At 39.1% G+C, this 144179-nt stretch overlaps 1 protein-coding gene and 1 long non-coding RNA gene across 4 annotated transcripts; one reads left to right on the forward strand and one right to left on the reverse strand.

The window, feature by feature from the left end:
- The first annotated feature begins 2069 nt into the window (after positions 1–2069).
- On the forward strand, positions 2070–65931 carry TINAG (tubulointerstitial nephritis antigen). Of its 3 annotated transcripts, XM_045509337.2 has the most exons (12): positions 2070–2544; positions 9442–9505; positions 10153–10242; positions 15472–15586; positions 27299–27422; positions 31761–31911; positions 33005–33185; positions 34693–34738; positions 38086–38209; positions 52010–52118; positions 59978–60023; positions 64781–65931. In XM_045509337.2, the coding sequence occupies exons 1-12, from the start codon at positions 2100–2102 to the stop codon at positions 64849–64851; spliced, it is 1566 nt and encodes a 521-aa protein (XP_045365293.1). In that variant the 5' UTR covers positions 2070–2099; the 3' UTR covers positions 64852–65931. The 3 variants fall into 3 exon arrangements, with proteins under 3 accessions (XP_045365293.1, XP_045365294.1, XP_010972212.1); XM_045509338.2 differs by lacking the exons at positions 52010–52118; positions 64781–65931 and adding an exon at positions 54144–54209 and having other exon boundaries at positions 59978–60015; XM_010973910.3 differs by lacking the exon at positions 52010–52118 and having other exon boundaries at positions 2072–2544.
- A 34254-nt stretch (positions 65932–100185) lies between these two features.
- On the reverse strand, positions 100186–120702 carry LOC105083880 (uncharacterized). Its single transcript, XR_836647.3, has 4 exons — positions 120567–120702; positions 114130–114239; positions 102653–102762; positions 100186–101551 (listed from the first exon to the last, which is right to left on the reverse strand). It is a non-coding gene; the product is annotated as an uncharacterized LOC105083880 (long non-coding RNA).
- Positions 120703–144179: the final 23477 nt, after the last annotated feature.

The following is a 144179-nucleotide window of genomic DNA, read 5'->3' on the forward strand; positions in this document are numbered from 1 at the left end:
GAGAGGGTTGGCCTTATCCCCACATTTTCATGTACATGAAAGAGACATGTTTTGGAAGAAGATCTCTAACTGAGTACATATCAGCACAGAGGGTAAGTTTAGGTTGATTCGATGCTGGGAGTTTTGAAGGGAGATGGTACGTGAGAACCAGGGTGGAGGGAAAAAAAAAAAAAAAGAACCAGGGTGGGGAAAGGATTGAGAATGTTGGTGAAACCATGTTTTAAGGGACCATAGGGAAAGGAGCCTAAGAGTAAGCAGATATATTGAGACCCTTATGAAAAACGGGACAAGAAGCAGGAGAGAATGAATGAAAGCATAGAATTTACAGGAGGAAAGAGTTTTTAGGTAGAAAACTTTGTAATGGTAAATAACATTTATTTAACATGTGTGATGTGCTAAGTACTTTATGGATGATCTCATTTAAATTTCCCACCCACCCAATATGGTAATAAATATTGTTGTCTACATTTTGCAGATGAAGAAATTCAAGCATAGAGAAACCAAGCCACTTGCCCTAAGACCTGCCGCTAGGCAGTGGGGAAACTAGGATTTGAATTCCATTGGTCTAACTCCTTGACCAGTTTGGTCTACAGGGCTAAATGCTGCAGGAGATTCAGGTATAATAGAGATGGACATAGGTTAGTGGGAAATGATGTCAGGACGCCACTGGCGATCACTGGCAGAAATGGAAACGGCACTTTGCAGGAGTTTAGCGACTCGGTGGATGGCAAGGAAGTGAAGGCAGCCGTTTTGGGATTAGAGAGACAAGGGGACTCTGGCGAGTGATACCAAGATGATGTACAATGAAAACAACAAAGGATAAAGAGACTTGCCCTGGATGACAGCCTGAGAGGAAGGTGAAACAATGAGGATACAATTGTGAGTCCAATAATTTATGGAGCAAAGTCAGGGAGCAAGTTGGATGGGTTGGAATTATGGATTAACCTTGGAGAGGAAGACCCTCCTTTTATAGGAAAGTAATGGAGGACCAGAGAAGCAAATTGCCAGCCCGAGATCATAAAGCCAGTTAGACAGGAGCTCAGGGACCAGAGTCCAGGTTTTCTGATTCTCTGGGCAAGTCCTTTCTAGTAGGCAACCCAACCACTCTCGCTGAATCATCGTCTGCTGGTTACTTAGCCCCCATCCAAAGGGAGTTATTATAGTTAATGAATAAATACAATCTAGCAAAACCCACTGTAAATGCGCAGCTCTACAGACACATTAAATACATTCTGACCTTTGAATTTCCTTCTCGACTCCCTCCCCTCTGCAGCTGTTCAGCACAGAGCGCTGACTTTTCTTGACTCTACACTGCCTTCTGGATACTGCAGGTTCCTGCTTTGATGTCAGGCAGAGATTCAGGTGGAGAAAACTTACGTCACTGTCAGGGAATTTCTAGCTGAATTAGGCGCCACTAGGCCTTGAAATAAAAATGTTTCTGGTAGGTAGAAGGGGTACAGATGGGAAGTCAAGCCCACGTGTGACTCAGCATGATTTAGAGCAACTTGTTATTGACATGACAGCTCCTAGCAGGCAACCTCACAAAAGCCCGGATTTTAGTGGCAGTGCAAGTCGGTGAAATGAATAATTGTGTTTTTGACTTTTGAATTTCCTACCTCTTGCCAGGAGTTATTGCAGCCATCATTTGGCGCCATGTGTATTCCAAAAAGGTTTGTGATTTAAGAATCTAGATTATTTTGGACGCAGGCAATATTCAGTGTATCACTTACCCATAAGACTTTACGTACTTATTTGTATGGAGATGGACATTTTTTTTCCATGATGTGAAATATCATGAATTTTTCAGGGCTTTTTCTAGGGGGGAGGTAATTAGGTTTTTTGATTGATTGATTGATTTTAATGGAGGTCCTAGGGATTGAGCCCAGGACCTGGTGCGTGCCAAGTTAAGCATGCACTTTACCACTGAGCTATACCCTTCCCCTGTATAAACTTTTAACTTCAGAGGAGTGGCAATCATCTATTTCTAACACTTACATTATCTTGGGCAAACATTGAAATTCTCGATTAATGTTTAACTGCAAGAAGTACACTTGGTTCAAGTAAAGGATCCGTTTCAAGATTCAGGCTGAGTTGTCTTGATGATTAGAATTCAGGCTCCGAGGAGAAGCTCTGAGGCCAAGGTTATCGAGTACAACGGAAAATTTGGAGCCACATCTGACCTCTGGAGAATGTGGACCAGATATATGATCTTAATCCTCTCTTATCTTATCACAGAAATTTGGATGGAGAGACAGCATTTATCTCAAAGAGACGTGGACCCAGGAGCTGGTCTCACTAGGAATCACACCCTCCTGGAAGGCACTCGATTCAAAAGAGTTGTTTTTGAAGGGCAGTACTGTAGAAACTTTGGTTGTTGTGAAGCCAGGGATGATGACTGTGTCACTCAGTTCTACGAGGCGAAGGCGCTGTGTTACTGTGACACATTCTGTGAAAGGGAAAATTCTGATTGCTGTCCTGATTACAAGTCATTTTGCCGTGAAGAAAAAGAATGGCCTCTTCACATAAAGCCTTGGTATCCAGAAGGTAAGTTTTGGGGATGTGTTCAAGCGTTATCTTAGTTTATAATGAGATCTGTCAACATTTCTCTATTTCTCTTTCCTCCTTGCCTCCCTCCCTCCCTCCCTTCCTTCCTTCCTTCTCCTTCCTTTCCTTCCCTCCCTTCCTTCCTGTCTTAAGGTGGCTTTCGATCACCAGGACAAATTTATTCAGATTGTTGACATGCTTTGGTTTAGATGCATGGTACCAGCATCGCACTGGCTAGCCCGTTCAGAAAAGTTCTGGTGTGACAGCCATGAAGGCTGGTCTAGATTCTGTTTTGAATACTCACTCCGCTTCTACAAAATTTACTGAAAATTCTTCCTTTGTAAGATGGATTGACAAAAGGACTCTCTCGCTTTTTTTTTGAGTAGAATCTCTTAGAGAATTTCATTAAAGTCCCAGGCCCGATCATCTGCAGATTTATGTAACATTTTGCTTATTATTTCCTGGGCCTGAAGGACTTCGTAGCATTAGAACCTGTAAACTAGCAATGCCAGGAAAATGGTACGAAAGCAAAATAAAGTCGGTTCCCCTCCCTGCCTGAGTAATACCAAACAGTTTCTTCATATGTGTTTCTGTTTGGATTCATTTACCCAATCTGGGGTTTTCAACTATTAAAAACAAAAAGGGTGCTCCATATAGGGTAGTTTTAAAAGTCTAAGACTGAGTGAATAAATATAAGTAATTCATAAGGAGAATGGTGGCATTTACTGCACTGGTCTAATTATAGTAGAATGGCTGTAGATTCTGAGCAAGCAGCATTTCCAAAATTTGCAAAAAACACAAGACAAAACTCTATGCTCCACGTATATGAGGCAGAAATGCAGATTTAGTGAGAACACTGTCACACTGCTGTCAATGGGTGTTGTAGGCTGGAAACCACAGTTAAAGGACAATTTAGGATAAGCTGGGATTTCGCATCCTTATTTCAAAATCCAGATGCTGACTGTGACCTTCATTCTCAATAATGTTATCTTTTTTGTACAACTGAGGAAATGCTCCTTCAAACACACATGCATTATGTTTAAACGTCCACATTAGTGTCATTCATGCGAGGCCTTTGATTTACCAATAAACAGCTCAGCCAACATTTATTTCACCCTAAAAATGGAAAGATAGCCTATTAGAAATGGGAGATGTGGTCATTCATCAAAAAATATTCATTGACTATCTCCACTGTGCCAGGCATCATGCTTTGGCGGGGCAACAATGGGGAAGAAAAGACAAGATCTTATTGTGATTGAAGAGATGGTCAAGTTTGTGTGTGTGTGTGTGTGTGTGTGTGTGTTGGGGTGTGTGTGTGTATAAGATATTTAAGAAACTCACTGTACAATTGCAAATTATGTTAAATTCTCTGAAAGGAACATTTAGGGTGCTGTGAGGAAGTATGTCAGAATATAATGTTAAGGTGTAAAGAGATACATAACGTTAGCCTGGGTGGGGGAGGTCAGAGAGGGAAGATGTTTAAGCTGAGACTTGAGGAGGGAGGGGAACTAAGGGACAGCTGATGGAAAGGCCTTTGAGATCTAAGAGCCAGGCCTGGCGAGGTCCAGGAACTGGATGGAAGCCACCATTTCTAGAAAGTAATTGTTAGCGGAGGGGCATATGAGGTGATATGAGAGGTGAGTGAATAGATAGGTCAGATTTTGTCAGGATTTACAGGTCATATTAAGGATTTAAGATTTTACCCTATTATGAGAACTCATTGAAAGATGTCAAGTAAGCATAGGATCCGCTGCTTGGGTGCTGAGTAGAAATATTCTGTATAAGCTGTGGTGTTTTTGATGGGCTAAAGCATATTTGAACTGATCTTATCTGAATCGTATGACCCATTTAAGAAGGAAGTGGCTACTTCTGCAATGTCCGGTTTTGCTTGAAAGCAAGGATTTTGCTGAGACTTTAATTCAGGGTCATGTTTGAGGTAGAACTTATTTCAAGGTACAGTTTTTATTCCTACAGTTTTTATTCCATATTCTTTCATTATGGAGGGACGCAATTAATCATTTTATTTCGTAGCAAAAAATTCACATTAGACTGTAATTGCTCTCATAAAGATAATTTTTTTCTTTTGTTTTGTCTTCCTTATGAAAGTAGCTGGTTGAAAGGAAATAGCACAATATTGAAAAATTATACAAAATCAGCTAAAATAAATAGACGATGCTATATTATTTGTATTAATTTTTTGCGTGTATAAAGTGACCTCCCTCTGAGATGTTAAGTTGTTGATTCACTGATTTATTAAATGTTTTTCACTTACCTAGTTACATGGTGTTATCTAGTTTCTTATACTGCAACTCTTTTGAAGCCTAGGACTTGAAACTATATACATTATTTTAAGGTTTAAAAAAATAAATATATTCGTTTTGTATGGACTGGATCTAGGACATATCAGGAAGTATGTTTCTTCTGGGTTTTTTTTCCCCATCTCTGCTGGTTATCTCCCCAAAATTGGAGGATTTCAAATATCAGATACAGAAAACAAATGATCAAGTTTGAAACAGATCCAGAGCGGATTTTCCAGACGGAATCTCTGGTGTAGCAGAGCTTAAGGAAAGAGCCTAAGGAACCATCTGCTGTGAACAGACCTAAGCTAATTTGCTGATGCACAATTCTTATGTCCAAAATGGGTTAAAAAAATGTATGGAAACCACCCACCCATTTGAATCAAATGAATGTTACTTACTCCTTCACAACCTCCTTGACCACATTACCATGAAGACAAATCACAGTCCAAGCTCTCCCATACATACTGATGGTTACAAAAAATATTTATGTATATCGGTAAGGAGACAAACCAATTCCTCCAACCTCTGCAAGCTTCAAGAAACCTCAAGTCCCTGCCCTGTTAGACGTCCCCACATCCGCCTTGCTTGAAGACTTTCTTGGAATTTTCCCACGTGAGAATATTACAGAGGGTGTCAGCGAACGATAAACCCTCCTACCCAGTGGCTGGACCTTTTAGAGATCAATTCCAGGGCAGCAGGTCTAAACGTGAAGGCTTTTGACCTTAAAAGATATACAAAAGCGTGAGATCCGCCTTTAACACCTTTCAGTTAATCTACATAAATTGAATGCTGTGAATTTAACCAATAAGAGTTGATTACTTATATCCATTATGCTGATTAACAAGCCACTAATTTTACCAAGGAAAGCCCATTTCTGACACTCATCGTACGGGTATTCTAGTGTCCATTAAAAGGTGGCTAATGGAAGCACTTGTAAGCAGCTGCCCTGGAACCCAGCCTTTCAGGATAAATGCTTCTGACCGCCCCTGCGATGTGCATTCCTGATTAGAGCATCCAGCTGCCTTCCCCAAAGTGAAGTTTGGACCAGCATGGATATTATCACACATCAGGATGCAGTATTTTAAAATCAGTTATTTCATGTTATCATCCTTTCTCACATCAATAGACTGACTTCACTTTCCAAATATCTGATTTGCCTCATTTTGTATTAGTGGCTATTAAATTTGCAAAACTCCTTTGATCTCTACAGCCATTAATGTAAAATTTTTTATGTATGTGTGTATGTATGGACATCAAGGGGGGACCAGTTCGATTAACTCACTCTGAGGTGCTGTATACACTTTTCCCTGAGAAAATAAAGCCACCAGGAATTCTCTCATCTCTCCATGATCATAATTTTCAACCTACCTCCATCTTGGTTACTTTTTACATCAAGTAGATTTCTCTCCTTCTTTTGGGGAGGAAGGAGTGGGTAATAGGCTATTTATTTATTTTTTAAGGGAGGTCCTGGGGATTGAACCCAGGACCTTAAGCATGCTAGGCATGCACTCTACCCTCCCACCATGGGATTCCTCCTCTTGAATTCTGAGTTCCATCCTTTCTTGTCTTTTCAAGATCTTCACCCTTACTGTTGCCCCTGCCTCCTTCTCCCTTCCCTTCTTCTTTCTCCTTTTCTCCCCTCTCCCCTGCTTCTTCCCTCCTGAAGCATCATTTCCCCCTTCGTCCTGAGATCAATCAATTTTACAAAACTATCAATTTACAAAAGTGTTTTTGTAGCTCCCAACTTTGAAAAAGCCCTCCCTTGACTCCATGTCCTTAACCAACTTTTTATTTCCTTCTTTATCTCATTTCCTTCTTTCCGTGAATGGCAAACTGTCTGAAAGGAACCCTTTACTTCCTGCGTCTCAAGTCTCTCACCAGCTCATTCCTGCAAGACCTCGTTCCCTACTGCTTTACCAAACTCTATCTCAGCGGGGCTGTTGAAGACTTCCACATTTCCAGACGCACTATTCACATACCTGTTCTTTTTTTTGACCTCTCAGCAGTACCATACCTAGTGACCACTTCCGCCTGTCCAGAATACTTTCTTCTCTTGCTTTCCAAGACTCCACCCTCTCCTGAATTCCCTACTTCCTCACAGGTCACTCCTCCCCAGTTTCCTGAGTGTCTGTTGGCTACAGTGTTTGAGCTGAGTCCTGGACGGCTTTCTCTTACCTACACATACCCTCTCAAGCACACTCGTATTTAGTCTCAAGGATTTAAAAATACGTGTTGCTGTCTCTCAAAATCATGCTTCGGTCTTGACTTAACTCTGGACATCAGTGACTACCCTACTTGACGTTCTCCATTAGAATGTCCAACCGATTTAGATTTAGAGTTAGTCTAAATCAAACCCAGGCAAAGCAGAAATCGTGATCTCTTGCCTCAAGCCTGTTCCTTATTTCGGTCATAGCTTCACTGCCTCTCTATTGCTCAAGCCAAAATCCTAAAGAGCTATCCTTGATTCCTCTTTTTGCTTGTTCTCCAAAATCAATCCAAGAGCTGGTCCCATTTTCTTGGCCTCCAAATTATGTTCAACTTATTAGTATTGTGCAACTCCTTCATCCCTCTGGGAACCCCACCCCAGCCAGCACAACAGGAGTGATGAGGACAAAGATTACGGAAGGGAAACTTTGGATAAGGTCTTATAGCTCATGGTAAGAAGTTTGGCTTTATTCTAGGATAAAGGCTTATAGGTCATTGTAAGAAGTCTGCATTTGTTCTAAATTTGATGGGGACTACCTTGAGGATTTTAAGCAGGGATGCAACATAGATTTGAAAAGATCTTCCTAAATATCATGCAGGGAATGGGGTGGGGCACACTGGAGCTAGGAAGGAGCGTCTCAAGGGAGTGGACTGTGTTTCTGGGGTGTGTAGAGGCTTACACTCCAGCCTATGAGCACCCTGGCCAGACTCAGGTGAACGGATTATAGTTTTTGTTCAAGATGCCAACTCTCAAGTGCGATTACCGCAACCATTGTTTCTCAGAGTCAATTGTGACTTGATTTTAAGGAAGGAAGATCAAGAAATGGAAGGTTTGCTAACACTAGATGTGGTACTACTGACTTGCGGTAGGCCTGGTGACAGCATTCTCTTGACTTCAAAATTAGGAGCTGGGGTACAGGTCAGAGAAGGGACAGCCTTTTTTCATGAGGACTTTTGTGATTTTTGCTCCCTTTATCTGTACGACTGGTAGGTTGGACAAGCATGATTCGGCCGCCACTCCCCCCCCCCCCAAATTTCTCCCTTTAAAACGAGCCAGGGAAGTACTTCCCTTGACTTTGAATAAAACTTGAATTGTTGCTTGAACTTTCTGTTGCTCCTTTCAGGGTCTTTGTAAGCTATAAACATAGCAATTTATTTACTGAAAGTGTTTGATTCTGGGTAGTAGTGAAAACTCTGACCTGGATTTAAAGTTAAGTCCTCCCCCTCCCCTGAGTTTGCTGCATCAAAGATGCCTGTGGTCCAGGAGAGAGGATGCCTGTGGTCCAGGAGAGAGGTGGTCACCTTCTCTCTTCCCATGACGGCAGAATGTCAAAAATCCACGGAAGAGAGGCAAATAGATGCAAATACATGGAGGTTTTAGATTCATTAAGCAAAATATTGAACTGCGAGAACACAGTGCCTACCAAAGAGGGCAGTTATAAAATGTTCCCTGTGGCACAATTTTTGGAAAAATCAGAGGGTGGCTGGTTTGTAAGTGGCTTTTGTGACATTGTGGCCGGTAGTTAAACCAGGTCCCTTGGAATGCTTTCTAAACTTGTAGATTTCCCCCCAGGATTGCATGAGTAAAAACTTAGAATTCACTTTAATTAGGGGCCACTGATGTGATCTGTCAACTACACGTTTCTGTCAAAAATGTTTTCACACATCAAAGTAGTGAACTTTGCTGCTTTTGTTAATTCAGCATGGACTTTAAATTTGTCTAAATTATATCTTCAAAAGGGATTTAGTTTGTGAAAATAGGGTACTATTTTCACAATATCTTACTGCTTGGTTTCCATATAATGATAACTCACACTTGTTCTCTTTTGAGTAATTTATATAATCTGGTAAAATAGTCAACAATGTGTTTCAGTGGATAGTTGAGAAACATTTGGATCTGGAACACAAAATGGCTACAATCTTATAAATTCTGAAGAGAAAAACAGGGTTGATCTTTTTAAGGTGAATTCCATGAAAAAGGCTTCATACGTTGGTCCAAAACTTTGAGTGCCTCACTCTAATCATATGCAATTAATTGTATTCACGTATGAAACTTGATTCGATTTGTTAAAATGAGAAATGCCATAAATTCCATCACTGTTTTACTGCATACCTATTTAAATACATGAATTATTTTTCAAGTGCATTAGTGATTAACACCTTGGTAGTCTAGTTTTTATGCTTTAGAAATCCTTTTAGTTGGAACATAACACAAGCCCAGAAAAATTCAACGTATAAACCTCGACACAAACCCCACGTGGATTTCCATCAGATTGGCACCAGGTATTTTTTCAGAGTTGAAAAACTAAATGCGATTTTAGATAACTTGTTATGTGAATGCATTTTATCATTTCGTTTAGAATTTTCACTTGTTTCCATGTTACGTTGACAGGTTGCCACAGAGATGGGCAACATTATGAAGAAGGATCAGTAATTAAAGAAAACTGCAATTCCTGGTAATGAACTTAAGTGGCACAGAGCTGAATTCTGCTGTCTGTGTATGTTTTCCTCAAATAAAAGGAATATTTGTGAAACAAAGCATATATTTAAATACAGAGAGAGAGAATCATGTCATATATCACATAACTATAGTTTGTTTTTACAAGCGTGTTTTAATTTTAATGAATGTTTAGAATCTAATCATGAATATTTCCTTTAATGCTTGACTTTGCTGTTTGTGACAGTGGGCCTTGATCATACAGCAGGCCTGCAGTAAACACACCTCTTAAATACGCTACAGGCAAACCGTGTTTCCCTGAACACAGTAACTATACGTAAAATCAGGCTGCCTTAAAAGGATTATCCTGCAGAAAGTTTCCAATTACAAATGCATTGAAACGGCCATCTCCATTGTCTCCTATTTTCAAACTGCAATGAATGCGTGAGCATTTCATTTATTAACTGATTGCATTAGAAAATAGTGGCTGGTAGCTAATGCCTGTATTAGGATTTATTTTTGCTGAGAATTAAATAGTCACATGATGAACATTAATCCAAACTATGTTTTATGCCTTAGCAACATGCAAGTCTGGTTATTACTTTTGTCAACGTACCCCCTAAAGGCCAGGCCACTTTCGTAATTTTTTTTTTTTTATCTTTGCAGCACATGCTCAGGACGGCAGTGGAAGTGTTCCCAGCGTGTATGCCTTGTTCAACCAGGACTAATTGAACATATCAATAAAGGAGACTATGGGTGAGAGAAATCTTGCTTTGCAGGCTTTTTGACACTGCTCGTTACTCCCCAGATTTCAAACAGCATATTTCCTATCTTCTAAAATTGGTCATTTGTTTAGCAAAAAAAAAGTGGGAGAGGAGGTAGAAAGGCATGTGAAATGGGAATGCACAGAGGTGAATGTGAAATAGTTAAAAAGCAAAATGCACCAGGAGCACAGTCTTAAATCGTCTAGAAAGGAGCAGTGTCATGGTGTGAGTGAGGTGAGTAAGGGAGCTTTAGTTCAGATAAGGATTCAGGCAAAATCCGAAAACAGACTTGATTTATTCACATTAACCATCTTTCCTTCCGCTGCTGCCCTGAACCAACCAATCACATGCTCAGCTCTTCTGGGTAGAATCGGTCCTTACGGGGGCTATATTTTATCTGGATGGCTCCCCCAGTCGACCAGTCCATCTAGCCAACTTCACCACCATGACTGACATCTAGCCAATTTCACTCACAGTTGAGTCAAAAGACAGGCTGAGCCAATTGATTTTGCTAATAAACTAAAAATAGGGCTGACTGACATGGAAACACATGACATAACTGTTTGATGCTCTCCAACAGATTGATAAACTAGGTGGCTTTCCCACCTCCATGGAGGGAATCGGGTTGGAGGTGCTAACCTGGGCTTTCTTTACTGAACTGAGAGGAAGAGGGGTTGGCTGGCTGGTTTCTGCCTCAGGATTTCTCCACCGCCATGGATCAAATCTCCATCCACCCTCTGTAACATTTTCCACATTCTGGAAAAGGTTTTGCATGAGAAGATCAGTTGTGAAGCAGCTCTAATAGTGAAGTCATACTGAAATGCATTTTTTAAAAAGTAGAAATAGTATTTCTTTCCACACCTAAGATGTATGTTTTCCAGCACAATGGGGACACTGACTTTCAATGAAATATAGAAATCCCCTTGGTTGACATTAATATTCTCAGGCTGTTCTTGATTCCTGTGTGTGTGTGTGTGTGTGTGTCTGTGCGTGTGCACCCGGGTGTTTCCCCAATATTTTAGGTGATAACATAATGACATTTTAAAGTATTCCTAGGGAAAGCCAATTATATTTTTCTATGACTAAGCGATATTTAAATCATTAAAAGAACCCAAGAGTGTGTGTCAGAGGGAGAGATGATCTGAATTAGGTTCCTAAAAGGATTCAGATGCTTGACTTAACAAGCACACACTTCTAAGAAGCCAAGAGAAGCAGTCAACCCTTCCATTGTCCCAGAACCCAGGAGAAATCACAGTTTACAGTGATGTAGGAAAAAAGTGCACATAAGAATCTGGGAGCTGTTGAGAATGTTGCCTTCCTTGGAAGGAAGAATTTTCATTTCATCGTTTGTTTATTGTAAGAGTACACGAGGGCTGTTTAAGAGGCATGAGCTTGCCTTTCAGTCACAAACATGGAAGACTTAAAAAAAAAAAAAGTAAAGTATAATTGCAGCAAAAGGAAATATCCACAGATCAAAGGTAAAAGAGTTCAGTAAAAGAGAAACTGTGGGGAAAAATAGAGTAAAACTAAAATTATTTACCAAGGATAAAAAGGAAGGGGGTGTAGAAAGTCCTTGAACTTAAAAGAACGTTCTAATTCTCAATTTACTGTTTCTGATGCTCAAAATGTTTTTATGTGTGAGAACAGAGTCGCATTTTATCATTCCATATCTGTTGTAGGTGTTTTTTAAGAATAGCCAACATGCAGATATATACAATCTTTGCTTTAAAACATTTATTTCTGGCATCTTGGTAATGTTTTAGATCCAAGTCTTTATTCCTTGTATGTCACCCACTTCAATGCTTATTTATTCCCTGTATTATGTTATGACACAATCCATTCATATTTTTTCAATCAATTAATATTAAGGAAACATGTGTTTCCCTTGTGGCATGGCTGAGGATATGAATAAAATATTTCTGTCTTAAAGAAATTTACAATCTAGCTGTAGAGTCCACAGGTCAGAACTTTGTAAAAGGATTTCTAGTGACAGAGTAGTCGTAAGTGCCAACTCAGTAGCACAGGTCGTCACCAGCAAGTTAGTAGGCCCAAGGGAGAGAGTTACCTGATTCAGTCACCTGTCGCTGCGCAACGAACCACGTCGGAATTTAGCAGCTTGAAACCTCAGGCTTTTTATTTGTTCACATCAGCAATTAGCGATGGGCTTAGTGAAGGCTCTTTTCCTGGTCTCTCCTGGGGTTACTTAGGTGTCGCCAGACATCTGGAGACTCAGCTGGGGCTGGATGGCCTCACTCCCATGCCTGGTGGTTGGTGCGGTAGTTGCGGGGGTGGGGCCCACGTGTCTCCAACAGGCCAGTCTTGGCTTCTTCACACAATGACAGCATTTGAACCTGAGGTGAGTGGAGGCTGCCCGGGGCCTCGCCCGGAGTCCTGAGCTTGAAATTCACATGGCCTCAATTTGATTGCTCTCTGTTGGGCCAAGCAAGCCACCAGGCCAGCTCACATTCAACAGGTGGGGAAACGAATGTTAGCTACTCTATATAAAAATAGATTAAAAAAACCAATCTCTTCTGTATAGCATGGGGAACTATATTCAATATCTTGTAATAACCTTTAATGAAAAAGAACATGAAAACGAATATATGTATGTCTATGCATGACTGGGACACTGTGCCGTACACCAGAAATTGACACATTGTAACTGACTGTACTTCAAAAAAAAAAAACCAAAAAACAGTTGGGGAAATGGACGCCATCTCTTGATGGAAGGAGCCACAGATAACGTGTGCCCATTTTTAACCTGTCATATCTCTAAACTTGATTGTTCTTATGAACTCAAAGTCTAGTCTATTGAATAAAGTGGCCTTGATTTCTTACTGACTTCTCAAAATCAGAATGCTCCAAACCAGAAGGATTAACCTCTTCGACCTGTTCTAGGCTGCTGGCACCCCCTCCACCTTGTCAACACCAAACCAGAGAATCGGAAGTCAGTTCGATACTTCTTTCCTCTTCACCGTCTGTCCCTAGGCTCTTAGAACTCCCACAAAGTTTATTTCGGAAATATATCTCCTATATCCCTCTGCTATGTTCTAGCGCATTTCTCTGTCAAGGCGACTTGGAGATGACCCAAGTTTTCTGTTCTCAGTCTGACCAAACTCTAGCCAATCCTTTATACTTTCATAGTCCTCCATCTAGAACAAAGCTTTGATTCTGCCACTTATGCTCTTAAAAGTCTCCGGTACACTCCACTGCTTATAGGACTACACTTCTCAGCATAAATAACCATCTGGCCCAAACGCTTACTGCCTCATCTTTTACACTCTTCCCAGCCCCTGTCCCCCTGGTCTGTCTCATGGTGGGGTTTAAGCGTTCTCCTCATCTGCTGTTCCCTAAAGGTGCTACCTGATTTCAAACCTGCTTTGCTCCAGGGTCGCCTTGATTTAGAACAAATGCTCCCTTTTCTCACATCTGGCCACGAATCTCATTCTCATCCTTCCAGGCTGAGTGCTGAAGTCGCCTCCATAAAAAAATTTGTTCTAACTCCTTCAGGTAGAGTTATGTTTGACTTCTCTACTCTGACCATAGTGTGACCTACCTCTAATACATAACACATACTGAAGTCATTCTTACCTCTGTAGTCTTTTTATGGTATGAGCTCTCTGAAGGTAGAGAAATTTATTTATTTCTATGTTCCCAGTGTTTAGTGGAGAATGTGTCCAGTAAATGCTCAATTGGGTTAAAAGGAGAGTGATGAGTCTACACCAAAGAGGATGGTGTAAGGTGGTGGTGCTTTTGACACTTTTTTGAGCATAAGTCATAATAAAAATATACACTTAACTTATATGACCTAGTACGTACACACACACACACACACACGTGTGCACCTGTACATATACCTAGATGTACATAAACAGTACTTACCCTAACTATGTGTAACAAACGCAAATATTTCCTATTGTTTCTCCTATATTTTATTTTATCTTTTAAAATACTGATCTCTGTTCACTAAATTGAGTGGTTAATTAAATGACCCACAGATGTCTCTGAATGTTTGAAAACTACTAACGTAAGGTTCCAAAAACATACCTTACTGATGTCACGATTTTGCCTACGGCTGGTCCTGTTAGCCTCTTAACTGATGCTGCCATTTCTAATATGTTCCGAAGTTTCCTTATTGAAATTCCCTGGATGATGGAGACTGCATTTTAAAATTGTGGCTCAAAGTTACTTAAGGTTTCGTAAACTAACAGGTCTTATAAAAGAAGAGCATTAACTTGCCAGATATGTTTTTGAAAATTGAGCTGTATCTTTGATCATTCACAGGAGCCTATCTCATTATAAACAATTTAGGTGATAAACACAACAAGATGAAGTTTAGATTGGACTAAGTTACTGAAAATATATTGCCCTCAAGCTGTCGGTAATTCAAACAAGCTACGATTAAATTACTTTCATCTTTCTCATTTTTCATCTCTTATTATCTCTTAAGGAATCTTTGTTGTTTTCAAATTTCAATGTTAGATTTTGAAAACAAAGCTTCCTTTTCTATGTAAGGGGCATAAAATATGTCTCTAGAAAACTGGGCACTATTTTTATTGTGGTCTAATTTCACATCAGTTGCATTTATTTATATTATTAATAATGGCTAAGATTACTGGGCTTAACACAAATTAGCTCATTTAATATGTAATAGAATATTTCAATATTCAAATAAAATATTTCAATAAAATTTTAGTAAAATGAATTAGCATTGATGTGACCTTTTTAAGTATAACTCTTTTATCCTCAAGTTTTCATGGATAATTCTTTTTTTTTTTTTTTTTTAACATGGTCAACTTCCTTTTAAATAAAGCAGATTACCCTGTTTAACCTGTAAGGACACTTCTGCACATTCAAACTTCTTTCTGAAGTGCACTTCGTGGCATTTAAAAGAAGCTACATATATTGGCCTTCTTATCACTAAATTCCCCTGACAGTATGTGTAGATTCCATATTCTTAACCTTAGCCTAAATTGATATGGCCTTGGATTCCTCAGGGTCGTTAAAATAATTGACATAGACCTGATGTGGGCAGAGGGACATGCTTCCTTACTCGAGTAATCAAAAGTGCATCATTAATAGAAAGACTGTCTTGCTGGCAGGAGCAGTTCTAATTGTGTGAAATTTGCTTCTGCATAATTTCAGAACTGTAAAGCAACCTGCATCGATACAGTGGTCCTCTATAACGTGTATGTACTTCTGTTTTTCGTTTGTAAGGCAGATGGACAGCCCAGAACTACAGCCAGTTCTGGGGAATGACCTTAGAAGAGGGTTTCAGACACCGCCTTGGCACTCTGCCTCCGAGCCCCGTGCTTCTGAGTATGCACGAAGTGACAGTAAGTATTCTCTCCGTCCGACTCACGTACCTGTGTGTTTGTCTAAGTGTGTCCATGTGCGCATTTAAGGGCATTTCAGATCACTGAAATAGTGAGTTTTGAGCTTTTGGAGTTATAACTTTAGCATACAAATAATAATAATAATAAAACCACTTCCCAAAATGATTGTCACATCCCTCAAAAGCTTCATGTGAACTTTGAAAGTTAGCTGTAGTCTCCAATCTTTAAGATCAATTGTGTGTTCATTTATACTGCTAATAATTTCATAGAAATTCATGTTCCTGATTGTCGGCTACTTGGTGACCCAATGCTTAAGGAAGTCATTAGTTGTCTTTTTTTTTTTTTTTAAGTAAACTTAGTTATTTTGTGAATTCATCAAAACAGAGTTGATGGCTCTTGGGCTAGCCATTCTGAAATGAAGGTAAAATAAATGCCAGTGACTGCAGATATGTACGCTATGATGACTAGTAAAAGTTTAATCCTCAAAAATCCTCAGATTTTCCATTTAAAGAATGCCTTTGAATTTTGCCTGATGACCTGACAAATTCCTGTGTGAAACTGCCACGTTTCCTAACACTCACGTGCTTTCTATTCTTGTGTTGCTTTTCCCTTTCATTTCAAGGTGTTATCATCTGAGACTAGGTATCTCGCATCAAGAGGCTTCTATCTCTCCAGCTATCACAGACTTTTAACTTAGAGCTACCACTCCACGTGTGGTGTCTCTCCGTTGAGATGCTGATTGTATTTAAGAGCTGTTCAAATTGCCCAGAGCAGAGCAGGGCTTCCCAGGCTGCTGGAGAGCTGCCTCTTCCCTCTGCAGGTGTCTCGTCCTGCTGCCCCAGAAGCACTCAGCATCCCAGAGGAAGCAGGACCACTGTTTGCTGTTGGATGAGTGGTAAATCCCCAGGCTTCTTATGAAATGTTTAGTGTGCTTTACGTTAGAGAGATGTCATCCCCTGAGTTATCACTCCAATTATATAACTTGTTACAACAAGTATCAGGGAAGTTAACAATAGTTGCCGTTTCTTGATCAGTTGTGTGCTAAGCATTTTAGTACAACATCTCACCTAATTCCCACGGCAGTTTGACGTAGTAGTGTGGATTCTGTCCAGCAGAAGTCCCACCACGATGGAATGAATTACTCGAGACTCTGGAAAGTCAAGAGAGCAAGAAGGAGTCGGAGACCAACTCCCCAAGCCTCTCAAACACTCCCATATTTACTGTGCACAATCAAAGAAAAGATCACAAACAATTGTGTCATGGAATGCAGGAGCTTAAGGAATAGGTAGAGACCGTAAATTCCACAATGGGTACAAAGGCTTAATTTATCCTCAGGGCAGTCCTGGAGGAGGGGAACAATGTACATTCTTCAGACAGAAGAAGCTGATTACAAAACAGACCACCGGACCACCAGTTTCTTGTCTTGGGGGTTAAAGACTATCTAAACAGCAGAAAGCATGCCCAGTGTATGGGTCGTCGCTTTGCAACGAGCAGAGTAAACCCTGAACTGTGGAACTATGCTTATGATAAACGAGCTGTGTCCTGCGTTTATAGCAAGGGACACACAGTGGCTTTACCACTGCGGAAGCAGCCCTAAGCTAAAACCTTAAGTATGCAAGCAAGGCGTTGTCTCTGCTTTTTAGGGCAAGGAGACAGGAGTGCAGATGCATAGGCACCTGCTAGGAAAGTGGCTAGGAAACTTACTAACTAAGCGCATTTGTTCTTCTTAAAGGTCATAGAGTCTGTTACAATTTATTAACCCAATCTTGGGCTCCCACATAGTAGGTACTGTAATTATCCACATTTTAAAGACAAGGACATTGAGACAGAGAGAGGTCAGGTCACACGAAGACTGAGAGGATTGAAAAACCACTACCCAATTATCTAAACTGCAGAGCCAGGATTTTTTTGATCTGCCCCACAAATAGTCCTTATGATGCAGAAAAACGGATGTGCAGCACGAGGAGGGCCGTGTCCCAGGTCTCGGTTGAGCCCCCAGGATATGCCCCGCCAGGTGTGGGTCCTTGGCTTCGCACAGGAAAGAATTCAAGTGCGAGCCACCGTTGTGTAACGGGAGATTTATTTAGAGAGATACATACTGCAAAGAGTGTAAGGCAAGAGAAAGGCAAGGAAAGAGGTGTGGGGGTTGGGTGCTCAGGTTAAAGTAAAAGTGGGTACCCACTCCATGCACAGAGTGTGGGCCATCTCCAAAGGGGGGAGAGAGGGCAAAGGGCCACTAGGCATGGTGTTGTCACTTTTTATGGGCTCAGTAGCTTCACATGCCTACAGGTTGGGTCAATCCAACTGCCCTGGGGGGGAGGGGCTGGGATTCCCAGGAACTGGGCCACCGCCCATTCTTTGGCCTTTTGCGGTTAGCCTTGGGGCTGTCATGGCACCTGCAGGCATGTTATTTGATCACGCTGTTACAATGAGCATATAATGAAGCTCAAGGTGTACTAGAGGTCAAACCTTTTAATCCTCAAGGCCAACCAGGAGGTGAATCTTCCACCTTTTTGGTGTTAAGTTGCTGTCCTTCCTTGAGTGGCTGTGCCCTGCCCCCTGTCCCTCCTGTCTCACTTAAAGTTCCAGTAGAATCACTTAGCTTTGGCCAATGCGGGTTCAGAACAGCAAAGAGCTGTTTAATCTTGGAACCAGACCCAACTTTATAAAATGATCAGCTTAGATCTATTTTTGGATCATTCCTGCAATTAGTAAGATCTACAATCTTTAGAGGGGTCATCCTGACTCACAGGTTTTTCTGACCTAACTATGCGATCAACTGGAAAAGAATTATTTATTTTTTTCTGGCTGCTTTCTTTTTCATTTTTGTCCTTATCTGGGGAAAAAAGAGGCAGAATTGTTTAAGGAAATAATAAATTCACCCCCTTTATGCAGATCACTCTTCCATTTGCTTTTGTTGAGGGTCTCACAGCCACATATTCATTTGAGTGTCTATGTACATTTTCTCCAACCTTCTTTCTAATTTGCTTTATTTTTCGCAATTTAGAATATTTTATATTTACCGAAAATGAGGTACATTTCTTCCCCAGGTTGCCACTCACCATCGCATAGAAAAAGGAAATGTAATTCTAAATTATTTATTGGCTCCTGGGGTTTGTTAGCATAAAAGTCACTATGGTGATATTTAAACGAAAAGAAACCTTAATGATTAGTTTGGGAGCATTTACTTTACCTAGTGCTATGAATTAATGAAATAAAGTGCCAAGCAATTCCAGAAAAGCAGTAAGGAGAATGTGGCTGATCTGTAAGCATCCTATTACCCACTTAGGATATAAGGCAGGGAAATTGCTTCCCATTTCTAAGGCACAGTAGATTGAGGACTGAAGTCCTATCAAAAAGTTTCTGAGTGTTGGAGTTGTCCTTCTCTCTGACAGAAGAAAATCAGGAATATAACAAGTACTTCTATGAAGAACAGAAAGTCAGCATGAACTGAGTTGAACTGAGCCATGAGTCAGTCTTCCCGAGTTCCCCAGAGAGCCCTACTCCTCTGGCTGGTCCTCTGGCTTCAATGCTTGGCTTGAATCACTATCCCCGTCATGTGTCTGCTGAGTGTGACTTCAATGATTATCAATGGGTATTGTACAGAGGATTTCATGATCATCTATGGAAAATAGGAAAAATCTGCTTAATCTATAGGAATTAGTTCAATTCAAATGAATTTTTGTAGAGTGAGATTTGTAACAATGAGGAATAGAAATATATTACTGATAGTGGGAGATTAGAAAAAATGAGCTAAAGGATTTTGGGACTCTCTTTCTGGTGGCAGTCCCAAGTGAGGGCAGACAATAAGAAACATTATACCAGCAGACTGGACAAGAGGAAGTGGAAAAAGGGAGAGAAAGCAAGCTGAGAGGGTCCTGCCCACACCATGTGGCTCCTAGTTGTGTATGAAGGCTCACTTCACCCTCTTTAGAACCATGTCTAGTGTCGGGTCAGAAAATTCTGGTTGGTCAAACTTTGCCTAATTTTTTCCTGAAGGCTATTTCTTGAGATTATTCCCAGTAACATCCCCATTGGATGGCTCTGTTCCAACTTGTTCAGCACTAAAAATGTTAAGAACGATTAGATGAACCAGTGATGCTCCTTGGAACTTCTGTGTGTTGTCTGGACAAATTCACAGCGGGACTGATGGAGCTCTAGCCTTCGCAGGGTAGCTCTCCACAGGGACTTTCAACTCTGCCAGTCAAGCCTTTTGTCTCCTTACGGGGTTATGACATGGTTTAAACCATATTTCAATATTTCCTCAGCATTTGGTCCATGGACCACCAATCTCGCGAGATTTGGAATAAAGGTGTCTTATCTGTGGTCAAATGCACTTGTGAAATGGTGTATTACATCTGTCTTCCGAAGAGTCACACTCTACATTAGCATTCTGAAGACCCTGAGAACCCTTCCTCTACCTTTTTTTTCATCCAGTGTGTCCTAGATTCATGACGTCAGAGACCCTTTCCTTGTTTGTTTGTTTAAAATCATTGTTAATATTCTCCAGGATTTAGACTCCACAGAACACCCTTTAGGAAATGCTAACTTAAGCTAAACTATCGAAATAAAAGCACTGGAGAGGGCAGAATTATATTCAGGGCTAAAATCGAACTCTCTCAGTGTCTCAGAAAGAAAACAATTACTATGATTGTATGCAAAACTAGCGTGGACTGAGGTCCTTTTAAGCCAGCAGAAACATCCCAGGTGAGGTCTGTTAACAGGCACGTGTAGGCAGGGCATTTAGTTACACGACCCATTCATATCAAGTGAGCTCTGTAGCCAATGTGCTTGGGTCTAGTCTGGCTGAAATGGTGACAGCAGTGTTACTCAAGCTCACAGGGTTGTAAGTCCATGAAGTGATGAATAAGAAGTGCTTAGGACACAGACTGCAGGAAAGCATTAAAGAAATGTTACTGTATAATATATAAAGTTCTTTCTCCCTTGGATTAACCTTGAGAGAACAGCAGGTTTCTGAAACAAATAAATTCTGTAAGAACTAAATCATCCAAGGCTTCATCATTTGGGGTATTTTATTTCATAAAGAAAGGTGTAGTTCTGGGTTTATTGGCCCCGATGGAGTTTATGTATTTCTGGTGACCCTGAAAGTTTATCTACTACGCTCCTAAATCAAATCAAATCAAATCATGTCAAATCATATCAAATCAAATCTAATCAAATCAACAACCCTGTACCTGATTGTCTTTCCAGGCATAATGTTCAGGTGCTTTTGAATTTGGGAGAGAACTTCAAGAAGCTTCACTGTTTTATATCCTATTATAAATATTAAAAATATTTTGAAAAAAACACAGTATTTTCAAATAGAAATGGGAAAATTTAAGAGTTCTTTTCTTTACTTGGTTTAGTTTAAAAAAATGTATAAATAGTTTTGTTGATCATTCCCTGGGGAGAAAAATAGTTATTACAGATAAATATCACACCTTAGGTAGAGCTATTTGGAAACTATTAAAACACTAAGAAGGCTGGTATAACATTTAAAACCTGAAGCTTTACTATATTATATGGTATCAGATTGATGCATGTAAAAATATTCCAAATTTTTTTGTCAACTGCAGTGTTTACTAGTACAACATTTTTTCCCAGTCACCCAATATAGATGATTTAGTGTGTCTACGTTGGCATTAGTAACAGAGAAAAAGATATCTTTTTTTCCATTGTTTGTTGGGAGTTAAAGTAAAATAATATTTTATGTGTTACATCATAACTTTTGAAACCACTGATCACTGAGGTGAGAGAGGAAAACTTAATCACGTGGAGATGTTATCAGGATGTAGAGAAGATATATTATTCGATTGACTAGATCTGTTTCTCCAGTTGTTAGTTATAATTGGAAGAGTTTGTTTTTTCCTTGCTGAAATATATTTTAGTGACAGTCTGAGGGATGAGAATTACCTTTGGAAAAAAAAATCAACGTGACTATCACCAAGCTTCGTTTTTACCCTTCATAGGTTATTGAAAAAATTTTTAATTTAACTAGGAATAACCCTGCCTGAGCAAACGTCTACTTGATTTCAATAACCTTTATCACTTGTGTAAACAGAAGTCATTGTAGAAACCAAAACACTGATGAGAAAAGTAAAAAACACAATTCTATTGTTACGTTCTTTATATAATATTGAACAAAAATGACTATTCCTTCCCATAAAATTGAGGTTTATCTCCACACATATGAACGTGATGCAGATGGTGTCAGGCTTGTGTAATAATTATGTGGGATATGGTAGGTCTCAGTGATGTTGCAGAAAAGTGGTACCACGGGGGCATGGTGGACTCTGTTTAAGTACAGAAGCATCTCATCTCAGAATCTCCTCCGCTCAATGGGTCAAGAGCTGGGGACGGAATCGGATGCCAGTGTTCTTGCTGTCCCTGAATTAAGGGTCTTCAAGTTCAAAAAGCATCAAAGCATCTGCTTATGTCTCTCCAGGAGCTCTCTTTTCTTTCTTTCCCTCCTTCTCAGAATGGGACCCCAAACTCTTCAGGAAACTGTAGAAACTATACACCTGGTCTCACTCCTTACGCAGCTGTACCTCTGGCAGAATGAATGTCTTATCTCTCAAATTGGTGTCTGACTTTTCAGTTTATTTTTCTGTATTAGTCAAAGTCTGATGCAAAGCACTGTGATGTAATTGAACGTGACTGGAACAACACTGTGGGGATGAGTTGATCACAGCAGGACAAAGCTTCAAAAAGAAATGTGAAAATTATTTTTTCCCTTCTCTGTGAACAAATATTTGGGGCTGTTAAAAAGTAGATTCTTGAGGTGATTGAGGGTGTTGATGTAACAGGCACCTACTCCCTGGCCTCCCCAGATCAGTTTCTATCTAGTCCATGCTGTGGTTCTTCCCAAAGTGTGTTCTGTGAAACACTAGCCCTCTGATCTGCTTCACGAAAAAAAATGAAGTGAAATAAAAAGAAATAAGGCAAGGTACTTCGCATTGGGCCATGCACATTTAAAATCACAAACATTATTTTCATTTCTTAGAGTCTCTCGACACTTAGGTAGTTTATAAAAAAATATTGCAGCGAGGACAAAAATCTAATTTTTAAAGCCGGTGCTTCTCAGAACTGTTTGACTAAGCAACTCCTCTTTGTATAATTATCTATTACAATTCCTCAGAACTTGTGTTCTAAGAAAGTCATCTTAGAAAATATCATAGTTCATCCATTTCCAGATGCACATTTTCTTCACTCTAGTACACCTTTGAAATTGGGATGCTTCTTAAATTTGATGATGCCCTGGGCTCAATGAAACATGGTATTGCCTTACCACAGCATCTTTTTTTTTATTTGAAGTATAGTCAGTTTACAATGTTGTGTTAATTTCTGGTATACGGTGCAGTGATTCAGTTATACAAACATACATTCCTTTTCAGATTCTTTTTCATTATAGGCTATTACACGTTATAGGGTATTGAATATAATTCCCTGTGCTCTATAGTAGGACTTTGTTGTTTGTTTTATATATAGTAGTTAACATCTGCAAAGCTTGAACTCCCAATTTATCCCTCCCTACCCTCTCTCTCTCCCCTCACCCTGTAACCATAAGTCTATTTTCTATGTCTGTGAGTCTGTTCCTATTTTGTAAATAAGTTTGTTTGTGTCTTTTTTTTTTTTTAGATTCCACATATAAATGATATCATACAGTATTTTTCTTTCTCTGTCTGACTTATCTCACTTAGTATGACGATCTCCAGGTCCATCTATGCTGTTGCAAACTTACCATAGCATGTTTAAAGTCAGTTATGTCTGCTCTTTTAGCTATGATTGGGTTCATCTGAGACTGACAAAATCCCGAAATGATAGTGGCTTAAGTAACTTAGAAATTGATTTCTTACCAACAAATCTGGCAGTGGGTGAACCTCCACTGGAATTGCACTCCCTGGTGTTGGGTACCCAGGCTTCTCCTTTCTTGTTCTGTTTTCCAGAGCCTTTATATCCACATCATGTAATGGTTCAAGAAGGCTGCTCCATGTCTCCATGTCCAGCTCTATCCAAATTTATTCCACTGGGAAAGGAAAAAAAAAAAAGATAAATATAAAGGAATAAAAGTCAAGTGCTAGATGTCTCCCATGGGCCAGAATTTAGTTATGTGGCCACACCCGGGAGCCAAAAGAGGGTTCAGGAAATATAGTCATTTATCTGAGCTTGCATGAGCTGAGCTAAAATTGTTATTGTTATGAATAAAAGGAAAACCTATTCAAAGGGGGAGGACTGGATGACTTAATTCACTTAGTATGATAATCTCTGGGTCCATCCATGTTGCTGCGCATGGCATTCTTTCGTTCTTTTCATGGCTGAGTAGTATTCCACGTGTATAGCTCAATAACTATGTTGTACACCAGAAACTAACAATATTGCACATCAACTATACTTCAATAAAAAAGTAGGGGTGGGAGCACTGGAGAACTAGTGCCACCTGCCATGGTGCAGTCATCAGATATTAATATTTACAAGAAGCTAGATCATTGGAAAAAACAGAAACTAGAGAAGTATCAAAGCATAACTTTTTCAGAGTTAAGGCATGAGGGCAAATATTGTTGAAAATGAAAAATTCATTTTGCCATTAGCAACCAAAAAATTGGTCCCTTCCTCTCCAACATCAAATAGCTTAGAAGAAATTTCTTGGTATTCACAGCACTGACTTTGGATTGTGAAGGTCAGAACAGAACAATGTTCTCTGTTGCCTTCTTTTGAGTCTCAGGTCATTCATTATCCAAATTTAAGTGGAGGTAAGTACAAGTAAGAGGGGAAGTGATTCACAGAGTGGATATTGTGTAGACATGGGCTTTTAGTAAGAATGTCTAGAATGTCCAAATATGATTAGTTTGTTCCCATGCTGCTCTGTGATTATGTTTCCATTATTGTTAGGGATTTTGATTCAATTAAATGCAAGAATCATTGTAAAAAAAATTCTCTAGTGTTCACTACTGCATATATTTCTTAGATTTTTCACAGTGTCTTTAATCTCTCTAATATCTAAGTGGAAATATTAAAGCAGGAAACTGTTCAAATTTGACTAATGTTAATTTGGAAATTTAATTAGTTGATGATTGAAAATTTTCAACATTACAATGAAAATAATTTAAAATGTCTATATGTAATAGCGTAAATCTCTTAAAAATTAATTTGCTATCTCAGTTAAGCCACTGTCATTTTGGAGTTGCTGTCTCTGTCAGCTGATCCTTTTGATTTTTTGCTTTATTAAGCTAGCCTTTGACCAAGAAAAAAATCTTTTAGTGAAGCCAGACATCTGTTTCCAATTCCTAAATGCTGTTATTCTATGGTGTTTACTTATATTTATGAGCTCAGAGGGGAATGCAATAATTATGGAGTAATGAGATGTAAAATTTGCCCTGTGTTTATTATATCAGATTATCTGATATCATAAGGTAAATAACATGGCAAGGTAATATGTGCCTGTTGGGCTTCAAATCCTGTGAGCTTACTTTTAAGAAAAGCAATATTAAATAATTGGTAAAAATCTTGAAACATCTGACAGGTCAGCGTCATGAATTGCTCTGGCCTCGTGGCTTGGTAAATATGTTCTCAATGAATATGATAATTTTGCTTGCTGTTTCTCTATTGCCTTATTTTATTGGGGAGCATTATCCAGCCATATATTTTTAAACAATAAATCATAGAAAGCAAATGCATGCTGCTATTATAATTTAACTTAATGTGCCTGTAGGGGGAAAATGACTTTTTAAAGTGATGAACTCTTTCAGAGAGACATGTATCTCCTCATTCTTCTCAGACATTTGCTGAATACGTCCCACATGCAGAGTTCTCTGGTGGGTTTTGGAATGCGGAAGCCAAATTCTGAAGAGCTATTGAAATGGGTTTCAAGTCATAGTTATAGCTTTATTGCTTCCACAAAGCAGAAAGGAAATAGCCTAGCTCTGCTATGAAATTAGGATTAAAAAGCGATGCGTTAAAATAACAGCTGACATGCCACATATTTCTCTGGAACTTGAAGTAACCACATTATAAATTCCCCAGGCACACTGATAAGCCAGTGGTAATAAAGTTGGGAGGTATGAGGAATGTGTAAGTTGTGTGTATTTCTGTTCCGATTGGAAAGACTCTTTGGGAGAGTGAGTCTGTATCTCTGAAATCATCTACTCAGAGCAGTAAATTTATTCTGCTCCAACTCTAGGGTTCTGCAGTCTGGATAACTTGATGGCATAGGAATCTAAAATCACCTGAATTTCTGCGAGCAGCTCTTTGAGTTACCACGCGGGTCCTCTACCGTGATCTGCTTAATGGGTTAGCACTTACTTTCCATCAACTACACAGCAGTGTTTTTAGTAATAGAACTCAGGATTGAATAACTTTCTTAATCAGCTGATAACAGTTCTTTCAGTCAAAACTGAACTCCCTTTAAGATTCAAATTTATAAATATTTTGCATGAATATCTTTTCAAGCAGATATGTACATTCTCAGTTTTCCTTCAGCCTCTAAAGCTATTTTATACTTGTCAGAAGTAACTTTTTTTGGCAAGATTTTGAATCAATAGCCTGCTTTGTTCAGTTACCAATCATAAAACTTTTAAATAGGTAAAAATTTAACTTTTATGGACATTTGACTTCTGTTGCAAAGTATCCGTGTTATTTCTGATAAAGTGGTGAAATGATCAATGGAGCCGAGGTGTTAAGTATCTAAAACCTGGGTCTGGTCTCAGGGATGCTTTTTATTTAATTGAGAGGCCTTAGTATGTCATTAAACTTTCAGAAGTTCATTTCCTTGTTCATAAAGTATAGTGAATAATACTTGCCCTAATTATATCACATAGAGCTATTGAGAAGATAAAGATTGTGCATTAAAACACTCTGAAAACTTTAACGCACTCTCGAAAATGATGTGCATGTATGTCAATGGATGTGTATGCGTAAGTGATACAAATTAATTTTAAAACCTTGTTTGGTTGGAGTCCTGACTATTTATGGGAATGAAAGTTATCAGTTTTTAGAAAAATTTGAAAAAACAAAAAACCCCAGGGTATAGTATTTTAGATTTTCTTTGAGTTACCACGAACAGAGCAAGGTCCATGACATTGAATTTGCCTTCTTGGAAAGACAGCCTCTGAAACCGACTCTGTCAGGTTCTTAACATTGACTCTTAAGACACCGTGGCTTTGTACGTTTGGCGTTGCACACTTCCTGAAGTTCTTTTTATTCTTCAAGGATTTTATGTAGCTATCTGCCAATTCATCCCGAATTTGTTTCCCAATAGCTAGTTCAAAATTGGTGTTTCACAGGGCTCCAAGTCTGTTAATGCATAGTTGTCCCCAGTGCATCGTTTCAAAATGAATTTCATGTCAGAAGCACACACACTCTACAACATGGGAGGGACATAAAACTAAACATTGTTTATGAGGCCAGATTTAAATGACATCCTGTGGTCTTCCATGGGGGTGACCAAAACTCGGATTCACCGTGACAGAGTCATTGGCTGAAATGATCACCCCATGTGATAACCCAGGAAAATCATTCTGTGTGTTGTTCTTGTGACTTTGTACTAGGTCATGGTTTCCCACATGGAATCGTCATTTCTGAACAGAGTGAAATAGATATCTTACATAAATAATAATTCTCAGGGATGCCATTCAGAAAACTTGAATCATTCTCTTATCGTGGTTATTGGCGTACACTGGAAAAACTCTGTTACATAAGCTTCTTTTTCTTCCTTAGGCTTCTTTACCCGCGACAACTGATCTTCCAGAGTTTTTTGTTGCTTCTTACAAATGGCCAGGATGGACCCACGGCCCGTTGGATCAGAAAAACTGTGCTGCATCTTGGGCGTTTTCTACTGCAAGTAATAAAGTCATTTTAATTTCTTCCTTGTAAATTCTCCCTTTGACTCTAGATCTTGGGACAGAAATTAAAAACGTTTTTAATTTAACACATTTAAATATTAACATGTGGGCACTTAAGATAAAGTCTTAGTCTAGCCCAAGAAAGCAGACTGAAGATTAGATAAAAATCTATTTTTCACTCTGAAAATTGGTCTTTATTTTTAGGGTCTAACTTTAAAGAGGGAGTAAATCAAAAGAGCAACAAAGAAAAGTTGCCAAAAATGTGTTTGTTCTTTGAGAGTTAAGGCCAGATACTAAGAGAGGCATAATGTTCGTCTTTAAGCTAATCCTAGCATGCGTGTGGACACAGACATATAATTCCTACCTTCTTTCCTCTTGATAAGATCTGCAAGAATATATTTAATTATTAAACTAATTTGATGTAAAGTAAGACTTCAGAACTAAATAATAATGGATGAAATGCATGTCATCTCCTTTTGGATAAAGGCAATTCAATTGATCTTTCTTTTTTTTGTAATTTTATTTTATTGAGTTATAGTCAGTTTACAATGTTGTGTCAATTTCCAGGGTAGAGCACAATTTTTCAGTCATACGTGAACATACATATATTCATTGTCACATTGTTTTTCACCGTGAGCTACCACAAGATCTTGTATACATTTCCCTGTGCTACACAGTATAAACTTGTTTATCTATTCTATATATACCTGCCAGTATCTGCCAATTTTGAACTCCCAGTCTGTTGATCCTCTAATAAGAGTAGCTTCCAAATTCTTGCTGCTGTAAGGAATACATACCTCTGCTACAGAAACTTACATATAATTTCACAAGTCCAGTAAATGAATATACAGATTAAGCCCAAGATTTGGTCTCCGAAGAGTGTCAATTGTATTACAGTAATTAATACTTACATGACATTGGCGATCTGCTCTCAAAGATCAGCTTCTTAAAACTGTGCTCTAGGCTTAGAAATAATTCCAAAGGAGTGCTCAGAAACAGGGTAAGTACTGAAAGCATCGTGAAATGAGTTCACAGGCTCTCTGAGAAGTCGGCCGAAGGGTGAGGGTGGCACTCCTTGGGACAGAGGAGCGTTCGTACTTTGTCTCATTGTCATCACTTCATAGTATCAGCTAGATTGTTCTAGAAAGGGTGCATTTGGCCAAGCTCACCGCTGGAGCATCTCTGTTAATTCGGCATTAACTCCTCCAGTATAAACGTCCTATGGCACAGGGATCTCTTTGAGTCTCATTTTAGTTGGGTGGGGATGGTTGTTTTTTTTTTAATTGAGGTATAGTCAGTTTACAATGTATCAGTTCCTGGTGTCCAGCACAATGCTTCAGTCATACATGAACATACATATATTCATTTTCATATTCTTTTTCACCATGAGCTGCTACAAGATACTGAATATAGTTCCCTGTGCTATGTAGTATAAACTTGTTTATCTATTTTATATGTATTAGTCAGTATCCCACAAATCTTGAACTCCTAGTTTATCCTTTCCCACGCCCTTCCCCCCTGGTCACCGTAAATTAGCTTTCTATGTCTGTGAGTTTGTTTCTGTTTTGTAAATAAGTTCTTTTTTTATTTTTTTTTATGATTCCACATATGAGCGATCTCATATGGTATTTTTCTTTCTCTTTCTGGCTTACTTCACTTAGAATGACATTCTCCAGGGCCATCCATGGTGCTGCAAATGGTATGGGTAGGGACAGATTTAATCAGATAAGTCACTTGTCATACTATGTTCATGTGGTTAGTGCATTATACCTCCTAGGTGAGATATAAGAATTTTACTTTAAATTTAAGAGATCAGTATTTTTTTTAATTGAAGTATAGTCAGTTTACAATGTTGTGTCAGTTTCTGCTGCACAGCATCATGTTTCAGTCAGACAGGAACATACACATGAGACCAGCAATTCTGAAGACGTCTTAGGGAAGACATTGGTAGTGAAATACGGAGAATAACTTACTAGGCTGATTTGGACTGTTACTTTGGGGTCCCCAGGCCACAGCCCCATAAATGACCTCAGCACAGGTGTAAGTCTGGATTTGTCCCCCTACCTGATGGAGGACAGTTTTGTATCCTGTGTGTGTATTCACTGTGGCAAATCAGGCTGATGCTACTTTTTTTTTGTTTGTTTTTTGAGTATATTCAGTAAAGAAAGGCATATCTAGTTTCTCTTAAGGATCTAGAAAATCAGGTCAGGACATAGTAGTTAAAATCAGAAGAGATATCTCTCAAAGAAGCTAAAAACTGTAAAGTGGAATAAAGAAGACACTTAAAAAATATACACATGTAGAAAGATAATTATGCAGCCAAATAAAATCCAAGCAATGCAGAAGCTAAGACGTGAAGGAGTTTGAAGCGGTGGCAGCGATCTACCCTGCAGGGCAAACTTGAGGACAGAATAAAATAAGAGCGCGTGTCTCAGAGGTAAAGCCCGAAGGAAGTTTTCAGAAAGAGAGTGGAAAGCAATTTGCTGAACTGAGTCATCCTTAAATCTTCTGACCTTTTCTAAGTATTTCAAGTGAACGTGGATTAAACCTTTACCGAGATTCAGATATGTCTGTATGAGCAACACAGTGCATCTCACTAGAATTAAAAACGCTTATTATTCTTTCTTTGAAATCTACAGATTCATGGGGCCGAAAGGGATGTTAGAGGTCACCTTTATCAAGCCTATGGTTTTGTAACAGAGGCACCAATAGGGGAAGTGACCTGCCCAAAGCGAAAGCTGAGATGTCTCAGCCGTGATCTCGGAAGCCAGGCTTCTGACTCCTTTCAGCATAGTTTCTTCTCCATTGTAGAAGTCTTTTCTGAACCAAAGAATTGCTACACTAACATTTAAAATATATATATACTTGATTCTGAACCCTGTACTGAAAGTCACAGCATCAAAGGATTTCCATTTTCTCTTATGAAAGAGGAGATTATTTTCTGGAGAATAGGAGAGATGGTGGTGTCATGGCATTTGCACCTGTGAAATATATTCCCTCGCTGGGAACTGGGAAGGAAGTACGAGGTTATAGATTCAGCACAGACTGAGCGTCTAAGATGCGCCAGCAATTATACGTCTGCTGTAGTGACATAAAAGCCATGTATATGCAGAAATACATATGTAAGGGAATTATTTTAAAACGAATTATGTGAGAGTAATTCTAAACTCGCACCTTGAGGGGTTCCAGTACACAGATAATTTTGATGAGCAAAAATGATAACTTCTGAGAACATTGGACAGAGAGGAGAAAGGTTATGACTCTGTTGCCTTTAATTAAAAGGGAAAGGTTAAACACCAAGGGCAAGACTATACCAGGAATCCAACAACAAAAATATCTGTACCAAAATGTCATCCACCCCAATTTTCTCATGATTTCAACACACATACTAGTTTATCATGATGCCGTGATCAAAATGCTAACACATACAGTTTTCTGCTACTGGTTGATTAGTTTCCCTCGCCGATTATTCTGTTCTATTTTGAGGTCAGGATTACGACTCTTCTGGGTTTTGTTCATGTTGCAATTTCTATGGCTCCGTACAGTGCCTGTCGCCTGGTAGGAGCTCAACAAATATGTGTTGGGGAGAGGAACAAACTCATTAACAACAACCAGGCTAGGGGATTATTTAAACGAATGGAAGGTTCAATCATAAAAGATACATATAAGAAATACAAGGTGCATTCCACATCTGCTAAGGTGAAATTGGGATCATAATGTCCAAGAAAATTATAAGCCTAAAAGTGTGCTGGGTAGCTTTTTGATATTTTATAATATAGGTTCATATTAGTCTCAGTTAATTTAGAACCCAAAGACTCAGTTTATTCCAATGTATCAGATTAACATGGATGAATTTCCAATGACTATTTCTGTGATCAGTCTTTCTCATTTCCTCTGTTTAGTTACATTCATTTCAAATATATATATATATATATATATATTTAGCCATGACTCTAAGTGTTACTGTTCTAGGTATAGGAGATACAAATGTAACTAAGATATGGCCTTTATCCTCAAGGTCACTTGAAAAATTCACTTGAAAAATTTCTTAACAAAGAATTTGGAAGTACACAGAACACGAAAGGAACAAGGAACTAGAAAAGTCTTTGAGGTTGGTAAGACAATGAAGCAGTGCCACAACTGGACGAAAATTATGCCTGAAATTAGGGCACCGTTGAACTTGCTGGAATACATAGATATATTCATGGCATCTGGCCTCAGTTTTAAACTACACAAAGTTTTGAAGAATAGCTGAGGATTCAAACAAAAAACGCTGTGGAAATGATTCGAAATACCACATGCCACTTGAATATTAATCAACGTTCTATTTCAAACAGGCGTGGCAGCGGACCGAATAGCGATTCAGTCCAAAGGTCAATACACAGCCAACTTGTCCCCTCAGAACCTGATCTCTTGCTGTGCCAAGAAGCGACACGGATGCAGCAGTGGAGGCATCGACCGAGCTTGGTGGTACCTGAGAAAACGTGGGTAAATAGCTGCCCACAACGTGTCTCTAGGTTTCTTAGGGTTAGAATAAGGACCTGCCTGGGGTTAGAACGAGGACCCTTTGACTCTGTTGAACACTGTCGAATGTTCTGGAAGCAGTCCTACCGGATACTTCCGTGGCCACCTCAACACTGACTGTCCGTAAAATCACTTCCGTTGTTTCATTTTCCTTACCATCTGCTTCGAGAGTCAACGAATTATGTTAGATTTGGATCCAAATAAGTTGTACTTTTCCAGCTTCAATTTCAAAATCCAAACTTATTTTCTTTATTGCTTGTATAATGTATAATACATTTGTATAATGTATAAGAATGGTCTAACCTGATAACTTTCTGCCTTATTAACGTTAATATTATATTAGTATATACAGTTTCTCCCAAAATATCATGAACTACAAGCACATAATAATTGAAGTCTTATAAAAAATGTATCTATAATTAAATAAATGTGTAAAAAATACACTTTAAAGAGCCATTTCTTTTCTTTTTTCTATTTTTGTGTGTGGGGGAAGTAATTAGGTTGTATTATTTATTTATTTATTTATTTGTTTGTTTGTTTGTTTGTTTGTTTTAATGGAGGTGCTGGGGATTGAACCCAGGACCTTGTGCTTGCTAAGCATGCGCTCTACCACTGAGCTACCCACCCCACGTGAAAAATACTCTTTACTTCTGAAACTTGCATGATTATCAGAAGACCCCCATCTGAGTCTGATACAGTTCATTCTCTTTCACACTCCTCTGCCTTATAATTACAGATGTAGAATTAAGGAGTCCTTCTCCTGTTCAATTAACCACAGATTTTATTGACAGTCACTTTTCACCTTCAGGAAATTCTATACAGTAGATAGAATTGTTTATTAAAATGGATTTAAGCAAGATTTTAAAATTATCATGAAAAAATGGGAATGGAACAGGGAAGAGTGCAATGTCATTGAATGGCTGTGTTCAATGTCATTGATCTTAATGTGTAAATAGTCAGAATAATTTATGAACTTTTAGTTCAGCAATTGCACCTAGATAGGTGATTATGGCATTTTTCTAAGTATTACTTTGACTTCTTCGATTGTTCCTCATAGACTGGTGTCCCACGCATGCTATCCACTCTTCAAGGACCAAAATGCTACCAATAACGGCTGCGCCATGGCAAGTAGGTCTGATGGGCGGGGCAAACGGCATGCCACAAAGCCATGTCCCAACAGCATCGAGAAATCCAACAGGATCTACCAGTGCTCTCCTCCCTACAGAGTCTCTTCCGAAGTAAGTCCAAATTGCAAGAATCCACGAGGGTTAACTTTCTAAGAGATGTATGGCTCTGCTGTTACTAGAACTATTTAAAACCTATAATATTCTAAAATAATGCTAAGCTTCTGAGTATAATTTTTGATATTCTTAAAGTGTCTATTAGAGACTTCCAGTTTGGGTATGACTTCTGCTCTTTGTAATATTGGCAGTACAAATGATTGCCTTAAATATAAAAATGCCCAGGGAAATAGAATTTTATAATTACATTTTATTATTAACATATATTTATTTATATATATATATGACAAATACAAGCTAAATCAAACCTTTTGCGCTGACCTTTTTGTGGCGGTAGCTTATTTTCTCAATTCTTTGGGGCTAACTAACTGCACAAAATAATTAAAGTGGGCGAAGTCCTAATAGGAAAAAGATCCCCTTGGATTCGAGTTTGTCATGCTGAAAGCCTGGGAAAATTTTACTCCATCATATCAGTGTTACGCAGACATTCTCACTTGCAGAATGTCTAAACCTTCGGTGGCTTCCAGTTACCGGTAGAATGAAGTTCAGGATTCTTACCATGACGTAGAGACCTTCTGTGGTTTGGTTCTGGCCTCCTGCTTTCACAGACTCATTGGGACCAGCTTCCACCTGTAATACTCCTGAGAAAGCAGGACTGTGTCTGCTCCCTACATGTGCCATGTCCTTCATGCTTCTCCACTTAGCCAGGTCATGTCTCCTCTGACCCAAATGGTTACCTCACCTGGTTCCAGATGGTAAGATCCCACACACGTGCCGAGACCCAGGTCAGAGCTTCATCTTCTACGAGAATTTTTCTTGACTCCTAGGGAGACTCATTGTCCCCGTCTCCATGGTGCTGCATGCTTGTCTGTACAATAGAACTTACCCTATCTTAATGCAATTAACTGTGTTACTGTCTGTCTACTCCACCAGAAGGTAAATATCTTGAAGGCCAAGTGCAGGGACAATAGTTGTTTCTATCCTAATTTCCAGCATGCACTCTGATCAATCAAGGGATGAATGAGTGAATGAATGAATGACCTGCCCTTCCTAAGGACTTTCCTAAGGACTGCTTTACCCAGTGGGTGACCACGTAGAAATATCTGCGTGCTACTCTGAGGGACCTCGCTACACAGTCACCTGGGATCACTCTTGTGATTCAAAGAATGGAGATGACACTAATTTCCATTGATAAAACAGAGTTTTAATTTTTTTTCCTGTGTGACCATAAAAAGTCATGATACTTTCCCTTCGTCCCCAAATTATTGTCCGTGGGGAGAGTCAATGAAACACGTGGGTGTGTTTTGTCTTCAGCAACTTCCTCAAGGTGGTATTTCACATGTGAGTATTTGAAAGCCCAATTGAGAGCGAACTGCTCACGGCCAAGGCACGCTGGATTGCGTAATTCCTAAACGGATGGGCAACACCTACCAGCATATTCCAAACAATAGGTTTTGTGGGCTCTGACCACATTAATGGTGCTGATGGATGTTTTCCCTTCCAGGAAACTGAGATAATGAAAGAAATCATACAGAATGGACCGGTTCAAGGTAAGCTTGGAGGAAATATGATTGTGTCTTGTTTATTCCTTTCATGAACAACATTACATTTCAGCGCATGTAAAAGGAGCACAATAAATGAAAGGAAATGTTTACTTTTAGAATATTCGTAGGGATTCAATCGTTCTAAGACTAATGTAATTATAGGCGATATGCTCCCCTGATAGCTTCATTAGCTGCCATTTTATTTGAAGGAGATAAACTCATTCACAAACTGATTTCTTCAATAAATTTTGATGATAACATCTGATGCAATTTTGCTAAACTCTATCCAAAGGGATCATGGACCAAACAGACATTCAGACATGAAATGCTAACTGATGAAGCTTGTTTAACTGTTTGGTTATATTTCAGAATCACATATAGTGTTGGATATTTTCTCATTTCAGTTTAAATGGATTAGGTAATGGACTGGAAAAAAAAAAAAATCAAGGTTTAGCCCTAAAAACAAAGTAGACACTTTTCTTTTTCTATAAGCCCCCAATAAATCAAGTAAGCCAGTGTGATTTTTATTTTTATAAAATGCTTTCCATTTTGATCAGTTTTGTAGATATGTTATGGATAGTATTAACAGTAAATAAGGAAATAATGTATGGACTTTGCATTGATTTGATATTAAGATATTATCTCTGTTACATAGTTCCTCTGCTTACCTACTGGATTTTATTTTACACCAAGGGCATGAATAAAGATACATTCACAGTGTATATTCTCTGTACTAAACATTGTCTTGAAATGCTTGGAAGAACAAATCCAGTGAGGGCTAAAATAGAAATTCAGGGTGTAGACACTAAAAGGACTGAAATATATTATCAATGCAGTGGAATTGATCAATCAAATAATTAGATTAAATAAACCAAAATAAAAACTAAAATAGTTGATATATACTAAGGAACTATTGGCCAATATATATTTGTGTTTTTCTGAATGCTGGCCTAATTAGTATTGGCTCAACATATAGCAAGAAGCACAGATTTTTTCATCATGTTGGAAGGATTTTTATTGCTCTTTATCATCACTTAATATTTATTGAGAAACGAAAGCTTACTCTAAACATGTCCTGAATTTAACTGTTAAAATCCTGGGATCTTACTCAAAACCTGAAACAAATAAAGAGAAAATATTTCTCTCCTTCCAGTTGTGTAATTTCTGAAGGCTGATAAAAGAGTGGGGGAGATTCATGCATAATTTAAGTATATGCTTCATTAAGTGGGATTTGTGTGACAAATTCGAAGGAGCACAGGCGTTTGAGGTCAAGGCTGAATTTAAAATTCCATTTTTGACATTTGCTGCTGAAATGACTTTGGTCCAGTTATTTAAACCTCTCTGAATCTTCAAATCATTGTATTACGGTTTCAAGTTTCTCTTTCTCTCTCTCTCTCATTCTTTTCATCAGTCAAAAGAAATCTGGATCATAATTATTTAAAATTGAGAACACCTTAGATTTTTCTTATGGTCAAATATGTAAGTTTTCATGAATTTTACATAATGAATCAAATAGAGATATAATTTGAAACTAATAAAGTTGAAATTCCAATTATTCAACATCCATGTAACAAATTCTTGTTGAGAACCTTCCTCCCGCCAGCCTGAGCCAGGAGCACGAAACAGAGCTCACCATCCTACCCTCCTACGTGCGATGATTATGTGAAATAAGTTTGCTGAAGTTTTCCCAAAAGTTAAAGTTGCACTGCGGTAGCTTAAGTAGTTACCTGTTGATGGGTTCACCAATTCTGTCTTGGCATCAGGACCCGAAGGAAGGTCACCTTCAAGTTAATTGTGATGGCATCTCACCTACGTTTCTTTAGTTGGCAGTGTTTTTCCACATTGAAGAGAGTATTTTATTTGTGGTGCTTAGAGAGAGTTGAAAGGAGCTGAAAGGGTCAGTGGTTCCACAGAAAAGACAGCCACTGGCAGCATCCTCAGACTTTTAGAGACTCTGGTTGCCTCGTCTTGTTGTAGATGCAATGTAGTTTATCTGCACATTGTTGCCTGGGTTAGCAAATAGCGTTTCCCCCTTTTCAGTACAAAAGCATGTGAAAGGCAATAGAATGCTGAATGAAGAGCACTGTGTGCCTTCTAAAACCTATAGAATTAAAAATAGGTTTAGGTGCTGGAAACAGAACAAAAGCAAAGATCTGCAGAGAGTACAGTTAAATAAATTCCTTAAATCCTATAGGAATGTGCTTTCAAGTAAATAAAGAAGATTTAACCTCTGTTGAGAATATTTGGACAGCCTCAGAAAAGGCATGGAACATTAAAAAATAAAGTAAAAGGTGGGATACTGAAAAGCTGTATTTGACTTTGGGGACAAAGGTTCACTTTAGGATCTATCAAATGCTAGTGACCTTAGTTTGTATTTTATTTAAAATGCACGTCAGGTAAGGCAAGCATTGGGCACTGTTATCAAGGTCTACTTCACTAGCCCCAACTGAAAATATGTTCAATTCACGTCTCGTGGAGGAGAAGTTTAAAGTCTTTGCCCTGAATTGCCCAAGTCCTTCAACAAAGCATCACACAATACAGAAAAGAAATGATCACAGCGAGAGAACGAAGGGGCACTTTATAAAGTATAAGCTCTGATTTTCTAAAGAATGCACTCTTGGCTTAGCTCTCCAGAGCTCAGGGGATGCAGTCTTGCCAGAGCCTTCTTTTGCCAAGGGTTTGCTTTTTGTTCAAACCCACCAAGGGAGGTTTTGTATTTACATCTAAGGATTAAGGACAATTACTCTGAGTGCTGTTTGCTAGGTTTGTCCTTTGCTGCTAGCTTAATTGGAGTTTTAAGAGGCTTGTGGAGAAGTCCAAGGTTAATGGAAAAAGAGCGAACCCTAGCCAGTGTATGGGCTTCCTGAAAGGGCCCAATTCTGTCAATTAAGAACAGATACAAACTACTGTATATAAAAGAGATAAACAATAAGGACCGATGGTACAGCATAGGAAACTACATTCAATATCTTGTAATAACGTACAATGGAAAAGAACATGAAAACAAATATGTATATATACACACACATATATATGACTGAATCACTATGCTGCACACCAGAAATTAATACATTGTAATCAATTACACTTCAATAAAAAACAAGAATAGATAGTGTTCTAAATGTACATAACGTATTTAAGTAATATTCTAAATAGCAAAAACTTGTCTTCACAAAAGAATAAGAAAATATTGCAGCCAATTAAATAGGAAAGAAGTTAGGCTGAATTCCAAAATTCCTTCTTAGAGTCTACCCCTGGCGATTTACTGATTGACTGTTCTGTGAGACTTTTTGGAGGTTTTTAAACAAGATGGTTTAAAATCTGTGCCATTTATCCTGTTGGTTTTATTTTAGCCATAATGCAAGTCCATGAAGATTTCTTCAATTATAAGACAGGGATATATAGACATGTTACCAGCCCAAGTGGAGAGTCAGAAAAATATCAAAAGCTTCGGACACATGCAGTCAAACTCACTGGGTAAGGCAATTTCTTAAAAATCTTCACTTAATGCTTTTGGAAAATAGAACTGAAAATAGAGTATGTAATGCATTTAGGTGCCTGAATTCCTCTTGGTATGAGAGATTCTGATACAAATTAAAAATGATCAAAGCCTTGACACTCTTCAGTCACTATTTTAAAGTCCTATGAAAAAGTAACTCAATATTCTGGGAAAAGTAACCAAATCCTATCTCTCATGTGCTTGGGAATCCATCCTAAAAATCTGCTCTAAGGGCAAGGAAAATAGATTATTGGAATAAATTCTACACATGGAATAATCAAGGAAAGGGTACAAACCCCAAAGTATATTAGGATTTGGGGAGAAGGTTTGGATGGGATTTAGAATGGCAGAGATTAAGCAGGGAGAAAGGGTAGGGTCACCTTTCATTCAATGTAAAATTGTGTTTTTTTAAATATGTGAGAATTTTGGAAATTCTATTTATTAAGTTTTTAAGTAAAATATATTCAGCTCTACAAGGGCAAGAAACAGGTTCAAAATTCGGTTGCATTTCAAGAGGAAGTCATCTCACAAACAGACCCTACTCAGAGAGTGTGGTCACCCGAAATCACTTTCCCCAGCGCCTCCTCGATCTCATTCCGACTCTGCCCTGTCTTCACGCTCTTTCTCCTAATGTCTCATTCCCCTTCAGATGAAATATTTCCTGTCCTTCTGGTGATTCTCTCAAAACCTTTCCCTTTTATCTTGAATCACCGGTACTTCCACTTGGTGCTCTCACCTTGTGTTATATTTCACCAAAGAGATGAAAGCAATCAGAAAAACGGCTCCCAGTATCATACATGCTCCCTGTCGGTTCCCACTCCTCCCTGTCCTCCCACTTCTCACATAGAGGGATCTCCCCTGCTCTAATTTATACCCCTCTTGCCATTTTATAGACCTCAGACCCTCTCCGTGTTCAAGAATATGCAGAGGCAATATTCCCGTTTTCTTCTCTGTAACCGATTTTATTTTTACCACCACGCAAGCATGCCATTATTTCTTAGACATTTTGGAAAACAAAGAAAAACAAAAACAAAAACCTTTCCTCTTGTCTTCACTTCCTCTACACTCCATGTATGTTCTTTCCATCCAGTGAATTTCTAGCAAGATCTGTCTGTATTCACGTTCTTCAATTCCTCTCTGCTCATTTAAAACAAAAACCTTTTCAATGACTTTTTTCCTTCCTCCTCTTTTCAACAGCATCTATTTCAAGGTTACCAATGACTTTTATATTTTCTGTCCATCTGTCAGCATCCAGACCTGCCCAACCCCTCCTCCTGCATTTTCTTTCCTGCCATGACTTTTCAAGACTCTTTGCTCTTCTTTTTCCTTTGTTTGTTCTTCTACACACCTTAGTGTGGGAGTGTCCCAGACTCAGCTCTTAGTCCTTTCTCCCTTCTATGCTCACTCATTTTCTGCTCAACTCATCAGTCTCTGAGCTCATCCTGGCTTTGGGTACCATCAAACCCCTGACACCAGCTAAATTTGTATCTGCAGCCCAGATCTGCTCCAGACCTCCAGACTTGTACTTCACATGGCCTCCTTCACACCTCCACCTGGGTACCTCCTGGGTGGCTTACATTCAGCACTTTCCAAACTGAACTCCCCGTCTCTCCCCTCATACTTGCTGAACAGTATCAACCTTCTCCTTCTTAGATGATGACAATGCCATCCTTCCGTATGCTCTGACTACAAACCTTGGAATCATCCTCTGTTCCTCTCCTTGCAACTCACTTTCAAGATGTCAGAAACTCCATTGGCTCTCCCAACTTATATCCAGAATCCAACCACCTTTCACCATCTAAACTATCAACATCCTTGCCTGAACCACCATTACCCATTGTTTTGTACGTGGATTCATGGAGTAGCTTTTAACAGTTCCTCTCACATTTAAGTTTGTCCTGAAAAGTCTATTCTCAACAGAGAAGGCAGGGTGTTCCTTTAGTCAGATCTTGTCGCTTCTTTGCTCCAAACCCTACAGTGCTTTCCATCTCCCTCAGGGTAAAAGCCAAGATCCATACAGTGGCCTGCAAAGGCCAGCATGCTCTGAGGACTCCCCCGTCTGCCTGCCTACACCCCCATCAACTTTCTGATCTCAGTTACTTTTCATCTGTACCCTCTTTATGGCCCTTTATGTCTCAGGAACCCACACACCAGAGCCCCTCCCTCTGCCTTCCCTGCTCCTTTATCCGACACCTGGTTCCTTGTTCTTGTGCCTCCATGTAGTCTTTGCTCAGATCTCATCTTCTCAATGAGGCATCCCTGACTGTCCTGCTTAATATTGCTGCCTGCCCTCTGCTTCAGCTCCTCTGACCCCCTCGCCTGATGTATTTAAATTTTTTCATAACAATGATCGCTTTCTAACACACTCATTTAATTAGCTTTTTCTGTTGCGTGTGTATTGTCTGCCTCCGCTACTAGAATGAAGCTGCCTGAGAGCTAGTATCTGTCTTATTCACTAATGTAGCCAAACCTCCAGATATGATGCTGGTCTGTAATACACTTCATGCTTTTTCTATCTGAAACATGAACGTGTTTTAGCTTATTCTACACCAGTTCTTGTCTGACATCCATTTTTCCATGAGGCAACTCTGTTGAAAAATAGAGTGAGAGAAGTTGGAGGGGAGAGCTGGGGCCTCCTCAGCTTTGACTGGTTTCTAATTCTCGCACCCGTGCCCATCACATCAACTCTGACCCTAGTTCAGAGCCCAGAGTTTGGTGGGATTCACAGTAAATCCCCTCCAGGTGCTAATCTTTGCCTTTTCTTTTGCATCACATTCTCCATCTTTCAACCATTGCCCTTGGTGGGTTGGCCAGGACTTCTGCAGCTCAATGGGCCTCCAGTGTGATTTCTTCTTCAGCTGACCTCCTGGGATGGCAGGGTGGGATGGGAAGGGACTGCCCCTCTGATCGCCTTGCCCTGCTCATGGCTCTTGTTGGAAAGTGCATGAGGGGGTGTTTCCGGATCGTCTTACATGCTTTTAAGGGGAAAATTTTTCCATTCAAGTCTGGAGAGGAAGGAGGAGGGCTGTGGTGAGCCTTGTTTCTCAGCGTCTATTTTTGCTTTGATACTGAACAAAATGTGTTTTTTTCTGTTATTCCTCAAAGTTGTGTTTTGGGGATTATGGCTGTATGCCTGGTTTACTAAAGAAGAAAAGAAAGAGGTCTTGATTTTTAAAACTTGTTTTATTTTGTTTTTCCACTCTTAATTGTTTAGTGACTTCTCAGGAAAGCAGATGGAATAAAAATGCCTCATACAGTCACTGTCACTGGAAACTCAGCTCCACTTGAGTTCTGTTTCCCTTCAGTTTGAAAATCTTATTGCTTCTAAATCTCTCCTTCGTCTGTATGTTTCATTATCAATTTTTGTTTTCTCTAATAACATCCATGATTTGGAAAAATTCTTCCCACACCCTTGGTGATTGAAATAGTTTTTCCTGTCATTCAGAGATAGGAAATGTTACCATCCTGGAAATGGCAATGTTAATGTGGAGCCTTCCTTGGTTTATCAGAACTGTTCCTTTATCATCGCTGCCACGTATTTAGCCATGCTGGTCATGTTTTCCTCGCTCTGCTCCTACATTTGCTCATGCTGCGTTTGAGCAAGCTATGAATGTGTTTACATCTCATCACTCTGCAGTGTGTATATTTTCCTTGATCAGTGTGTCAGTTGCATGAATACGTTCACTTTTATAAACTCTAGAAACTTGAGGCATTTATAAATTTGCCTCACATGTGTGACAACTAACAAGGCTAATTCTGCTAGTAGGCAAATAACTTTTGGAGAATTTGTTTATTTTTCAGAAATATTTTAGGTCCCTGGGCATTGTTCAATAATCCGGAGCAGTAGATTTTAATTCATTTCTCCATTAGTAATTCCTGATTTGGTAATTACTGTATTTAGAAAATTAATGCATTGGTGAATTAGAGAGTAATCAAATAACCCAAGTGACTTAGTGTTCCTTATCGAAGAGCTTAATATGCTTCTAAGAAGTACCTTACGAATTCATCGCAACAAATTCTGTTTGCTGTCCATTCCGTAGGAGACAGAGCTATTAGATTTAGCTTACTTGAACAAATGAATTTAAACTTCTGGCAAATGCCCATCACTGGAGAATACAAGGAGATTTAATATATACTCCTGCTCTTAAGGAGTTCAGGAATAAGGTAGAGACATTCACAACCGATTCTAGGGTAAAATGATAAAAGCTATACATTTCCACATATATAAAGCACAAAAGAGTGGTAGGTAGATAAACACTTGTAATGCCTTTCTTGGCTCCTCATAATTTGATTTCACTCCTCTCTCTTCTCTTTCCAAAACCTCTGTCTATCACCTGATGGATACTATCATTATAAAAGCATTTAATTCAATTAAAAATGCCATATATTTTGAAATATGGCATTATTTTATTTAACAACAGTAAGGATAAAATATTACCAATTAAACTAAGAAACTCTATTGATTGTCAGATGGATTTCAATCTTAGAGATGTTAAAATGTGAGGGGGAAAAGTGTGTCATAATGAAAAAATATATATGGTATTTAAGATTTTCATCCTGGCCAGTATTTTTTATGCTCTGGTCCTGCTCTACATCTTCATATGTATTAAAGTTCATTCTGTGTCCCTGGCCACCAAAGTTCTGAGCTTTCTTTAAACCCTGTCGGAAGTTTATAAAATAGTGCATTTATGTCATTTATTTTTGCATATGATTCTCAGGAATCACCACTATAACTTAAATGAAAAAAAAAAAAAAACCAGTTAGCTATTTTAGAAAATTAAGGGCAATAATTGGGGTAAAACCATTGTCAACTGTGCTTGTGGGACAGAATTTTATTGAGGATCTAGTCTATATGTTACAAAAGAGAAAAACAAAATCATTTTAGGATATAATGTTGCTATCGTTCAATAACGTTTTACATGAGAGTTTATTCAACAAACGTTTATTGAGTGCCTGGATGTTTCAGATGTTGTTTTAGATGCCAGGGATGTATCAGTAAACAAAATAGACATAGATTCTGGTCCTCATGAAATTTATATTCTACTGATGGATGTATAGCTGTTAGGCAAATACAATTGCATCTTATGAAAGGCCAGAGTTTTGGTGTTAAACTTTGTGTGTGTATCTGGGGTCAACAATATAAACATTTTTACTTATAAATATTGAACAGAGACTCAGGGAGAAGACAAGCAGTTGTGAAATAGAGGCCAAGAGAAAGTAAACATTAAATAGTCCAAGAAGGAGAGATGAACGAATAGCAAAGATGTTTTCAGGTAGATTGTGAATGATGATTGCAGTTTTCAAATTAAATGGAGCACCCCAAAATACATGAAAGATGTTGTAAAGTGGTGGAAACTGGCCATGTTTCCAATAAGTGACTGTGAAGACATTTGGTTTGAGTAAATCACTAAAAAATTCAAGTCAAAGTTTCCTGTAAACTTTGATGCAAATCTACATAATATGACTTAAAATTGGGCACAAATAGAATGATTTATGTGATTTTCTTTGCTATATATTTAACAAATATTAAAAGAAAACCCATGTTATTACTGGTGCTGTGCTGAGTAGTAGGCAAAATGAAAAAAAAAAAAAAACAGGCAACAACAAAAAAACTGGCCTTTGCCCTCCCAGTGCAACTAGATAGTAAACACAAAAATGGAAAGTTATGAAACATTTCATAAAGGCAGGGTAGAAAGTGAAAAGAGGACATTTAATACTTGATCTAGACTTGAGGATCTGAGAAATGTCTTTGAGGAAGAAAAGTATGAGCTGAGATTTATGGGTTGATTAGCAACAGGCAAAGGGAGGAGCTTGTGTAAAGGCCCTGTGGTCAGAAGGATAGAAGACACTGTCTGAATGCAAAGAAGGTTGTATTTGCTGAATCTCAAAAGGCAAGGACTTGTAGGCTGGTTTACAGACTTTACTTAAGTATGTTAAGTATTTTGTTAAGGATCTTAAGAGCAGAGGGAAGTCAATGAAGAGATTTAAATAGAAAAGTGGCATGATCTTTCTTTGTAGTTTTTTAAAGATTGCTTTAACTGTAAAGAATGTGGTCTAAAAGGCAAATGCTGTTAATCTTAGTAAAAGATAGGAGCCTGGACTTGGTAAGATGGTGGAAAAGTTGGGGAGATATAAGTGGATCAAGAACCATTTAAAGGGCAAAGCTGGGAGATCTGATGTCGATTTGGAATCGAGTGTGGACACTGACATGGGGACGGAGTTCACTATTGGGTCTCATGATTTCAAGATAAAAATGCAGATAGATGTCAGAGAATTCAGGTAGATACACTGATCTCAGGGTCATGGTAGCCATCAGGGTTGAAGATGGGTGATACTGAACTAAGTACCTAAGAAAAACAAAAGGAAGCTTGATTGAGGCTAAGCCATGGGAAAATCTGGTATCTCATGTCTGGTTAGATAACTATGAGTCTAACAAAGAAAGGAAGGAGAGGTCAGCGAGGGTTTTTTTGGTTTGTTTGTTTTTCATTTTTTAACAAGTGGCTAGTGTAAGATTTCAAGAAAACTGTGAAACTGTAAGATTGGCATCTGGAGTATTTGAAGATGTTGGTCTTAGAGAGAGACAGTGGCAAGTTTGTTCTATCAGGGGAGAAGGGAGGAAGGAATAAGTTAGATGAAGCTGTCTAGCACTTAAGGCAGTGATATGTTGAAGAAAATTCCTATCAGTTTGCTTCTTTTAAAAAAAAAATCTGCATAAAGTAGGAAGTATGGTTATCTGTAGAGGGAAGAGGTGGTGGGAGGATGCAGTGTCAGAAATTGAGGAGAATAGAGGTGGCAATGGTCCTCTATATATTTAGGTGGGGGAGTTGCCTGAGGGACCTACAGTAAATTGCCTCGCATTGCTAACAGCACCATCTGCCCTTTTGTGTGTGCCTTCTGCTGCTGTGGTCAGCTGCTTGGGTGGATGTAGAGAAATGAGTAGTTAAGTTCATCCAAGGCTCAGAGTTTTCCAGATGAGTTCAATGAAGAGTCAGGAAAACAAGGAGTTTAGGATATGAGCATTGACTTCAGTATTGCTAAGATGGCAGAAGGCTTAATCAGCCTGCTGAAAAGACAGGGTTGATGGATTCGGAGAAAATAGAAAAATCACTGGACTAGAGGCCATGATGATTCTGATTTCTGTGATTTTTATGATTCTCCAATTTATTTTTCTTACCTTAAAAATTTTTTATCATTATTTATGAGAAAAAATTAAACATGTAATAATAAGGAAGTAATATTTTGTTTATGAATACAGTGTCATAGAGTGACTAAAAGAAGTAATTTTCTATGTTAGTGCCTAATTATGTTATAATACTGATTGTCTACTTTGTAGTCATAAACCTTTAATGTCTGTCTGTCTGTCTATCTATCTATCTTATCTATCTATCTATCTACCTACCTACCTATCTATCCATCCATCCATCCAGTTAAAGAAAGTTGCCCTTTAGAAGCATAAAATAATGCTTCAGGGTTAAATTTCTAATATATTTTTCACATATTTTCTAGACATATCATAAATAGCAAGGATTCCTCAAGCAGAAATCATTATCTAGTGGGATTACAAATTATGTGACATAGCTTTCTTGGGACCACCACTTGTTTTTCCCCGTGCATCTTTTTTTCCCCTTCTTCCTTTCTGAATAACAAATGAATATTGAGCCTAAAATTTCATGCTATGTTATGTTTCACCCCTGGCAAATTGATAAATTCTGAGCAGATGTTTTAATTAGAGATTTTTAATGCACGGCGAAGTCTCAGACAGTTGAATGAACATTTCAACGACACTTACTCAGAAAATGCAAATAAATATGTGATAATTAGTAGAGACAAGGCAAAAACATTTAATTTGGATGTTGGTGTATCTTTTAACTGCAAAATGCTTAGTTCTTTCTTTCGGGGGGGGCTGGGGGTGCCCTGGTGTAAATAACAGTAGCCACTGAAGTGGACTCAGAATATTTACTGGTTCAAGTGTATTAATAGAAGTTTATTTCTTATTCGTACAAAAGTTCAAGATGGGTGATCCTAGCTTTTGGGTGGCTCTCCTCCATGTGGTTTCAGGGACCCCAAGCTCTTTCCACCATGTTGCCTGGCCATCTCTTAGGGTCACGTGTTGTGATCTAGTCCCCTCTATGGAAAATGAAGACGATCATGAGGTGGGCGTCTTACATTTACTTCTTTTAAAGCCTTGACTCAGAAATGGCCCCTGTTAGTCCATTCACATGCCTTTGGCTAGAACTCATCCACACAATTCTACCCAACCGCAGAGGTGGCTAGGGGTGGGGAGGTAGAGTGTGCGGAGGGAGGGTACAGCTCAAGTGGCAGAGCGCGTACTTAGCATGCACGAGGTCCCAGGTTCAATCCCCAGTACCTCCATTGAAAAATCAAATAAATAACTAATTACCTCCCCCTTGCCAAAAAAAGCAAAAAACAAAAAACAAACAAACAAACAAACAAAAAACAGAGTGGCTTGGAAGTGTAAAAGAATTGGCAGGAACATTATTCTATCAGAACAAATAGAGCTATATTTTGGAGCAGAATTCCAAATCTGCATACATTTTAAAGGAAAAAAAAAATAAAACGGAGACTCAGGTTTGAATTTGTGGAGAGCTGACTTGGTTGGCATCTTCCAGGCCCTCTGTGATTATGTTTTGTTTTTAGAGACTCTTCACTGGGAAATTCTTAAGAATTATTGCTCTACCAGATTGCATAAATTAATAAATGCATTTGGTACCAAATATATTCATAATCACTGAAGTAGCACTGTTACACAATTTTCCTACTTAAAAAGCCTATGAGATGGGAATTATTATTCCATTTTACCATAAATAAGAGACTGAGAATGTCTTAGAAAACTTTTCAGGTCTTTCTGAATTCAAAATTACTATTTTCCCAATACTAAATTTATATATAAATATAGATTTATATATATATTTATGTATATATTTATATATATATAAACAAGAAAGGTCAAATGTCAAGATTCACTTAATATATGTTTACCACCTAGGTTTTCTCAAGCAATTGCTAAATGTTCTCTTTTACTAAAAATTTCCTTAAGGCAAAGCTAATTATATCCTTTTTTTCTTCTAAAATTCTATTCTTACTTGCTTTGACAGCATATTTTTAATCTGTGCATACAGACTTTTGCCTAAGTTTTCAACAAGAACCTTTTCTAAGTTTATAATGTGTGTCAGACACCGTGCTGGGCGTTAAGAAAACAAACACCAAAAAAAATTTGCTCATGTTTTCAGGCAAGTGGAGAGAGAGAGAGAGGGAGAGAGAGAAAGAAAGACAGAAAGGAAGGAAGGAAGGAAGGAAGAAAAGAAGGAAGGAAGGAAGGTAGGCCCAGGCATTCTTCTATTTCATGAGAATTTACTTACCTGCCCTGGAGCCTGACTACTTCAGCATCTCTGGGTTTTTCTTCCCTCTCCTCCATCATCTCTATATGAATGTATATACCTTTGCAGCAACATTGTTTGGTTAACAGTGTCCATTGCAAGTGGCCATGTGGCATTCCTCAGCCTCATATTCTGTGCAGTGATGTCCCCACAAGAAGACCAATACAAGTCTTTCACATTTGCAAGCAGTTCAGGTCAGCATCCTAGGTCTGGGTCCTTCTACTTTGAGATAAAGTAAATCCGAGGGCAGAAACCATTACCAAAGAACAGAAATGGGGATTTCAGTAAAGTAGACCTACTCTTCAGTTGCTGCTATAAAGCAAGTAGCACAAACTGAACAGCCTTCAGAAAGGAAAAGGAATCTTTCTGACACTGTGGCAGCCCTGTGTTCTGGGAAGTCCTGCGTACCCACACTAGCGTGGTCTTGAAGTGTCCATCTAGGAGCGGAGACAGCCCTGTAAACGTACAATAGTGGCAGGAGGTGAGCTCGCAGTCTTCCTGCTCCGCCATCTTGGCTGGCCCCCAAGAATAAACATAAAACAAAACAAAACAAACGTACAATATGAGTGCATTGGTGTTGCAATGGATGGAAGCAAGGACTTTGAAAGCGTAGAGATGGTACAATTGAGAACTAGACTAGGAAGTGACACTGAAATAGGACTTGAGAGCACATTCAGCATTGCTTTGCATTTCCTCTACCGTGGACTCTTTATTCTGGCCCTTTATTCATTTTTCTAATGGAGTCTTAGTTTTTAAAATTTTGATGTGTATGAGCTCATATGATACATCGAAAGGATTGACTTTTTATACTGTTGACTGAATCCCACTTTGTTGTTGGCTTCATTAATTTATTTTTAATGGGTTTGACCTGGACAATGCTTTAACGTTTATTCTGGATTTTTAAAGTTCTATTTTTAAGTAGTTAAGTCAAGGATCTACCTGCAACATGTTGGGTGGATGATGTGTGGTCATGATCTAATTTTTTTCCTTCATACTCTAAGCTCAAAGCACCGCGGGCAAATAATGAATAACCCACTCCTTTCATAGTCTTTGAAATGTATTTTTTATTGCCTATTAAATTCTTACACCAATTTATTATGGCTTGATTCTGAGGTGTCCTGTTTGAAATACACACTACCATTTAACTTCTACCACTTTTTTTTTTTTAATACCAGGTGATGTTCATACTGCTTTATCACTTAATTTTCCAGTTATTTTTCCTATTCCTTTTCACAATGAGATTAACACAAACACATACAAAAAAAAAATCAGAACAATTTAAACTGGAACTTGTATGTTTCATTTATAAAGAGGATAACATATACTTTTTTACTTTTTAAAGACTATTGTTAAGTACACTGCATTTATTTTTGCTATTTATGCTATTTTTCAAGGATTTTGTTTTTAGAAAATTTTTTTTTCCTCTTCCCTATACTCTAAGATTTTTATATGTTTCTTAAATGTAATTTTTAAAGATGAAGCTATTTGGCTTCTAAACTGTTATTTTATTTTACTTTCATTACCAGGTTGAAGTATCTCAATAGTAAACAACATTAAAAAATAAAAGAAGTAGTAACATGATAATTTGATTATGTTGATTAAAGAATTTACCGCTTTTCAAACTTAAAACGTTTTACCCATCTAAGATCTGTAAAGGACCCTGGATTTTCTCTACCCAATAACCTAATGTAAAAGAAGAAGACCTAGAGATAGAGCTTTTCCAGAGATTACATGCTGGTTGGTTGCAGAATCAATATTCAACTCAAGTGACTTCAATACTAATCTTGTTTGGCAAACCACTGGGATGCAACACAGGGTTACAAGCCTGTGTGTTGAAGTCAGACATGTCTACGTCAAAAAGCTATTGCTTGAACGGACTATAACTCAATTAAAAAAGAAAAAAAGAAAAAAAAAGCTATTGCTCATTTTTGGATTGGGTTTTTTTTGTTGTTGTTGTTCTTAAGTTGTATGAGCTGTTTATATAAGATATTCTGAAAATTAAACCTTTGTCTGTCACATCACTGGCAAATATTTTCTCCGATTCTGTAGAAGACCTAAACAAGCAATTCTGCAATGAAGACATACAAATGGCCAATAGGCACATGAAAAAAATGCTCAGTATCACTAATTATCAGAGAAGTGCAAGTCAAAACTACAATGAAATATCACCTCACACCAGTCAGAGTGACCATCATTAAAAAGTCTACAAATGATAAATCCTGGAGAGGGTGCGGAGAAAAGGGGACCCTCCTACACTGCTGGTTGGAATGCAGTTTGGTGCAGCCATTGTAGAAATATTTGACTTATTGGAAAGTGAAAAATGCAATTATTTAGTTTATGGAGATGTGCCCCAAAGTGATTCTCAACTCAAACTTTTGGCAGATTTTATTGAGCATTGATCGTGTACTAGGCACCTTGCCAGGCGGTGAGGGTACTGACAAGAGTAACGTGGGGAGCCTTAACAAATAAAATAAAACAAGACCCAATGACGTGATGCAGCCGTGGAAAGCGACCAATTATACAGGAAAGCCACTGAGGTTCTGCAAACCCTTGGGATCCTTTGAGCTGACCTCACTGACAGAAGCGTGAAGGCGGAGAGGGACCCAGCGGGGAGAAACTGTTCAATGGGCTTTATTTTTCTTCTCTCTTCAGTGCTGAGCGCAGGGTGGTCAGGACTGAATCAAGCTGCCAGCGCCGTTCGGGTTCCATATGTTCCTTTTGTTGACACTGGTCTCTCATCGATTGGCCATCTCAAACGCTGAGCAGGTCTGCTAACTCCGTAAGGGCTGTTACTACGAGCCGGTCTTTTAAAAAGCAAAGCAACAATGGCCAACAAGTAAAGCTTTATTTTTATTTAGGTAAAGCATGGTAGGAGTGTTGTTTTAAAAAGAATTCTTAGAAAGCTCTCTTGACATTCATCAAAGCATGCCTTCTAGAAAGTGTATATATAACACGCGTTGTTTGCATAACACGTGCAGATGTGTGCGCACACCCACATACATGCACATGAAGGTCTCTAAGATCTTTTTCCCTTCAGGGCAGCACAGGACTAACCTTGATTGTGGAGCAAACGCTGTAGAACATATAGAAATGAGATTTCCATTCAACCTTAGGTTCAGATGCTAATTCCGCCCTTCTTCCTAGGTGACCTCAGGCAGTAACCTCTCACCTCTCTCTGTCACAATTTTCTCATTGGGATAATAATAGTGTCCTCAGTGTCTTGTCGTGAGGATTAAATGGGACAGTATGCCTGCCACCTAATAGCTGCTCATTTTATGCTTTTTTTCATTTCTTTCAAAAATTGTATTTTCTTTAACTCTTTCTTTCTTACCTTTATTACTCGGACTCTGTTTTCAGAATTATCTTTGAAAGTCTAATCTGGAGCTGGTTCTAATTATGGCATTACTGAGTACTTATGGATGATGTGATACACTTTTATATTGATGGTTTTCAATTTTTTTATGTTTAGAAAATTTTTGATCCACCTCACTCCAAAAAGACCAGTAGATTAATAAGAATGAGAAAGGACAGAGGAATGTGACTCTAGGAGGAAATATTTAATTTCTTTGGTAAATGTGATTAAATTTTTATGACCTTGGATAGTACGGTTCTGTTTGTAGCAAGAAAAGCAGGAAAGTAGTTAGGGAGTTTGGTCACGTACACTTTAACCCCACTGGATTGTGTAAATAACATGGTTTGAAGTAATAACTTCCTAGCTGGTAAATATCAAGGAAAGACATGGTACGTGAACAAATGTTTCGACCGAGGAAGGTGATTACAGGCAATTCTCTAGATCTATGGAGAACCTGGGGAAACAGTTACACCAAGGCTGAGAATGGCTCTCAGTTACTGGGAAAGTGAACTCTACCTTCTTGTTGGGTGAGTTTTAGTCTCTGTGGACACTTCAGGTCTGGGGGGTCTGGGCAGTGGGGCTTCACTAGTCCCTTGGACAGTGCTACCTTCCAAATGGAGCCGAATGGATTATTTTTGGTGATTTTGTTTTATAATCCAATACGTTCTGTGGCAGGTGTTGCCCTCAAAGTTTCAGATATGATAGACTTCACAGGGAGGTTAGGTAAAGTGTGCTTGTGAATTTGCAGAGATGTGTGGTGGGCGTGGAGGGGACATGAGGAGTGGCTTTTGTCAGGAAGAAGTGTGGATTGGTTGTCCCTTGAAAGTGAGAGCATTCTCAGGACAATCATGGGACATTTTAAGAAAGTATATAATGCAAGGTTACCGTGCTGGGATCTAGGGTCAGAATTTTTTCTTATGCTCCAGGAATATGACATATGTGACAATTCTGATGAATAAACGAACTGGGAGATTTTGTTGAAAGGTGTGTGTGTTGCTATGGCAATGAGCGATGTCTTCCCTGAACAGAAACATGTGGGATGTGACTGACGACTTCAATGGGACCAAAGAGAAGGTCAGGCCAAGTCTATGTTCCACCGAAAAGGGAAAGGTTGCAGAAAAACCCTGGATTTGGCAGGTGATGAATGAGTACTACTTATGACATTAACTGACAGCTTTGACTTTTTTTGATCTTTAAAATAAATGTATCAGATATTATTCTTTCCCTTCCTCATGATTCTGACAATTATGTTCGTTACATCTCTGCATACAGAGCTGGCTGGAAGTGATGAGAGCCACCCTGGCTGGAGTGGTGTTGCTATGACCACGCTGTTCTCTTCCTGCCTCCATCCCCACACTTTCTCACTTTAGTCCATTTTGTTCACATCATCAGCTTTATCTTTCGAAGGCTATCTACCATCCTTCCCCTTCCAAACGTTTCATGATTCCTTTATGAAGGCACAAAAGGTAGCTGCTGGCTTTATTTCCTGCTCTCCTCCCCGCTGTGCCGTCCCTTCCTCTCAGCATCTTCTACAAGTTACTCAAGACCCACCATGCCCCTCCTCATCACAGCTGGAAATGGCTCCACTCGTGTCTGCCTTCCCCTGGTTAGATTAATTTGCCGGGGGGGTGGGGAGTGGGGACTTACCGTCTTGAATATTCACAGACATAGATAATATGTAAATGAATGAGCTTGATTGTCTCATAAGTGTTATTTGCAAACACAGGCTTTGGACCAGATTTAGCCTATGAGTCATGTACTCCAACCCCTGGAGGATGCTGTAATCTCCCAGTCTCCTTTCAGTGCCAAGATTTTAGAAGAAAATAAAAAGCCAAGTCTATGCCTAACATCCAAAGGCTGAAGTTTTCCCTCTAAGTGTATCTTCATTAGATACAACCCTAGTTAACTGTCATTGACGATGATGGACGGCTTTGGTCCTGCGCGTGCTCTCCGTGGTACACTTCGCATGGTGTGGACATCTTAACATATCTTCTGTCAGTGCAGCCAATGCAGAGGGATGTTCTGCCTGGTCTACAGCACGTCATTCTGACCAGAGCACAAATTGGGCACAACCTTGTCACTCGTTTCCTCCATAATCCTTTTTAGAGGCCAAATTACACGTGATGGTACAACATAGCAATCTTTTCGCTTTCTGAAATATTAGGCTAGGAGAGTGTCAGCCATATGTCAGCAACTCAGTAAATAGTGTTGTTTGGATGATTAATTAAAAGGAGGAACATACAACCCACACAATCGTCTGTGACATTTTCCGACCAAAGAAATGATCTTTCAGAAATCCCCATCTGCTTCTTCCATCGATGATAAAAATTTTGCAGCTCCGTGGGGGGAACACAGCAGGAAAAGGACCCAAACTTAGATTCAGGGAACCCTGGCTTGATGGGCATTTTGCTTCAGTAGAAAATGAAGGGGGTTGGGGAACACCCTCATTTTATTTTGCTTTCCCATGCAGTCTGCTTTGATTCATCTCTGATCTAGCATTAATTCCCACTTTTGGATGCTCTCTGTAGTCGACACTGCCACACTCGCTACACTCACCAAGCCTGAGATTTTTATTTTTGAATGAAGTTACTAAGTGTCTTTGCTTAGTTCATCACGACAAAAGCGTGCGTATCTTTGCCTCATTCTTACTGCAGTTACCTTGCACATCTTCGGGTTGAAGGATGCTCATAGTCTCTCTACAGTCTCACCTTTAAAAGGAAAATCCTGCTTCCAGAGTAGTCAATATCATGGTTATTGACTTGAAGCTCACCTGGTGGTTTCTTCACACTTGTATCCTATCTGACCTTCATTTGCTTCATATGAAGGTTTGGAATGCCACATCAGGCTCTCTTACGTGTTTGTTCCCTGTTTTCCTCCAGAATTTCCTGTTCTAGTTGTCTGTACTGCATAAAATTTCTTTGCATGTCTGCTATTTAGAAACTTTGCTTTCTATCTGTCTGGATCTATATTCGCTGATACAGAATAGGTCTGCCCAGAAAACATGAGTTTGAACTCTTGCTGTCAGTCTGCTGGACACATGCAGGGACCCCAGAAGTGGCCAACATCAGAAGTATTGCAACATTCTGATCTAGACAATTGGGCTACCGTGTAATATACCTACTGTCAAGATAAAATAAAGCTTTTTTCTTCTTGTAACTCCAGATTCTTAGATGCACGTGAGATCAGCTTTAAAGAACTTGATTCCTGAAGCCAATGGGATCTTGACATGTGAGTTAGCAAATGACTATTCCCGTCACAGGAGAATTCGTCACTCTGCAGAAAGTCTCTTTCACAGTTTTGTTTAATAATCACTTTTCCTTGGTTCTTTTAGTGTGTAGCCTGTCAGAAACCCCGAAAAGCCACGAATTTAAACATTAATATGCAGAACCACTCTCAGCAGAGGGAACTCAAAAGGAGACAAAGCCGCTCTGTCATTACAGTCTCAGGCACCCCGATGGCCAGGAGCACGTCTCTATGCAGTGTGCGGTGCACCTCAAGATTTGCCACATTTGATGTACCCTCCCTACCCATTTGACCTTGAAATCCTGCAGTTAACCTTGACTCCTTTTTCTCCCTCTCAGTCAATATAAATTGGCCAATAAATTCCTTCAGTTTCTCTCCAACATAGCCCTCAAATCTGGGCCCTCCTGTTCAGTCCCACTGCCAGTGTATTTGCTCAGAAAATATCTTTTGAGGGCTGCTTAAGTGATGGCCAGTCTTCTAGGTGTTGGAGACCCATCTATTATAAGCACAAACAACTTTTGCTTTGGAGGGCTTCCATGCTTTTTCGGAATTTCTCTATGTCTTGTTTTGAGGGCAACGTGCATTGGGAGCTTTGAGTCTCCCCCCCCCCCCCCCCCGGGACTCTACCGCCCGGTGCTAACGTCAGGGCAGTCCCTCTGAAAGACTGTCTGGATCATGTCACATCTCGGATTTGGATGATTCTTGACCACCAGCTTTGTAAATGCCAAGCTTCGCAGTCATGAGTGCTTTTTTTTTTTTCTGACTTTATTTCCTTCGGCTCCCACCTCCGTTCCCTTGTCAAGCGCAGCTGAGATGAGGTTTTCGTGGCTCTCTCATGACTTTGCACGTACTTGTTGTGCCTAAAATTCTCCACCCCCCGTTTCCACCTGAAGAATGTCTGCCTGACTCTGTGAAAGGAGTCGTCTTTGCCCTGAGCAGTTGATTTCTTCATCTGTAGCCCACAGAAAAATCATAAACCACCTTTCACAGAGGTAGCAATGATAGAATTCAGATTATTTTTATACTTGTTTGTTTCCTACATCCCAGCATCACTCTCATTAGATCTGCATCTTCTTGAAGGCAAAACATTTACTTCCTTTGCACTAAACAGCAGTCCGCTAAGTAAAGGCAGAAATAAATGAATGAAGTACTCAAGATGCTCTGTGCTTTCGTTTTTAAGAGACATGTTTAGGGGAATATAAATACCACTTTCGGAAAGTTATGTGTTCAATTTTCTCTTATTTACCGTGTCTAGCGTGAGCGCCACTGTGTATATGAGCCTCAACGGCAAAATCAAGCAAAACCAAGGGAGAGGAAAAAAAAAAACTATTACTATTTAAAATCATACACAAAGTACTTTTTCACTTACAGTGCTTTTACTATCGAGACGTAGCTTAACATAGAGTTTTAAGAAGTCTGATATTGTTTAACACAGTTATCTGAGAAGAACAGCATCCTTTTCAAAGGAAATATGCATAAAAATAGCCATAGTCTTAGCTGTACAAAATCCCCCATCATTCTTTAATGCTTTACTCTGCAGAATTTATTGCCTCTCCAAGAAAGACTTTTAATATTATGCAAAAGAGGGGTGTTTCCAGAACTACCTAAAATGACATATAAGATGAATCCAGAAGGAAGAGCTTAAATGATCATGTGCTCAAAGTGAGGGACGTAGCCATAGACTCAGAGCGGGAAGCCATCGGTCCCCTGCATCCTCAGAGAATGTGGTCCACAGGCTAGGAGCTGCCTGCAGTTTCTCATTACCAGCATTTTCCCGTGTGTCCCTAAATTTTGAGGGAAAAGCAGCATTAGTGGGTCTTCACAACGAGTGGAAACAATTTAATTTAATGAGGTAGAAAAAAAAATTGAACAACATAAGTTCCTATGAAGTGGAATCCCTTCAGGCAAGAAATGTTAAGGTCTCTCCAGCCTGGGGACCTATGCTACAGGTTAACAAGTTTACAGAAACAATCTCAGCAGAATACAGCTAAGGTTCTGGTCCTCCTGAAGAAATGTTTGTGAATAGTCCTCCGAATGAAGAGGTATGAGGGAAGGAAAGAAGAGAGTGAATAGTTAGACTTGGGGCAGATGTGAATGGAATGGAAATCCTCATGTCCTCAGAGACACTCATTGTCTGACAAGAAGAGATTTGTGAAAAATATACACGTATTCCTAATATTTTCAGCCTGTTGGTAACATGACAAGCAAAAGTGCAGGACCACAATTTGGGGAAGTGTATATACACATACACACATACACACACGCACACACACACATATATACTATAAAGAGAGGAGGGACTCTCTCCTGTAAATGAATACTGTAAGGAATTTTTTTGCTTTTTTCTAGTTAACCATCTTTGTTTAGATAAAGATTTTAATTACATGAATACACTATGACACTAATGAGAAATAACCTGGACTCAGGTGATTTTTCCCAGTTGTTCAGAGCCTGGGATATTTAGAAAACTAACCCACTTGTCTGCTTTTCTGCAACATTCCTTTGCGACTTTATTTGATCACCATCTTAGGAACTGTCATGGTGTAAACGTTAGGACCTGTGATGGGCGAACTTTGTTTGTCCTTTATCACAACGGCTGTAATGCAGTGGAACTGCGCAGTCGCTTCTGTGGTGAGGTGTGACATTTTCTTCCCAACTGAATTTTGCATAAAGGTTAACACCGTTTGTTTATGTTTTTTTTTCCACAAGCATCCTAGCCTCTGAAACCGTCCGCTTCAGCAGACTTACTTTCGTTTTCCTCTCTCACCTTTATTTGAAGACTTGACTAACTTTCCTGTCCATTTTGAGAATGGTGATAATAATTTGAATGCTGACATTCTCCTTGGGTGAAAAATGACTGGTGCTCAAAATACTGCATCTTAAAGTTACGATAAATAGCACTATTTCTTGAAAAGAAATGTATAGCAACTCCAAAGAGTGAGTAGGTTTGCAAGCTAAGAATTATTGTTGTCTTATTACACCATCAAAAATATTGAGATGATTGTAATCAAGTATACAGGAACACATGAAAAATATGGTCATTTGAATGATGTAAAAGTGGTAGTTTGTATTTCTCAGACCTCTCCAAAATAGCTTATTTCACTTTTAACTTATTTGGTAACACCTAGAATAAGAAAAATTATATGGCTACCTTCTAAAGTGCCTCTTCTTTGTGAGGAAGTGCTGTTTCCTTAGAATTGAATCAAGCCTGGAACGACCCTGGGGTTGGGGGCTCCGACCCTCTACCCAGTGGGAAACCTACATGTAACTTTACAGTCAGTCCTCAGCAGCCACGGTTCCACATCCATGGGTCCAACAAACTGCAGATCCTGTAGTACTGTAGTAGGATGTAGTGACACAATGCATGTATAAGTGGACCCATGCAGGTCAAACTCGTATTGTTCCAGGGTCCACCGTGGTTAGCCTCTGATCTGTTGGTAATGGAATTATGAGTAGTCATTATTTTGCCAAATCTTAAGCCCATATATTGTTGTGGATCTTCATGCCCCAAAACAATGTGTCAATATTTCTGAGAGTGTCTAGGGGTCTCTAAAATGGACCTAATAAATGCGATACTTCTTTCTTCATGTACTTTTCTTGTTGTGTCTTTCCATTTCCCTCTTCTATGTTACTTTGTCTTCTAATGCAGCACCCTCAATGCAGTGGAGCATAAGAAGTTAGAAATAGCATGCAAATTGTGAAGCCTTTTTCCACTTTTGGTACTACCCTCTATTTGAGTGTCATTAAAGTCTTTTATGGAATATACAGTGTTCAGTGAAATAGCTCTTTTGGGTTTTAATGACAAGTCTGACTTTTCTTCCCCAAGTTAGCTGAGTTCAGTGTGGAGCTGAGTTTGGACATATCTGAGTGACAGGGAGCAAATTATACTCTCAATTGCTCCTCTTCTCTTTTGATAAAGACTTCATTACAGCATCAAGCTTGTCATGTCTGAATATGTCTTTCCTGATTGGAGGTTCTTTCTTATGAGGCCCCTTAGTACCGTAACCAAGATAGACCTCAGTTTCTCACTATGTCTGGTGGGATCTTAGATATGAGGATCCTCTCCCACCTGCATTCGTTTGGAGTCAAATGGTTCCTTAGATTCTTCTAATTTAGTCTTGTATTTTATATTTTATGTAAATAGCTAAAGTAACTCATGGTCAGACCATGTGAAAGGAAGTTTGACTGAGTGGTATGGGCATCCCAAAATTGTCATGATAGCCATGATGAGTAACAAATGAGCAACTCAAGGTTTCAGATATGATCTACTCTTGAAGGACATAATGACCTTTGAAGACTTGGGAGCACCTTGTATGATTGGTAAATTTTTTTCAATGGTGATAGCATTTTTAGAAAAGTTACAAGGATGTAAATGCAATTAGAAAACTGGAAAATGATTTTGAAAACTGAACCAGTTTGAACTTACACATTAAAGTGTCCAGAATATTGGAAACCCTAAAGTGTTCCAGTCTACTCTGTAGCAGAGAACTAAAAAAGACATGGCAATCAGTGCAATTATCAGTCTTAGCTTCCATCAGTAACACAAGAAAGACAAAGTTGTTCTTTAATGTTTGTCTACCTCTCAAATCACTTTTTCTCTTCCCTCAGTCTCATACCAAAGGGTCCAAATGCATTAATATATTTTCTTGAATGTCCCGAGACCCCTACCATAAACCTGTCATCTCTAGGCAATGTCATTACACTATGGTGCCACCCTTCTATTCTGTACCCTATTAAAAACAGATTTCTGGCAATTGGACATGTTGAAAATGTTTGAACAACAAATTTGTATCTCTTCCAGGAATGTTTGTTATACAATGGTGTACCATGATTTAGCTTGAAGGCGCTCTGATGTTGAGATTTGGGATATTAGAGGTGGACTGATGTGGGCAGAAATATTTTCTCATGATCTATCAAAGTTCACGAACATGGTAGTCAACATGATTTCTCCACATTCACTGATGCCATTCAGGACACACTGCAGTTGGGGACTGTATGTTTATCAGAGAAGGAATATTACATATTAAGAACATGGGATTTGGAATCCTGGCTCAACGTCTCCCACTCCGTCATCTTGGACAATTCTTGGTATTTCTTTAGTAAATAAAACACGTTAGTAACATCTACGTCATGGGGTTCAGCCAAGAAAAGAAACGAGGTATTGTAAGTTTGGATTTTTTATGAACTCTTACATGCTGCATTGAGAATGGACCAGTACAGAGACTATAGGATTTGATTTCCGTATGTACCTGAGTATAGAGAAATTCCATAATAGGCATATAACCATTTTATAAAATAATGTATGCATATGAATATTTTTACCTAACTTCTCTTTTCTATAACAATAATCTTTTTTTTTCACATTATGGTTTATATCAGTAGCCTTGGAAATTCTTAGTTTGCCCATTTAGGGTGGAGTTTCAGAAGGCAAGCTGTAGAGAGGAGAGACATCTTTAAGTACTTTTAAACCCCTGCATCGCAGCTCTCCTAGACTTACATCTTACAGTGAATGAGTGTGATTCCAAGCCATTTGGACAGACATAGATGAGTATATCCTGAACAAGAAAATGACCTTATTGTTAAAAAGAAAACTATACGTGCACATTTCTACAGGCAATGATGACAGTCTCATAATAAAACAGGTTGGGGCAAAAGGAAATACAAAAGATATAATTCTGACAATCATGTGCATTTTATCAAGATGCAACTCAAATATTTTTCACTGTACCAATATTTTTCACTGTCATTTTTAGGTGGGGTACACTGAGAGGAGCATCAGGGCGGAAAGAAAAATTTTGGGTATGTAACTCTTTCCAATTTAATTTCTACTGTCAAGTGAGTATTTGAGAATCACCCGCGTCTCTACTCCCTGCTTTGTGTTATGTGGTCATATCCTAAGTCACTGTGTTACTGTCTGTAATATTGGCGTTTTCTCCAGCAGAAAATTCATTATAATCATTCATATTATAGTAAGAGTTTTCTTCAACTCCTTTTACTTCAAATTGTAAGAGAAGAATCAGTATTGCTTTTCAAAATGAGAATCAAGAGAAAAACTTCTGTTCTATTGTCATCTGTCTTAATTACCTTCAGAAAAGTGGTATGAAGACTGATGACTGGGTAAAGAATAGACTTTTCAATGCATGATGTTGAGAAACCTGGATATTCACATGCAAATGAGTGAAATTGGACCCCTATCTTAACGCCATTCTCAAAATTAACTCAGAATGGATTAAAGACTTAATGTAAGATCTGAAACTGTAAAACTCCTAGAAGACAGTATGAAACAAAGCTCCCTGACATTGGTCTTTGCAATGATTTTTAAAAATGTAGTACCAAGAGCAGGAGAAACAAAACCAAAAATAAACACATAGGACCACATCAAACTAAAAGCCTCTGCACAGCAAAAGAAACAGCAAAGTGAAATTCGACTTACCGAATTGAGAAAGTATTTATAAACCACACATCTGGTAAGGGGTTAATCTCCAAAATATCTGAGAAACTCCTACAACTCAACAGCAAGAAATCCAATAATGTGGTTAAAAAATAGACAAAGGACCAGAATAGCCTTTTTTCCAAAAAAGTCATAAAAATAACCAACAGGTTCATGAAAAGATGCTCATCACTAGGCATCAGGGACATGCAAATCAAACCCACAGTGAGATGTCACTTCATGCCTGTTACAATGGCTCTCGTCATAAAGACAAGGGAATAAATTTTGGTGAGGATGTGGAGAAAAGGTAACCCTCGTGCGCTGTTGGTGGGATTTGAAACTGGTAGAGCCCCTATGGGAAACAGGATGGTGGGTCTTAAAACCATATGATCTAGCAGTTTCACTTCTGGGAAAGTATCTGAAGGAAACAAAATTATTATCTCCGAGAGATATCTGCACCTCCGTGTTCACTGGAACGTTATTCAAGACATGAAAACAACCCGAGTGTCCCTCAGCAGATGAATGGAAAAAGAAAATGTAAGGTATAGATAATATATGTACGAATTTCTAGTGATAAGGGGAATGAGTTCTGGGGATTTAATGTACAGCATGGTCATTATAGTTAACAGTATGTAACATATATTTGAAAGTTGGTCTCACCACACACACACACACAAACGATAACTATATGATGTGGTGGACATATTAACAAATCTTATTTTGGTAATCATTTTGCAATAGTTATTAATATAAAATCATTTTGTATACGTTAAACTTACACAACGTGATACGTCAATTTTACCTCAATAAAGCTAGAAAAAAAAAAAGACTGATGTCTGACCTTTCAACAGAAAAAATAAAAATGGAAGTCAAAAAACAACAAAATTACACTGTGAAAGTGCTGGATAAAATAATTAGTAATAACAATGATGATGATACACCTGTCAACCTAGAATTTTATATCCAGTGGCAGATGTCTCTAAAAAAGGCAAATCAGAAACATTTTCATTCTAACAAAAGCTAAAAGAACACAGCATCGAAGATACAAAGCGAAAGGTACAAAAAAGAGAAGACAAGTCCAAAATTGTGTAGTGTATTTCAACACATCTCACTTATTATTTCATAGAAAAAGCAGCTAAAGTAAAGATATGGAAGATTAAAAAAACAAATAACTAGCTTTATGTAATTAATTTTCTATGAAATTTCATAGAATTTTCATAGAATACTATGTACAGACATGAATGAATATGCATTCTTTTAGTGCACATGGAATATTTGCCAAAGTCGACCGTATGCTGGGTCATTAGGCAAGTCCAACAAATTGAAGGGATCGAAATTTTACAGAGTCTGCTATGTCAAAACTTGTGTTAGCTACAGCAGTCCTGAATTTAATATAAAAATGCAAGTCTTTGAAAAAAGAAAGATTAAAATCAATGCATCTATTAAAAGAGGAAAAGTTGAAATCTGCAGTCCAATAAGCCAAAGAACTCAGATTGTCCCCAAAATAGAATGAAGGGAAGGACGAAGGGCAGAAATCAATGAATAAAGCAGACATACAATAGAGAATGTCAAGAGAGCAAAGATTTGATTCTTTGAAAAGACTGAATTCCTTGGAAGACTCATAAAGAAACCAAGAGAGAAAAAAATTACCATAGAAATGAAAAAAGAGAACTTTGGTGCAGCTTCAATAGGTATTAAGTGGGTAATAGAGGATGTTGTGAAAACGTTATTCCAATAGATTTGAAAATATAAGTGAAATTGATAAATTCCTTCGAAAACTAAGTATCAAAGCTCGGACAAGGTGAAAATAGAAAGTCTGGCTATAATACTATTTTAAAAGCTGACTCTGTATTACCAAGAAACATGTCTGTAATGGCTTCGTTGGTACATTCTTCCAAATATTTAAGAAATAAATGAAACCAACTTTACATCAATCCCCTTTAGGAAATAGAGAAGAAACAGTTTCCAACTTATGTTATGAATCAACATAACACCAATACCAAAACTTGACAGGGACAATATAAGAAAAGAAAACCACAGATCAATATCCCTTATGAAACAAAATTCTAAACAGAATATTACAGTTATAAAGTACATTAAAAGGACAATATATTAGGATCAAGTGAGGTTTATCCCAGGGTTGTGAAGTCGGTTTTGAATGGAAAATCAATGAATATAGTGGATCACATTGCCAAAGTAAAGAAAGGGGAAAAAACTATGAATACCTTAACTGGTACAGAAAACGGAATGATAAAATTCAGCACCTGAATTAGTTTTCAGTTGTTACTCAACAATTTAGTGGCTTGAAACAACATACTTTTATTATCTCAGCGTTTCTGTAAGTCAGGAGTCCAGTCGACTGAGCTGGGTCCTCTTACTGCTCAGGGTCTCCCAAGGGGGCAATAAAAATATTGTCTGGGCTGTGTTCCTTTCTGGAGCTCAAGGGTTGTTGTTAGAATTCAGTTCTTGTGGTTGTTGGGTCAAATCCTCATTTGCTGGCTGGCTGTCAGGTGGGGACCACTCTCACATCCTGGAGGCTGCTTGCAGTTTTTTGCCACCTGCCCCCGGTAGTCACTCTCACTGATCCTCTTGAAACAAAGTAGTTTCAAGTTGATTAGGAAAAAGAGCCTCGGGCTATAGACAGTCTTTTAAAGGGCGCACCTGATTAGCTTAGACAGACGAATCTCCCTTTTAATTAACTCACAGTCAGTTAATTGGGGATTGGAATCAGATCTTCAAAATCTCTTCCGCTTTGTCAGATAACGTAACCTACTCACACTGTATTCTCAGGTGGAGAGGATTGTATGGGGCAAGAACACCAGGAAGCAGGAACGGACGGTGGGGGGGGGGGGGGGGGTTGTTCATCTTAGAGTTCTGCCCACCACAGAACTCATTTACGATCTAAAATCTCAGCAAATTAGGAATAGAATCTACCTTCCTTCATCTTATAAAGCCTGTCCTCAAAAACCCTTCAGCTAACATCATTTTATTGGTAAAATACTGAGCACTTTTTCCTTATCATTAAAAAATAAAACATTCATTGTCCTCACCTTTACTAACCTTTTACTGGAGGCTCCACCTAGTTCAGTAAAACAAACAAACAAAAAATAGAGAGGAAGTGTGGAAGGAAATAGAACTGATGTTATTTGCAGTTGACGTGATTATGCACATAGAAAATAAACAAGCATATGGAAACAAACTACAGAAACAGTAAGCATATTTAGCAAGATTTCTGGATATTATCCAAAAGTAATAAGGTGACATTAGTAAGTCCTTACCTATCAATAATTACTTTAAATGTAAATTGACTAAATTCTTCAATCAAAAGGCACAGGGTATTTGAATGGATTAAAAAAACAGACCCAATTGTACGTTACCTACAAGTGACTCAGTTTTAAGGACACACATAAGCTCAAGGTGAAGGAGTATAGAAAGATATTGCACGCAAATGGAAAATAAGAGAGAGCAGGGTTATACTTACTTCTTATACTGGAGGGAAACAGAGGGGAAAATCTCCTTCACGTTGTTCTTGGCAAAGATTACTTGGCTATGACACTCAAATTGCAAGGCACAGAAGCGAAAATCAACAAGTGGAACTATACTAAAAAGCTGAAAAGCTTCTGCATAACAAAACGATCAACAAAATAAAAAAAGGCAACCTAGAGAATGGGGGGGGGGATTTGCCAACCATATATTTGACAAGGGGTTAATTTCCAAAATGTATAAGCAACTCATGCAACTCACTTGCGCTTGACCATCCAATTAAAAAAATGCACGAAGAAATAATACAGGGCTGGCCACATGGTAAGACACTGTAGCTACAGCCTGTGTGTCACCTTCTGATGTGACATTTCAAACTCTCACGCATGTGTTACCATTGTGTTCTGGGGGGATCCACCAGTTCTGGTTATTGTAAACAAGGGCATACATGCATATTCATAAATTAATGAATAATAAAGCTGTTTTATTCTTAGTAAGAAAATATTTAGGTTCTTAGTCATCACAGTCTATCATGTCAAAGGCATCCAAGCTACATGTGAGTCCCCTGTCATTGTACAGGCTGGATGAGAAAAAAAAGCCAAGTGTAATTAATATTCAGCTTTTCTCATTTTTTGTTTTTCTGCAGATTGCTGCCAATTCCTGGGGAAAGTCGTGGGGCGAGAACGGCTATTTCCGGATTCTTCGAGGAGTAAATGAGTCTGACATTGAAAAGTTGATTATCGCAGCTTGGGGCCAAGTGACAGGTGCAGACGAACCATGACATATCATCCCGTTTCCAGAAGGCTGTGCAGTCAAGGAACCCTGTCCCTTGAAATTAAGTGATGTGAGGTTCTCTGTGACATTGCCCTCTCACCTTGTTGTTACAACGGACTTGTTTTTCTGGTTTCACCCTGGGCCCTAAATTCCTGCTTCCTTTATGTTACTGAGTCTGGAAAAACATTCACAGAGGACAGCCCAGGGGCTAAATAACTTTTAAGCACTCTAGTAATCTTGATTTCTCTCTCATGACAATGTTCTTTTTGACTTTGATGATTCACAAACAGCGGGATGGCGCTTGTTTTAAATGTTCATAGCGTTTGTTTGTAGCAATCATCTGGTTTCTCTCTTGAGGACTTCAGACAACAAAAAGCCATGAAAACACCAATTTACCATCTTTACGATTTTTTTTTCAACCGAATCATGCTTTCTGAATTCAGACCTTGCTTATTATGTTTTGCCAAAAAGCAGTGGAAATAGATTGTGTCTCTCAATAGCCAACATCTGGGTTCTTTTCATTTGCCTAAACTGAACTCGCAATCTGAACTCAAAATAACTGTGACTCTGACAGGAAATAACTTCTCCTTACAGTACTGGGTAAGGACTTGTGATGTGGAGAAGAAGTGAGTGATGGAAAAGCTTAGAGGCTGACAATGGAAGTACAGTCTTGATAAACATACACTCCTATTTTTGGAAGCCAGTACACTTTGTGTAATGTCTATTAAAATGAGCTGCAGAACGATATTTGGAAAGATAACGTACTTACCCTCCCAAACAACAACGTGATACCATGAGTCAGAAAGAATAAATTTACTTTTATCACAACCATTTCACAGTTCACTGCTTGAGATTCTGAAAAGTAAGCTACATTGGCACCCATTTGCATCTAATTTTAATTTTAGTTCTCTATTGTCGGAGAAACAAAAGTAGTATCATTGTGATGGTTGGGAAAGGATATAATCTTTTAATAATCCACTGGCATCTGAAATGGCAAACTAATAAATGAAGAAGCAAAGCTGATCGGTGAGTGAGCGTGGCCGATTCTAATTACAACAGTGGGATATCTGTGGCCTTAATTTCTGGGGACTCTTGTCATCTGGATTTCCTGTGTAGGGCTTTTTTATGTGGTTGTGACCAAAGGTACCCTGGTTAGATGAGCCAGATGTTCTAAATTGCGAGGAAAATGGAGCTCAGAAAGGTAAGTGTTGTTGCAGGGTTGTTTTCTGCACTATCACTGCAACTTTATCAGGAGAAGCATTTATTCACTTCTCCCCTAAGAAGTATACAGGAGGCTGACTGGCCTTGCTGTGGCTGTGTTGCAGGAAAATGGGGTGAGAGAGGATGGCCATGTCCCAGGTCTTGGGCAAGTCCTGCCAAGGAAGATTCCTTGGTTTTGCGCAGGAAAGAACTCAAGAGTGAGCCACGGCAGAGTGAAAGCAAGTTTAGAGAGAGACATACCCCACAGGCAGAGGGTGGTCCCTCTCGCTCAGAAGGGAGAGCGGCCACTAGGTGTGGGGAGGGTCAGTTTCTATGGGCCGGATAATTTTTACGTGAATGAGTGGGAGGATTTTTCCAGCTATGTTTGGGAAGGGGCAGGAATTCCTAGGAAGTGGGCCACCACCCACTTTTTGCCCCTTTATGGCCAGCCCTGGAACTGTCATGGTGCCTGTGGGAGCCCCATTTAGTACGCTAATATATTACAGTGAGCGTATAATGAGGCCCAAGGTCCACTGGAAGTCGAATCTTCCGCTATCTTGGGCCCCCAGGTCTACTGCCGGTTGGACCTTCCGCCATCTTGGTTCTAACCAGTTTGTGTCTTATCCTCAATGGCCGTGTCATTCCTTCAGTGGTTGTGCCCTGTCCCTTTCCCTCCTGTCTCACTTGGCCGATGTGTCCCGAGAGGGTTGAGAGATAATTTGATTTTGTTTCTTTGGATTCCGTGAGACAAAATTTTGAGCGCAAATACTGGTTTGTTTGGGAGGTGAAGGGACACTGAGAAGGGAGTGGGGTGGGGACACAAGGCTGGTAGGCAGACGGTAAAGGGTGCATTACCACACAAAGCACCACCGCAGGAGACTAGTTCTTACGCTGCTGGGGGCTGTTCATTCTTCAGACAAGGGCCACCCAAGAGAGGTGCTCATTGGTTGAGGGCTGCTTCTGGGGCTCCTGAATTCCCTGGTCGTTCTGACCCTGCACAAGGATGGGAAAAGCAGGTTCCAGCATCAGGGAAAAACCCACAGGCAAAGAAAAGCGGGTCCTGGTGGCTGGATGACAGGCTCAGATCCACTGAAATGGCGCAGGTGAGGCTATGTGGGCAGGGCGCCGGCTGTGTCTCTGCTACAGGTGTGAAAACACTTTTTATTCAAAACATTTCTTCGATGCTGAAGCCTGAGGGAGCACTAAATGATAATGCCTGAAAATGCCAGCTGACTAACTTGGCTTTTAAAAACATGGGATTAAGTTGATCCAATCTCGTCTTTGTTATGCAAATAGATGGAATTGTTGGAGTTAATTTTCTCATTGTAGCTTGTGGGTCTAGATTGTAAACCTAGATTCTGTGGTTTCAGAATTTCCTGCCATTCTAATGATCTCAGCTGATGAGGAAACTGATCTCAAAGATTTGGAAAAAAAAAAAAAAAAAAGGAAAAAAAGAGAAAAATCACAGTAGTAAGCCCCCTAGGAAGGCACAGGATTTATCTGTCCAGCGATTAGAGACTAAGGGGTAAAGGACAGACAGAGGCCAGTTGGGACAGAAACATACCAGGGGAATAAGGAAAATATTAGTCCTGAGATTTGTTGAGTCGGCATCTTCCTTTGAGAGATGTTGCTTCTCATTTTTACAACTTTAACTGGTTCTATTTATCATTGAAAGGCCCTGAGTCAACCTTTCAAAAACAGGGATGGACACATTCCTCTGTCCACACTGCGGACTGAGTAGTTTTTTGCAGAACTGATTTGACTGGTGACTAGACGGCGTCCTGCTACACCGTGGCCTTTCCTGGCCGGCAGGTGTGCCCTCCCACCTCAGCTTGGACTGAGCAGTAGGGAGGACCACACATCTGCTGCGTGTGTCTTTAGCCTTCCAGTCTCTGCACATCTGGGGTCTTACTATTTTGAGTTAAGGGCAGATGAAGGAAGTCCTGTCCATAAAGATCATTTAACTCGGCCAGGACACTGTGTCTCAGACTGGGTATTACTGTAAACACTCAGACCTGACCTGATTTTCTGCTTGTTGCATCTGAAGTTTGCACTATTTAAATGCTTTTTAAGGATTCCAGTTGCAACTGGTTACTGCATAGAGTTTTTCCTGGGAAAAAAGAGGAAATAGTCCTAATATAGCACATTGACTGAAGCTTGGCCACTCCACTCAGCCAAATAATGTTTATTTCTTCAGGTGTGAGGTGTCAGGAGGAAATGCGCATAAGAAAGAAGGAGGAAAGATCTTGAAGACAGGGCTCATGGCTCTTTTCCTGATTTGCATTGTTTTGAGTCCCATCTCATTCTATTCTAAACAATGAAAAAGCTTCCGCAGGTTTTTTAAATGCATATGCATCCATTCTCTTAAAACCCCATAAAACGGAATTGTGTGTTAGTTGATATTCAAGGAGAAATACAGGGAACCTCTCTAAGTGGTTCCAGGGAAAGGAATATAGTGGGAGGAATTGGTCGCGTAGGTGATGGAGGCGCAGAGGAGGCAGGAGTGGATGGCCAACCGGTCGAGGGGTGAGCAACAGCCGGGGTACCATCATCCTGGACTGAAGGGACCAGATGAAGAGGTGGGCTCCTGGGATCTGAGGGCTGGCACTTTCCTGGTGGTAGCAGGGAGCGTGACTGGCCTGTGTGGAAGAAGCTGGGGTGATAACAAAGACACGGTGTTACGGGATTTGGTACCCGAGACAGAGAGGAAGGGAGAGAAGCACTGCGGCTGCTCCCTTCCTCACACCCTCCAAACGCTCATCGGTGCCTCTCCTTGGCTGGTCCTGCAGAAAGATAACTGATGCAGAGGTGATGAAATCAAGCTGGCAGGGCCGGCTTCCACCAGATAGGGAGGAGCATAGGATGAGGGCAAGGAGTAAATAAGAGGGTACCCAGAAATTGCATTGTGGGTTCATCCCATGCAGATATTGGAAATTAAGATTGCAAAAAGGAATAATTTCTCAATGACTGATTGGCTCATGAGCTTGGTACTTTGGTTAATGCTTATGTTTTACGTACTCTAATGCTTGCTATCATATGCCCCACCCGTTTTTTTGGTTAAACTCTTGCCTGATGGAGAATATATTATATTCTATGTCAGGAAAGGTATTCTTCCCACTTCACAGTAACTTATCAAGAACTTGTATGATGTCTTGGTGTTATTGCCTATGAAAGGATTATGATCTGATTTCAGGACTTCTATTTTCCTCTGGATAGAAGTTGATTCCATACTCAGAAGAAGGAAGAGGAGGAAAAAGAGTATCATCTCACAAACAGCTGTTTTATGAAGTGTTTCTGGGTAGAAAAACATCACTTCATCAAGTGTCTTTGTATCAGAAAGGAAACTCTTAGAGAACACACAGACACACTCTCCCCAGAGAGGCCAGTGAAGGAGGGAAGATCAGTCCCACAATGGCAGGAACAGGGTGACTGAATGAAGGGGGAAACCTTCTCCATCTTCAGCCATGAACACTAGCCTACATCGTTTTGCTAAGATATCGAATGGAAATGTTTATCTACTTTAATGTTTTAATTAATTTTTTATAAAAATAGATAAACATTTCCATTTGATGTCTTAGGAAAAAATAGGTAAAAAACAAAATTCTAAGTAAAGCAGAGGGAACTGTATTCAATATCTTGTAATAACCTTTAGTGAAAAAGAATATGAAAACAAATATATGTATGTACATGCATGACTGGGACATGATGCTGTGCACCAGAAATTGACACAGTCACTGACTATACTTCAGTTAAAAAAAATAAATACTTAAAAAGTCATTGACAGGTAAATCCAATAAAATGGGATTTCTCCTGAGAATCACCAGTAAGAGCCTCATTAGCTAGAAATGGAGTGGCTGGAAATAACTCTTTTCTCCATCACCCATCCCCCGTCCTCTGTGTGTGACCTCCACCCCCCATAAAATGAGCTGTTTAATTCTATGATTCTTCTGAGATTTTAAGGAGAAAAAGTGTTAGTTGTATAGAATTTGAGATACATCCTATGTTGCACCCACCAGTTTAAAAATCCCAGTTTACAGTTAGGTCGCGGGGAAGCCCTGCCAGGACTCAGTCCTCACCCACCTTGGCTGGTACTCTTTGTGATGATCACCAACATACGGTTGTACACAATGTACACTTGTATACAACGCTGTATACAACACGTACCATACAATGTTGTATACCATTGTATACAACGTGTACATAGTGGTTCAGCCTAGAACATGTACACGTTTACAACATGTGTGTGTCGTATACAGCACTTCCACATGTGTCTGGGGACCCTTTTCTCCTGAAAATTCTCATTAAGTAACATGTCATCCATTCCATTTTTAGTCCAGTTGTCCCTCAATATCCATGGAGGATTGGTTCCAGGAGCCCGGATACCAAAATCCACAGATACCCAAGTCCCTTATATGTATAAAATAGCAGAGCACAATGGTGACAAGTTGACTCTCCTTATCCACGTGTTTCACATCTGCAGGTTCAACCAAGTATATTATCTCATAAACTATTGTTTTATGAAATAGTATACATAGTTACTTTGTGTTTTTTATATATATGTGTGTGTGTGTATATATATTACATATTATATAATTATATAAAGTATATGATGTATAAATATATAGTTATATAAATATATGTATATATATGAGACAAAATGACTGAAGAAGAAATAAATAGTAAGACAGAGAAAGCATTAATCATGAAATAAATTCATTTGCTAAATTTTCCTGCATGACATTTAGAACCTTGTTCACCAAAAGGCACAATGGATTGCAACAAGGACAGTGAACAGACAAGGTAAATGAGCAGAAAATGTTTGCAGCCCTTGTAAGCAATAAAAATATATGTATTTGGCCATTTCATGTAACTTCCCATATCATTGGAATATATTAGCTTATATTATTTATATTACCACTCACATGGTTTAAATTTTTCTGGATCTGCATTTATTTCTCACGTTCCCCACCTAATATTACTTATCCTTTAATTTATGCATTTGCTTTTTTTTCTTTCTTGAACAAATTTATCAGAGGTTTGTCTATTTCATTATCCTTTTCAAAGAAACAACTTTGGGGTTTTCTGGCATCCTCTTCTGCGTCTTTGTTTTCCTGTAGGGTTGAGGACTGCTCTCATCTTCATTGTTTTCTTCCTAATTTCTTGGCATTTATCCTGAAAATTTTTCCTAACTTAAAGTAAACCCTTACCTCTTTAATTTTGAGCTTTTCTTGTGTTCTAATTTAAGTATTTGTGTGTGGAGCTCTCTAAATGATGCCTCTCACTATAATGATTGCCTCTTTTAGCTCTTATAATTATAATTACTTAAATGTTTTTTAAAAAATCACAGATTTTCTAATGAATCAAATCTGGGGAAAAATTGCATCAATTTTTGTTATATTTTACTTCTGATGTACTCTCTTAGATTATCTCTCTTCAGTAAGTTTCCGAATACGATGTAGAAATAATTTAATAGCACAATATATAAACTGTGTAATTCAGTAATTCGTTGCACTGATGTACGTTGCATTGCCCGAAACCTGTTTCAGGATTTAGGTCTCAACTGGAAACTGGAACATTCACAACAGGCTCGTCGACAGATGTGTTTATTTATGAAAGCCATGTTTCAAGGGAGAGCCACTCTCTGTGGCCAGGTCGTTGGGTGTTAGTTCTTTAATTTCAAGTGATAACATTCTCTTTTTCCTGAACCACCAGCTATAAATCACTCCATTCTTAGCCCACTGGTTTCCTACAGGAACAAAGGAAGTAAAGGAGCAGAAAAGTCAACCGAACTGTAAATGACTTTGGGCATTTAAAAATCTGCTTCTGATTTTGTAGAACATTCTATTTCTCTTTACAGTCTTGTAGTATTTGGTTACCTTGAATTCACAGGTACCTCCCCAGTCAAGGAAAGAAAGATTTGCTCAGAGGAAGAAAGCTTTATTCTTCCCACTGCAATTACTATTGGTGATTGTCATTTATAATCTCTTTACCATTTAACCAACTGTCTAATTTATGCTTTTGATTCGTGACTTTATATGGCTCGAGATATCTTTCCTTGGAAACAAATATGACTTTAAAACGGAAATAACTCCATTGTAGAAGAAGCCCATGTTGATTATTTGTCAGAGCATTTTACATAGGACATGCATGTGAATAATTAAGGATAATTAAGATGATGATGTAGGTGAAGTAATACCCATAGCATTTTCCCTATTTTAATATAGCATTGAAAGGCATCTGTAAAATACAGTTCACCCTTAAACAATGCAGGGGTCAGGGGCTCTGGCCCTCTGCAACCTCCAAAGTCCAGGTACCACCTTAGAGTTGTCCCCCCCATCCATGGTTCTGGTTCCACACCCACAGACTCAACTAACCATGGATCATGTAGTAATGAATTGAAGAGAACCCCTGTACACGTGGACCCATCAGTTCAAACCCATGTTGTTCAAGGGACAATTGTACAGTAAAACTAGACCTCGATCCTCCTTATGAATATTAAATGATGAGGTAAAGTGGCTTTAAGACCTCTGGGATGTTATTAATATCTATTGTTGTATTTGTTCATGTTCAATGAAGTTACCACATTAATTATACTAACTTTCATTGAGCTTTTGCTGTATACTGAGTAATAGGATAAGCGCTATTCACGTCTCTCACTGAATTTAGTAGACAGTGTATGCAGCTCCAGGAGACATAATTTAAAGAGCATGCAGGCTCTTTTAATGACAGAACACCCCACCCTAAGCTACAGCAAGGGCAGAGGGAAGGGGACGCAGATCGTCCAAACACATCTTCGGAGCTGTTTTCTTGCTCCTGACATCCCATCCCACAGGTGGCGAGGGGTGAGCAGCTTGTCCTCAGGGTAGTTCTGTGTCAGGCTGGATCTGTATTTTCTGATCCAGCATGAGGACGCGTGGTTGGATATCGACAAGTGTTCTTGGGGAGATAATGGGATCCTCTGCCTGATGTCTTGGCTGCCCTGGGAAATCCAGGACCCAAGGATGCTGTGTGTATGGAGTCCTCTAAGCAGACAGAATCGACTCTCCTCAAGTTTTCAAGTTACCCTCAAAAGGCCGCCTGGAGCAGAGGGAGAGGAAAGAGGGTTCCCAGTGTCCAGAAAAAACTGGAGGTAAACACTCATAGTCTCACTTTAGAAGATGGGAATAGAAATCTGTGTCTTCCAGGATTCCCTGGGCCTCTTGCAACAGGAGGAGAGTTTCAACACTCATTTGTTGTCGATGCTTTTAATAATCTGATGTCTTGTGGTGGGAAGCGGTGGTGGGGGAAGTAGTATGGAAAAGGTATTAAAAATCAGCCAGGTGAATAAACGAGGGAAGAGGATTTTTAGGAAAAGAGAATTGCCTGTTCAAAGGGGAGGCATGAATATTCTTGATGTGATAAAATAGTTGAAAGAAAAATAAACTGTCTAGAGCTTAGAGGCATGAGATGGGAAAATAGAACAAGGAAATTCTGGAGAAGCAGCAGAGATATATATGGACTGTGAAAGGCATCGGATGGAGCTTACATTTTATTCTCAGTGCCGCGGGAAGCCATTGAGCAACTCTTATCACTTTCACTGCTGTGGAAAAATGGGTTGAAGAGAAATCAGGACAAGGAAAGAGAACCAGTAAGCATGTTATCGCGGGAGCCCAGGTGAGAGGTCACGGAGGCTCAGCTCGGGGCAGCGACTGAGGACGGGGGAGATGATGAGAAGGAGGAAGAAAGAAGACTTGTGTACAGGATTAAAGAAGACTTTTAGATCTCTCCATGACCCGCTGGGTTGATGGTGGTGTCATTCACTGAGATGTGGAAAAAGCAGGTTCACGAGAAAACCAAGAGTTCACGCTTGGACATGCTAAATCGGTATGACACCAAGTCTTCCGCAGTCCTCAAGTGATGTGGGAGAGACCGAAGTCCCCTGTGTACCAGACAGGGATAGAGGAATAGCAAGAATGGCTGCTAAGTTTGGATGAATTGCATACAGTGGGGATAGACTGGAGATTGAGAATGAGATGGACATCTTATTGGATGGACAGATGATGGTCCTGCCCAAGACCAGACAGGAGAGTGAGCATCCTGGCAGCATATGCCAGGATGCACAGGTGCCGATGATGGGGTCCAAAGAACCTTCTTTCTCTGCTCCGGCACCACACAATGCTCTGATGAAAGCTAACTAAGTCCTAGGAATTAGCTACCCCCCAGAAAGCAATCAGGGAAGAGATAAACCCCCACTTACCTAATGTTGAAGTAGAAATGACTTTGTGTACCAAGAATTGACTAACATTACATTATTTGCTCATAATAGTGGATAGACAATTAAAATAGAAATTAAACAATATTACGAAAATACTAAACATACGCTGTATGTATGTATGCGTGTATCTATGTACATACACAGTGTTTGTGTCTGTGTGTGTAATGTATCTTTTATTCATCGTTGATGAGAACTTGATTGGAGCGAGAAAACTTTGTATCCTCAGTTGTGCACAATGTAACGTTTGTTTCAAACAGATGTTTATTATCTGCTTGCTGATGAATAACCAACATTTTAAAGCACAGACAATGAAAATGAACCGATGCAAAGTCTTGGTGAATATATTCCAGTGCTTGGCCAAGTTTAGTATCCGTAATGTCTGTAGAATGAGATAATTCTGATTAACCATAATCCCAAGAGAACAAGAAGCCAATAAAAATTGAGTTTTAACAGCACCAGGAAGTGGAGTTTGGTAGAATTTCATGTGATGCAAATGCACTGAGAAAGTTTTTACTAAAATTTGGATGGTTCGTTCCTCAGTCCATATACAAACGTTCTCTGTTGAATGAAACTCCATGTATCCCTTTGAAATCCGATCAAGAATAGAAAGTCTAAAACTGACCACTTCTGCTATTTTCAGTCTAACAAATGCCAAGTAGACTCCAAAAATTTGATTTAAAAAAAGAAAAGAAAGGAAAAAACAAACCTCTGAAATTCCCTGTTTCTTCATTCATATAAACACTAAGTAAAATAGTAGAACAGCATGAGCTCTGCCTTTTGACTTCGTAATGCTCTGTATGAAACCTAATTTAGACTTGGGAAAAATTGCTCCATCCCCAGGACTAGCTTTGTACTTAAAACGTTAATGAGAAATGAAGGACTTTTCAGTAAAGTGTAAAGGAAAAGATCCTTAGAAATGGGGGTGAAATAAAAGATGAAGAGGCTTTGATTTTGGCTCCATGGGGGAATTGAGAACTCATGGAAAGAAGGCATGACTTATCGTGTTAATTACCTAGCAGACTCATGAGAATACTTCTGCATCTTCACGGCACCACTCTCTTCTGTTCCTCCAGTTTTATTTTTGTAAATGAATTTAAGCTTCTGAATAGGCTCTGTGCTTTGAGTCACTCAAGAATTAGTAAAGCAGCTGGTGTAAACATGCAAAAAGAAAAAATTGTGGGTATTTTCCAAGTACGTGAGAGGCTGCCCCTATGTTGTCATCATTGGAGCTCTGTTGATGGACTATTTTAAAACCCAACTGATAATGATGAGCAAAGAAAAAGCTGTGCTGAAATTAAATATCATCTTTAATGGTAATTCAAATAATTATGTATATTCATTTCTTAAGAAATTAATCACCAAGGAGCTGATCCTCTGTACTGTCTAATGCATTCTAGTGTATGACACGTGCAAATGGTGAAATTCTTTGAAAATCTTTGATGCAAAATATTGTTATATGTAAAGATGCCTGGACATCTTCCTGCAGGAGGAAACACAGTCATAGTACCAAACATTTTTATTGGGGGGGGGGATCTTTCTTAAATAAAACTTAGATCATTCAATAATGGTATCAAATTAAATTTTCACTGATATGTGGAAGCTGAACACATGAAAATTTTGTTTTCAAAAAATAGAAAGCTGTCTCAGATTATGATGAGATGGATAGAGCATTTATTGATCCGTATAACTGGGAAACGTAGAGATGGAACCAGCCACAGGGTCAATCGGATCCAGGGTCTGAAAGGTGACCTCGCCATTCTCCATCTCATATCTTCATTGTTCTCTTTTTCTCCACCTCTTTGAGATTTGGCCTCTTCAAATACCATTAAAAATGAGCAGACTTTATCCACATAGCAAGGGAAGTAGTCACCGGCGGTTCTAGGCTTACATCATCTTACCTAAGTGACTGGAGAGGAGTGGCTCTCAGTGTTTCCCCTGGGCTAGCAGCATCAGCAACTCCTGGAAACCTGTTGAAGATGCAAAGACCAGGGTCACGTCCCAGACCTACTGGCTCAGAACCTCTGGACCTGGGTTTCCCATCATCCTCAGTCTATGCCTGACATACTGCCCAGCTGATCCTGAAGTAGGCTAACTTTTGAGGGAAACATGGCCCTAAAGGAAAGAAAGACTGTCTCTTTCAGCGCAGGGAGGGTTTCTTATGGGCTTGGCTTCAATTGTGTCTCAGACTCTTAGGTGGATGACTAGAGCCAGGGATGTAGGAAATGCTCATGAGCTAGATTGAAGGATATGTTCACAGCCCTGGCCAGGGGAGTGAGATTCTGTGTTTGGAAGTCCATCTGGAATCACGTAGGTGAAGCAGAGGAAGAAAATATTCACCCCCTCCACCCCCCAGACAAGGAGAATGTTGCTGCCTAATGGAAGGGAAAAGATGCAAAGTTGAGGGAAATGCAGAAAATTGGATCTCCTCCAATTCAAGGATGACCACAGTTTAATATTTATCTCATACATTTCCTAAAAAAAAAAAAATGCCACAGAACATGGATACTTGCTATCAATTCCATCTTCTCAACATTCTTGGAAAGTACAAGTCATGTATTATCAGTTTTACCTCTGCCTTGTGGAGAAATACAATAATATAAAGTTTAAATGATTTGTTCAAGGTTATCTAATTTATCTAATGATGGAGTCAAAATGAGACTATAGTGTACAAATGGGCGAGTCAGGAAAAAGACTCTGCTTGTCAGATGTGGCAGACTTCCTAGCAAAACGAGATTTGGTGGGTATGATTTCATGGTCAACAACATCTGGATAATGTTCTTCCCGTCACCTGGTTATTTAACTTTATGTAGCTCAAATCCACATCTAGGAGAGAGAGAAAAGAGACTAGACACAGATTGAATTCATTAGCCAAGAACAAGATTGTATCTCTTTATTGATGAAGAATGTCTTCTAAAACAAGCTACCTGGAAGTAACAGCATTTGATACATTTTTACCAAAAATTGTGAAAGATCAGAAACTCTATACCCCTCAATGCTCATAGAAGCACTATTTATAATAGCCAAGACATGGAAACAACCTAAACGTCCATCAACAGATGACTGGATAAAGAAGTTGTGGTATAATTATACAATGGAATACTACTCAGCCATAAAAAAGAATAAAATGCCATTTGCAACAACATGGATGGAACTGGAGATCATCATACTAAGCGAAGTAAGTCAGAGGTAGACAAATATCATATGATATCACTGATAAGTGGAATCTAAAAAAAAAAAAGTACACAAATGAACTTACTTACAAAACAGAAACAGATTCACAGACAGAGGAAACAAACTTATAGGTACCCAGGGCGAAAATGGAGGTGGAGGGATAAATTGGGAGTTCGGGGTTTGCAGATACACACTACTATATATAAAATAGATGAACAACAAGGTCCTACTGTCAGCACAGGGAACTAAAGTCAGTATCTTGTAATAACCTATAATGAAAAAGAATATGAAAAGGAATATCTATGTGTGTGTATAACTGAATCACTATGCTGTCCAACAGAAATTAACACAACATTGTAAACCAACTATACTTCAATAAAAAAAATGAAAGCTCAGAAGCCCACATTAAAGGAAAGCAAATAAAGTTTAACATTGTGCCATAAGTCTAACAAAAATTCAGCTCTAAGAGTGTAGAAAGCAGCATGTTTCATTAACCAAATTGCTGTCAAGCAGATTTTTTTCCAGCTAGTCCCAGAGATAATTTGACTCTTTGAAGAACATCATTTTAGAAGTCTACTTTGACTTCTTTCTCCAAACAACTACAACTAAAATATGTGAACACGTTTACCTTTACAATTTTAAAATTAAACTTGCTTCAGAACTTCTCCCCAAGGAAATACCGGAGAACCAATGAGCTAAGGGTGACCTGGGTTAGTATTTATTTTTTCCCTCCTTGTTCTATGTTCTACAAACAAAAATAATATTTTTGCACAAGCACAGTGTTATTCAGAGATGCCCAAAATCTTTTAAGCACGCCCTCCACATTTCGAGCGCCTTCCTGAAAGCTGCCTTCCAGAGACTGAATGCACCAGATGGTCTAGCCCCAGCTTCCCTTCCACCAGGCTCAGAAGGATGATATAGTTTCCCCCAGGGAGACAGAACCTCCTTGAACTTTGGTTTGGAGCTGAGCCAGGTGAAGAGACAGGCTCAACTTGGAAGATGACCTTTGCTGGCTCTTGTCTCCAGGGTTGACAATAGCCACAAATTCCCCACCAGCCAGTTCCTCATGGTGTTTCTGGGACCAGCAGTGGGTAACATGACAGCATCTCAAATTAGGAAACTCATTGTAGGAGAGCCAAAGTTCCTGTGATGTCATTAGTGTCTGAAGCCATCTTCTCAGGCTAGTTCTATAGCAGGAGAAGTTCTGATGATGGGGTTCAAAGCCTAATCATTCTTTGAGCTTCCAACACGGATCCATAAATTCCTTTCTGCTTAAACCAGCAAAGATGGATTCAATCGGCAGAAACTAAGAACTCTGAACAACACACAGAAGTGAGGCATCCTGGAAGATGGTTGCAAGTTTATATGCATCGTAATCTGATCATTTATTTTCAGTTTTTCTGATGCTCTGTCAGTGCCTGTGTTCCAATTAATTGCAGTATCGGTTTACAAGCTGAACCTCCACAGGGGTGCCAAAGTGATTCATGTGTTTTCCAGTGTATCCTTCTGCAAGAAACTTAACGTCCCCTCTACCAAGGAATGGTATATTGTGTTTCTCTTTTCACTCTACTTTTGGATTGGTGTAACATGATATTCTTTCTAGTTTATTATAAGTATGGATCTGAAAGAAATGTGCCAGAAATTAAAAAAAAAAACAAAATTATAAATGCCATTAAGTTTAATATTGCTTTTAAGAGTTAAGAGGAAATAAGATTTTATAAAATACTTGTCTAGGAATTATAAATCTCTATATTCTACTCCCTGCTACATGCCTTTGGACAAGTCATTTAACTTCCCTGGGATCCACCGTGCTCTTCTATAAAGTGAAGACAATAACACACTTTTTCCTCTCATATTGGGACACTATCATGACAAGTGGCTTCCAAAGTACATGACGTCAAAAAATAATGTAAATTGCCTTTTGTTTGAGCATCCTCCACAAGACAAAAACCTAATTCTCTGAGAAAAAGACAAGAAAATGGATTGTGATGAGGTGGACGGGGAGTCTATCAACAACCAGTGGAGATTTAATTTTAGCAAATATTTATGGCCCAGGTGACATTGATTTGGGGCATTCTTATAAAAAATATTTATACCTATCGACAGACCATGCTACTGTGACGCATCCCTTCATTTGCGTGCCGTATGTTATTAAATATGACTGTTGGTTACTGAGATGAACTCTGCTAACACATAAATTGTATAGCTTCATCTCTTCCCATCTGCCGTGTCTTGTTTTTTTTTTCACACGAAAACAGTACTTAACGGAAGAGCATGTGGAGGAATGTGTAACCTCACACTGAGTCTCACTCTCTTATTTCTCATCCATCCTTGTGCCAAGATGGAAGATCCGTTTCTTCTTCTTTTTTTTTAATTGTTGGGAGGATTTCTCCCCACATCCCTCACGGTCCATCCTTCAGACCCTCCTCTGGACCTCTCTGCTCTTAAATCTTTCCTCTTTCACCAAGTGCTTGTTGGAGGCTGAGAATTTTCGCGTGTATGAACATCCAAGACATTGCCTGTGGTTTCCTTTCCTTGAAGCGTTTTGTCTGGCTTTAGCACCCCGCTGATACTAGCCTCATAAAACAGAGGCATGTCTATAAGAACGCAAAAGAATCAAATTCAAGTTCATGCCTACAAGGAAGAGGAAACCAGAAGTCCTTCCTGCCAATAAACTATTATTAGCAGGGAGCAACTGGCTGCCTACAGAGGTTTTCCTCTACTGTCCAAATATTGCTTCTTTCCTATGTTTTATCTCTTCTACACTTCAGCTTTGATACAGAGATGTCCTGCAGACTGGACACCTTTCAGACTGTGTTTATTTAGGAATATAAGCTTTTTATACATTCCTGGTATGGGAGGAAATATATACATGGGCAATTACACATTTCTTCTTTTTCTGTGTTTAAAAATTGCCTTTCTAGCTTTGCGAAACCAGAAACAATTTAATAAGTGCTACTGTCACACGTATAAAATATTCTTCACGATATGTAATGGGGCAGACACCATGCATTAGAGCTCACAGCTACATGGACATTGATTACCCGTCCATGTGAGGACAGAGAACAGCGAACAGCATGGGACCCTGTTTGCCCTTTGATAAAGTTCTGTTTCCTACAGGTCTCAGGGTTTACATGGAGCTAAAAGGTCCGCACGGTTGTCGATAAGACCTTTGCACAAAGGGACAAAGTGGAGGCAGTTAGCACCCGATCGCCCCAAGAAACCTCAATCAGGCCCACCAATACTAACCACTGTGGCTTTGGCAATCCCAAACACTGCAAGAGAGAGGATGCCTGAGTCCTAGTCAACATGCACCCAGTGATGCTGAAAGCCAGGCACCGTCTTCAATAGCACAATCATCAAAGCGTGGCTCACTCACTGAATGAAGTCTTTTTTTTTTTCTTACTATTAGAAGAACATTCCTGCATTTTTCTGATATGATTTTGAGACAGTTAAATGAATCATTGAAATAATTTGCCCACACATTTCCCCAATGGTAGGCAATAAAAGCCCTAATGAGCTGTACAACCAACTCTCCTTCAGCATTTAGGATAAAGTAGGTCTAAGTGTGCCATGGATTGGATTGCCAACTTTTCCCGCTAATAACATAAAGGAGTATTTTGGGTTTTTTTCCTTCGATCTCACTGAACTACAGAGATCTCCTGTGGCCTGGATGGCGCCTCTTGGACCCTGCTGAAAATAATTGCGACGAGGGACAATGAAAACATTTCATTTGACTTCAGAGATCACCAGAAAGACAAGCAAGTTCCGTAAGTTGAAGCTGGAGAAGATCTCCGATTGGTACCTAGCACGTTCCAGAACATCACGTGGTCCAGTTCGTGTTGCCTCTGTCTAATAATAAGGGTCACGACAATTATTATAAGACGCTTATATTTCCTGACTGTGTAGCAAACACTGTATTAACTGAACTGGGGGCTTATATACACTGTCTGTCTCTTCATTCTCCTTAGATTCCATTCTTTAAAGATAACTTTTATTGGTGAGAAAAATGGGGCTAAGTAATTTGTCAAAGTTACATGGCTTGTTTGTGACAGGCCAGGATTTGCACCTGAGTTTGCTTTATTCTAAATCTCATGAACTTACTTCTTTTTTTTCTTTTTTTTTTAACCAATGTTGTGTTAATTTCTGGTGTACAGCAAAGTGATTCAGTTACGCGCATATATATATATATATATATACACACACACACACACACACACACACACACACACACACACATATATATATATATATCCTTTTCATATTTTTTCTCATTATAGGCTGTTACAGGTATTGAATATAGTTCCCTGTGCTGTACAGTAGGGCCTTGCTGTTTATCTATTTTAAGTATAGTAACGTGTGCCTACAAATCCCAAACTCCCAATCTGTTATAGTACATGAGAAAGTAGGGAACTCTGCTTAGATCCTTTGTATTACAAGGGTTCAGTATGACATTACATCTTCATTATTTATCCTGATGGTCCTTGATACATATTTACCATTCAAATAGATTAATTTAAGAGGTGATTCCCTTTGGAGCTCAGACAGAAGGCTTATGAATCACGTGGACTCTATTCATCCAAACTCCTACTCACACAGACCACTACTGACATATTTAAGTGCATGCCGAGAATTTGCAATATTGCAATATCCTCTCTTTTCATCCATCCATTCACCCATTCACTCCACCCCCTCCAAGAAATTCTATGTAGATTGCACCCAGCTATGCTGCAAGGAGCTTGTGTATTGAATAGCTGTCATGCCAGTTTTAAATCCGTTATTTAAAACCCAAACTTACCCTACCTCTCGCTGCCTTTGAAGATGGGTGGCAGAATTTGCATCAGTGAGGAAAGAAATCTCCCTGTTGCTCATTTTCCCCATCCAGAGGCCGGTGGAGGAAGGGGAACAGAAATATCTCTGCCAGCTCTTCCTTGCTGTTCCAGGAAGAGATGGTCCCTTTCCAAGAAGAGACCTTCATGCCTTTGGATCTACAAAAGTCAACTCTGCACACATTAGGTGATAAAAACCTCAGTTACTCAGCCCAGTACCAGGGAAAGGAAGGGTTTTGTAGTGGAGCACAAGGATGCTAAGGTCTAGGGAAGCAGAGCTGCCAGGAGAGGACTGAGAAGGGGAGGGAGGAAGGCAAGGAGCTGACATGAACCCCCCCATTGCCCCAAAGCCTGGTCATGTCTGCTTACAGAATGTCCTGTGGGCACTGTTTTTCCTTCCAGTTTTATTGAGATCTAAGTGATACGCAGCACTGCATAAGTTTAAGGTGTAGAGCATCATGATTTGACTTACATGCATCATGAAACAGTCACAATGAGTTTAGTGAGCATCCGTCATCTCATAGAGACACTAAATTTTAAAAAATAGAAAAAAATTATCTCAATAAAACTGAGGGAAAAAGGAAAAAAAAAACAGGAAAAAATATAAAAAAAATTTTCCTTGTGGTAAGAACTCTTAGGATTTACTCTCTTAACAGCCTTCATGTATAAAATACAACAGTGTTATTTTATTTATCATGTTGGCTTTTAAATCCTTAGTACTTTTTAAAAATTGAAGTATAGGTAATTTACAATGGTGTGTTAGTTTCGGGTGTACAGCAAAGTGATTCAGTTATACACACACTCACATATATAAGCATTCATCGCTGAATTAAAAAATTTTACATTAGAAAGACTGAGTTCTGCCTTATTTTTCGCTCCTTCTTTGTCAGGCGATCCTGGACAAGCAAGCCATTTAATATCTCTGCATCTCTGTTTATTTTCCATTAAAATACAGCAAAAGTGTGTCCAGTCTGGCCAAGCCACAGAGAGGAGTATTGAATGCCATATCAAGTGAGTATCAAATGAAACAAACCACCTACTTTAAATGTTAGCGCGAAACTACCTGTGGGGATTCTTGAATAGAGTGGATAAGCTAATTGCTCTCTGAATTTTTCTCCAGCACTGGTTTCTTTTATTCTTGTCAGATACTGTTAAAATACTTACTTTTTTTTTTTGGCATGTAAAGATTTGTAATCTTCCAATTCCTTTAAAAACAAGTAACCAAAAGAAAGGATGCTAGTATTTATAGCTGCAATTAAATATGCATTTATAGTAAGACAACTTTTTTAGAGGGTACCCTAGGCACCATATCAAAACAATTATCCTGCAAAAGGTATCAAGGTAGCCCTATGTAGTAATTTTATAGGATGTCAGGTTTGGAATCCCATAGGCACTGGAGACCACATCTTTTAGCTCTCACTTGCTAGCTGTGGGATCTTGGACAAGCTGCTCTAAGCCATAGTTTCCTTAGTAAAAATGGGCATAAGAACAGTAAGGAGGATTCATGGAGCACACATGTTTGTGATTATTTTGTCTTCTAATGTCTCTGTTTAGGGTAATGCTGGCCTCGTCATATAGATTAAGAAATATTCTCAGTTTCTATTTTCCGAAAGAGGTTTTGGATTGTCACAACTTTCTTAGATTTTTTAAATTTTATTTTATAGAATTAAAAGTAAGGCTACCTGAGCTTGCAGTTTTCTTTTTGAGGGAAATTACAGACACAATCCAATTTTTTTTCAGTGGCATAGAGATATTCAGATGTTCTGTTTCCTTCAGGGTCTGTTTTAGAAATTTGGGTCTTTCAAAGCATTTGTTGGTTGTTGGTTTCATGGTATAAACTTTTCCTAGTACTTCCTTATTATCTTTGTAATATTTTTCACTTCTGTAGCCATGTAGCTTCCTTTATTCCTGAAATCATGCCTTTACTTTTATGATAAATCTATTTAGAGCTATATAAACTTTACTAATATTTAAAAAAACAAACTTAGGTTTTATGGATTTTTCTATGGAATTTTCTATGTAATTTATTTTCACTCCTACCTTTATTTCCTCCCTTCTACCTATTTTGGATTTAATTTACACTTTTCTGCCTTCTTAAGGTGGAAGCATCATCTATGATTTTAGAACTTTGTTGTTTTCATATAAAAGCATTTCACGCTACATATGTATTTCTAAACAGCTGTAAATACATCCTATGACTTGTGTTCTCTGGAGTTTTCATTTTCATTTGGTTTGAAATAATTTTTCATTTCCTTTGTTTTTTTCATCTTTGGTCCACGGCTCACTCAGATCCACGTGGCCCTGCATCCTTCGGCAGGCTAGCTCTGGATTGCGCACTAGTGGTTTGAGGGACCCAAGAAAGCAGACGGAGACCTAGGCTCATAACTGGGAAACTGTATACTCATGTTAAATTAAATTATATATATATATATATATATAAACACACACACACACACACAACTAAGCATATTTTTAAAAAATGCATTAGTTGCATTGGTTGAGTTAATGGATAGCCTAACATGGGGGAGAATTGGGGGGCTGGCGTTTGGAGGCATGAAACAAAAGGAAGCATAAAAATTATAGACTATGTGTTCCTTGTTCTAAAGTGCATAGCCTGAACATACACATCAAGACGTTTCTTTGAAGCAGAAAGAAAACCTTCAGAAGACAGCCAAAAAGATGTGCGTGGCTGTTGCCTCAACCACACCTCATGGAATACTTCCCCTGCCTTCCATGACACCCAACTTGAGTACAGATGTTGGACAAAGAGAACATATTTAAGAAGAGGAGAAGGGAAACTGGAAGATGTGACCATATAAGCCTTTACACAGGTCTTCAAAAATAAGGTGTCTTAAAGTCCTTTGTTCAAGCTCATTTTTATTGAGCTATAATCAACATATGACATGACATTAGTTTCAGGTGTACAACATGCTGATTCAATATTTGTATACATTGTGGAATGATCACCACAAGTCAAATTAACATGTCACCATACATAGTTACAAATTTTTTTTCTTGTGATGAGAATTTTTAAGATCTACATTCTTAGCATCTTTCAAATGCAGTATTATTAAAGTTCTCAAATAAAATATCTTCTGTCTAACATGGGAGTCAGTGAAGCACAGCTCCAGATGGACTTTCGGCTGACGTTGAAAGCACAGCAAATATGATGACCTGTTTTAGAAGCTTTTGCTTGTGTCTGATGCAAGAACTATTTGTCTCTTGCTGGAGTCAGCATGGCACATGTAATAGAGCCGTGCTCTAAGCCAGCATGACAAATCCTCTTCTCCTATGTGGAAGTGATTTGAGCAGAAAAATAAGGGTCATCCTAGACAAAAATATAGATAGGTGATTTTTAATAAGACTTCTGCTGTTTATCTTCTTTTCATCATTTTAATGCACACGGAGTGTATCTTTCTGTAATAACTTACTCACTAGAGCTTCCCATCACGTCCAGTGCGTGCTTATCAACACAGTGAAGTCTGCTTGCAAAAACACATCCCAAACTTTCACCATTACCTAACATAAATGCGTCTTTTAAATTACCTTCATTTCCTTTGGGTTTTGCAACTATCATTCGTGTACTTGGTTTTTTCTAAACCATTCTTTTATTAAAATGTTTTTAGTTCATATCAAAGTTCTAGTTGAGTGTGTAAAGTTTACAATTTAATCACGTCTAGCTAAAATGTACTTCCTCAGAGAAGCCTCCCTGACAACTCTATGCAGACTAGACTCTCACTCCCGGATCTAGTCTTTCTATACTGTTACCCAATTTCATTTCCTTCATAGACTTTATCACCATCTACTGCTTTTAAATTAATTTATTTTCATTGGATTTTCTTCCCACAAGAATATCCATTTCTTGAGATCTTTCTTGTTCATTGTCTTTCTTGCTTATTCTACAGTCTGAGAACCACAAACTATGCGTAATACACACTATATTTTCAGTACATACACATGGAATAAATTTTAAAAAGATAGAAGAATTAGTGTCATTGCCTATAAATATACTATTTTTTTAAACTGAAGTACAGTCAGTTACAATGTGTCAGTTTCTGGTGTACAGCACAGTGTCCCAGTCATGCATAGACATATATATATTCATTTTCATATTCTTTTCCATTAAAGGTTATTTCAAGATATTGAACATAGTTCCCTGTGCTCCACTGAAGAAATTTTTTTAAAAATCTATTTTTATGTATAGTAGCTAACATTTGTAAATATACTATTTTAAATTATACTCCTTAAATAGCTTTATTATAAAATTCAGATAGAGCCTCCAAAAATCTTAAGAGGACATATTTCATTGAGCTGAGCTGGCCTCAGGCTTAGAATTTACAGAAATATTGCTTGCATGTAAGTATATAAGTGTTTGATCTCTGCCTGGTTTAGTTGAGTAGTCTTGCTTTTACAGTGTTTTCACTGGAATAAGTGTGATGGGAAGCATTGTGGTCCACCTTATGGTAATGCGTCATCTAAATGATGGTTGGAATTTAGAAAGTTCTCAGCCACTGTTATTTTGTGTTCTCAAAAGTAGATGGGAAAATGAAATAAATAGCTGTCATACAGCCCATAAAGTGTATTTCACAGAGAAAGTACAAAGCTGCTTGAGGGTTTTGTTTGAAATGCATTGAATTAGAATCCTACATTTAATAAAGTTGTTGACTTACCCCATGGGAGTGGGGAGGGGATTGAGACAAGAAGCCGCTTGGGCAAGAAGAGAACACAGACAGACGCTGAGATGTCTTCTGATGCTGGGAAAAAAGAGACATCAAAGCGAAATGAAGAGTTACACATATTCAAAAATAGTCTAGCGCAAAAGCTGGAGGGTTTTTGTTTGATCCTGTCTATAGTCATGACCACTTGGGCTCTAGTGTAGGAAATAAATGCAGACGTGCTTCTAACCTCTAGAGCTTCGGTCCTTATGATTCTAATGATGTCCAGCTAGTCCATAAGGATAGATTTTACTCTGTTTCAAGACAAATTCAAGGAAATGGCCTTTCACAAATAATCTTACAGATGATTCTCTCTCTGCATTATGTACTGTTGCCAAACAATCGTATTCCAAGACATGGGTAGGCTTCTTGGGACCAAAAGCCCTAAGGGAAATTTCTAATACTGTTATTTGGGGGCCCTGCCTCCTCCTGTTTGACTTTTCAGGACTGCAGGACCCCAAGGGAGTCATGGGGCTGATGGGAGCTCTCTAGCATTCCAAGCTCTCCCTACTTCATACCTTAATTTCACATGTGTCCTACCAAAGTCCAGCAGCCATGCATCAAAAAATGCTAAGCAAAAACCAGATTCCTTCTCCGGGGAGCAGTAAACCTTGATCAGAAGAAAAACAGAATGTGGTGGAACCAAAGAAGGTCATTATGCAAATGGTGGGTCACCTGGTCCATTCACCTTCCTGGAGATGCCTAGTTGAGACACAGAAGGAGAGAACTTTTTTTTTTTTTGAGAGGAGAGGGTTAAACTTGCCTCACTACGTAAACAATTTCAAATCTCTTTGAAAATGTGAACTCCATATGATCATACTATGCTGCTATAATATTAATAGTTTTCACAATGAAGACCTGAGTCATTGACAAAAGGCTTTGATTTCTTTGGGGGTAACTTCTATTCAATATGGCTGTACCCTGTGTGATGTAAACCTCTTGGTTTAATAAGAGGAAGCCCTGAACTGTTAAGATATACCAACAGTGGTCTGTAGTATTATTTAGTTTCTATTAGATAGCTGGAGGATGCTGTACTGTTGTTAAACAGAGGTATGACCTAGCACGCAGAGCTGCAGGGAGGGTTGGATACAACGTATATGCAGCTCAGAGCACGTTGGTGTTCACAGCAGGCGTTCATGTTGCAGTAATAGCCTCTATGATCAATCTTACCAGTTGACTGGCTTTTAGAAATATACAACCACTTAAGTTATTTTCAATTAGCCATTCCATCCCTTTCTTGCTTATTAGCAGTAAATCCATTATCTCTCTCTTCTGATATCTGCCCACCAACTCTCATTGTCCAAAAATCCAGGAGCTTATTCTGTTCAAAAGGAGGTCAGTCCTATTTTCAGACACTAAGCAGACAGAAAAATAATTGCTCCATTGTAACCATCAGTTCCTTCCTCCCAAACAGCATGGGAGCAGGTGAATGGCATAACATGTGGGATGATGCCTCACTATTACGGTAGGAATATTCCTGCCAGTCCCGGCCCCTGCCAGCACCACAGTGATGTTCCAGAGTAAGCACCAAAGTTAGAACTCTTTTTATTCATACTCCCATGCTCCATTTTGCTCCACAAAACAGCCACTATGCCAAAGAGGCTGGTGTGCTAAAATCATCTCTTTCTCTGTGTACTTTGGTCCATAATGCGTCAGACTTGCTGTCATTCTTGGGGTATTTCTCTGCCAGCAGACTTGGCCAGGACCCAGGGGCAGGGAGATTGTTTACTGCTGTGTCCCTAGCATCTCGATCCTTGACAATGGATCTGATCCATTGGTCCTTGACAGATGGATGAATGAATGAATGAATGAATGAATGAATGAATGAATGTATTTACTCACTTAGCTCTCACTGATGTTGAATTTTAGGGAGCAGACTCAAAGTCTTGGAACTTTCTCTTCCAAACCGCTTAAGCAAATTGGTCCATTTCTTTCCCAGGATCAGCTCTGCACACTAAAAGCTTTTTAGAAGTCCGCTTATTTCAGGATGTTAAAGTTTGTACTGTGCCTTTTCTAGGGTCATTACTGATAGAGAAAATTTCTATTTATCTGGAAATGTCCTCTATGACTAAGATACCACATTTAATGATGCTAAATGACAGCTGCACTAAAATATGGTTTCAAGAAAAAAATGTTAGTCTACCCAAGCAATAGAAATAAAAGCAAGAATAAACAAATGGGACCTAATGAAACTTACAAGCTTCTGCACAGCAAAGGAAACCATAAGTAAAACAAAACAATAACCTATGGAATGGGAGAAAATTTTTGCAAACAATGAAATCAACAAAGGCTTGATCTCCAGAATATACAAGCAGCTCATACGACTTAATAAGAAAAAACCAAACAACTCAATCCAAAAATGGGCAGAAGACCTAAACAAGCAATTCTCCAAAGAGAAATACAAATGATCAATAGGCATATGAAAAAAAGCTCAATATCACTAATTATCAGAGAAATGCAAATCAAAACTACAATGAGGTATCACCTCACACCAGTCAGAAAGGCCATCATTCACAAGTCCACAAATGACAAATGCTGGAGAGGCTGTGGAGAAAGGGGAACCCTCCTACACTACTGGTGGGAATGCAGTTTGGTGCAGCCACTGTGGAAAACAGTATGGAGATTCCTCAAAAGACTAGAAATAGACTTACCTTATGACCTAGGACTCTCGCTCCTGGGCATATATCCAGAAGGAACCCTACTTCAGGATGACACCTGCACCCCAATGTTCATAGCAGCACTATTTACAATAGCCAAGACATGGAAACAGCCTAAATGTCCATCAACAGATGACTGGTTAAAGAAGAGGTGGTATGTTTATACAATGGAATACTATTCAGCCACAAAAACTGACAACATAATGCCATTTGCAGCAACATGGATGTCCCTGGAGAATGTCATTCTAAGTGAAGTAAGCCAGAAAGAGAAAGAAAAATACCATATGAGATCGCTCATATGTGGAATTTAAGAAAAAAAGAACATAAATACTAAACAGAAACAGACTCATGGACATAGAATACAAACCTGTGGTTGCCAAAGGGGCGGGGGGTGGGAAGGGACAGACCGGGAGTTCGAAACTTGTAGATACTGACAGGCATACGTAGAACAGATAAACAAGATTATACTGTATAGCACAGGGAAATATATACAAGATCTTGTGGTAGCCCACAGAGAAAAAAATGTGACAATGAATATATGTATGTTCATGTATGACTGAAAAATTGTTCTCTACACTGGAATTTGACACAACATTGTAAAATGACTATAACTCAATTAAAAAAAAAAAAGAAAAAAATTGTTTGTGTCAGGAGGGTTATTGGAGCTTCCAAAACGTCAGTGACCCTCAAGCAGCCATGTGTGCACGCAAAATTGTGACCACTTGTGGCTAAACTACATGGAAGTAAAGTGAATCATGGTAATGGGAGATACACAAATAGGACCGTTGCTTTTTCTTTTTTAATCTTTTTTTTTAACCGAAGTATAATCAGTTACAAGGTGTCAATTTCTGGTGTACAGCATCGTGCCCCAGTCATGCATATACATACATACAATCCTTTTCATATTCTTTTTCATTTTAGGTTACTACAAGATATTGAATATAGTTCCCTGTGCTGTACAGTAGAAATTTGTCATTTATATATTTCATGTATAGTAGTTAGTATCTGCAACTGAACTTGAACTCCTAATTTATCCCTTCCCACCCTCTTTCCCCCTGGTGGAAACTTCACTTGTGACCAGGCTCTGACCGGTGCCTCAAATGGGTGTTATTGCTGAGAAAATGAGAAATCAATGCAGTTTTACCAGCTAAAGTTAAAAAAAAAAACCTTTCAGATCATTAGTCTTAAAAAACTAGCTGATGGTTATTCAGAGTATCTCTTCTCCCTTATAAATATTCAACCATAGGTTTGAGGATTGCTTATCCCGGATGCTGGAAGAGGGGGTTTGTGCATTGGTTGAGATTAGACTCCAGGACCATTAATATCTTTCCCAGTATGAGCAGTCTATGATTTGTGTTCCAGATTTCAGTGTACTTAGCCTTCACCTTCCAGCGAAAATCACCAATACAGGCTTCAAATATATTTCTGCCTAAAATGAAAGGCAAAAAACAAAACAAAACAAAACAAAAAACCCACCATTAACAAACGCACATTTGAATCTTTATATGATGCGGATGCCATATTGCCAAGTGTTTTTGAGATTGACTGTTGGCAACATTTATTTGTTTTACCATAAAGAAAAAAATTCTCCTGGGGAGGAGAGGAACTTAACTTTTTTCTTCCCTTAGGAAGATTCCCCATCCATCTTCTTCTTTTTCTATTTGCTGATTATTTTTTCATTGGTAAATACTAGAGGACATTTGCCCTAATAGCAAGAAGCTCTTCTCATCTTTTCATACAGGGTACGTGCTCAAAAAATGGTTATGGCTGAGTTGTCAAAGGAAAGGCGCACGTGACTTCAGCTGAGAGGAGGCGGGGCTAAGGCAGCAGGTCGGAAACTTGCAGGTAAATCTGACTCACCTGGGGCTCTTGCTAAACTACAGCTCGCTGAACTCCTCCCTGGAATTTTTGATTCAGCAGTTCAGTGGAACAAGTTCCCGGGCGATGCAGATGCCACTGGTCCAGGCTGCACTTGGCGAACTCCCTGGGTACAGACTTTCATCTCATAATTCTGAGTCGAGCTTTGACCTGTAGCCCTGGGGCAAGTGGAATCTCCAGATTCTCTCTACTCTCTTGTAAGGCGTCCACCGCTTTCCTGAATTTCCTTAATCTCCGTAACCTACGTTTATAGTCAGTTGTGGTCATCTTTATGTTTTATTGTGAAGCAGTCCGTGGCAAACACATTCCACGTTAGGTGGGAGGGGGGGTAGGTGGGAGAGAAGTTGAGAAATGCAACGTTCGCCTTTTCCTTGGATTGCTTTCGGTGACTCAGTCGCAGGTCACCGAGAACTACCATTTCATCCATAAGAGAGTGTCTTTCTCCACGAAGATACTCCTCCTTTCAAAGGAATGTTGCCTTGGGGGTTTGAAGGTCTACTGAATTTTGAATATTTCACGTGGCCTGGATACACAACTGAGTATTTTATTTTGTGGAGCATTGTCCTGTATCTTCGGTGCCTTCCATAATTCCTGCTCCCCCGGTGCTGACTTCAAAGCTGACCTATAAAAAGCACTGCAGCTCATCTACCTCCTTCAAGTCTGGCCTTTAACACCAGCTTTGAACCGTCTTCAGTGGTTTGCGGGTTCTTGGGGTCTTTAACCTCTTGTCTGTATCCTGACGTACTGACTGGCCTCTGTAACTAGGTGCCTCTGTTGGAATGTCTGCTTGGTTCGGATTCCCCTTGGCTCTGTGCCCTGACACCCCTTCCCACCGTGTCCCCCTCAGATGCCTGTTCTCCACCCTCAGACCAGGTCGCTAGGCTCCTGTTCTCTGTGTGCTTGGCTACAACTTGCTAATTTTATTTTATTTATTGTATGTTAATATATAGTTCTCCATTTACTAGTTGAGAAGACATATTGCCTAGTATTTAGGAGAACAACATTCTAGTACCTTGGGTCATCCCTTTTGAATTTAACATTTCAATAGACTTCAAGATTATGTGAAATCAATCTATGCCCATTGCCACTTCTTTAGCTCAATTGACAGAAAAGCCCCTTCTAGCTTAAAGAAAATGAATTTTAACGGCCGATACAAAGAGAAATGGAGAGCAAGGCTGGCTTTAGTTGGTGCTTAATTAAGGCAATGTTTCAAGTAGTAACACCTGGGTCTGGTTTCTGTCTGTCCATTTTCAGTTCCTCTTCCTCAGGATTGGTTCTTTTCTCAAAGGGGCTCTGCCTTATTGCAGCGAATCTAGTCAGAAATTCACACGTCCACATCTAGTGGAAAGAGACAGCATCCTTTCTCCCAGTTTCCTGAAATCCCTGAGGTCCGCTTAGGCTGTCCTGACTAGGGTCATGTGCCCACCTCCGAACCAACCACCACGGCCACTGGGGGCAGCAGAAAGCCAAGGACAAGTCCACCGTGAGAGCCCATCCCAGGAGCTGAGCAGGCAGAGTCCAAGTCAGACTCCTGATGAACTGATCATTGAAGAGAGGATCCCTCACCAAAGACAGAGGGGCCTCCCCCGTGTACACCAGTCAGAGGAAGGCGGAAGGGGCTGGAAAACGTATCTTCTCTACCTACTGGTCTTTATTCTTTCCCTCCCAGACTACAGTCACCAATATTTCTGATGCCCTGTTTTTAGTAGAGTGTGAAGGAAATGCTCACTGTTGTCACCAAGATTTCTGAGATATATAATATTTAGAGATAATAACGTTTGCACACCACAGAAAGTTTTGGTTATTTTTTCCTGCTATGCTTAATTAAAACCAGATCTGAGCTAAAATGTGAACAAAAAAATTGGGGGAGGGTAGAAAATAATGACACCAGTGGCAGTTGGAAAAAAAAAAACATTTTATTATTGGCATCAGTAGGCTACCGTAAAAGCTTAAGGTCCCTCATTTCAAAACATGTGTAAAAGGAGCTGGAAGTGTTGGGGGCTTCCTTGAACTTGAATATACATGTCCACCCTCACACACATGGAATCTGTCCTATGTAAACGATCCAAATGAAGAATACAGACAGATACAAAAAGATGTTCACCATGGCTTTATAAATACTAATGAAATACTGGAAGCCATTTGAATTGCTGTTTAAGAAAAATGTGTTATATTTACTTGCTATTTTATGCAGCCCAATATCATCATATTAACTGTGCTATTACACTGTAAAAAGCTTATGATATGAAATGAGAGGAGTTGATACCTAATGTAAATAACTGTATGTTGCACGTGTGAAAACACTCTGTAAACCCAATGTGTTCCTTTGTTAGGATGATTCAGCTATGGGCGCATTTTTTGGTTTTATTGTCCAAATTTTCTGTGATATCATTGTATTACTCTTATGATTAAAATTTTTAAAGTGTGTTGTCACTGAAAAAAAACTGTGTAAAAGGGAAGATCAACAAAATAAATGATCAGAAATGATGGTAACTCATTAAATGCAAATAATAACATCATCCTTTGGGCATGTTCTTACATCTTTTTTCACTGAGGTGTAATTGACATGTTATTGACAAATTGTGTGAATTTAAGGTGTACAAAGTGTTGATTTGATACATTTATATATTGTAGTCTGGTTTCGAGCATAGCTTTAGTGGACACCTCCATCATATTATATAATTATCTATGTTTTGTGTGTGTGTATGTGTGTGTGGTGAGAACATTTAAGACGTATCTCTTAGCAACTTTGAGTATAAAATACAGTATCACAGACTATAATCACTGTGGTGCATGGGATCTCCAGAACTGACCCATCTAGTTGAAAGTTTGCATCATTTGACCTACATCTCCCCAGTTCCCCTGGTACCCACCCCTCTACTCTCTGTTTCTACGACTTCAGCATTTTGTTTTCCGTAATCAATGAGATCGTGCAGTATTTACCGTGTTCCTCCTCCTGAAGGGATCTCTCTCATCCTTGCCCGGAGGCATTAGAGTGGTCCCTTGTAAAATACAGTCAGATTGCTCACTCAGCTATGGAAACTCCCCCATCTCATTTCCCATCTCACGTAGAATAAACCCCAAGTCCTTATGGAGGCTGCACAGCCCACAATGTCTGGTCTTGGCACTTCCCCAGCTGAAGCTTCTGCCTCCCTGCTGCTCATTCTGAAGCCGGTTCTCCACGACTACCAGCGTCACACCCACCAAACACGTGGCTGCCCCCGTGCTTTCTCATGTCGTATCCCCACCCCCACCCCCGGGGAGACCCACTCGGCTTCCTTGCTTCCTCCTTCACTGTGTGGTCTCTGTTCCAGTGTCACCTCATCTGAGCCATCTCCACACCCACCCTGTTTAAGGTGCCACCCCCAACTCGTGGCTCCTCATCCTTGAAGTCTGCTTTATTTCTTCGTCCCAAGACTTAAATATATGACACTATCATCTGTATATTTTATTTTTCCTTTAATAACTGCTTTCCCATGAGATAGCTCGAGAGAACCAAGGACTTGGTCAGGTTTTCTAGGCTGTACACTCAGCAGAGAAGCTCCTAGAGTTGGCTCTCAATTATTATTTAGCTCTGCATTTTCCTGATTTTTAGTAGCTCGTAAAGATTTTTAAGCTACTATTTTGCCACAAGCTGAACATTTGTGAATTGCATGGGAACATCTTCGGCAGTTAAAGTGCCACGATTCTGGTTCACAGAGGTTTCCTAGGAGACCGACATTTTTTTCTGCGACGTGGTTGAGTCACAGTTTGAGCTTCTGCTGTCATGTTGACATTTAGACCCAGGAAGCAATTATTTTCTCCTTTTGAAGGGTTTGGTAGTCAGTTCCTTCTTTACAGTGAGGAACGAAGGGATGCTAACACTAATAAAACCATTGTATTGGTTTTGATGGTATTTTCTGTCACTCTCTGCTTCCAGAAATCCCATCAACCTGAAGATCTGAAGGATGTGATCAGGAGCTTCATAAGGGCAAGAACTTTGGAAAACCAGTCTTGAATCAAAGAGCAGCGGCATTATAAAAGACTGCCTTTCCAAAGATCATTTGTTTTTTGGGGGGAAGATCATTAGGTTATTTATTTATTTATTTAAGTGGAGGGACTGGGGATTGAACCCAGGACCACATCCATGCTAAGCATGTGCTTTACCACTGAGCTCTACCTTCCCCCCACAAAGTTCATTTGTGAATTGAGTTATTTCCAGGTTGGACTGCTTTCCCCCATGTAGACGAGATACACACGCTGGTTAAGTACATAGCCTGGTCGCCAGAAGCTGCCCACCCTTCGGTATCTGAAGCATTCTCTCTGTGATTCAATTTATACTTGACCTCATTCATCATATTGCTTCTGCGGGATGTTTTGTTGTTAATTCTAGATTTCAGCTTTCCCCCATTTGGGCTTCAGTGGGCATGGATTAGAAATTCTTGCATCAAACATGTTAGATGTTTACCCCTTGTATCTGTGTAAAGATACTGGATGTTCTGAATTAATGACCAAACCAACTACATTTTTTCTTCCCCTCAACTGGGAGATTGGGTGAGAGATGACTTCAGGTGGGAGTTGTTCCCATGGGAAGGTCTAGAGTTGGAACTACATAGAGAAGGATTAGTAGTGTGTATAATATTTCAGGATTTGCCTGTGCATGTAAAGTTAGAACCTCCTGAATTGTCAAAGGTCCACGAGGAACAGCCCAGGCTGGTGCAAATTTTAATTGTGTTAGACAGAAGCATGGGTGACTTGGAGCGGGAAACTGAGAGCTTGTTGAAAGTTCAGAGCTGAGAAATTAAACAGAGGTTTGCTGCCTTTTAGAATAGATCTAGTATTAGACAGGATCTCCAACCCTGCAGCTGATCTAAATTCTTAAGGAACCATAGATTTGGAAAGTCAATCATTGTCTAATGTTTGGGTCTTTGCAAAACTACTTTATAATAGACTGGGGGGAAGAAAGCTTCAGGCAAAGCATACCAAAAACCCTCTTGTACATTTACCCTACAAGTCTATAGGGCAAGAATTTTTGCTTGTTTTACTGTAATTTTACTTGTCCATTACTGCGCCCCAATGCCTAGAACTGATACACAATATGTTCTCAATAAATATTTGCTAAGTAATTTGTTGGAACACAATGCCTTCCCCTCACCAGGGACATCAAAGAGACGTGATATCCTCTGTTTCCATCCATCAAGGACGTGAGCAGGTGCCTTTGGTACAGCCGACGGAACACTTCCATCAGGGAGTTAAGGCCCTCGCGGGACAGATGCCAGTCAGCTTAGATGTTACGCGTAGTAGCAGTGGTGGCATCAGACGTGTGGGGTGGTTTGAAAGCTCTGCTCTAGTGGCTTCAGTGTTCACAGCATCATGGTGACAGACCCAGCAGCTGAGTCTTGTCTGACCATTTCCTTGCCTTTGGAATATGGTTCTTCCTGTCCGGCCTCCCGGGGGGTCTGGTTCTTTTCTAAACTTGGTTTTGAGCTTTTCTATTGAGTCCTTGTGGTGCCTGTTATTGTTCCTTTCCTGAGTAAGTTAGCCGGAGTTGGTGTCTGCTGTTGGCATGAGAGGGTCTGAACTGACGTGGGGCAGGAGACAACAAGCGGTCCATATAAATGAGGAGTTGTGATGATGGGATTAAGGGGCAGCACCAGCCCTTCTGTGGACTCTGGAGATTAAAGGAAACATCCAGCCCTTGGAATTGGAGAAGCATCTAAGAAGGGCTGGTTCACAGATGGGTACTTAGTACAGGATCAGCCAGGTAGATGTTTGATTACAGAACCAGGTACCAGGTCCAGGCAGAACTAGGGGAAGGCTCTTCAAGTCTTCCTCGTAGACTGACTCACCGCTTTACTGGCCTCTATCTGCAACTCTAAGAGTTCCGGTTCCTGAGATGCTTCAACTCGACGTGTGGAGGAACCTCTCTCTCTTTCACTTCCCGTGATAATTAATGCCATGATCATCCCCCAGTTACCCAATATTGAAACCCCAACATCTCAGACAGCCGCTCACCTCTCCCTCCTCAGGCCTCTTATCCAGTGAGTCATCTCTCCATCTTTATAGGCCTAAGATCAAGCAATGCTTATCTTCCCTTAAGCAATTAAAATAGCTCCTTAGCCAGAATTGCCATCGATGCACAATTCCGTCAAGTACAACGTATCCTCATTAATTCCACGATTATTATTCTAAAGCAATAGTGCAATCTTGCTCTACCTGCTGGAAAGTTTTCAAAGGGTGTTTATTTTTTTTTTAATAGAAGGCAGTGGGAACACTTTAGGAAGAAGTGTAAAATTAAAATTCTCATTATTTTCATGGAAAGAGTTGGGGAGAGCGTGTGACAGATCATGGACACTTTACTATTGACATTGAAAGAAAAGTACATGGTCAAGTAAATTTAAGTATCTCCAGTATTCATAAGACACATTTCTAAAAGGAAACAACCAGACTGTTGAAAATCATGAGGTGGCAAGAATTCTAAAAGATAAATGTACAAAAAAAGCAGAATAGAGGTGACTTTCATAATAGCAAAGAAGAATTCAATGTAGGAGGATTAAAAAGGGACAGAAAGATTTACATGCTGGAAAAAGGGGAAAACACACTCAGAAGAAATGACAGGTAAAACTTTATATAACAAAGAAAAGAGAATCAAAATAGCCATGGCGGAACTGTTAGATACACAAAGAGAAAATGACAATATGAAAATCCTGGTGGAAAGTTTCAGCATGAGCCTCAGAATTTACAACTGGTGCATAAAATAAAGAACAACTTGCTCCATTTTCTTCAAGCTTCTGATGCTGTAAGTTGTTTTGGTATAAAGTCTCTTAAGTCTAAACTTTTTAATTTCTCTCTCTCTCTTTCTCTCTGAAAGTGTCTGAGTTCTCCATATGCTTGGCTGTATTAATTTTAATGACATTTATTGTGTATTTTTTACTCAATGTGCTGGTCACCAGTGGGCACTGTTCATTTTGGAAATTCATGTCCTTAAGTTCTAAAAAACTGTCTTAAATTATTTATTCAATAATTGCTGGCGTGTCCAATGCAGGTTGAGATTTTAGATCATCTCATGCTGTTACCATTTTCTACGACTGTCATTTCTCTATGTTTGTTATTCTCGTTCACGTTTTCTATTTCTATTGAATTTGTTGTGCTCTCACATTTTTATTTTTTTTATTTTCTAAAACTTATTTCTTGTGCTTGTAATGTCCGCCCCCCTTCTAAAAATTAGCATCCTATTTGTGTTTCATAGGTGAAACACCTTTTCTTAATTTTTCCAAGATGGCATTTATAGGTACTTTTTAAAGTTTTCTTCCATCTCTTTGAAGTCTTCCTTTATGTTTTCATGTTACGATAGTTCTTTAAATGTCTGAAATTTCCTGTCTCTCTGATCATATTTAAGAGTAAGGGACTTACACATTGTTTGAAAGCTTCAATCGTGTGGATTTTCTCTGTTGACTTGTTGAGATGAAGTAGGATGATTAAGCAAAGACCCTGTGGTCCCTCTCTGTGTGGTCTTAACAAGTGACCTAATCTTCCTGCATCATCTGTAGAAAGAATAATGGAGCTCAGTCCAAAAGATTGTTTTGAAGACTGAGATAACATGTGTGAATTTCTGAGGCTGGTGCCTATCACGTGTGCTCTGTCCACGTGTTTATGATGGGTAGCTTTTGTCTGCAACATGCTTAGACGGGGGTGGGCAGAGGCTCCTCCTACTTTCCTTTGTTTCCCTCCCTCCTCCCTAGTGTTGTGCAGTGAACACAGGTGTTTAAAAGATGAGCTGTAGAGTTGAAGAGATTTGGAAATACCCACGTCTCTGTATTTCTTGGTATCTCGAATGAAGGTAAAAACATTTCGTGTAGTGTGTTGAGATGGTTTTGAACTCAAAGTGTTTGTCTCCTCCATCATTACTGTCATTCAGAATATGGATTAGGGGATTGGGCAAGCATTTTCTTCAGAGACTCCCTTCCAAAGATTCGAATTCTAAATGAAGCCTTGCTTCCCTACTGTCAGCGGAGCGGAGGTGGGAGGCATTGAGACAGCATCTCACCAGGAGGTCTCCTGTGTAAAGGCTCTACCTCGAAGCAGACGGACCAAAGTTCACGTGTATAGATTCAGCTCTGCGGAGAATTCACGCTCAACGGACACGTACCAGTGACTCAGTGCTGCTCATTAAATGCAGGGGATGCCACGTCATAGTCATTAAGTTTGGGAACAAGGGCAATCACCCTGCCTGTGACTGCATCATGTGTAACCCAGAACAAGTTGAGTCACTTCGTCTCTTTGTGCTGGCGTGTCCTTGTGTATAAAATACAACACTGTAGTACCCATAGTGCGGAGATAAAGGTACACTGAGAAAGCAAACACGATGGGGCATTGGAAACCGTACCTAGCACCTAGAACTACTCAACAGGTTTTCTTATTAATTTTAGTCCAATAGGCTCTTGTACATGGAGTGATATGTTTAAAACTATCTGATATTTACTCAATGCTCAATGTTTTAATATTGTATTGATAAAATAATATTAACTTGAATACTCAAATAATTAAAAAAAACTAATGTATCACACGTTGAAAAAAGGGAAATTTTCTAGTTATTTAAATATTGATTACATTTATTTAATCAGATTTCCCAAACAAGTAATTAAAATCATAATGTATACTGTCACAGATTTAATTGCTTTCATCACTTACAAAAGCAGGCAGAACACACTTTAAAATTTAAAGAATTTTAAAAGATATGAACTTACACTTAATTGAGTTACAAAATCGTCAACATAGTGCGGATAGATCTATTTCTACTAACCTTGTTTATTCTTATTCTCAGTCAACATGCTCATTTTTCAGCTGCTTCTTATGCCTGCCTGGGTTATAATAATTTCATCAGATACATTTCTGTATTTCCCTTAGAATAGAGCCATCTTCCAAGCTGGGGAAAAAAATAACAGATTCTTGTCTCACGGAAGCTGAGGTTGCAAGGTCCTGGATGATTGGTTGATTCTTCGTTGGCATAAGGCGCTAACTGTATTTTCCAGACCTCACCATCAGTGCTTCGAAGTGGGTACTTTCTCGTGGGAAAACTTACCTCCACAGCTACATCAAGGGGACTCTGAGCCCAGACTTCTTCGTAGAGCTTTTGCCTTGCAGATCCTGTCCCCTTCCCAACGATCCTGTTGAGAGATTTTACTTAGCCTGTGTTGTACACCTCTGTCTTCACCTTTCTGTTGAACTGGGCTCTTAGGACAAGTGAAGACATCCTTGACTAGTTAACACCGCATTGCCAACAAAGTAGGGGCTTTATTTCCAGGGGACAAAGGGTTGAGTTCAAAATCACCACTCCTCTTGAGAACTTTGTTGAAGCCATCATTTTGGACCACATCCTAGCTCCTCTATATAATTATATGTGTCATTGTGTCACCACCTGGGCAGGTTAGCCACAGGCTGTCATGTGTGTTTATTTGGTTGACCAGTTCTCTCTGTTCCTTCCCAGGAGTTTATGGCTTTGAGCTCCCTGTCCTCATTCCTTCATTCAGTTGACAGAGAAGACTTTGTACTTTATGAGTAGAAATATGCCTCATCATAGAAACAATATTCAAATGCTCCCAAACTCATTAAAAATCAATACAGTTACGTATTTTTAGAAATACCATTCCGTTTGCACGATAAATAATTGCTTAAACACATCACATTCATTTCTCCATTTTGAGTATCCTTTTGAATGTATGGCTTGTCAGATTCAACTTGTTCCATTCAATTACAGTTTTTTTTTTTCCATTGAGAGTGAGCATCTGAACGTCTGATGTGACTCCTTTTTCCCTGTCATCAATACCTTTGAAACCTGTGAAAAGACTTCTGCTGTTTCTCAAGATAGTCCTGATCCACTTGAGTTTTCCCTACAGTGGGACATGAACACAGCTTCTCTCCTTGTTTTTTTCTTGGTGTTAGGAGTGTGCCTAAAATTATCTTCATCAAAGAGAAAGACAGATATCACGTGATAGCATTTGTCTGTGGAATCTGATAATAGGACACAGATGAACTCATTTACAAAACAGAGACAGCCTCACAGACAGAAAACAAACTTACGGTTACCAAAGGTGGGGGATAAATAAGGAATCTGAGATTAACAGATACACACTACTATACATAAAACAGATAAACAACAAGGACCTACTATGGAGCACAGGGAACTATATTTAATATCTTGTAATAATTTATAACAAAAAAGAATATATAAATGTATAACTGACTCACTATGCTGTATACCAAACTAATGCAACATTGTAAATCAACTATACTTCAATTAAATAATAAAGTTAAAAATAGGAAAAAAAAAAAAAGATCGTCATATCATTGGTAGCCAATGCAACACTGGATCAGGGTACTTTAGTGAGAGAATTGCAAACAATGAGTTTTGCAATTTCCTCTTTTATAGAGGTCTTCCTCTATCCCTCTTTCTTTGTTGTAAGACAACAGTTTTCCATTTGCTTTCTTTACAAGATACTGATTTAAATCATTATCTCCTCCCTCAAAGTTTAACTGTATTTCCTTCTTCTTATAATCCTTATAGACATCACTGACAATTGTTAATTTTTTGTATATATTATTGAATTTACTACAGAAATTCCACCTTTTAGAATTTTGGGTTTTCTGTACTACGTTTCATTTACAAAGAACTGTATCAAAGAATGAAGATGTTTCCATGAGATGTTATAAAATATGAAATTATAAATAATCGTTAATTTGCCTCAAACTGCTATGAATACTAATGCGTTTGTTTACAAAGACATTGTCCAACGGGACTGAAATGTCTCATCCACTACACGTATTTCATAGATCAAAGGACTTTCATTATGTGTTTATTATTTTTTTATTGAATAACGATGCATCTCGCTAAACTGGATTTCATGTACTAGTAGGAGTACACCCAACTTGATTAAATGAATAAGAACCGTAAACTCTGTACACTCTAATTCACCAGGAACTTGGAACAATTTGGGGCTGAAATTGTGTAATTAGCTTGGCTTCCTCACAAGCACATTTTAGACATGAGAGGACAAAACTCACCAAGAGCAATAACACATCCGTGACAGCCCATCAGTGGGACAGAGGACAGTAATTCTGGCTACGTGTCTTCTTCTGGAAAACTTGGGAACACAGTGGGCAAATATTCAAAACTGGAATGAAACACAGCATCTCAGAACTACACAGATGTTGAAAATAATAAAATAAGAAACTGGTATGCTGCCGAGTTTAATTGATAAATCGATTTTAAAGCATTATTCTGTGGGACACATGGTCGTTTCGGTTTGCAAATTCAGCAAAAGAGTTTCCACCTGGTGAACAGACTTTCCCAGAGTTATATTATTTGTAACCCTTTTCATTTAAATGTGTTTTGGATCTGAAAACATAGAACAAGAACGTCCTGAGAGTGGTTCTTGTTTTCTTCACTGAGAAGTAGATTTAATTTGAATTTTATTTTGCTTTAAGATAAGGTACCCAAAAGGACAACCTGAGGCTCTCTGCTCTTCCCTCCTCCTCTTCTCTTTCTTTTCTTAAAATCGTAAGACTGGGGAGAATGGCCTACCGCCCTAACTTCAGGTACGAACTGGGAAACTGATGGTAGGAATACTGACATGTGTTTGAAAGAGACAGAAACTGACATCTTCACATCTGTTCCTGTCATAACAGTATAAAGCATGTAAAAGTCTTTTTAGAGGCAGTGCAATACTATATTTAATAAAATAAATATTGCTTATTAGAGTTTGCTGTGTCGACATTTTAGTGAATTTTCCGGGAGACTTACCTGTGGTCGTAAAAATGATACAGTCTCTCACTTTTTCCTTTTCGCAGATAATCACTGACAGTTAAGAAACCACAGAAGTGAGCTGTTTGTCATGAGATCAGTTGACCTACATCTTACAAAGAGCCCTGCTTTTTCTTAGAAACAGAAAGCATCTAGGTCTCCTCTTGGTTTGAGACTTTTTAAAGAACTTAATTCTTCCTTTTCCTTTGAGCAGTCAGTGCGCTGAGACTGAGCGGGGTTGCTCACCTCTCCTGCAGCACCATCACCATCCCTTTGCAGAATCACTTGTGAGAGGAAGTCTGTGCGCTCCCCTAAGGGTTCAGAAAAGAGACTCCGACTTTTTAGATATGAGCCAGTATGCAGTATCTATGACTTTCTGAGAAGTCCTAGGTAGGGAGGAAGGAAGAGGATGTACTGAAAATATGCATCATTTCCAGTTAGCCAAGAAAATTGGATCTAATTAGCAGGTTCAGCTAAGTAGGAAAAGAGGGCGCAAAGGTAGCATGCCTCAGAATCACCCCGAAGGCTATTACAACACCCACGGCTGAGCCACCCCCAGATTTCTGATTCAGCAAGGTCTAGGGCGAAGGAATCGCGTTTCTCATAAGTACCCGGAGATTCTGCTGCTGTTGTTCTGAGCACCACATTTTGAGAACGTGGCGTTAAGAATCAGGTGCTCGGTCAGCCCGCCAGGTTGTGAGTCGTCCAAAAATGCAGTAACTTTTTCTTTTCATTCTTCATCTCACTGAACACAATATACTGAACATAACACACCCTCAGTCAATTGATACTTGTTAAACTTAACTCAGGTGTTCTGTGGATAAGCCCCTAGACGCAGACCAAATTCCAATTCCCCAATTTTTCCAATTCCCCTTACTATGTTGACCTCTTCTGTCTCCATAGCATTTATTTATTTATTTGTGGAGAGAGATAATTCGGTTTATTTATTTACTTATTTATCTTTAATGGAGGTACTGGGGATTGAACCCAGGACCTTGTGCCTGTTAAGCACACACTCCACCACTGAGCTATTATTACTTATTATTATTATTTAAAATTATCTTAAGTGTTTATTATTTAAAATTCTTCATTATTTAAAATTATCTTAAGTGTTTACCTTTTATTATCTATCCCCTACTCACACACTCCCACTAGTTTTTGTTTGTTTGTTTTGCACTAGTTTTTAAAATCTGCTTCTATTCAGTTCAGTGTTGTATGTCAAATACTTGGCGAACGAATGGATTATGTAGTGGATTGCTGTAAAATCTACCTCTAATGTCCCAAGTGTCCATCTGACAATGTGGCAACTCACGTTATTTTGACTCAGGCAAAGTTCACTCAGCCTTAAGCAAAATTAAAAGTAGGTAACTGCTCAACTGTGTTGAAAAGTATGCAAAGGGAACTATCCCTGGGGAACGGAATGAGAGCAAATATGTATTTTTTTTTTTATCATTCCTTCCCGACCCCATCTCTACTTTACAGCATCTTTCTCTGTCTTAACACCCTCTTTCTTTTGCCTTCTCCTTCCCTCCCCCTGACCCTTACGGGTCTCATACTCAGTTTCTTTGTTCACACTGTGGTATAAAGCAGCCAACTGCAGCTGGATATGTTAGCTTTTCCAGGGAATACATGGTTTTAAAAAATCAAGGTTTATGCATTCCTATTGTGACGTTAACATATGCTCATTTTGAAAAGATGTACAATAAATTAGATTAAAAGGAAGGGAAAAAATCATTTCTTTTTATACAACCAGAGATGACTAGCATTTATAATGTGGTTTCTTTTCTTGCAAGTCCCTTGCTAGGCATTTTTCTGCCCAATTATATGCTCACCTTGTGTATATATATAACATTATGCCGCAGATAAGGACTTCCAATCACAGTTAATCGACTCCCCGCCAAGTTCAGTCTCCTTGTTTTGTTTTGTTTTCCCTAGCATTTCTGTCTCTCACTGGTACAGAAGAGGAGATTGGTGGAATTATAAAAAGGGGAAGAGTCCATTGGTTCCTTAAACATGTAGCCCCGAGCTGGAAAGATGGCCGCCTTCTTCTTCTTTCTGGTTTTTTTTTGGGGGGGGAGGTCTTTTTTTGTTTGTTTATCTAAACAAGGAGTCAGACAAGAAGGAAGTAGACAAGATCTTTCAAAATATTTTAAAGCATTAGAGTTACTGGCATATCACAGGTTCTCCTATTAACTGGGCTTTTCAAACAACTTCCATTGACTTGAGACCTGATGGAAGTGTTGCCGTGATTCTGGGTTTGAGTGGATGGATGGTCACCCCCCCACCCCTTAGAGCAGGAATCTGCTTTTGTGTTTTGTGTGTGTGTTAACTTCCTAAGTATTTGAGGGAGACCTTAGCAGAATTTTTGTAACTGTCTGTCAAACAACGATCACATTGGAACTCCCCCCGGACCTGCTTTTCAATGGAATCAATATTTTAAGCTGAAAAACCGAGACTCTGAATGTGCAATTTTACATATAAGAGAATGGGCAGGATGTTGTAAATATGAGACAGGGTTTCAGGTCTCAAAAGATTCGGAAACATACCTCATGGGTGGTTACGTACACACATAAATCTCCTCCCACAAATATAAACATAATATTGTGTGGCCATATGTATATGAGGGTGTATATGTTTACATAAACTAGTTCATTTAAAATACTTCCCTACATACAGAAACAATCAAATCAGAAAAATGATTATTAAAATTATGCAATCAATAAATAAAACCTAACAACAACAAAAATCAACCAAAAAACCATAACTGAGACACCTCCTGAATGTCCATCAATAGAATATATTCTGGTATAAATATAATTTGCTATATTCATAACTTCAATTAAAATGGATACAAAGGAAAAAAATAAACCCAAACTCTTAGTGGATATTAAGTAATAAAAATACTTGAAATGATGGAAAAAAAGTTGAGATAAGATTTAAGAACTACCACAAAATTCAGTGAAAAAGGAGAAAATGGCAGTCAGCAAAACCGTTCCTTTTTGTCACTTTGACATATTTGCCTGCTTTGCAATTTAAAAAATGAACTTATTAATTTCTCTGCCAAAGCCTTGAATAAGCTTTGAAGAGGACTCGGAGCTCCAGAAGAGAAGGGAGCCCGATTGACACCACTGGGTTTGTGGCAACTTGTTAGTAAGTTAGATTAGTAACAGTCCCATTTTACAGGCAAGAAAACCAAAACAGAACTTGTGCTCCATTGCAGCTAGTTTGATGGGAAAACAAGAATCAGTCCCAAGCAGCCTGAATTCAGAGGGGCATAGATGACTACTTTGCTAGCATTTCTTTAAAAATTGATCATTGCTCACAGGCAACAGGGAGCAACAATGTCAAATATATGACACTGAATGTATAACGTGTATTGAAAGCTGTATTTTAAACACTAAAGCCTTCCAGTAAAACCAAATTATTCTGGGCAGAAATGGACTCATTTTCTGAAAATTTGATTCGAGCAGTTAAGGTTCTTCTGATGGCAGACTACTGTGCCTTAAGATAGAATATTCTGCAAATTAGTGATCGCTAATGAAATGGTATCATTAAAACTTCTTTTCTTCAAAATGCTTTTACTTTCCATATATAAAATCTCACTTGACATTTTTAATAAAATGAAAACTTTTTCTTAAAGTTACATTTTATGTAATAGAATGGAAATCTAACTTTTCACATTAGAAATATTTATGGTAGAGTCTATAATAAGGGCAAAGTTGTTTCTTTGGGAACAAAAGAGTTAACTCCCACAGAAGTATTTTTAAATAGTGAAACTTTCAAAAGGAATTAGAATTTCACAAGGGATTGTTCTTGACATTTAAGATTCCTTTGTGTTTAAGAATTGAAAGACCTATTTTTAATTCCTCTGGTATGTTACCGAGAGCCTTAGTTAATTAAAATTAAACGGTCTCTTGTAAACTGATGGGCTGTGAGCAATTTTACTTCAACTATAAATTGCTTTCTTGTGCGTTAATATCTAAATAATATTTTTGCATTAAGCTGTAAATTAAAGCAAGCCATTTTGATCTATATGTAACAATTACGGTTAGTGAATCTGAAAAAAAAATCTAACGTTTCGAGGACTGGACTTTAGCACTACCATGGTTAGGATGGTAAGCTGACTAGCATTGAAATAACTCAAACCCTGCGAGGGATATTTAAATATTATGCAACGAGGGATATTTAAATATTATGCAAACATGTTTAAAGGCATGCTCTATTTTTAGTCAGCTACTAATTTAAAATCCTTTTGATAAACCATTAACCTCAGTTGCACTTGGAAAGAAAAGGCAATTAAACACTCACGGAGTGCCTCATTATCTGCACCAATGAAGTGGTCACTAGAAAGAAGTCACTGCATGAATAGAAACAGTAAGATGGGAACTCAAGCATGAAGGCAGACTTCTGCAATATTATAGGAGCCCAATTAGGTGCCCTGAGACACTGGTGGAGGGTAGCAGTTTGATGACAGTGCTCATCAAATTAATAACCAAGGCTGTATTGAATATTTGCTCTCTGCATAGCATCGTATCTGTCTTCTCTCTGCACAGCCTCATTGGCTGGGTAGAAATGCATAAACCACCTGTTCAGTGCGTTTGTGTCGTGGAGATTCCATGACAACCACAGAACATAAAGCACTTTGTGGACTCTAGCATGTGAAGGATGCCCGATGTTAAAGATTTCCATTCATCCTCACTTTTTTCCCCTTAACTCTTCCTCCTCCTTTTTACCCACCCACTCCGCTATTCCCACCCCTAATTTCTGGGAGACTGTTCTTTGGCAGCCATGGCCTTAGGCTATGCATGAGTCCTGAATAAAGAAAGAAACCCTGAGGTTAAATTAATGGTGGAAAATGTTAGCCACTATATATAAAATTAGATTAAAAAAAAAAGTTTCTTCTGTAGAGCACTGGAAACTATGTTCGGTATCTTGTAATAACATTTTATGAAAAAAATATGAAAACGAATATATGTATGTATATGCATGACTGGGACATTGTGCTGTACACCAGAAATTGACACATTGTAATTGACTGTACTTCAATAAAAAAATAAATAAATAACGGTGGAAAGTTTTCTCCAGCACATCATGTGAGGACACCAGTGGGGTGTCTCGACGTGCTGGCCGTGAGAGGGATTTCTGATGGACGACTAGAGAGGACTCAGAAGTATAATGAACCACTTCTTTTAGACTTTCATGTTCAATGGTGACAAATCAGAGGCCACCGAAGTCTTGGATCCATTTCATCTCCTTATCTTTGAAACAACCTCATGGCCTTGACTCATTTTCATTCATTTTTAATGCCTTGGAAATGCTGCTGTGGAAGATAATTTGGATTCCAGCCAGGTCTGTCTCATTGAATATGTCCAGTCAATACGAACGCTAACTGAAAAGGGACATCATGCCATTTTTTTTTTTTTTTTTGGTCAGTAGATGACATTCAGGCTTTATTTTTTTTAATATTTAAAAGTATTCTTTTTTTTTATTAAAACATTTTTATTGAAGTATGATCAGTTACAGTGTGTCAATTTCTGGTGTACAGCACCATGTCCCAGTCACGTGTATACATACATATATTCATTTTCATATTCTTCTTCATTAAAGGTTACTATAAGATATTGAAAATAGGTTTCTGGGCTCTACAGAAGGAACTTTTCATCATGCCATTTTAAAATACAGTGACGCTCAGCTGCAAAGCCACGGGCAGAGATAAAATCAGACCATGCAAATGTGTCTCCAGTTCCCCAGGAGGAACTCGCATAGTTGCATTATCAAATGAAGCTGCTCTCCAGGGCTCAGCCTAGAATGTAAAAGGCTTGCATAAATCCCAGAGCTGTGTAGCTCCTCATGTGACCTTTCCTCTTTTAGGAAAAGAAAAATCCTGGGGATTTCTAGGGACATACCAGAATTCACACTCATGTCTCTAAAACAGATTTAACTTGAAAGCCTTTATGCTAAAGAAATCCACTATTTATTTATTTTTTTGCCTACAGACTTTCTGTTTCACCCTCTTCATCACCGGTGTATAATTATGTCAGTGATTTTGCAGTTTGTCATTTTTGTATTTATAGTAAAAAATGCATTTTCATTGGATTTATTAAACAGTGAAAGTAATGGAAGGCTCAATGTTCCAGGCCAAGGATTCACCAAAGATCGCCTAAGGAGCCTGCCTCCTTCACAAGGCTGCCTTACTGGTTTTGCAATGATTCTCAAACATTAGTGTGTGAGGAAAAAAATTAGTTGGAGGGCTTATTAAAACACGATGACTAAAACTCACCCCCAAAGATCTGCTTCGTTCTATCTGGGATGGGGCTCTAGAATTTGCATTTGCAACACATTTCCACATGCTGTTGGTCTGACATGAAACTGAGAACCAACCACTGCCACAGTGGCCTCACTACATTTCTACACGGTAATTTCTTAGAAACAAATTCCATTCAATAGGGCATTGACTAATCAAATTTATTTTTAAAAAGGTTATCCTGCATGGTGAATTACTCTTGTGAGATGACCTAGTGATAAAGGTAGCTAGTATTTATTTAAAAATTATCATCTATCTCAAAAAGATATCTGTATCGTCTGTGTTCATTGCAGCATCATTTACAGTAGCCAAGACATGGAAACAATCTAAGTGTCCACTGATGGATGAACAAACGGATAGAGTAAACGTGTACACACACACACACACACACACACACACACACACACAGAGGAATATTATTCAGCCATAAAAAGAAAGAAATCCTGCTCTTTTCAACAACACAGATGCACCTTGAAGGAATTCTGTTAAATGAAATATCAGGCAGAGAAAGACAAATACTGTATTATCTCACTTACACATGTAGAATCTTAAAAAAGAAAAAAAACTCACAGATACAGAGGACAGATTGATGGTGGCCTCTGGCAGGCGATGGTGTGTGCAGGTGGGCAAACGGGTGAAGGGAGTCAAAAGGTACAAACTTCCAGTTACAAGATAAATTAAGTCACAGCATGTGACTATAATTATCCATATTTTGTTGCATATTTGAAAATTACTAAGAGAGTAGATCTTACAAGTTCTCACCACAAGATAAAATGTAACTGTGAAGATGGATGTTAGATAAACTTATTGTGGTAATCATTTTACAATATATACATATATCAAATCATATTGCACTCCTGAAAAATACAATGTTATATATCAATTGTAGCTTGATGAAAAAATTACCATCTGCTATACAGCATTCTAAATATCATCCATGTATTCATTTAATTATCACAATAATTCTACGAGGTTAGCACTATTGTCTGATTTACAGATGAGAAAACTGTATCATAGTTTAAAGTCACATGGTCAGGAGGTGGTGGGTTGGAGATCAGAACTTGATTATTATTATTACATATTATAGTTATATATTATTATATGTATAACTCCAGGGTGCCAACTTTTAACTCCTAGACTATTGCTATGAATGGAATTATGTCCCCCTAAAATTCATATGTTCAACTCCTAAACTCCCAGTGAGCTATATTTAGAGATGGAGATTTTAGGCGTTAATTAAGGCTAAATAAGGTCATGAGGGTGGGTCCTAATCTGACAGGCTGGGTGGTTTTGTAAGTAGAGGGAGAGCACGGGGAACTCACTCATGCAGCATCCTGGTCTCAGACTTCCAGCCTCCGGACCTGTGAGAAATGAATTCCTGTTTTTCAAACCACCCGATCTATGACATCATGGCAGACTGACCTAAGACAACTATTTCGCCCTGAAATGTGGATTATAATTTAACCTATGCTTCAAGATTGTATTTTTTTTGGTACCCTTCTTGAATGGTGTTAGTCTTTCCAGTTTCTATATATTTGTCTTCAGTCAAGTAAAGGCAAAACACGCAGCACTCTCATTGGTAGGAAAAGCCTGTGCTAACATGGGTGGTTCCCTTGGCCCCTCGGGCTGTGAGAGTGTCTGAGTAATGAAGGTATTAGTGATCATTTTAATCTCGTACTTCTGGAAAAAGTGAGGAAAAGATCTTAATAGATTCATTTTCTCTCTAGCACATTGCTTCACTCTGAATTTGATTGCCATTTCTGCTGTAATTTAAATCCTACTCCTTGGCTGGCACAGAACCACTTGGTTGTTCAAATGGATTTGGAACTTCAAAGTGATGCCTTGGCTTAGGCAAATTTATTCAGACGATTCAAAACTCTAAATGCTCCTTGGGTTGTTCACAATGGGAAGGAAGTTCCGAGAGAAAACAGAACTGGGTTATGAAATAGCAGGAGGGCAATTAGTAAGTAGATGTCCTACTCTTACCTGGGTAGAAAGAGGAGATGCTGGTTTATGAAATATAGAAACTGCTTATGGCAATACAAATGCACCTGAATGGGGCATTAACGAGAAGTGTTTGCTTAACGCAGGTATGCGATCCGCTGTAGAATAAATAGACTTTTTTCATTAAGGTATGTCATATCTGTAGTAATATGCATAAACGTTAAGTGTACAGCTCAGTGAATTTTACACTCAGGCTTATTTTTAGAACACACTACAGAACACGCCCCCTTCCGCTTCCCAGTCAATAACCCCACATACTCAACCTCCTTTCAGCACAGATTCCTTTGTTTGTGTTTGAACTTCACATAAGTACTCTTAGGTCTGGATTCTTTCGTTTAACATGATGTCTGTGGAATCTGTGCACGTTACCTGCAGAAGTTCATTGCTTTTTAAAACCTTTTAATTGTTACGTAGTTTTCTTTTTTTAAAAATATATTCTTATAGTAGTACAGTCAGTTTACAATGTTGTGTCAATTTCTGGTGTACAGCACAACGCTTCAGTCATACAGGAACACACATATATTCGTTTTCACATTCTTTTTAACCATAAATTGCTACAAGATATTGAATATTGTTTCTTGTGCTCTACAGTATAAACTTGTTTATCTTTTTATATATAGCAGTTAGTATCTGCAAATTTCGTAGTTTTCAATTGTATGACTATATCACATTTTCTCCATTTCTCTCTGGATGGTATTTCTAGATAAGTCTCTATAACAATTTTAAATGTTATAAATATAAATATTTTGTTTGTTTGCATTGGCTTTTGCTTTTGGTGAGGACTTTTAAGTTCTGCTCTTTTAGTACATTTCAGTTACACAGTATTTGTTACCAACTGGAGTCATCATGTTATATACTAGATTCTGGGATCTTCTTCAGCTCTTCTTCATCTTATAGCTGATACAACGTATCCTTTTCCCAACCCTTCCCTGTTTCCCACACCCACCCAGCCCCTGCTAACTACTTTTCTATTGTTTCTATACACTGGACTTTTAAAATTTGTATTTCACATATAAATTATACTATGAAGTATTTGTCTTCCTCTGTCTGACTTATCTCACTTAGTACAATGCCCTCAAAGTCCATCCACATCGTTGCAAGTGTCAGAATTTCCTTCTTTCACATGGCTGAATGCTATTCCATTGCGTGTATGTAAATACATACACACACACACACAACATCTTCTCTAACCATTCATCCACTGAGGGACACTTAGGTTGTTTCTGTATCTTGGCTACTGTGAATAACGCCATAAAATGAACATGGGCTGCAAATAATCCCGTTTTCATTTCCTTTGGGAATGAACCCAGAAGTGAGATTGCTGGATCGTATGGTAGTTTTATTTTTAATTTGTTGAGGAACCTTCATCCTATTTTCCATAGCAGCCGCACCAGTGTATAGTCCCACCAACAGTGTACCAGGGTTTCTTTTTCTCCATCCTCACGAACATTTGTTATTTTTTTGTATTTTTGATAACAGCCATTCTAACAGGTGTGAGGAGACACTTCGTTGTGGTTTTAATGTGCATTTCCCTGCTGCTTAGTGATGCTGAGCATCTTTTCATGTGCCTGTTGGCCATCTGGATGAACAGATTTTTTTTTTTTTTTTTTGGCTACTCAGTTGTATGAGTTCTTCGTATATTTTGGATATTAACCCCTTATCAGATCCATGGTTTGTAAATACGTTCTCCCATTCAGGAAGTTGCCTTTTCATTTTGTTGGTTTCCCTGGCTGTGCAGAAGCTTCATAATAATTATTAAAAATTTCCGTTGTGAGGTCAGGCAGATGTGTCGGAACAATGCGTCAGATAATCAGTGTGTCTGGTACTTTACGTTTTGTTACGATTACACTAACCTTTCTGTCCTACGGAACTTTCTGAAGTGCAGCATATTGGTACCTGTAGAAGTACTACGTGACTTTTCACTTTGGTATCTTCTTAGGATTGCTGGGAAGTTTGGTCTATTACTAAATCTGGGAGAACCCTAAAAAACTGTGAGGTTAAGAAGTCCATGAGAAGTTGCTGGCAACTTTCCATGTGAAGGAAGACCACTCCTGGGCTTCTTATATTGTGGGCAGTGATGCGCTATTATTTCAGATTCCACTCAACTATTGGGGCTGGAGCGGGTGGAGGTAAATTAGAAGGGGCAAGTTAAGGAGACTCTTAAGTTCCATTAAAATATGTTCCCTAGGCAGATTGCAGGGGCAAGGTCCTCATCAGCTTAATGCCTTACCTTCACTGAGAGGGTGTTCTGTTCCATGTCAAGTGTTCCAGCATGACTCAGAAAATAAATGCAGAACTTTGAGCTGGGTTAGAATTTCCTTCCCATTTTTTTTTTTTTTGCATGTGCTATTCTTGTGAACCAAGAATAAAAAGTAATGGCTCACGAGGCATGAAAAACTATAATTCTGGAACACGGTGCCCACACTTTACCTGAAGCACATTCTTGTTCATTTATCCATACAGGAATCCAGTACATAAATATTGAGCGCCTCATATGTGCTGGACACGGGGCTTGCCACTTCTCTTATGTTCTGTATACCCTATGGGGAGGCAGAAAAGTTGCAAGTTTAAATACGAATAACTAAAATTCAGAGTGTGTAAATGCTGAGAAAGATAAATAGTCATAGAGCAAACTGAGTGGAAATCTATTTTAGGTCGTGAGTTAGGAAAAATGCTTTTATGAGGTGACAACTAATTAATACTCCAAGGACTTCATTAATAAAATAGGCAAAAGAGGAAAATACAGTCCATTGAATCTGTGTGTACCAAGGGAGAATTTGTTCATGACGATGCACAGAGAAAATTTGGAGTTGGTGCCTTTCTTTGCAATCCAACAGTGGAATCATGACATGTTTCACGGTGGTGGTCCCAAGGCAGCCGTTAATTACGTTGAGAAAAAGATTCCGAGCAAGGAAGCGAACATGTAAGTCAGATTCATGAATCATGTCTAAGAAAAATATTTTCAGTTAGCCTACTGGCACCAGAAACTGGAAGCAAATAGAGTTAAAGCCTACAAAATGTTTTAGAGAATTCGTTTGCTAAAGAATTCTAAAGACTAAGAAAAACAACAACAAAGCCTTTAACTATTCTGGCGTCAAAGCAACTCCAAGGGCCTTGTGCATGAGCAAGAGACATGCGGTGACAGTTCTAGAAGTCCCAAAATAACATACGCACAGTTGTGGTCACGGAGGAGAAGGGACCAGAAAGAGCCTTCCAGAAGGTGGACCCAAGAGTCAGAGGACAAATTTCTAATCAGAACCTTATGAAAGCCATTTTCAGTTGACTACTGACTGCTCAGTTTCTATGAGCAGGTGGCTTACAGAGCAGAGATTATCGACTCATTTCTGGAGGCTGGAAGTCTGGGATCCAGTTGCGGGCAGGGTTGGTTCCTCCTGAGGACAGTGAGGGGAAAATCTGTTCCAAGCCTGTCTTCTGGCTTCTGGGGGTTGGCTGGCAACTTTGTCGAGTTGCTGCATCACCCGTCACCCCGATCTGTGTCTACGTGTTCATGGGGCATTCTTCTATGCATGTCTGTCTCTGTGTCCAAATTTCCCCTTTTTATAAAGACACCCGTAATAACTAGGTTAGGTCCCACCCTAGTGATGTTAAATTCTAATTTGATGACTCTGTAAAGACCCCATCCCAAATCAAGTCACATTCTGAGTTGAATAGGAGTTAGGACTTTAACATACCTTTTTCAGAGGGAATTCAACTCAGAACAGTCACAGTGTTTTCCTTTTCTTTACAAATATTAAAGGTATTAAATATCTATAAAGCTTTTACCATACATTTTCCAGGCTTGCTGCTCAAGTGTCAATCCTCTTTGTGATTAGCAACTATTTTCCTTTGATTATTGCTTCCGCTGTCTTGTTTATTGTGTATATCGCATACATACATCTTGCCTGTCTGCATTGTGTATTGTTTGTATATTCAGAGATGTTTTATACTTTTGTGTGGTCCAATTAATTTATTTTTTCTTTACTGTTTCATTAATTGATATTGAAGTTAGAAAGTCTTTAAGTATTTTTAAATTATTGGCATCTGTTTCCTACTTTTAAAAATAAAATTTTAGTTTTTCTTTTACATTTAAAATTTGCTCTTCTGCTCATTTGGAACTTGTTTGAGGCCCTTTTTATAAAATAATATATGACCTAAGATAAGGAAAAGAAGCTTATATTCGTCACTGGATGAAGCAAAAATTTTATCTTAAAGGCATTAAGCTTTTGGGGCAGCACATGGAGAAAATGAAATTGTACAACTTTTCAGATATTAAAGTAAGCTCAGCAAAATCATCTTTTAAAGAAAATGGTTAGGATTTTTCTTCCATGAACTCTAATGTAGCTTGTGTAGCATTTAAACAGGTTCACCCTCTGCAGAAATGAAACAAAAAAACATAAAAATATTTACCAAAGCCTGTCTTGGGCTAGTCATTTCAGACATGTTATCTCATCATTCTCTTAGATAATACTCAGAATTATTATGGACTTTTCTAGATTAGAAAAGAAGTTTAAAGAACTTGAGCATGAGTTAAATAAGCCTGTACCACGGGAGCCAGAAGTTGAACACAGATAATCTGTATTTAACCATCTAAGAATGAAAACATAAATTCTGAAGGAAGTGTAATTTAGGCTAATGGCATAAAACAAGCCCCTAATATTTTATTTTATTTTATTTTTTTGGCCTTTTTAAGTACCCGTGGTTAGGAGCTGCACAATATCCATGATAAATACATTGCCAGTTTAATAATTTTCAAAATGTTTCACTTTGACTACAAAACTTCAAATTCAAAAGGAATCTTAACTAGGGAAAAATACATTATGTATACGTGGCTGAGTCCAAGATTTCCAATTATTTCCATGAGGTCTGCACTCTGTCTTCAGAACAATCATTTAGCCTCGCCTCCTGATGTGAATACCTGAATACAAATTAAAAGCGAGGGGCGTGTACACAACACCAGAATATAGATCAAAATCATTACCCAAGTGAGTTTGTAATGTTCTATTTAGGACATGCTTATAACCGGCGTTGGGGGAGGAGATGGAATTACATGCACTCATGGTAACAATGACCAAAACCTATCTTTTTTGGAAAACCATGATTTATAAACTTGGAGCTATTTCAGAGATAGGCTGAAGGTTCTCAGGTAAAGGATATAATGTATTTAAATGCGTATATTAAGGAATTCTCACAAGATGGATCAACTACAAGAGAAAAAAAAAAAACCTGCCAAAAATACAAACACGTGAAGGCTACACAATATGCTACTAAATAGTTAGGGGATCACTGAAGAACTGAAAGAAGAAATAAAAAAGTACCTCGAAAATGGAAAACACAACAACTGAAAATCTATGGGATGCAGCAAAAGCAGTTCTAAGAGACAAGCTTATAGTGAAACAAGCCTACCTTGCGAAACAAGAAAATCCCAAATTAATAATCTAATATTACGTCTAATGGAATGAGGAGACAAACAAACAAGATTTTAAATTAACAGAAAAGTAAATAAAATGATCAGAGCAGAAGTAAATGAAAGAGGCTGAACACCAATAGAAAATGTCAAGAACGCTAAGAGTTGATCCTTTAAAAAAGACCAATGAACTTGGTAAATCTTTAGCCAGACATGTCAGGAATAAAGAGGGGGGCTCAAATAAGTACAACCGGAAGTGGAAGAGGAGAATTTAAGCCGACATTGCAGAAATACGAAAATCACGAGAGCACTGTGAGCAAACATGTGCCAGTGAAATGGACAATCTAGAAGGAACGGGTAAATTCCTAGAAACATACAATCTCCCAAGACGGATCCAGGGAGGAGTAGAAATAGGAGATAAAACAGACCAGTGACCAGCACTAAAATTGAGTCAGTCATATAACAACTTCCAAGCAATAAAACTCTAGGACCAGATGGCTTCACAGACAAACTCTACTAAGACTTTAAAGGAGAGGTAACACTTACCCTCTGAAACGCTTTCAAAAATTTCAGAGGAAGGAGTACTTTCAAACTCATTTTACAAGACTAGCATCGCCATGACACCAAAACCAGACAAACTTTTGGCTGCTGTGAATAAAGCTACTCTGAACATTCATGTACACGTTTTCATGGGGCCATATCTTTTCATTTCTCTTTGGTCTATACCTGATACTAGAATTCCTGGATCATGTAACAACCCTCTGTTTATTCTTTTGGGGACCGCCGGACTGTTTCTAGCCTGTTTGAATGTTCTGATTATTTGTATGAGCAAATCACGCAGTTCTTCACTTTTAAATATGGTAAACATTTTATGCATAAAAAGTAGAACCACATGTCAACAGTGGCTGTCTTTGTTGGGCTTATGACTCTGTTTCTTTTTCTATATTTGTTATGTTTATCCGTATTTCTAATGCAATCAATATATATTGTCTAGTAATAAACAAATCATTGAAATACAGTGTTAATTAACCAAATTTGTTAAGACTCCCAATATACCACTTTTCTTTTGATATTTTCAAGAGTTAGGTATGTTTCACACTTTTCTAACACCGTAATGTCTTTTCTGCTTGAAAGAGAAGAAAAGCTTCCTTATTGAAAGGAAAGCCAAGCAAACTATATTTTATTTTCCCTCACAGATGCCATCTGCACAATAAATTAATTTCTCTCCTATTGTAGTTGAAATTGAAATTGATATCAGAGAAAGGAAAAAAGCTGAATGCAAAAATACAGTCTATTAAATTATCTCAGAGGTATTTTTTTTCAGGTGTTTAATATCCTTTTCTCAAGAGTGAAATATGTGCAAAGTAGTTATCTAGGCACCAGGAAAGAGATAAAGATAAGTAAGACACAGCCTCTGTGGTGAACGGATTTTTCAATGTCACGAATCATGACTGATTAATTAGGTAGCTCATGAGAACTTCACAACTGTTATTTTTTTCTGAACTGTGGAAAATGAAACTACAGATAATTTCTTTCTTTCTAAGGGAAGCAGTCGATGACTAGGACTTCCCATTTTCTTCATGGTATGAGATTTTTGTTTTTAACTTTAGTTAGTTATTTGTAGTCAACAAGTATCGATTCTTTGAGCACAAGTCGTTATGTGGCGCTCTCTAATGGTTGTAAACACTTTCCAGAAAAATAGCAGTAAATGAAGAGATATACTTGCTACTCTAAAGGAAGCTTCATTTTGGGGAAGAGGGTAGAGCTCAGTGCTAGAGCACGTGCTTGGCGCGCACGCGGTCCTGGGTTCCATCTCCAGTACCTCCATTAAAATAAACAAATAAACCTAATTACCTCCCCCCCCACCCCCCGCCACCAGAAAAAGTTTAAAGGAAGCTTCATTTCATTAAATGGTAAACTGCTTTTGGAAGGTAAATTTTACCTTTCAGTTTACTTGGTGTAAATCGAGGGCCTGTGTGGTTAAACAATTAACTTGAGACCAGCAAGATAGAATGAGAACTAATATGCCAATTCAGAATGTATACTTTAAGAGTGATTATCTCTGAGCGAAAGAATTCTGGATGTTTCATATTTAATTATTTCTATCCTTTAAAATCTAGGGGTTCTAAGGGGGGGAGGGTATAGCTCAGGTGGTAGAGCCGGTGCTTAGCATACAAGAGGTCCTGGGTTCAATCCCCTATACCGCCTCTAAAAATAAAGAAATAAACCTAATTACCTCCCCCATCAAAAAAATTTTAAAAAATTATCCCAGAGATTCAAGGAGAAAAATAGAAATATGAATTTCGTATTCAAAGGAAAGCAGGAGACTTCCATAGCACTCTTAGCCCCACGTACGATGCTAGAAGGCAGGTGAGGGAAGATACGTGATTTACTAACGTTTCTGCACTCGCTGGCTTTGTTCAGTGTGAAGGCAAGGCAGTCTTCTCCATGGAACCCCAGAAAGCCTCAGGAAGTTGAGGTAACATGCAATGCAGGATAGGAGGGTGTTTGGAGAGCTGACTTTAAGGGAATATTTTCAAGTTTCTACCCTCAACAAACCTAGATAACTTGCCTTCCTTAACTCGCCCCGCCCCTGCCAACATATATAATCTAGATATAAAGAGGTCAGCACACAGGAGGGCAAAGCAGAGCTGTAAATATAGGGATCAGGTAAAGACGTGCATATGGAGCGGTGAGAAAGCTCTCTCCACCTTTCCTAAACTGGCTTTAAGACTTCCTGTGATGATACTGAAGGATCCTTCCCTGGAAAATTGACCCAAGGAGGCAGCATTTATCAATATTTACATAGGAAGCTGGAGAAAATCCAGCTGTTCGCTCTATTGTCCCCCCAGGGAAGTCTTCCAGTCCACGAGCCCCACCCACTGGTACGAAGCCACTGATTAATTCTGGTGTCTCATTCTTCCTTGTAACCAACACTATATAACCAGGCGATTGAAGAAATTCCCCAACATTAAAGATATCTACAAGATAAGTGATCAGAAAAAGTGCTTGGAGAAGATATAACTGATATCTTTCAAAGGTAGGAGAAAATATTGCATCCATTAAAAAAAACTGATATAAAAGAGAAACAATTACAAAAGAACCATCTCTGAAAATTACAAAAATCGTATCTGAAATAAAGGATAGAGTACCAGAAATGGAAGACAAAATCAAGCAAACACAGAAGTAGAACAAAAACAAAAGACAGAGGTCTGGACAAGTGGAAGGGGTCCCAGCATGGCTCCTCACTGCCAACTCAAAAGAAGAAAAAAGTCTCCAGGTGCCTGTTGGCCTGAAGAAAGATGAGCTATTTGTCTCCCCATGTCCAAAGTTTGTCTCCTTTTCTCACTGGATGAACTGGTATTGAGAACCCACAGCTTCTTCACTCTGATGTGCACTAATCATGTCAGACAATCATAAGACCTGGCAGTCAATTTCCCCCAAATCTACCAGATTCACTCACTTCAGCTCGCAGCTAGCAGCCTGGTGGGTACAGGAAGGAGCCTTGAGGAGATTCCAGCTTCCAGCCTCCGAGGGTTCCAACTGAGGCAATGGGCAAGGTGAGCAATTGTCCCTCCTGTACCTTGTATGAGTTCGTAGCCTTCAGAAACTGTAAATGATAGTTAATGATTGTTTTTGTTTAAACTACGGAGTGTAGTTTGTACTGTAGCAATAGAAAAAAAAAATCCCACATGCTCCCTTACTTTAAGTAGTAGCTGTTTCTTTGAATACTGTGCATGTTGACATCTGGCTGGTCAGAGCACCAAGCCAATGCACTGGACTTGCAAGGATACCGTGGACACCTTCTGAGACCCAGCTGACCATTCAGCCCTGACCTTAGCGAAAATCTCTGAGATATATTTCTCAGTGTTTCACATACTTTGCTTCACATTGATCCTTAAAACAAGCATGAGAGGTTGCTGTGACAGGGAGTACGCATCCAACTTTGAAGATGATGAAATAGGTCGATAGTCTCTCATTGCTTGAGAGACTCCCGTTAGCGTTGACATTGTGGGAATTTGATCCAGATCTTCTTACCTTACGTGAAATACTTCCTTATCTGCTGCCAACTTGACACACCAAATATGTTAAAACATCATATCATGAAAGAGTAAAGTCACTGACACTTGCCTTTATTCTTTTCCCATATACAATTTCTCATCAATACATTCCTACAAATGAGAATTTTAACAGCTTAAGTGATGAGAGAAAAGCCTTAAAAATGTGCATAGCTTTGCCCCCAGCATTGGTCCTTCTAGGAGTTTATCTGAAGAAAATAATCAGTAGTGTATGAAAATATTATAGCTACAAGATTATTTTGGGGCTAAAACATTACAATTTCCCCAGTAGTTTGATAGTTGAATCAATTATGATCCAATCCAGTCTCTATGCAGATTTTAAAAATTATTGATGATCATTTTTGACAAAACCTTTTGAAAAGGTTCTAAAACATGAAATACTGCATCATACCAGTCTTATGTCTCTATCTATATTGACATACACCAAGTCTGGAGACCTAGGTATTAAAATATAAGAAATGTAAGCTGATGTTAAGATTTGAATATCGAAACTCATTGCACGTCTTTGTTGCCTTAATTACAGATTCAGACATCATCATAAAATAAGAGCGGAAATAAACGGATAAATCTAATGCCCATTCTATTAAAAACACGCCGTTGAGCCCTAGCCTCATCTGTCATAGTTGTGTCTGAACTTGGAGTTGGACTCCAGTCCTTAGAGTTGGAGTAATGACCCACCTGAGTTCAACCATTGGGTGACTTTATCTAATTCCTTCTTTATTGCCTCAAACCAGACAAGTCCCGGCGCCTCAAATAGTGGATCACCACTTATTTTTAAGTCTGTCTTTCTTTATCTTAAATATGGGAGTTTGAGTCAAAAACTTTTAAGGATTTTGACCTTTAACCACATGATCCCAAGAAAGGATGTCACCGCCTTGTCAAGTTTCTCAAGCTCAGTGCCTTTTCTTCTTCGTATTACACGCATAATTTTAAAGAACTTTTGGGCCAAATTTAACTTTAAAATAATTTTATGTTTACATTTTAGGCACAACAGTAGGCTTATTCCAGAGCCTTACGTCATCCCACGCTGTCAAATTCACACAGGGTTGTCTTTTATTTATGCCCTTTAAAAATCCACACTCATCAGTCAAATCTCCCTATTTGTCCTTTGGGGATTTATCCCCATGTTCCTTTTCTCAGACCCCCCCCCTTTTTTTTTTTTTTGATAGTCTCTTAATCTTGAATGTTTTCTGTTTTAGAACCTCAGTTCATGAGCTCAGACACGTTTTCTCGGGAATTTTTGAAATTCGTGTCTAAAGTCAAACATAGGTTTCGAATTTAGATACAGTAGAATTCAGCTACTTCTGTGTAAAATAAACAGAAATAGGTTTTTTTTCACAGTAGGAGATAAAGATTAAGCAGAAATAAATGTCCTAATTGCTTAACTGCTGTAGGTAATGCTCTCGTAATTGGCTTAGCACATATTTGAAAAGACGGGAACACTATAACTCAATTAAAAAAAAAAAAAGATGGGAACAGCAACAGAATGACCCCTAACAAAAAGAAAGCAATCAGGGACTTTAGATTCCTGGAAGTAGTCTGATGCTTGAACAAGAGAAAATGCAACTTAGAAATTGTTGTCAGCTGCTTCCGTGGAAGGTATTAATCCAGGACATTCTGGGATATCAAAATTTGCAGTCTTCTTAGAGCTCATCCAAGAACAAAACCATCTCTGGAAAGGAGCAACCAAAGGGAAACTGCAAAAATGCCCAAGTAATTCAGGTCAGTCTGTACCTAGAGGATTTATGCCTTTCAAACTCAAAATCTTGTTCTTACAAAATGTACTGATTGTTATTAAATATATAATTTATGCAACTGAAGGATGCTGATTGAACTGTGATTTTCCAACTCACCAAAAATATCTGTCGATGAAGCAAGCAAAGCTAAGTTTATTGGACATACTGCCGTCAGGGAGAACCCCAACTTGACAGAGTCTTATTTATAAGTTCCTCAGTAGAGGGGGAGTCGGAAGTGTATTTATAAGTGCATTGGGATCTGATTTGGGAAACCTGAAAGTCAGTTTACAAGGCAAGATCTACTAAGGATTTAGCAGATTTTATCACATAATAGTCTTGGACTTGTGAGCACAACGGGGCAAAGGTCTCAAAGTCAGTTTTGATGAGTAAACTCTTGGTCTTGATAAGTAAACCTTTTTAGTTGGTTCACAGACTTATCTTTCAAGAGCAAATATTCCCTGGAGCCAGGAGCTAGGTTATTTAACAGAGGGATAGGAATGCATGCCTGGTCCCAATATAATTTAACACAGGGAGAGAAGATGACTTTGGTTTTACTTTTCCACTTGCATTCTTGAGTAGGAGAGCTGGTCTACTCCAGTGGTTCTCAAGGTGGGCTCCATATTGGAATCTCCTGTGCCATTCTAAATAAAGTGGAGGAGAAAAGACCGCCTTCTGAAGATTATGGTTCAATAAGTCCAAGAGGTTTCCATGTACTTAAAAATATCCAAATTAATTCTGCTGAACAACCAGAGTCGAGGACATCGAGATACTGCAGCAACCCTGGGTGTGGCTTGTTGTCTTGGTCCCTTTGGGATGCTATAATGGCACACCATAGACTGGGTAGCTTAGAAATATCAGAAATGCATTGCTCACAGTTCTATTTGGTGTCTGGTGAGAGCCCACTTCCTACATCTTCGACGACCATCTTTTCTGTGTCCCCACATGACAGAAGGGGCAGGGGAGCTCCCTGGGATCTCTTTCATAAAGGCACCAGTCCCACACATGAGGACTCCACCTGCATGACCTAGTCACCTCCCAGGGCCCCACCTCCAATTACCATTACATTGGGTATCAGAATTTTTCATACAAACTTCAGGGGGGACAAGACATTCAGTCTACAGCACCTGGTGTCAGCTAAGTCACTTGGAGATGTTGACTAAAAAAATGGCACAGCCTAAAAGTTGAGAATTATGTTTTGTTTGGCAGGCTTACTGAGGACTTAAACCCAGGAGATAGCCTCTTAGATAGCTCTGAGGGACTGTTCTGAAGAGGTAAGGGAGGAGCCAAGATATATAGGAGTTTTTGAGGAAAAAAAAACAAAACAGGAAGTCATGGTTGGAACATCAAAAGATTACTGCTATTTGGTGCAGCCACTGTGGAAAACAGTATGGAGATTCCTCAAAAGACTAGGAATAGACTTACCGTATGACCCAGGAATCCCGCTCCGGGCTTGTATCCAGAAGGAACCCTACTTCAGGATGACACCTGCACCCCAAGTTCATAGCAGCACTATTTACAATAGCCAAGACATGGAAACAGCCTAAATGTCCATCAGCAGATGACTGGATAAAGAAAATGTGGTATATTTATACTCAGCCATAAAAACCGACAACATAATGCCATTTGCAGCAACATGGATGCTCCTGGAGAATGTCATTCTAAGTGAAGTAAGCCAAAAAGAGAAAGAAAAATACCATATGAGATCGCTCATATGTGGAATCTAAAACAAACAAATGAACAAACAAACAAAGCATAAATACAAAACAGAACTAGACTCACAGACATAGAATATAAACTTGTGGTTGCCAAGGGGGCAAGGGGTGGGAAGAGATAGACTGGGATTTCAAAATTGTAGAATAGATAAACAAGATTATGCTGTATAGCACAGGGAAATATGCACAAGATCTTATGGTAGCTCACAGAGAAAAAAATGTGACAATGAATATATGTTCATGTATAACTGAAAAATTGTGCTCTACACTGGAATTTGACACAACATTGTAAAATGATTATAAATCAATAAAAAATGTTAAAAAAAAAAAAAGATTGCTGCTAATGAAAGAAAACCAGACATCTCAAGTTACTGAATTTAGCACTTTTTTTTTTATGTATGGGAAGATGTAAGAGTGGGCTTATTGAAATGATTCCTTTGATACACATCTTAACTATCTAGGCTGCATCTTGCTTTTCTCCATCCTGAATCTCCTTGGTGCACCGTGGAGGGTGGCTGCAGTGGCTTGGCGACCACAACATCCTTTGTTTACTTAAATGGCAGACAACCTTCTTTGCCCACATAGACACAGAGACAAAACAGCCTCTCTGCAGTGTGTCGCCACTGGGGTAGCCAAGTGCATTAAGCGATGACTTGTAAAGTTGAAGAAAGATACATTTGCAAATAATAAAAGAAGTACTCAACACTTACTACAGGAGTATTTCAGTTCCAGTAATTATGGTATTACTGGCATCCCTTTTTCTAAAAATTATTTCAGTCAAGGTGATGATGAATGATAGTACTTTCTATCATTCCATTTTCAATAAGCATTAGAGAACTGTTATTAATCTAAGCATTCCTGATCGACTATCATTTTGCTCTTGTATAACATTCACCCGCTCTTAACATCATTTTTATCAGTTTTTGAAAGAATTCATTTTTCTTCCTTTAAAATCAAATTTTATTCCCCCACACTTGAAGATCACTCCCATTAAAAATAACTCCAGATTTTCAGAAAAGAGGCAAACACTGTTGTCAAAGGCTTGTGTTATTACATTGCTACATATAATAGGCACTTAAACATATACTAGAATTAATTGACTTGGTTTAATGCCTAAAGTTCTCATCAACTCGTGTTTCCCATTCTCTTTTTTGTAATCCCTTCTGCAATAGCTAGGCTTAACCTGCTGCTTACAGACTGTCTGCTCACAAACCCCATCCAGGTTGGAAAATGCTACATTCTTGGAAGGTCGAATGCTTTCAGATCCACAGAGCACAGAGCCTGGATTCTGTGAATGAGAGTTGCTAAGGGCCCATTTAGTTCAAGTTCATTAGTAAGCATCTAGCGTGTCTACTGAGAGGGGAGCTTAAGGCAATTTAGAAGCTGTCCTCCAGAGAACTTGTTGATTGCGAAAAGACAATCACAGAGTTTTCATTCAGACCAGAGGCTTCATGCTGCTGCCTAATTCTTGTCTCTTTTTTGTTTTGCCAAAAGGGAGAGAGAAAGAGACAAGGGCTTCAGAAGGAACGCAGCAAGGATCCTTGGCAGGGATCTAGCCATCTAATTGAGAATGCTAAAAAGACACCTTCACGCCTCACTCTCTGGTTCAGATGGAACGGATCAGTTCTGTCCCAGGAGTGACGAGTGAAGAAGGAAGGAGAGCTACCTTGTGGAAGCTGAAACGAGGTTCTGCAGACAGGAAAAGGTCAGACCCAGAAAATCTCATGAAGAATGAATTTTAAAAGGCTGTGCGCTCCCTTAACCATGAAAAGAAACAAGAACGTGGTTAAAAAATAAAGTCAATGAGTAACACTTAGCAGTTCCAAAGTGTATATGCTTTTACAAAATGGACTTGAATGGTTATTCTGTTTTCTATTTAATGAGTAGTTGTTCTAGTTTGTAAATGTGTAACTGCTGTAATAAAAACCACACGAAAGTTCCCTTTGCTAAGGGCAAAAGAATGATTGACTAAGGCTGATGGTGTCTTCATGACATAGACTTCCAAACCATGTTTTAATGACTAGCATCCTATCCTTGTTCTAATGGACATCTCCTTGTTTCTTGAGTGCTTTCCACTTAGTAGTAAACACATTCTCTCTTGTGTATGCATGTATAAGTGTAAGCTTTATATCCAGTGGCGTTTGCAGGTCTTAAACATATAATTCAGTGGGTCCTGACAGATACATACACCCATGTAATCAGCGCTCCACTCAAGACAGAGAACAATTCCATCGCCAAGCGAGTTCTTGGTCTCCTTCTGGTCAATCCTTACTCCCCATAGGCAACCACCCCTGTTTTGATTCTTTTGGCCATAGACTAATTTTGTCTTCTTTTGAATGCCATCCAAGTGTTCATTCATTTAGAAGCTAAATTTATAATTAAAATGCACCTTTGCCTTAAAGACTTAGAGCTGAAAGTTCATCTTCTTTACAAAACTTCTTAACAATAATCACTTACTTAGGTTGCCTTAATTTTCATTTTTTTTTCACTTCCCTTCAAGTCAAAGGACTGCTTTTCATCTCTGTCTCATGTATAAGTTGTTCCCATTTTCAACTGTTTTACAAATCTCATAAAGTAAATTCATTTTTTTTCTGTAGCCTGCACTTATCCATCCAAGAGGGGCCATGATACAGAATATTTGTTAAAAGGATAGTTCTAAATCTTCCTCCTTCCTCTGACCAGTGCAATAATTTTGGATGCTTCATTTGGCTAAAAGCAAATAGAACCAGTTCCCTCTTTTTAACCCAATGCTGATAATTGGAAAATTCACCATTATAAAAAAATTATTTATTTTTATCAAAGTATAGTTGGTTTACAGTGTTATGTTAATTTCTGGTGTACAGCCTAGTGATTCAGTCATACATATATATTCGCTGTCATATCCTTTTTCATTATAGGCTATTACAAGATACTGAATACTCTTCCTTATGCTAAACAGTAGGACCTGGTTGTTTATCTTTTTTTTGACTGAAGTGCAGTCATTTTACAATGTTGTGTCAATTTCTGGTGTACAGCATCATGTTTCAGTCACACATATACATACATAGATTCCTTTTCATATTCTTTTTCATTACAGGTTACTTTAAGGTGTTGAGTATAGTTCCTTGCTATACAGTATAAACTTGTTGTTTATCTACTTTATGTATAGTTGTGTGTATCTGCAAATCCTGAACCCAATTTATCCCTTCCCACCCCACTGCCCCCCTGGTAATCACAAGTTTCCTTCCTGTGTTTGTGAGTCTTTCTCTGTTTTATCTCTAGGTCTCATCTTTCTCAAGAGCTGCAGACCACCAGCTTTCTGAGTATCTGCTGAACAACTCTAACCAGACGTTTGACTGGTACGTTTAACTCAAAAGTCCCAAACCAAAATCACCTCTTTCCACTTTCCAAAAAATTTTTTTCTTCCTGTAATTTCTATTACCGCTCCCTCAAAACTCAAACTAGAAATCACAGAATTTTTTTTTTTAATGTTCTTACTCACTCTCCACTTGCAGGATGATTTATTCATTGTATTTTGGAACAGTTTTTCTTATCCATTCTCTTCCCATTCCTACTGACATAATCCTACTTAAAGCCTTATCACTACTCCCAGCAGGATCATAGCAATAATTTCCTAAATAAATGTATACCTCTATCTTCCACATGCTGCCAGAGTCATGCTTCTAAAAGAGATTTATAATATCATCTCCTTACACAAAAATCTTTGCCAGTTCTCTGTTACTTACGGAAAAAGACCAAATTTCTGAGCATCCATTCAAAGTCCTGTATCAGTTTTCTATGCACCATTTTCACCCAGCATGTTGCATTCTGTTTGGGGTGGTCCACTCCTGGCATACCTGTCATCGGCTTTAATTTTCCCCACCCAGAGCAGGTGTCACCCCTCACAGCACGCTTTTCTATATTCCGGAAGTCTGCTACAAAGGCGTCAATTTGCCACTTCTCATTTTGTTAGAAGCTACTGCCCAGACACATTCATCCACCCCTCCACCCTGGTTAAACTGCTCAGTTTGATGATGTAAAATATTAAGAAATTTTTATTATACTTCTGTTGTTTCCTTATACCAGAAATGTTTCTTCCATGTAAAAATGAAAGTATTTTTTCATGTAACTGGTCTATGGCTTTCACTATTTTTTAAAGCAATAACCACCACATTTATTGAGCTTCATTTGTGTGTCAGGTCGTGTACTAAATGCCTCATGTAGTTTTATTATTTTGTTAACTTCAAAAAAGAATATAAGTTACTCTCATTGCTTTTTGCATGGCATTTTATTATATAGTTGTTTAAGTCAATGTCATGTTTATTTCTAGATTATAGATTCCTCAAATCATATTTTAGCTATTTAAGTCAATGTCACATTTATTTCTAGATTATAGATTCCTCAAGAGCTGGTTTCAGGTCCAGCTTGTTTCTGTTTTCCTCTTCATTTCTATACCCTGCAATGTGCAGCTCCCTGAACTGGATTTAATTGTCTTGTCTCTTTTTTTTTGCTGCTTCTTTTTTTTAATTTCTTTTGTTCCCTTTGTACTTTTTTCTTCTATCCCTAACACATTTACACCTTGTGGGTATCTGGTCATTTTAACCAGAGTTTCCAGCGGTTTCACCAGCCTCAGGATACAGCCTGAGAAACTTTCAGGGAAGAGTCATTTTTCACTTGCCCTTATCACCATCTGATCGAAGCCACTCATTTCCGGGAGTATCCGAGGTGACGACGAGTCTCCGAGGAGTCCTCTCATCTTTATTACTCTCTGTGAGGCTTTGGAGGGGAATCTTTCCACTACAGATGCTTCCAGATCCCTTCATTTCCTGCCTCGGCTCAAGCCACACACTTCCGTTTAGCCGGTCCAAGGCTGTGTTATCGGTCCCCCAGTGTGCTGAAGCTAAGGGGTCGCCTGAAAATACGAGTGGGGACGATGCTCTAGTCCACGTGTTCTGGCCCGTTTTGTCCCTGGACACCAAAGTGGCGCTGCTGGCACTTCGGGAGAGTGTTGTGTTAGAGCAGCCACCTCACCTTCTGTCTATGACTGTGCAGACACCACCTCCTTCCCGGTGGGTTCTTTAAAGACAAACGTGTGCCTGGCTACTTCCGACAGAAACAAAATTTTGACTCCGCTGTGTATGGCCATTTTATTGCCTCTATTAGAGGAAGAGGAGCCCTGTGGATTTCCTGAAGCATTATTATAACCACAAAGCTTTGATATCCTGCAGTCTCTTCCTTCCGTTCCCTTTGTCTGGTGATCAACACAATCACTAACACATAGTAGGCTGTGTTGGACACTGAGAGTTTTGTCATCATCCAGTCTCACTGCCCCTCCTTTATTTTTAAATTAAGAGAACTCTGATTATATGAGTCCAGCCTAAAATGATATTTTTAAGCCATCTTTGCAGCTAAGGGGGGTATATGTTACATCATTCCAGCCAATGAGATGTAAGCAGACACCTGCTAAGTATTTCTGGGAAAGCTTTCTGTCTTTGAGATAGGTGTTACGCCTTTATTTTATTTTATTTTTTTATCACTGTCTTCTTCTTCCTGAAGCTTGAGTAGTTGTTTGGAACTGTGCACCAGAAAGCTGCGTGCAAAAAGGTGGGGATACGAAACTGGATCTCAGACAGTACCTTGGAGTCAGCCCAGAACAGTTTACCATTCAGATTCCTTGTTTCTTGGAAAACACACACACAGACACACAGACACACACATACTTTTAGAGTTGTTTACTGCTTCATGAAGCCTAAAGTAATTCTGTTACATAGACACTTAGTCAATGCAAATGAGATGTAGGATTCTCCAGACTCTCCACACTCAGGCAATACAACGCAAAATTTAATATTTGCTTAATCAAGAAAATATAGAAAGTAGCTCTCTTTCCAAAATAAACACATGCATTCCAAAGTATGACAAAAGTTAATTTTTTAGATTCTCCAGTTCGGAGCTTCTTCAGTAAGAAAGATCACATTCAGCAAACTCTGAGCACTTTGAAATTTCAAATACATAATTTGTACAATGTTTTAACATTGAGGTTATATTTGGTGCTACATGAAGAAGCATTAAATTATAGGCCAATCAGGACTGGAAGTGCTGTGAGATTCTTGTAGAATATTTGATTAAAAAACAGATGCAGGTGTAATCAATAATGCATGTCCATTCAATCAGGAATCTTGATTTTCGCTCAATTATTTAACTGAAATCACAGACATTAACATATTTCTGAAGTTCTGTTACTCTAAGAAACGAGTTATTTCTCCAGAGAGGCCTATTTTTAATATCCCTAGCAATGTTCTTTTAAGAAGAGATGAGAAAAAAGTTTATGCTCACAAAATATCCATCCCTCTGTGCTATAGCAAAAAAGTAATAGCAAAACTGAATGTTCTGTTGTTCTCTGTCTCCATGGTTTGCCATGCTATTCAAGAGGCCAAAAAAAAAAAAAAGTAAGTAAAATATTTTCCTATTTAAAAAGACTAAAATCTTCAGCTACCAAAAACTCAAGCACCTATAAAACCGGTGTTGATGGGGAAAGCTAATACTCACTTTATAGACTAATTACTGGATGTTTGATATTTACCCAGAATAGAGTGTAACAGCGGGGGAACCTCTACTCTTTGTCATGCTAGAAATGCAGTCTGTTTGGTGGAACTATTTCTTTTCACCATTCATCTCTGTAATTTTGTTGGGAGAGGCTAATCGTAGTCCCCTGACCTCTGGCTTGTGTACATATTAAAACGGGGTCACTTGGAGTTTTCCTCTTGTATTTTCTAACCAGAGCTCCAGGAAAACAACTCCGTTTTCTCTCTGACATGAGGTTGTGATTGTAGTGATAGTTGTGCTAAGATTCCAGGCCCATAGGAATAGCCAACTGGAGAAAATTACCACACAGAAGACCGCAGAGGGGAAAAAGGAATCAGGTCCTTTATCTTTTCTTGATTTCATGTTGCCAGTCAATATTTCCCTATTTTGATTAAACTAATTTTTTTCCTCTCCCCATAATCAGAAAAAGTCCTAACTAGCAGAATAGCATGGCGCATAATTCATTTAACAAAACATTTTCAATAACTTACTAGGTTAGGGATAAAAGATGAAATCTAGCATTCCCAAAACTTATGATTTAGCCAAGGAGAGAGATACATCAGAATAAATCTAGTACACAATATGCTATCTCAAAATTCTTTGAGATGGCAGAAGAATGGGTAATTTTCAGCAAAATCAGAGGAGATTTCAGAGGAGCTGTGACAATGGAGCTCAGTCTTAGGGAATATGGATACTGAGTAGGAAAGAGTCGAAGAGCATTATGGGTAAGTAAGGGCAGACACAAGAGCCTGGGCATGAGGCTGTGAAATTACGTCCTACGTTTGGGGGAAGGGTGAATATCACGGCACAGCTAGAGCATGAGCTATCTCTGTGTTACAGGAGCAACTGGAGGTGCACCTGCAAATGTAGGTTAGGGGTGGATTTCTAGGACCAGATGCTCTACGCTATGGGAATATAGCCATCGAAGGCTTTAGGATTAACACTGGGAATGCCATTCTATTTTTGAAGGAAAACTCTGGGTACATGACAATTTGGAAAACAAACAGCCTATTGATGGAGGAACCATAAACAGAAGAGCTGGAGAGAAAGATTCCTATTAGGAATACCTCACAATAGTACCTATATTCCCTAATGAAATAAACCAGTAATTAGCAAATAAACCAGAAATTAGCAAAAATACTCAAAAAAAAATTGAACAGCTTGGAAACATCCAGCCTAATCTGAATCTTATGAAATTTTTGGTATTTTACCACTTTGACCTACAAAAATGGTAATCCACGTGAGTCAGCCTAATAAAATCCTCCATCAAAAAGACAATGAGAACTGAAATCCTAAATCACATAGGAATTAACAAAAATGGGAGCATTTCATATGAAAGCTAATGCTCTAATCAGAATAAGATTTTATATTTTATATAAAAGAAAGAAAAATTAATTACTTGTGCAATTTAAGAGACCAGAAAAACAGATTTTGAAAAAATGTTGGCGGGCTTCTGGTTCAATGTCTTGTTAGATAGGTGTATGAAAGTAATTTACCTCCTAATCTCCCAGGAAGATGTTAACATTTAGAAAATAAATGAATAGGTTGTAAAACCCATGAGAAGAAGATAATAGGATGGGAAACTATTAGCAGATGAGAAATTTCAAAACAGTCCTTGGAGAAAGAAAGTGGATGGATGAGTGGTGTCTGAAGGGAAAGGGCAGAGGGATCCCCAGCTTGGAATTTGATGGGAGGAGCCTTGCTGGCCCGATGAACCAGACAGAGATCCCAAAGCCTGAGATTATGGGCACAGCAGAGTCCGGGGGGAGAACAGCGCTGCAGGGTTACTTAAGGATGCCACACCCTGCTTGCCTTGTAGTAGGCACCTTCCCCTTTTACTGGAGAACTCCCAAATCAAAGAAAATCAAACCAGAAAGCAATAAGTCAGCAAAGTATGCCAGTCAGATTTTTTACTCCATTTTCAACATAAATGAAAAATTGAAGATCAACACACAGCCAGTAAAAGTCTACAACATTAAGCATAAAGCCCTACTAGATAGTCAGGAAAAAAAAAAAAAAAACTGCAGATAACTTGGTGGTAAGATGGACAAGGAATTCACAGAAAATAGTGTTGAAATTGCCACATCATACACAAAAATGCTCAACCACACAAGTTAAAAGGGGAATTAAAACTATAACACTTTTATAACTTTCTAAATGTCATTAGGTTATAATTGCATATAATGATAACATTTTCTAATATAATGGGTAGAGATGCCGTGTTTCATCCATCTTATTAGGAAATGTCTTAAAAGGCTCGTAAGTTCTGGGGAAGGTATGGGGAGTGGTGGGGACTAACACAGAGCAAGGAAGAACTGCTGCATCTGTTTGGTAAGTTATCTGACGATCTGATACAGTTCAGACACATGAACAACCCCGCTTTGGGAACCAATCATCCACAAGAATGTGTATGAATATTTTTGCAGCATTGTTTTTGGGAGGATGGATAGTTAGCATACTCATCAAAATTCATATGTATCGATCAAAGGTAAGGCAGAGAATGTTGTGTTATGACCCCAACATTGGAAGATAAAAAAAAAAAAAGTGTGTCTCTCTATGCTTTTTTTTCTTTTCATTCTGATATAGAGAATGATCTTAAATCCTGCATACCACTCTGTCACATTGCCAATACTGATTGAGTTACATACCTCAGAAATATTGTGGGTTTGGGTACCACCACGGTAAAGCAAATATTGCAATCAAGTGGGCCACACGAATTGTTTGGTTTCCCAGTGCATATTAAAGTTATGTTTATACTATACTGGAGCCTATTAAGTGTGTGATAGAATCATGTCTGAGAAAACTAACGTACATACCTTAATTAAAAAATACTTTATTGCTAAAATGTGCTGACTATCATCTGAGCCTTCAGTGAGTCATAATCTTTTTGCCAGTGGAGGGTCTTGCTTCATTGTTGATGGCTGGTGGCTGATCAGGGTGGTGGTTGCTGAAGATTGGGGTGTGTGAAAAATTAATAAAATAAGACAGCAATAAAATTTGCCACATCCGTTGACTCTTCCTTTCATGAATGGTTTCTCTATTGCTAGCATGCTTTGCTCCTTGGCGGCATCTTAGAATAGTAGAACTTCTTTCAAAATTAAATCAATCCTCTCAAATCCTCCCTCTACATTATAAACTATATTTATGTAGTATTCTAAATCCCTTGTTGTCATTTCAACAATCTTCCTAGCATCTTCACATAAGTAGATTACATCTCCAAAACCACTTTCTTTTCTCATCCATAAGAAGCAACTTCTCATCCGTTCGAGGTTTATCATAAGATTGCAGCAATTTAGTCACATCTCCAGGTTTCATTTCTAATTCTAATTGCCTTGCTATTTCCACCACATCTGAAGTTATTTCCTCCATTGAAATCTTGAGCCCTTCAACGTCATTCATGAGGGTTGGAATCAGCTTCTTCCAAACTCCTGGGAATGTTGATAATTTTACATCTTTCCATGAATCACAATTGTTCTTAATGGCATCTAGAATGGTGAACACTTTCCAGAAGGTTCTTAATTTCCTTTGCCCAGATCCATCAGAGGAATCACTGTCTGTGGCAGCCAAAGCCTTATAAAATGTGGTTCTTCAATCATAAGACTTGAAAGTCAAAATTCCTCCTTGATCTGCAGAATGAATGTTGTGTTAGGCATGAATTCAGTGTTAAGTTATTGTGGGTTTTAATATACATTAACTGGATGAATGTTGATTCTCTTTTTTCATTCTTATTAGATTATACTCAAATATTCTCTTGTTGAAGTACCTCTTTTAGTCTAAGCCCCCCCTTTTCCTATTGCTTTGTATTCCTTTTTTTATTATTATTAATTTTAAATTCTGAACGAGCTCTTTGTCAAATACATGTATTGCAAATATCTTCTCCTATTCTGTTGATTGCATTTTGGCTCTCTTATCCCACCAAAGGAAAACAAAAAAAAAGAAGGAAAACATGAAGAAAACCTTTGTGAATTATGGAATATTATTAGGAGAAACACCTATGCATTAGTGGAATTCCAGAAGGAGGGAGAGAATGTCAAAAGAGTCCTGTGTACTCTGCGTTCACCATCCGTACAGAATCTGATCATCTCTCATCATGTCCACCACTCTTTCCCCATCTCCTTTAGACTAGAAGACTGAAATAAGTCCCTAAATAAACTCTATGTATCCGTTCATGCATTCCCCAAATCTACAGCCAATTTTTTCACCCTGGAGCCACCATGAACCTTTCTCAATGTGAAACAGATCAGTTCACTCCCCCAGTTTAAATCTTTGTAATGGTTTCCCATCATACTTAGAACGAACCTCAAACTCATTACCTTGGCCTTCAGAAAAAGTTGCTCTGTCTCCTCTCTACCTTAAGACTGTCCCATTGCTCACTCAGCTCCAGGTGCGTGGGTCTTACCGTCTTCTAGTATGAGGGTGCTTACGCACCTCTCATGTGGCATGCTCCCTCCCTCCCCTGGCTGAATGACCCCTCCTTGGGTGTGCCTTTCCAGACCAAACCAACTGAAGTAGGGCCCCTTACTCCATTTCTGTACACATTCTCTACTTCTTCTAATTTGCTTTATTTCTTTGAACTGGTGTTTAACTTAGTTGCCTCTTTGCTGTTTCACTTCATTGTCATCTGTGTGCCTATCCAGCCTGGAGCCTCTCTCAACGCAGTGGCTTCTTTCCCCTTGCTCCTAACTGCATCTCCAGTGCCTGGAGTGGTGCCTTGTGGGTAACGTAGCTCCACAATAGATGTTGGTTTTGACAAAGAAACGGGTAAGAATGAATCCTGCTTATTTTCTGGCATGTTCTCTCATTTGATAAGTTGGGGAAGATAATTTTATCTGGAAAGCAACAGCGTATAGTATAATGATGGAAAGCCCTGGAGCCCAATTGCCTGAATTAAAATTCAGTCTTTTCAGGTGTGGTCTTGTGTGATTTTGAATAATTACTGAACTTGTCTGTACCTTAGTTTTCTTCCAGTGAGAAAAAGGGTTAATAGTGGTACTGCCATACAGAGTTGTGAGAACAGTGTCTGGTACTTAGCAAGCATTAAGTAGGTGTTGGTTATTATTAATTAATAATTAATTAATCCCTTTAATTTACATTATTCTAATTCTTCTTCCTCAGACTGGTGGTTACAGACATGTAGCACTAAATCAAATCCCTAGTTGAAAAAGAAAAGCACAAGAGTCTTTTTTTCCCTCTTTTTCCTGGACTGTTTCTCTGGCTAGACCACTGGGTGTTTATAATTGATGTTGTAACTCCTACTCTCCTTATCAGAAGTTTCAGCAGAGCCCTGAATTTGACACCCTATCCTTTAATTCACTTGGTTATATAAATACTTTAGAAGAATCTGGCATCCTCTTAGCTAAACCCCATTCTTTAGTTCATTGTATTCGTTGGCCTTCATGAAACTAATTTAATTTGGAAAACAATTTGACAGGACCAGTACTCATTCTTTAATCACATCCAACAGATTCAGATAATTGAATGCGTTAAGCTAAGCTTTATCCTTAGTGGCAACATTAATCCAATCTCCGTAGCAGAAACTTTGTGATAGCAAAAACTTGCAAGTTTGCTTAATTAAAAATGAGTAAGATTTCTAGAAACACAACACTTTTTTTAGCATGTCAATCTATTTAAATTTTATTAGAAAAATTACTAGTTAGAATATAGGACAATTTGAATAATGCGTTAAGTATAAGGAAGAAAACAAAGCTAAATATGTTTAATGATATCTTTCTTCTAGTAACATAACCCCTAGAAGGAAAAATATATAACCACACTTACAATTACAATCAAAGGTAGAAGAAATAGGTACCCGAAAGGGGGGTTTCCGTAAATTACGATGTGAGGTGAATAGAAACAATATTTTTTTTCTGAATAGTTGCACTAAGGAAATCTTTATTGAAGGATAGTGTTTGAGGAGAAAAACGTAAGGAAATATTATAATAAGGAATATGTTAATGTAAATAATAACTCAAATAAGGAAAGTTATTCAGCTGATCTGGAAGGAAAGGGGACATTCTAATACGGAGAAGCCTTGTAAGTAAAACTATCAAGGCTGAGAGCTTGGTACATACATGGAGCACAGCAAGAAGCCACTTGGACTGTAGCTTCTAAATAGAGAAAATTTCTAAATACATTTGTAAAAGTACATAGTCGCATATTAGGAGCCAAGGTTGGTTGGACTTTATAGTCAAAGAAGAAGCGCTGTATTGGGGGGAAACTGGTCAGCAGTAGTATGCAAGTTGGCTTATACACGGGAAGGGCTGGTGGCAGGATGACCAAGTAGGAGAGCGTCCCAATCTGAGAGACAAGACAGTGTGGACCGTGGCTTTACCTGGAGCAGAAATGGGGGGAAAGGAAATAGAGGTGAAACTGATGAGTCCTAGAAACTGACAGCACGCTGTGTCAACTCTAGGAGTTTCAACATAAGCTTGTGTGCTTGGAGAACCATTGGTCAGATGGAAGATCCTTTCTGCAAGATGGAGGCAGCTTCTGGGCGAGAACTCATCTCAGGTGAAGAAGCTCCTTATTATGAACAGACCCTGTGGAATATTAGTGGCCAGAAGAAGGAGTCATTCAGAGCACAGGATTGTAACTACAAGAGCTATTTTGCTAAAACCTCTCAAAATAGTCCATCTCAGTAAGTACTTTAACCCACCTCCTGGATACCTAATGTGGGCAGCATGGCTGCTCTAGGGCATCAACGTTGGTGCCCATGAAGGTGGCACCGGCAGGAGGAGAGACTGGATCCTGCAGCACGAAGCCCCGAGAAGCCTTACTACAGCAAAACTTCCTACTGAAGTCTGCCTCGCCTTGAGATTCTCAAAAATATTTGGCCACTGATTTTTTTTCTGAAAACTGTTCATAGTTCATGGACGGATGATGCTTCATATCTTACTTGCAAAATTGCTGGATTATCCAAGCCTTTGCAAATGTTCCCTAGAAGTTACCCAGTAACCTGAGCAAGAAGGCTGCTGATTTTTCCCAGTGATCAGAATAGTACAGGGGGAGAGTCACCCGAGTGATTGGAGAGAGTGGCTTTAGAGACCAGAAGACCTTCTCCATGCGGTGTTAGTCTTCAGGGCTTTCTTTCCCCCGCTGTGTCTCACCCTCATTTGCTGCAACTGCTCTAATGTTGAAAGCCTTCCAAGCCAAGCCAGCTCTGAACTCCCCACCAAGCCACCTTCCCTCCTTCACTCCAGACCACATTTCTCTAATCTAAGACCCTCACGCTGTGGGCAGGCTTTAATGGATCTATCAAAGATACCTTTGGGAGCACTTACTCAATTCACAAAGGTCCCACTGCTCTGAAAACTGCTTCAAAACCTACAAATGTGGGCTGCTGCCCACGTGTGGGGACTGTTCCTCCACACCCAACCATCGTCAGTCAAATCAAGAGTAGACACCAGACTAACACTGAGCCCCCAAGATTCAATTTATCCAAAATGCGCTTAGAACAGAGCTGGTCTTGTTCCTTCTGGAATGTTCATCTGGAGGGAGGTGACCTGAACTCAGGAGCTGAGGCCAACATTGTGTGGCACCCAAATTCCCAAAGAAGTGCAGACACAGAGAAACAGGAGAATGTCGGAGAAGCAAAGAGAGACAGCCCAGCCTCAGAGGGGGTGGAGGGGCGTGGGGGGGATCCAGAGAGAGGGAGAATGTTTCAGAAAGTTTTCTTCTCTGATCGCTTCCCCCTGTAAGGTGCCCCTCCTCTCTCTGATGCTGGTTGTTCTCTTTCTCCTCGGGTTGAGAGAGCTCTCCATGACTCTACGACAAACTATCTTATGCAACTTGGAAGCATGTTTCCGATACCTGCAGCCAGAATGCCCCTCATTAAGACAGAGCTGTAATGAATAAGCAGGTCACTTCCATGTCTTATTAGAGAAGGTCTCCTGGGGACGCAGTGCCTGATCTCAGATGCGTGACAAGAGTGCTTGGTGCTCCAGGCATGATGGCAGACTGGCAGGAGGACTCATGGAGGCTTTTGAGCTCTCAGTGTACAGACAGCTGCCTTTTCCGTCTGCACATCCACCTGGCCCAGGATTGTACAGAAGCAGAGCCAGGCATCCCTGGGGCTGCAGAGGGTACGTGGGGTGAACATTCCCAAGATGGCGCTCCCGGAACTCAGAGTAGGTATGTGAGCCCATCATGACTCCTACATTTGTTTCCAATCTTTTTTTGCACCCTCCTCTGCACAGCTCAGCGAGCCCCTGAAATCATGACCTCATTCCAAAAGCCTGGAAGAGTCTCCTTTGAAGTTCCTGTGCTGAAGTATATTTTAAAATCTTTTAAGCATTACAACTAACTGTTGAAGCAATGTTTAGGCAAGAGATATGACCGGCACCTCAAGAGACTCCGGAATCCAAGGAACAGTGGGTCAAAGGAAACCCAGGCTTGGGCAGGAGACGGTAATCTGAAAGCGTGAATAAAGCCCGTACGCCTCGAGACTTACAGTTATTTTTTACTGGGTGTTTACATAACGGGGGGGGGGTGGTCATTGGCTGGTACAACTGATGCCAAAGTCCTCACATGTATACGGGACTCATCACAGTCTTTCTTCTCTTCTGAATCCCAAATTTGAAGTCTCCAATCACAGGCATATTGCCTCTTGAAATCTCTGTTTTATGCTATTCATGGGTATTTAGCTTTTTGTGTGCAGACTTATTCTCCCAGAACCCAACTATGAAGTCTGGAAGAGAAACTATGTACCATTGAGTTTCTGCTTAGAGACAGGATCAGGTCAGGGTTTTTAACCCAGTCACTGGCCACAGTATTATTAAAATAAGATAATCCAGACATAATTTAATTCATGCCAGTTTTAAGGATCCTCCTCTTTTCAGAAATCATCGCTCTTTCTTCCCTTCCTAGGCAGAAACACAGAGATACACAGACAGACACACACACACACACACACATACACAGACACACACACACATACACAAACAGACACAGACACACACACACAGACACACACACACAGACACACACACACACATACACAGACACACACACACAGACACACACACACACAGACACACACACACACAGACACACACACACACAGACACAGACACACACACACACACACACAGACACATACACATACACATACACAGACACACATACACAGACACACACATACACAGACACAGACACACACACACATACACAGACACACACACACACACACACACATACACAGACACACACGCACTTTCCCCCTGCTCTTCAGTCCCAGCCAGTATGGAAAGCTCACCACTTGTCACGGGGTGTTTGGTAAAGATAGATTAAGGGACAAGTGATAACACAGGGGTGGCTCTGCCACCCCTCTTCCTCCCCTTCTCTGCGGGTGTGAAAGGCATTTCAAGAATCCTTAATTTCATCTGTGTTTCTGTTTGCTGTTAGACATCGTGTTAGGTACTTCGCCGATGTCAATCGGGGATGCCTTAGATTTCTTATCGGATTCTTCTTAATACCAAGCACTAAGTTAGCTCAGGAATCCGTGCATAAGTAACTAAACCCACAAGTATTAAGACCAAACTTTTATTTTTGCTGACTGGCAAACATAAGGCATTGGGACGTGAGGAGAATCAGAGTTTAATTTTACATCTTTAACCAAATGGTATGTTTCCTCTCAGAATCATCAGAGCTCTGCCCTGTTCTCTCCCTCAGCCATGGAATTGCTTTGTGCCTCTCCTGAACCAAATGTTGCAGAGAGAAAGGAATTTAGTATTCATTGCAAAGGGAAAGGGTTTGCAGGCTTAGCCTGAGAGCCAGCTGCACGTAAACAGGTCAAAAAGCTTGAGCAAGACTCAGACGTCGACAAGCGCTCACAGTGCTAGGAGAAATGCACACTGCAGAGAAAAAGGTTTGGAAAGGCAATGTGGCCTGATGGTTTAATTCTGAACTGACTTTTCCTCAGCAGTTCCCATATGAAGCAAATTTAAGGCAGAACTGGGCACATCAGAGAGAAATAGTAATGAGAACATACAAGAAGAGGAGCATTCCTTGAATACTGGGGGGTTTTTTAAGGCCATCATAACTGAAATTTGTCTTCCAAAGTGCCAAAAATCTTATGAAAAGAAGAGAAATCCCGCTGAGCGCTGAAATAGCACCTTTTCCCCCAGTAGAACACTATGAATATTGAACGGGGAAATAGCAGACAGGAATGCTTTAAATGCGGGATGAATTTGCACCACGTGGGATGGAATGCTGTATTATTTTTTCTGATATTTTAGAATAGAGGGCTTCTTATCAAAGCTTGCTTGTTATGGTCCAGCAAATCCGTTGCATAAAAGTGGAGGAAAGCAATTTAATAATCCTAGACTCAATTATGTTTTTTTTCCTTTGAATTTGTTTTGACCCATTTTGGAATTCTTTGGGTATTTGCATCAAACTCCTGGCTATCTTATGTTGTCATAAAAGGGAGGGCTAAGTATTTCATCCTACTGGATAGAAAAAATAAATAAATAAGTGAGGAAGGAGAGACAGTAATGATTTCAAGAGGGAAACAGTGGAGGAGGAAGGAGAAGGTAGGAGACTGCTTCAAAGGATGATAGCTTCCTGTGATGTACGGACATCCTGGGCGGAGTCTGAGAGCAGTGGTGAAGGATCCGCCGTGAGGAGGCACACGGGTCACGTGACCTACAACAGGCAGCTGGAGGTCATAGTGTCACCCCTAAAAGGGGAAGGGACGAGACCCCAGTTCTTGTCATACCCAAAAGATAAGAATACAGACAGGAGATGAAGTGTCCTATAGCAAAAGATTTTAAAGGTTTTATTTAGCAAAAGGAAGGCACAACTCCAAGAATGGGAGGTAGGCTGATCCAAAAGCGGAGAGCAGTGGGCTTTGTCCCTCCTCTTGTACCCTCACTTAGAGATGGTCTCTTGATTTATTGACAGCTCTTGCCCCTGGAGTGCTGAGTCATGCTCGTTCCCTTTTGCACATGTCCTTCCTTACCCACGATGTGCACAGAGAAACCCATGGTCAAGGGTTGGAGTGGGGATGGGGCTAAACTGCAATGCTGATTATATTACAAGGAGCACTGGGTCATGTCCTGTTGGGTCCTTCTCGCTACCACACAGTTGTGGCTGTTGGGTTCTAACCTGTTTCTTCCTGGCACTTGGTTAGAGGAAATAAAGCCCCTTTATGCTGAAGGCAGGCACACCACCACCTTCTGGACCACCCCTCTCCTCCACCTTATCTGCCCGGTGCCCCCACTTTCTAACTACCTAACAATAGAACCTTGGCACTGGGGGGAATGTGAGGAGGGTCAGGTCAGGGCTACCAGCAGCTGTCCACAGATGTGCTGTTTGATCCTCAGAGGACATTGAAGTTCTCCTGAAGGTGATGCCTCTGGACAGGACGAGTGTGTTCCAATTCTCCCCAGCCTCACCGGCTCTCACAACGGCGCCGCCATATACATGTGGCTCCTTCACTCATTTCTGTACCCTGTCCTCTGAAGACCTTTGAGTTTGTGATTCCTGGTCTAGTTCAACCCTCCGCTTTTTTGTTTTTTTTTTTTCTTCCCCCAACCCTCCATTTTTTAATTGTAGTAACCAAGGCCCAGAGAGAATGACTGTTTTTCAAGATTACCCAAATTGAGACAAAATGAGAGGTTGCCCAGCAGTGAACTTTCTCTGTGTTCAGCTTCGAGTCCACGTTACTTTTAAACAATTCTGAAAATTCAGAGTTTTCATCATTCTTTGAGATCAAAACCTGTACTGAACTGAGGCAGCCTATTAGTAAAATATGAACATTTCATGCCAAAAATATATATATTTATAATAATGTGTTTGACTGTAGATATGTTTTATAGGTGTGTTTGTAATATGGAACAGAGATTGTGTTTTTAACTTTCTGAAATCTGAAAAGTGTGGAATTTTGAAATAGACCTAGCACTAACATTTTAAGTAAAGGACTTTGTACAGTACACACAAACAGAAAAGGTCCTCAACAAAAAAATAAATTGTAGGAGGATTTAACTCCCAAAGAATTTAGTGGCATTAATTTCCCCTTAACGGGGGCGGTTTCCCCCAGGGAGACCCTCTCTTGGCAGTGGGAGTCCATCACCCATCTTAAGTAAATCCCCTTTTAAGATGGCCCCAGACTGGTTTATTCTAAGCCCACAGGCCTCCTTCAAGTATCTTTTACCTGGACAAACTCTGATGGTGAACAGTGGCCCCCATGTGATGGAAAGTTCTAGCTTTCTCATCATTGTTTTTCTGCAGGCGTGGGCCTTCTATTGGTACACTGTGCCCCGCAAATCCATATGCCAAACCCTCTAAACGCTTGAGCTTCCTCCCTCTCGCATTGTGTTTGAGTTTGGGAGAAAGGGTCCTGCACTTACTTCCCCGAGGGAGAAGGTGTTAACGTGCCTAAGACCCAGACAAGTCTCTCCAGAAGATTCCTCCATTTTCCACCAGCTCCAGGCCTTTCATACCCCCAAGATGGATAAGTCACCAAGCGTTGTGAATGGGTTCAACATAATTCTCAGCAAGTCTTGTTAGCATTTTGCCTTATAGATGGAGTCATTCGCACCTACTGTTTTGAGACTCATTCATATATGAGACAGGAGAATCATTTTAGCATCCAATGACTAAATCCTCCTCTCTGTCTACACACACACACACACACCCTCTTAATTTTATTTAGAGGAGAAAGGAATCTTAGTCTTTCACTTACTTCAAATTAAAAGTAAACGTCTTTATCCTTATTGAACCAATGAAAAATATACACTGTTTCTAGTCATCAGAGCACACACGGAACTAAAGGCTTTGATACTTCTAGAATATTAGTTTATTTCAAGCTGATATTTTTTGTTAGCTTGCTGGACAACTAGTTCACTGATTCATCCATTGACTCAAAAAATAGCTGTGTCTGTACAAGGCGTTTAGGGGACATGAAAACTAATAGGACATCGTCTTTGTTCTCAGTGATGTCAGAATGCTGTTGTACAAATGCGTGTAATTCTGCTAACGAGTGGTCCAT

Source organism: Camelus bactrianus, chromosome 20, assembly GCF_048773025.1.
Source record: "Camelus bactrianus isolate YW-2024 breed Bactrian camel chromosome 20, ASM4877302v1, whole genome shotgun sequence".
Classification (NCBI taxonomy): domain Eukaryota; kingdom Metazoa; phylum Chordata; class Mammalia; order Artiodactyla; family Camelidae; genus Camelus; species Camelus bactrianus.

Bases quoted from the DNA above. Each gene is read 5' to 3' on its own strand.
- TINAG (XM_045509337.2), top strand. From the start codon at position 2,100: ATGATTAGAATTCAGGCTCCGAGGAGAAGCTCTGAGGCCAAGGTTATC. The intron at 15,587-27,298 runs GTAAGTATTCTC...TTTCTTCCTTAG, and splicing joins TGAGTATGCACGAAGTGACA to GCTTCTTTACCCGCGACAAC. The intron at 52,119-59,977 runs GTGATGAATGAG...TGTCATTTTTAG, and splicing joins AAAAACCCTGGATTTGGCAG to GTGGGGTACACTGAGAGGAG.